Here is a 142,664-nt window from a genome sequence, read left to right on the forward strand (position 1 = left end):
TGAGGTTGCACCAGCAGTTTTGCTGAAAGCTGCAAGTTTAAGAACATCTGCCTCAGGTATATCTGCCCCGTCTTCCACCCTCTGGATCCTAAGGTCCCTGAGCAACCATTTCTGTCCTCCCATCCCTCCCCCCTGCCCCAGATCTCTAGGGCTAGGCAGTGATGGAGGGATGCTGTCTTGGGTACCAGTGCAGGGAGTTGAAGGCTCAGAACATGGCTGGCTCTGAGTTCCCCGCAGGAAGGTCTCCCTTGCCCCTTACTTCCCATCCACGCACCCCCTCTTTCTCCCAGGCCCCTCCTTAGTGCCAGCTCCTGTGGTTCCACGTTAGGGAACCAGAACAAGGCACCTGGGAGCTGGTCAGGACGGGGTTCTTGCAGCCTGCGTAACCTTCATGGAACCAGGAGGGCCCCAGCAGGGTTTGGGGGTTGTCAGGTCCTGCAAAGAAAGCAGCAGCCACACAGCTGCCCTGACCACCTCTGCCCAGCAGCCCAGGACACTGAGGGTGAAAGCAAATGGGCTTCGGCAATAGAAGGAGCTGGCAGCAGGGGCTGCTCCCAGGTGCAAGACTCAAGAATGGATGGCAGGTTTCTCCCAAAGCAAAGTGCAGTGCACCAGGCACCCTCTGGGCCTGGCTCTCAGAGCACTGCCTCCAAGGGCTATTCTAGAATAATCCACTTTGGGAAATTCCTTTAGTATTGTTTGTCAACAAACATTCCTGACCACTCACTAGAATGCCAGTCACTGAACTGGGGTGTTTATGTGCATTTCCTTGTTGAAAATTTAGTTCATTCTCTCAACAACATGAGGTGGGGGATGTCACCCCCCGCCTCATGTGACTGAGGAGGGAACGGGCTCTGAGAGAGGCTGGGTGACTTGCCCAGCGCTGCCCCTCAGAGTGGAGGAGCTGGGTTTTGATCTCCATCTTTCTGGTCCTCTACCATCTCACTGCAGCTTCTGGGGTGTGGGCGGAGGAGGGTGAATCCCTGTGTCAGGCTGGGCCAGGCTTCTGGGCTTGTTCTCCTGCTGCCTGTTCTGATTGAATTCCATCATCATTCTGTTCCAGACACAGGTTTCCAAGAAAGCCCTCTTCCCCAGGGACAGGGGCTGTTTCCCATTCCCTTCCTCAAACTCCAGTGTCTGTTTCTGAAACTGTTAGTTCAACAACGAAGAAGAAAAAGGCAGAAATCTAAATGGGTTGCAGGGAAAGGAGATGCTGGGATTAAACATATGTGTTTTTGTAGTATGCCCACAACCTAGATACAGTAAGCACCAAAAACTTGCCATATGATGGTGCACAAGTGGTGTCACCCTTTCTGAGCCTCAGTTTCCCTCACTGTTGAATCAGGTGAGTGTGGGGCTTCTCAGCCTCAGCACAATTGATATTTGTGGCAGATTATTCTTTTGGGGAATGAAGCAGGGGGCTGTTTGGTGCATTGTACTTAGCAGCATCCTCAGCCTCTGCCCAATAGACGTCAGCAGCACCCCCCTTTCAAGTTATGACAACCAAAAATATCTCCAGATATTGGTAAACATCCCCTTGAGACGCAAAATTGCCCCTACTTGAAAACCACTGGGCTAGCGGTAGCTCCCTTTCATGGTTGTTACGAAAATTCTCAAAAAATGCTTTTCTTCCTTCCTTTCATTTTTCCTTCCTTCTACCCCTCTCCTTCCCTCTTGGGGACTGATCCTTTTCTATAATGATCAAATGTATGCATTTTTCTGCTGGTATCTTGATCGTGGATATAATGATCACGTTGAATGAGATATTCCTAAAGTATCTGCCACTTCCGTTGAGCATGATGTTCAGTAATTCCGTGGTTCTTGTTTGCATCTAGGCACAAGCTCAAGACCGTCCCTCCAACCTGGATTGAAGGTATTATGGACCCATGCTACAGACGGGGCATCTGGAGAGAGAAGAGGTCAGACATCCCGTTGGAGCTGATGGAGGGGCTCAGGACACACAGGTTGATGCAGTCCCAGGAAAAGCTGTCACTTTAAAATGGGCATGCCCAAAAAAGTTTGGTGGAGGGAGGCTAAGCAGGGAGTTACCAAACAAAAGACAGAGATCAGGGGGCTGACACTGACCAGCTCTTCCCCAAGCTTTCCTTTTCCCCTGAATTAGACTACATTTCCCACCTTCCCCTGCTCTTAGACATGGTCACATGATTGAGTTCTGGCCAATGGCATGTGGACAGAGGGTGAAGTCACAACTTCATGGTCTATTAAAACCTCCCACAAGGCTTTCCACCCACAGTATCATCTATTCTCTCTCCCCTCCAACATCAATGTCCAGAGCAACCTAAGAAGCCCATGTTGAAGATGGCAGAGCCTCCATGGGTCTCTGAATGTCTGCAGGACTGGGTGGAGCCTAGGACCCACCCCTGCACAGCTGAGTGGACTTTATAGGAGTGAGAAATGAACTTCTATTCTGTGAAGCCTGTATATGCTCGGGGTTGTTGGTTGGGTAGTCAGCCTATTCTTTTTTTTTTTTTTTTTTTTTTTTTTTTTTGAGACAGAGTCTCGCTCTGTCGCCCAGGCTGGAGTGCAGTGGTGTGATCTCGGCTCACTGCAAGCTCCGCCTCCTGGGTTCACGCCATTCTCCTGCCTCAGCCTCGGGAGTAGCTGGGACGACAGGCGCCTGGCACTACACCCGGCTAATTTTTTGTATTTTTAGTAGAGATGGGGTTTTACCGTGTTAACCAGGATGGTCTTGATCTCCTGACCTCGTGATCCACCCGCCTTAGCCTCCCAAAGTGCTGGGATTACAGGCGTGAGCCACCGTGCCCGGCGGGTAGTTGCCCTGTTCTAAGTAACACCAGTGCCAGGATAGAATGGGGCTACTGGGCTGCAGGAGAGGGGGTTTTCAGCAGCATTATTTTTTAAAGGGTCTCGTGCTGTCGTTCAGGCTGTAGTGCAGTGGTGGGATCTCGGCTCACCGCAACCTTCGCCTCCCGGGTTCAAGCAATTCTTCTGCCTCAGCCTCCCAAGTAGCTGGGACTACAAGCGTGAGTCCCCACACCTGGCTCATTTTTGTATTTTTAGTAGAGCTGGAGGTTTCACCATGTTGGCCAGGCTGGTCTCAAACGCCTGACCTCAAGTGATCCGCCCGCCTCAGCCTCCCAAAGTGCTGGGATTACAGGCATGAGCCACCGCGCCTGGCCTCAGCAGCACTTTTTTTTTTTTTAATTTATTTTTTATTTCAATAGGTTTTTGGGGACCAGGTAGTGTTTGGTTACATGAATAAGTTCTTTAGGGGTGATTTCTGATATTTTGGTGCACCCATCATTTAATCAGCAGCATTTTGATTAGGGAAATGGAATAATTATTTCTGTGCCAGTTCTTGTGGCTCTAACTCTGCATATTATGGAGGCAGAGTTTTTAGTTGAACGAAATATGGGACCACGTGACCATGGAAGGTGGAACCAAGTCACTAAATGCAGACTGGCCCGCGAGTCCACCCAGGATGGCTGAGAAGCTTGCACTGAGCCAGTTTCCTAGGGACTAAGAATAAACAGGAGACACAAAAGTTCTGACACAGGGTGCTGACTCTGGGCAGCATGGAATGATTGCTTGGAGCTTGGCAGGGGGTCAGCAGGTGGGGGTGGGCAAAGGCCTGAGCTCCCCTGACCCCAGGGCCTGGTGGCTCAGCACATCAGTTTTCGCAGGTGCCTGTCTCAGATAAGAGGAAAGAAGGTTAAAAGCTGGGGCAGAAAGTTCAGAAAAGCCAAGAGTGGTTACTGCCGCTCTGAGGTAGGGATGTAGGGACGCTGGGCCCTCAGCCTCCCTGCTCCATGCTTTTCTCTGGGATCTGGGTAGGAAAGCTTTTCGTGAGACCGAAGTTCTCTTGAAGGAGGCTCAAGAGTTTGGTGCCTCTTGGTTCCAGGAGGAGCAGTGAAGCCTGTGGCCCTTAGCAAGAAAACGCAAGGTCAAAGTCCTGAAAAAAATGCTGGCCGGCGCCGTGGCTCACGCCTATAATCCCAGCACTTTGGGAGGCGCAGCGGGCGGATCACAAGGTCAGGAAATGGAGACCATCCTGGCTAACATGGTGAAACCTCGTCTGTACTAAAAATACAAAAAATTAGCCAGGCATGGTGGCGGGCGCCTGGAGTCCCAGCTACTCGGGAGGCTGAGGCGTTGAACTCAGGAGGCGGAGGTGGCAGTGAGCTGAGATCACGTCACTGGACTCCAGCCTGGGCAACAGAGCAAGACTCATCAAAAAGAAAGAAAAGAAAAGAAGGAAGGAAAGAAGAAAGAAAAAAGAAAGAAGAAAGAAAGAGAAAGAAAGAGCAAAGTGTAACTGGATGCGAAGGTCTCCTGGGCTGCAGCTTGGACAGAACCAGGAGAGGGTGCTGCTTATCCCTCCTCTTGCCTCCAAGGAGGGGAAGGTGGAGGTCTGTGCCCACCTGCGAGGGTGAACCTGGCTGTCTGCAGTGGTCGTCGGCTGGGGCCTGTGCCATTTGTTGGCCATCGCCCGGGCTAGAAGGGTCCCTCTGGCCCCTCTCTCAGTTCCTTACCTTACTCCTCCCTGTGACCTAGGGCAGGAGTGGTCGGATGCCCTGCCTGGAACTGTCCAGTGACAGTGGAGGAAGCTCAATTTGGCCTCTGGTCTGAGCCACATCCTCCCGTCTGGCTTTGCCAGCCATGACGCTCACATTTTAGTCATAAGGATGCTCTACTTCGTAATCATTTCAGAATTCGGAGGGGAACGGAGGCTGGCTAGTGACCTTCTTTGAAACCACCTGGGGGCAACTTTAGTGCCTTGGGAGCTGTGGCTCCGGCTGGCCTCCACTCTGCAGGAGGACAGGCCTGGCTCTCTTGGCTGCCCAGGGCCCCACATCCCACCCAGGAGAGCCTGTGTATCTTCTGGCTCATTGGTGAAAAGCCACCTCGACAGCACCACCCAGAAATTTGAAACCAGCCATTGGTACTGGGGAGGTGGCCAGTGACCCAGATTAAAGCTGGAAAAATCGGCCTTGCTCAGAACCTGGCCTCCCCGCCCCCTGGGCCTCCTTTTTCTTCTCTGGCGGCGGGGGTGGGGCACAGTGTACCCCAGACCCAGGGATATCTGTTTACCCTAACCGCCCACAAAGACTTATGGAGGGCTCTTCCCCTGCCTCCCCACATTAAGAAGAGAACATTTTAAAAATGTTTTTATTTAATTAAAAAAAAGACAGAACAACCAACCAAAAACCAGTAGTAGGTACTGGAGTCACAGGTGCTTAACTGGCGAAACACACAGGGGTGGGGGTGAGGGGGTGGGTCAGGAGGAGGGAGAGAAGGCGGGTACAGGCCACCACATCCCCCCGGACAGGCGTCAGGTCTGAGATGCAGCGGGAGGGCCAGGAATGGGCGGCCCAGGGCCCAGGGTCCCCGGAGACCTGGCTGGCCGCGGGGAGAAGGCTGAGAAGTTCCAGGTGTCTGAGGTGGTTTTGCTCCCGGCTCGTCCCCTTCTTCCTACTCTTTCTTGGTCCCTAGGTGGGCCCTGCTTACTCTGCCTGGGACTGGGCAAGAGGTAGGATTCATTGGAACACAGCTTTCTCCATGGAATGATAGAAACTTCTGGGGCAGTGGGAGGGGAGGTGGCAGATGGAGAGGAAACAGAACAGCGCGGCTGCCTTGCTTTTGGAGATCACAGAAGAAAAGTCTCGGGGCCTTGCTGGACGGCCGGTCTGGGGAGGGCGTTCCCTGTCTTCAGCCTGGTCATGGCAGTGGAGGTGGTGGGGTGTGGGGATGGGGCTGGCCTAGAGCAGGTGAAGGCCTTGAGCTCTGGTGCTTCAGCGTCCACTGCTAGGCACACTTGGACACGCCACCAGACGATGTCAGCCCCGACGGGAGCGAAGGCTCCGGAGCACAGCACACAGGGGCCCTGGCAGGCCTCATTTCAGCTCCCCGGCACACCACGGCAGTCAGCTGGGGCCGCTACGGGTGGATGCATCCTTTCCTGGGGGCAAAGGAAGGTGGGATAGACGATAACATCATCACCAGGCCAAATGGACCTGGGTCTGAACCCCAGGGGGCCGAGTCCACCCATGGGCTGTGAGCAGGTAGCTGAGGTAAGGATGCGCTCGTTATTTCCAAGCACGACAGCTACCAGGACTACAGGCGACTGTTCCAGGGTGGATCAAGGAGTCTCAAAAAGTAAGAAACAATTTTTCTTTAGAAAGCACATGTTTTATATAAAAGAGGGTTAAGTTCCATGTTCTAGAGAGTTCTTCTTCCAAGCCAGTACACGCTTCCACGCTCTTTGCTTGCTTCAGGAGGGGGAAAAAAAGAATGGCTGGAAAAACTGTAAAACACAGAACCCACTTCCTCAGCTCCGGACAAAGTGCTGAGATCTCCCCTCTGTAGGGAGGAAGAGAAGCCCAGCTCAGCCCATTTATCCAAACTCCCTCCACCCCATCCTGTTAGGTGGTGGTGGAATAAATTATATTGACAGGAGTTGTGGGGCCAGTTGCTGCTACTTTTTAAGACAAAAAAATGAATGTAAGTTGCTCTCCTGGCGTTGATTTGCAGAAAGTCATGATTTGTAACCACCTAGGAATTGGATGTTTGTTCTCTAGGATTTTTTTTTTTTTTGCCACTGTTCACCGTTGGGTCTCCCTTTCTTGCACAGAAGTCCAGGATCCTGTTGCCAAATGCCAGTTGGAGGGAGCTGTCTGTCCACCTCTTCCCCAGGACCCCCAGTGCTCAGGGGACAGAGTTGCTCCTCGGGTCTGTGATAAGGAGCACAGCAAGAGGCCACGTGCCCACCTTTCCCCTGACCAATGGAACCCTCCAGACTCTGCAGTCCAGTCAGTGGGTCTGTCCTGCCCATTCTGAGTGAGGCGGAAACTTCCAGAAGCAGAGAAGAGAGCCAGCAACAGCTGCCAGCCTTTACCTGGGCCTCCTTCACAGGCCATGGCCTCCCCAGGTCGAGGGAAGCTGGCCCCGGGACAGCGCAAAGGCTGAAGCACCAGTTGGCTGCAGAGCTGTCTTCAGGATCACAGGCCACCGCCAGAGTCTCGAAGAGAGGGAGATGGAGAGGAAGGGAGGGAGCTTCGGTGGTCTGATTTCTGGCTCAACGACACAGGAACCTCAGGTTCAAAAGCAGCTGACAAGAGCCCAGAGACCTCTTGGTGCTTGGCAGAGCCTTCTGGTGGCCCGGCACCCAGGCAGAGAGGGAAGGGCCTGAAATTCCGTTTTTCTAGCAAGATTCCTTTCCAAGAGGAGATAATGGCTCGATTTTGTCTTCCCGAGTTGATCAAGGCCGGGCAGCCTCAGGAAAGCTCTGGGGCTTCCTGGGAGATTTCAGTGACCCTGGGGCATCAAAACACCCTTTTTGGGGGAGGGGACAAAGTCAGCCTTCAGCTTCTTCTGCAGCCCCGGGTCCAGTCTCCCAGCACAACCTCTGTGCAAAGCCAGCCCAGGACACCTCTGGAGACCAGGGAAGGCTGCGTTTGGCTTTAGTTCATTGTTCGTCATCTTGAGGATCACACGCCGTCCTGTGTGACAAAAAGAGCCATTCTGGGGAGAGGCCGGAGCTGAGAGAAGGGGCAGGTGGCTCACACAGGGGTCGTCCGTCGGTTCAGCATGCTGACATGGAAACCTTCCTTCAGGTCCTGCTGGAAAAAGTCATGCACCTGCAGGAAGCTGGCCTCCTGGTCGGGGCTGTAGCTGGCTGCGGTGGTCACCTTGAGGGGCTCCCTGGACAGCGTGTACATGGACAGCTCCCCCATGGGGATGGCCCCTGCGATCTTCAGGCCCATGGGCGACACGTCCCTGGAGGGCGAGGCCTCGGTGGACCTCGAGCTGGACCTCGAGCGCCGTCGCCGGTACCTGTAGCTCGGCATCCTGGCATAAGGAGAAGAGGAAGACGCCTTGAGGAATTCTCGTTTGGTCTTAAACCTCAACTCTTTATTTTTCTCAATGTAAATGTTTACAGCCAGGACGCCCACGGTCTCAGCCACAATGAAAGACAGAGCTCCAAAGTAAAACGACCAGCCATAGTTGTAATGGTTCTTTTTGTCTTCATCCCGCTTGTCACTCGGGTCGCCTGTGTTGCTGGAAATGTAGACGATGATACCAATGATGTTACTGAGGCCTGAAAGGGAAGCGGGGAGCAGGGAGTGGGGCCAGGGAGGGAGAGAGGCAGAGGTTAGACCCACAGTGGGATGGGCAGGGCAGGGAACAGGTGGACACTTCCCTCTCTGATGAGTATTTCTTTATTCTGGTTGCTAATTTTTCTTTTCAGTAATTAATGTTGAATGGGTAATATAGTACAAAGTTCAAATGAGGTATACAATAAAACACACCTTCAGCCCCCAGTTCCCCTCTTTAAGGCAACTACTGTTATCTTCCTTTGTATGTCCTTCCAGAAAAAAATTCTAACACAGACACACACACACACACACACACACACACCCATCCCTATTATTTCCTTTGCACAATACTCTTTGGCCGCTTGTTTTTTCTCTTGACAGTACATCTGAGAGATGGTTCTGAATCACGCCATGGAGAGCTGCTCCTGTCTTTCTAACTACATGCGGCACCCCCATACAGAAGTCTCATGACCCACCTAACCAGGCCTTTGCAAGAGATGTCTGGGTGGCTCCCTGCCCTCTGCTGTGACAAGGTTGCCTTGGACATCCTTGTGTCTACAGCCTCACATGTGCACATGGATACAACTATGGGGTGCACTCCTTGCAGTGAAACTGCTGGGCCATGTGCATTGAAACACGTAAAATACATTTTTATTTGAGAATAATTTATGATTTACCAAACAGCTGCAAGGTCCAGAGAGTTTCATATACTCCTCACCCAGTTCCCCCTAATGTTAACATTTTACATTATGTGGAACATTTGTCACAGCAAACAAACCAACCTGGCACATTACTTCAGACTTTACATGGATTTTTTGTTTGTTTGTATTTTGAGACAGTCTCAGTCTCACTCTGCTGCCCAGGCTGGAGAGCAGTGGCACGATCTCTGCTGACCGCAACCTCTGCCTCCTGGGTTCAAGCGATTCTCCTGCCTCGGTCTCCTGAGTAGCTGAGATTACAGGCACGCACCGCCATGCCTGGGTAATTTTTGTATTTTTAGTAGAAACAGGGTTTTACCTTGTGGCTAGGCTGGTCTCAAACTCAGGACCTTAAGTGATCCACCTGCCTCAGCCTCCCAAAGTGCTGGGATAATAGGTGTGAGCCACCGTGCCCGGCCTTTACTTGGATTTTACTGGGTTTGCACTAATGTCCTTTCTCTGTCCCTGGATGGATTCAGGATATTACATTGCATTTAGTGTTTTAAATTTACAGTCACTGCCTAAGTGCCCTCTGTAAGGGTACAAATGTCCCAACAGCCTATCGTGAATATTATCAAATTTCTGGTTCTTTGCCAATATGGGAAGTGAAAAAGAGTCATTGTTGTGTTTATTCGATTCTCTCTTATTCTAGGGGAGGCTGAACAGAGCCATACTGGTGGGGTGTGAGTTCCAGTTCTACCAAATACCAGTGTGACTTTTGACAAATTACTCCCACTCCCCATGTGTCAGTCTCCTCATGTGTAAAGTGGGAGTAACTGTGGTCCACACCTCGCCGGGCTGGTGTGAGGATTAAATGAGCTGATATATACAAAGTGCTCACAACAGCATCCAGCACACAGGGCGCCTGCCATAAGTTCAATTACCATCCGCTACATTTTATCATAAAGTGCTGTGTTGTGTTTGTCTCTGCACTGTCCACGTCCTCTGTCCATTTTCTGTGGCACCCACCTCGTGTGGAAAGGTTAGAATATCTTCTGCTAAGGGATCCAGCAATCCTGCCCTGAGCACATCAGTCCTGGGTTTCGACTCCTTGTCTCTTCCATTGTATTCTGTAAGAACCCTTTCTGACATGTTTTTTTTTTAACCTACTAGTTTACTTTTTATTTACTTATTTTTTTGAGACAGGGTCTTGCTCTGTCACCCAGGTTGGAGTGCAGTGGCGTGATCTCGGCTCACTGCAACCTCCGCCTCCCAGGTTCAGGTGATTCTCGTGCCTCAGCCTCCTAAGTAGCGTGCCACCATGCCCGGCTAATTTTTGTATTTTTAGTAGAGACTGGGTTTCACCATGCTGGCCAGGCTGGTCTCAAACTCCTGACCTCCAGTGATCTGCCTGCCTCGGCCTCCCAAAGTGCTGGGATTACAGGTGTGAGCCACCGCTAGTTCACCTTTCTCCCCTCTGATCTCTCTCTTGCTGCTTCCCTAGCTTTGTGTTTTCTTCCCCACTCTGTATTCAGCACGCGTTGGAAAAGTGTTTCTTAAATGACAACTCCATGAATCCAGTTTCCCAGAGAAGTCTTGTATCTTCTTCCGACTTTCCCAGCCTTGGAACCTGTCCCTCCCCTGTGGCACCTACCGTTTTCCACCTCGAGTTCTTTAAGAGCTTGTCTGACCTCCCTGCCAGGGCTGGTGGCATGAAGCCAGGCCCCATATACACCTGGGTGCCCTACCACCACGCTCGGCCCCCATCAGCGCCCCCTGCCCCAGAGAATAAGCCAGTGTCCCCCTGCGGGCTCCCCATTGCTTCCTTGCAGCCGGCCGCAGCCACCTTCTCTGCCTGGACTAGTTTTCTTCGGCTAAGGCTCTGGGTCCAGGCTCCAAGCCCCTCCGGTGGCACCAAGCATCTGGGCCTGCCTTTGAAACGGCTCCTCCTGGGGGCACAGGCAGCTGCAGGAGGCACCTCGAGGGGCTTTGGAGGGGGGCAGCCCTGGGCACAGCGTGTCTTTGCCACTGTGCGTGTGACTTCAGGGAAGCCACCTGTGCTACTGGACTGCCTGTGTGCCTCCTCCGCAGGAGCGGGGATGGTGCGGTTGGGCTCACAGAGCGCTGGCACGGCCACTGTGGTTTCTGGTGTGACTGGAGCCTTCTCTCCCCGACATGGGGAGGACGCTCCGGGCCAATGTTCAGGGGTCACAGCCGGGACCTCCTAAACGGCTCACACCTTGTGAAAAATGACTGCTTCAAGGAGCAGGCGGTGGGCCTGGGGCAGGAGGAGAGAGAACGGAGCCGCGGGGAAGAAGGGAAGGGCGGGGGGCCTAGCCAGGAGGGAGGTTCATGCTTCTCCCAGGAGACCCTCAACACAGGCTCCTCTTCCCAACAGACACACACGTGCGCACACACACCACACTCCTCAGACACACACACACCATAGTCCTCACACACACAAACACACCGTAGTCCTCAAATACACACACACATCACCCTCCTCAGACACACACACCATAGTCCTCAAATACACACACACACCACACGCCTCAGACACACACACCATAGTCCTCACACACACACACCACAGTCCTCAGACACACACACACCACAGTCCTCAAACACACACACACACCACACTCCTCAGACACACACACCATAGTCCTCACACACACAAACACACCACACTCCTCAAATACACACACATACCATAGGCCTTACACACACACACCACAGTCCTCAAATACACACACACACCACAGTCCTCAAATACACACACATCCCGCTCACATACACAAACACACCACAGTCCTCAAATACACACACACACCACACAACTCAGACACAGACAACATAGTCCACACACACACACCACAGTCCTCACACACACCCCACACTCCTCAGACACACACACCATAGTCCTCACACACACACACCATAGTCCTCACATACATACACACCGCACGCCTCAGACACACACATACCACAGTCCTCAAATACACACACACACCACATGCCTCAGACACACACACACCACAGTCCTCAAATATACACACACACCACACTCCTCAGACACACACACACCATAGTCCTCACACACACAAACACCACAGTCCTCAAATACATACACACCACACTCTTCACACACACAAACACACCACAGTCCTTAAACACACACATCATGTTCCTCACACACACAAACACACCACACTCTTCACACACACAAACACACCACACTCCTCAAACACACCACAATCCTCAAATACACACACACATCCTACACTCTTCACACACACAAACACACCACAGTCTACAAACACACCACAGTCCTCCAACACACCACACTCCTCAAACACACACATATACCACACACACAATCACAGTTCTCAAACACATACACACACCACACTCCTGACACACGCACTCCACACACACGTCTATTTATTGCGCTGGAAGGAAACAGACGCTGGAGTGGTGTAGAACGGAGGCCTGGCACTTCGGCTCCCCAGCAGCGGCTGCAGAGCTGGAGCCAGCCCCTCTACTGCGGTGGCCCCGGGTCCCAGGATGTGAACAGAAGTCATCTACCCACTCCAGGAGAAAGGGCGAGGGAATGCAGGACAGGACAAGGGTGCTCTGAGAGGCCCGCATGTGCAGCATCACAGACCTGCCCATTCTCAGCCAAGGTGGCATGTCACTGTCACCCACAGCTCTGTGACTTTTCCCCAGTGGCACTTTCCGGGGACATCGGGCATGGCTCTGAGGTGCTGCTGCCTTCTCATAGCCAGGAGGGTTGGGGCAGTCGGGATGGGCGGGGGCCGCCTGCTCTGTTGCCTGCTCACTCTTTCCCAGGCACCTTGGACTTCTGCTTCCTCTGCAAGACGGCCACTCATGCCCATTCTGGGCCCTCACCCTGTCTTTACCTGGCCAACTCCTTCAAGTTTTGGCATGATTCCCCTGGGCATCTCCCTGACTGCGTAACCCAGCCAGGCTCCAGTTACAGGCTTGTAAAACTGCCAGCTGAACCCCACGCACCACTTTGCACACCTGGATTTATTTTTTGGTTGAAGTGAAATTCATGCAAGATAAAAGTAACCCTTTGGAAGGGCACAATCCAGTGGCATTTGGCGCATTCAGAATGTTGTGCAAGCACCCAAAACATTTCTGTCACCCCACAAGGAAGCCCTGTTCGGCAGGTGCTCCCCATTCTCCATCCACCCCGTCCTAAACACCGGTCAGTTGCATGCGGCGATGTTATGTCTGCATTCCCCCCCGCAGGATGCACACTCCCTGGCAGTGTGAAACAGGCACTCCTGTGTCCCCAGCTCCCAGCCCAGTGCCAGCCCAGGCAGGCGGCTCACCTGCAGCCACGAAGAGGATGCCGGCGCTGAGGACGATGTTGTTCTTGCGGCTGTAGATCCTGCCGGCGCCGATGCACAGGCCACCCAGGAGAAGCAGGATGGTGCTGAGGATGGGGAAGACGCTGGAGGCTCGTACAATGCCTGGCCAGGGAGGTGGGGGGCACAAAGCAGAGGGCAGTGAGATCAGCTGCCCTCCCGGGCATGGCTGTGTATGTCTCCCAGGAACCTTGCAGCTCCAGGCCCTTCCCCAGGATTTGAGATTCCCATCAGGACCTGGAGACTCAAGGCGGGCCAGGGCCTGAGTAAGCTCAGGGCTGTTGGATCAGATGCAAGTGGGGGCTCCAGGTCTCCTCTTCACCCTGGAGTCACATTTGCCTACCTCTTGCTTAGTCTCTCCCTGGGAGTGGGCACCAGGGAGACCATAGCAACAGCCATGAAAGCAATAAACCGCATCACATTTCTGCGACACTGCACAACCCCCTCAGCCCTTGCATCAACACAGTCTCCCTGAAGCCCCTGGAAGGCTGGGAAGCAGTGTCCACAAAGGGTGGCCCTGGTCAGTGGTTGAGAGCACAGGCATTGGCATTAGGTGGGTTTGTGACATGCCAGCTGTGCAGGCTTGGCCGAGTCACTTTCACTCTACAAAACTCAGCTTCCCGTCTGTGGAATGAGGTTCCTCACAGCACCGGTGTCCTACACTTGCTTTTGTACATGTAAGGTGCATCACGCTGGGCCTGGCCATTCTATACCTTCAACATCATCATCATCCCCCAGGTGACAGACAAGGATGTGGGACCTCACGACTGGCCTGAAGTCACAGAGGAGGTGTGACTGGGCCGAGAGGGATGCTTGTGACCCACAGTGTCCACAGAACCACCTTTGTAGCCCTGCCACTAACTAGCTAAGCGGGGACGGTTGACTTTGGTGGCCACCTCAGTCCCCATTTATAACTTGGGAATAGTAACATCTACCCATAGGGAGTTGGATTGCAGCCTCCCTAGGATATACCTGTGTCCTAACCTTTAGGACCTGTAAATTGATCTTATTTAGAAAAAGGGTCTTGGCAGGGCGCAGTGGCTCATGCCTGTAATCCGAGCACTTTGGGAGGCCAAAGCGGGCGGATCACCTGAGGTCAGGAGTTCGAGACCAGCCTGGGCAACATGGTGAAATCCCGTCTCTACTAACAATACAAAAAAAATTAGCCAGGCATGATGGTGGGTGCCTGTAATCCCAGCTACTTGGGAGGCTGAAGTAGGAGAATCACTCGAATCCAGGAGGTGGAGATTGCAGTGAGCCGAGACTGCACTGTTGCACTCCAGCCTGGGTGACAAGAGCAAGATTCTGTCAAAAAAAAAAAAAAAAAAAAAAAAAGAGGTCTTGCAGATGTGGACTCAAGCTGAGATCATCCGGGATGAATCCAGTGGGCCCTAGATCCAAAGACGAGCATCCTTACAGAACCTTAGAAGAGGAGAAGACAGGGGAGAAGGGGCTGTGAAGACGGAGGCAGAGACCCAAAGGTGCTTCCATGAGCCAAGGAGTACCAACCACCCCCAAAGCTGGAAGAGTGGCCCTCTCCTAGAGCCTTCAGAGAAAGCAGGGTCCCCCAGTACCTTGACTTTGGGCTTCTGGCTTTCACACTGTGACAGTGAATTTCGGTTGCAAGTCACACAGTTTTGATCATTTGTTACGGTCGGTGGCCTTGGGAAATGAACATGCCTCATCGGAGGGTTACGATGAGAAAATGTCAAGCACCCAGTAGGGGCTTAGGGTGCCCCTCCCTTAGCGTATGCGGTGGGAGGAAGACCAGAGGGAGGGAAGGGAGACTCGGGAAAGGGAAGCAAAGAGTTCGGCCTTTCCCAAGCACCTGCTGTCTCCCAGCCCCGTAGAAAGCTCGGCTGCGTGGACCCTTGGTGGCCCCCACAGGGGACAGCGAGCCTGGCCGCACTGGCAGGCGCCGCCCTCCCCAGCCAGCTGAGCAGGTTTCAGGGCTGTCAGCCTCTCCTCTGAAGGCAGGGTTTGTCTCCTTTTTTGTGAACGCATCAGTGTGTGTCCCTGCTTCACAGAGAGGGGATTGTCTGGGGGCATTAAATGCAGTTCTTCTCTCCGGTGCCTCCTCCTCTCTGATTCCTCTCTGCCTTCTGGCAGCAGCAGGCTCTGGGATGAAGTTTCCTGTGTGTTTCTGAAATGTGCCTCTGATCTGTGCTGGCCAGAAAAGTTGGGGTCAGTCATCCCCTCAATGCCCTCGTTCTGCAGACAGGTCAGAGGAATCCGAGAGAAGGAAGTCCATCCAGCACTTTGGGAGGCCGAGGTGAGTGGATCACTTGAGGTCAGGAGTTTAAGACCAGCCTGGCCAACACTGTGAAACCCAGTCTCTACTAAAAATAGAAAAATTAGCCGGGTATAGTTGCGGGCGCCTGTAATCCCAGCTATTCAGGAGGCTGAGGCACAAGAATCGCCTGAACCTAGGAGGCAGAGGTTGCAGTGAGCCAAGATTGTGCCACTGCACTCTAGCCTGGGTGACAGAGTGAGACTCCGTCCTAAAAAAAAAAAAAAAAAAAAGCCCAATTGCTTTAAGATCACTGGATGCCCAGGCTTGGCTTACAGCCATCCATTCTGCCCAGGTAAGTCACACAAGCACCTATGCCTTGCCACAGGGACTCATGCCTGAGCTGTAGATGTGCAGATGCCAGCTGGGATTGCCACAGACAGTGGTGCAGGTCGGACACAGTGCAGGTGGCTAAGGGTAGAGGGAAGAGTGAGGCTGAAGTCCAGCCCATGCCCTGCTGGCCATATCAAGCCTTGGCAGAGGATCTGCATCTGCCAGGAGACCAGACACTTCCTTCTAACTCACCCCCGGGCACACTGTGGACTCCCAGCAGCCGTGACACCAGCCCCCTGTGGCCTGGCACAGAAGTTATCCACCTAGCTGCTGAAAATGCGGACTTGGAGAGGGGCGCCAGGCCCAGGGCAAGGTGGGCAGGAACCCCTGGGACCAGCAGGGCCTGTGGAAGAGAAGGTGGGCAGGAACCCCTGGGACCAGCAGGGCCTGTGGAAGAGAAGGTAGGCAGGAGGTGGGGTGGTGACTCCCTCTAATCTTGGACTGTGCATCTGCAAATCATCAGGGACAGCATAAGAGCTCAGAGGCCTTCAGGTGCTCTGCAACAAACAACACAAGCCCAGCTTCTGTGGAAGGCTTCAGAATGCATGGCCGGGGGCTGAGTTCCTTCTTCAATTGTCAAAGACTGGGCGGGAGCAGCGCAGCCTTGGATCTGCCAGGGTTGGTGCTCCACGCCCACGCAGATGAGCCGGCCTGAAACAGGCATTCTGCAGGCAGCCCCACCGTGGATCTGTTGCCTTCTCCAAAACACCCATTCTCCACCCGGAGGGCAGAGCCCTGTTTTCTTTGCTGCTATACTCCACATGTCTAATACAGTGCCTGGCACATAGTAGGCCCACAATAACTTTTTTTTTTTTAAGATGGGGTCTTGCTCCGTCATGCAGGCTGGAGTGCAGTGGCACGATCGTGGCTCACTGCAGCCTCAACTTCCTCGGCTCAAGTGATCCTCCCAACTCAAGCCTCCTGAGTAGCTGGGACTGGAGGCATATGCCATCATGCCTGGCTAATTTATTTTTATTTTTTCTAGAGATGAGGTCTCACTATGTTGACCAAGCTGGAACTCCTGACCCCAAGCGATCTTCCCACCTTGGCCTCCCAAAGTGAACCACAAAGTGCTGGGTTACAGGAGTGAACCACTGCGTCTGGCTGCAATAACTCGTTAAATGAATGAATAAATGAACCCTCATGAACCCTCACTTGTTGCAAATATCAACCGCCAGAGACCTCCCTCTTGTGCTTCTACATATTTTGGGGAGCCATAGTCTGGACAGAGACGAGAAGACAAAATATTAGAAATCAGGGTGGCCCTGGAAACTCATGCCAGATGTCTGTGGCGACCATGACCTTGGCCTGTCTCTGAAAGTTGCTCAGCCCCTCTGGCTCCAAGCTCACAGGCACCTGTACTCTGGAGATAAAAGGATGATCAAAGACACAGAGCTTGGTTTTAGGGCCAGATATCCCGGTTTCTGCAGCCACCGAGTGGAAAAACTCCTCCCTGTTGGGAAGTCAGTTCACTCCCACCCCGCCCTGACTTCTGCCAGCAGCAGAGACCACAGGCCCGAAAGCCGTCAAGCTGTCTTTTCTGTGTGCATCTCTGAGCTTGTTAATGAACCTGGCTGCTTTCCCCACAGCATATGCTTAAGGAGAACATGGCCTTCCCCAATGAGCTCTAATTGCGGTTGTGCTGTCACCATCATCATATCTGGGAAAATCACTCTGCAGCCCTCCCCGCCTTGCACCCTCCCCAGAGGACCTGGAACAGCTCACTTGTTTTTGTTTTTTTTGCTCTTCCAGATCCTCACTCCATCCTGCCCTGAGCCCCGGGAAGCTGACTGTGTGGACCGAATCCGCGGGCTCCCACCTCTGGCTTTTGGAGAGGGGTGTCTGTGAGGGAGTTCGGCCCAGCTGTTGGTGAAGGGGCGACATTGCTTCCCGATGGCCGCAGCTCCTGCCAGGCGGCCCTGTCCCTACTGCTCCCTCCTCCAGGCTCCCACGCCTGTCCCCCTCACCTATCCAGGCTCCCAGCTATTGCTGGTCCCGGGGTGCTCTCCAGCGCTTGTGGGTTTCCCTTAACCTCACCCACACTTTTGTAAATGGTCCTTCCATAGACATCCTTTATTCATCCTGTTTGAGTGTGACATCTGCTTCCTGCTGGGAGATCGGGAAGCCACGTGGGGTGACCTCTGGGCTACTGCATCTTGAGGCCAATCCAGAAAAAGACCCCAGCACTCCGGGGCCATGAATGGGACACAGACAGGCGAGTAAAGAAAAACTAGCACCAATGCCCATAACCTCAGGGGAGCTCCAGTGGGAAATGGAGGGGGAATGGTTTGTTTCTCTAACGCCATTTTCCTTATAGTCCCAGGGTTGGACCATGGGCACATCTGCCCCCAGATCTTTAAGAACCACCTGATTGCCCTGGATTGGGCAGAGAAAGGCTGATTCTGAGTTGGGGCTGATTTTCAATTGAGTTATCTCAGCTAGGCTGAGCACCAAGGGCCTCTGTAGACAGTTGTGCAGACATACACTATACAACCGGAAGGATGTTCATACCATAATTGATGCATGTGACTTCCCTTGAGTTGTGCAGTGTGCAACCTGCACAACTATCTCTGGCGGCCCTGTGGGAATCTCATTTGATTGGTTCAGTGTGGGCCCCCGGTAAGCAGAACCAGAGTATAGGCAGGAGGAGGAGAAGGTGAGGGAGGAAGGATGGGAGGCAGAGCGGTGGCCAAATTATTTCACGTTCTGGGCCTGGTCGCAGCAGCCTGACACTGCCCCGGGCTTGATGGAAACTGCGTGCTGTTCTATTTCACCAGATGACTCAGAATCAAAATTCTTTCTCTTAGAAAAAACGATCTATAAGCAGGTGCAGAGTGAACTGTGCTCTCTCTGAGGGCGTTGGTATCGATTCTCCATCAATGAGGCTGGGTTCGAGCCCCAGGGGTGCTGCTGTGAGCTGCTCTTCGTGTCTTGCCTAACGTGAAAGGGGAAAATGACTCCGAAATGGTGCTATTTTTCTATTTGCAGGCTCCTCCCTGGCTGCTCCCAGGGAGGTATTCACAGGCCCAGGGATGAGATCTGGACTTAGTATGGTGGCTGGGTTTGTTATTTGGGATTGAGCTTGTGCTGTGACTTCTGGGCTTCAGTCTGGGGGCCCCACACAGCCACTGGACCCAGGAGCAGGTGGGGGCTCCCAAGGGCAGAGGCGGTGCTGAAAAGACTTCAGGACCATGTATCAGAGGCTGCTCCCTGGCACCTTCCTCGCCTTCTGCCCTGGGTCTCCCAGCACCCCACGAGGCTGTCTTGGTGTATGATTGTATCTGCTTTTTCAAGACTGGAATGGAAGAGAGTATGCAGGAGAGGGTGGGTAGAACCCAGTGTGCTTGGGGTGCCACACCCCTCAGGGAGACCCAGCCTGGGCAGAGCCTATATCTTTAACCTCCCTTGCTCCAGCCCCAGCTCCAGCCAATCAGTAGCTCCAAAGCCAGCCACGCCCAGCAGGCTTTCTGCTCAGGCCTGTCTCCCCAGGGCACAGGCCTCTCAGCCAAATAACCCCATTGAGATACCCAGTGTGTCATGGCAGTGATGAGCAAAACTCCATCCTCCGAACTCACGATGTCTGAATAAGTAAGAGAGTGAGCAGAGCATCCCGAAACAATCACCCTCTCCACACCCAGTGTCTCTCTTTCCTCCGGCCGCCTCCCCTCCAGCCTTCCCCCTCCCCACAGAGAGAGAGTCCAGGCCTCCTGACACTCACGGAGGAGGTACTCCGAGCTGTCGTGGTCGTAGTCATTGTCCTCTGGGAAGTGATTGATCCGGAAGCAGTGTCCTTTATAAATGCCTGGAAGGAACGAGAAGAAAAGAACACTGTACATCCTGTCTGGGTTCACCCATCCATTCACTCCAGACACAGTCGCTGCGTGTGTGAGCCTCTGTGCAGGTCCTGGGGACAGACAGAGAAGAAAGACAGGCTCCAGCGTCCCGGACTGGTGGGGGCACAGGAGAGACACACAGAGAACGGCTACACAGGGAGAGATATGCCCCAAAGGTGACCCTAGTTATGGTCCAAGGGTGGACGCACGTGAGAGTAAGGGGACCTGGCATGAATAACCATTGAGATAAGAGGTGCCAGGCAGAGCTGCCCTGGGCAAGCAGGAGGTTGGACCCCTCTACCCAAGGGACTCTTAGCTGCATCTTGAAAAAAATCAAAACAGGCTGGGCGCGGTAACTCACGCCTGTAATCCCAGCACTTTCGGAGGCCGAGGCGGGCAGATCACGAGGTCAAGAGATCGAGACCATCCTGGCCAACATGGGGAAACCCCGTCCCTACTACAAATACAAAAATTAGCTGGGCATGGTGGCGAATGCCTATAGTCCCAGCTACTCGGAAGGCTGAGGCAGGAGAATCGCTTGAAGCCAGGAGGCGGAGGTTGCAGTGAGCCAAGATCGCACCACTGCATTCCAGCCTGGTGACAGAGCAAGACGCCATCTCAAAACAAAAACAAAGAATTTGCCCACTGGGAATGGGGCACAGGGGGCTTTCCAGGCAGAGGAGCAAGACATGCGAAGGCAAGGGTGGGGTTGAAGTTTGTCTGTCTGTGTCTTTCCCGCTCTTAAACCATAGTTATGGCCCAGTGCGGTGGCTCACACCTGTAATCCCACCACTTTGGGAGGCCAAGGAGGGCGGATCGCTTGAGCCCAGGAGTTCAAGACCAGCCTGGGCAACATGGTGAAACCCTGTTTCTCCTAAAAGTACAAAAATTAGCTGGATGTGGTAGGGTGCACTTGTAATCCCAGCTATTCGGGAGGCTGAGTTGGGAGGATCACTTGAGCCCGGGAGGTGGAGGTTGCAGTGGGCCGAGATCATACCACTACACTCCAGCCTGGGCAACAGAGCCAGACCCTGTCTCAAAAAAACTCAAAAAACCACAGTTATGGTGACTTCTTCCTAAGGTACACAGCTGGTGCAGATTCCAATCCCCTCACTCAATGTGATTGAAGGAAGAGAGGATGGAGCAAGAGAAACTTCCAGAAGGGTTGAGCCCATCTCCTGCTTGGTTTCTTCCTCCCTACTCTGAGAAGTGGCTCTCATGGGGTGGGGGGCCAGACCCCCTGGGTAGCTTCATAATGTAGGACAGGCCACTCCTCCCATCCAGAATCTTCTGTCCTGCTCTCCTAGTCCTCTGCTTCCCTGAAGTCTGAGAATGTCCACCACAGAACTGGACATTGGTTGCCAGGGACACAGGGTGTTGCTGCTATGTCCCATCCATGCCAGAAACCCCTTCCCCTGGGTCAGCCCCCCGCTCCTGCAGCCCAGGAGCCACAAGCTCATCTTGACACCGGAGTGGCCTGTGCTGGGGCAGTTTCCAACTGGGGCCAATTCCTTTTCTGCAGTGGCTGCAAGCACCCCCCCCCTTGCCTTGGTCAGTCAGGAGCACAGTCCTGGCGGCAGGGTCCGGGTGCTTGCCCACCTCTCACACTTCCAACCAGGAGAGGTCCCTGGTGAGCTGGGAGCAGGCCGCCCTTCCACCTGGGCACCAAGAAGCTGGTTACCGGCTGCTGTCCCCAAGTTCTTTCCTCCATTGATCCTCTTCAGCTGCTGCCTCCAAGAAGCTGGGGTGCTCGGTGACAACCCTGCTTCCTGAAGGTCCATGGGCCCTGGGGGCCAGTGGTGGGGGGGTGGGATGGTGGGGAGGCAGAGGGAGGGTCTCAGAGGTGATGCTAGGAATGTCCTCTGCATGGGATCCAGCACGAACAACGTAGTTGTTAATCCCTCAGTCTCCTCATCTGTAGAATGGGCAGAGCCACAGCCCTTATCTCCTGGGGATCTTAGAATTACACCACGTCATATTTGAAAGGCACTCAGGGTGATTCTTGGCCCATGGTGGTGGCTCAGAGCGGGGGTTCGCTGCTGTTGGATCTAGAAATCACCCACCCTCGCTCCTTCATGAGTGGCTGAATTGGTGGAGAACCATGACGGTTTGTGAGCAAGAGGAAGGAACGCCAAGACAGGCTGGCCTCAGGGTGGTGGGGTGGGGACACAGAGGCCAGAGTGGGCTGGATACATTTCCTGTCACTCCTGGCTCTCACACGGCAGGCTCAGAATGTTCCTGGAGAACTGGAGTAGGCATTTTGCCAGCCATGGGTGGGTGAAACCAAACTCTTTGCTGTTCCTCCCCTCTCCCATGCCTTCCCTCCCCCATTCCTCCCCTCCCCCACACACCTTGTTTTTGGCTACTTCATGGGTCTAAGCAAAATCACCAAGTCACGCATGCATGGTGGGACAAGTGGCAATAAGAGGTTGAAAAAGGAAAAGGAGTCTGTCTTTCCTGATTTGCTGTGCAGCGGCAGGCTGCCAAGTCCACCGTGCGTCTTCTCAGACCCTCCTTCGTGGGCACACCCTTCCACGTATATACGCGTGGGGTTCCGCCCATCTTTACAAAAATTACACTTGTCTTGAAATAATTGTAGAGTCACAGGCGGTTGTAAGAAATAACACGGGAACCATCCACGTACCCTTTATACTCAGCTTCTCCCCATGACAACATCGTGTACAACTGTAGTGCAATATCACAACCAGGACACTGACATAGACAGTCAGGATACAGAACACTCAGTCACTGCAAGGAGCCCCCCGTGCTGCCCTCGCACAGCCGCACTCACGCCCTCCTGCCTGTCCCCTTCCTGACGCAAGGCAGCCAGGAATATATTCTCCATGTCAATAATTTGGTCATTTTGAGACTCTCTTACAAATGGAGTCATCCAGCAATGTAAACTCTGGGGACTGGCTGTTCTCACTCAGCCTAACCCCCTTGGGATTCATCCGAGCTGTCATGCGTACGGGTAGTTTGCTCCGTGTTATTCTGAGCGGAATTCTGAGGCGTGGATGCAGCATTGTTTGTTTCATCATTCACCCACGAAGGCACACCTGTTGTTTCCAGCTATTACTAACGAGGCGGTGGAGAAGGGCACGAGTTGTCTTCGGCTCCGTGGAGAGTGAATGAGATTGTTCTCTGCCCCTAGAGCCAAGAATCGGGGATATTTCCCCTAAACATCCTCTCTAGGACAACACCTTCAGCCCTTCCTTTCTCTCTTTCTTTCTTCCTTCCTTTTTCCCTCCCTCCCTCCCTCCCTTCCTTCCTTCCTTCCTTCCTTCCTTCTTCCTTCCTTCCTTCCTTCCTCCTTCCTTCCTTCCTTCCTTCCTTCCTTGATGGAGTCTTGCTCTGTTGCCCAGGCTGGAGTGCAGTGGTACAATCTCGGCTCACTGCAACCTCTCCTTCCCGGGTTCAAGCAGTTCTCGTGCCTCAGCCTCCCAAGTAACTGAGACTACAGGTGTGCACCACCATGACTGGCTAATTTTTGTATTTTTAGTAGAGACGGGGTTTCACCATGTTGGTCAGGCTGGTCTCGAACTCCTGACCTCAAGCAATCTACCCGCTTCGGCCTCCCAGAGTGCTGAGATTACAGGTGTGAGCCACCGTGCCCAGCTGCCATTTCTTTATTGACGGTTTCAAGTGCCTTCATCCCCCTGGCTCCCTCCTCTGGGCTTGCTCCCAATTCTCGGGGCCTGGAGGCACAGCTCCACCACCGAACCCAACGTTCAGGCTGGGTCCGACCAGCTCAAACCACACTGGCACTTTCTCCTCCTCTTCTCTGGACTCCATGCTTCTGTTAATGGGACTGGGTATCACTGTTGATTCGGTCTCCTAGGATTTTTTTTTTTTTCACAAAAGTTGCCTCACCTCCCCCGAATCTGTTTTTGTGGAGTAGAATGTTTGGCACTAAGGACTTCACATTTATCCCTGTCAAATTGAATTTCGTTAGCGTTGGCCTAGGGCATTTAGTAAGGAGAAAATTAATGGCTGGTGCAAGGAGTAAGAGAGAAAGCCATTTTCAATCCACTTCACACGTGTTCGCTCTCCACACACGGGCCATTTGCTGTGCTAGCTATTAAGTGACAGTTAGGGTGGCTAATTGTGAGATCCTGACTGGCTGGGCTGCAGGAATGCTGAGGTCGTGAGGTGGAGACAGGGGTTGCTGGGCTGTGCTCCCAGAGACACTGTGGCCCTCGCCTTCCCGAGGGCCAGGAGACCACTAGCGTGAGAGTTTGTTAGTCACTCGGCCTCAGGCAAGTTACTTCTTCTTCTTCTTTTTTTTTTTTTTTGAGACAGAGTCTCGCTCTGTTGCCCAGGCTGGAGTGCAGTGGCCAGATCTCAGCTCACTGCAAGCTCCGCCTCCCGGGTTTACGCCATTCTCCTGCCTCAGCCTCCCGAGTGGCTGGGACTACAGGCGCCCGCCACCTCGCCCGGCTAGTTTTTTGTATTTTTTTGTTTAGTAGAGACGGGGTTTCACCGTGTTAGCCAGGATGGTCTCCATCTCCTGACCTCGTGATCCGCCCGTCTCCGCCTCCCAAAGTGCTGGGATTACAGGCTTGAGCCACCATGCCCGGCCGGCAAGTTACTTCTTCATCTAGAAAACCTAGGAGTTGGACCAGAGGGAGACAGTCCTGCTTGAAGACTCTATGACTATTTTGTAAATAACAGGCACGGGGTGTGTGCACAGGTGTGCGTGCCGCTTCATGAGCAGGTGCAGGCTTGTGTGCACACGTGTATATCCCTTCATCTGCACATATCAGGAGACACTTTCATTAAAAGTATATTTTTTTTTTTTTTTTTTTTTTTTTTTGAGACGAGTCTCACTCTGTTGCCCAAGCTGGAGCGCAATGGCACGGTCTCGGCTCACTGCGACCTCTACCTCCCAGGTTCAAGCAATTCTCCTGTCTCAGCCTCCCGAGTAGCTGGGACTACAGGTGCCTGCCACCAAGCCTGGCTAATTTTTGTATTTTTGGTAGAGATGGGGTTTCACCATGTTGGCCAGGTTGGTCTCAAATTCCTGACCTCAGGTGATCCACCCACCTCGGCCTCCCAAAGTGCTGGGTTTACGGGTGTGAGCCATCACATCCGGCCTCACTAAAAGTATATTTTTTATGGGCACAGGAAGCATCTGGAAAGGTATATCCCCAAATGTGTCCAGTATTTTATTTCTGAGCGATAGAGTAATGAGCGAGTTAAATTTTTCTTCTTTACATTCCTCTGTATTTTCTGAATTTTCTACAGTATCTGAAAATGAACCAATAAAAGTAAGAAAAGAGACCAGATTCTTTGATTCCAAGTGAAAATGAGGTGATGGGTCTGAAATGACAGCAGATGCACTTGGACAGGGGAGCTGGGAAGCGAGGTGTGAACCCTGGGGGCTGGAGGGTGTGTGGGCAGCATTTGAGCTTCTCCTTCCATGACCTCTGTGAAGGTCATGCCTTGGGGTCATGTCCCCAAGTACAGTTGAATGACCAACCCCCAGGACCTGATGGGTTCCAGGGACATAGGAACACTGGAAGAGTCCAGGCAAACGTGGCAAGCTGGTCACCCTATGAGCCATTTCAGGGACACTAAGCCTCCATAGGGCCACCTGAGGCCATTGTCAGTAAGGGAATCCTGGAGAAAAGCATGTCAAGGGCGACTTGCTGATGGAGACCATTCATGTAATCCTTTCTCATTTGTAATGCATTTTCAAAAGCATGACTTCATTTGATCCTCACAAACATTCACAGATGCCACAGGCACCTATTGAGAGTATATGGTCACCCTTCTGTCCACCTCGTACCTCTTGGCCTATCTTTGACCCCAGTCACACATGGCTGCCACGACCAGCTCTGTGCAAGTGGAACCTGCTGACACCTCAATTTAGCTGCATCAATTACTTCTTGCTTTCCACCCACAGCACTTAGTATGTTGCCCGCGGGAACCGCTCTGCACTCGCGCATGTGCAACTGGAAGTTTGAGGGATGAACCACCCTGGGGGAAACCTTTGAACAGTGGAGGATGGGATGGGAGCTGGTGGATAAATGTCCCCAAACACTGTCCCTTGGTGGGCAGTTCTGAAGTCCATTCTACACTGCTTCTGAAGGGGTGAGTCCCAGCAGGACCAAGCCAGGTGATCGTCAGCTCAGGACACCCTTGCATTGGCTCTCCCCTCCCCTCTCCCCATGCCTGGTCCCTAGGATGGCCACCCAAGATACACCCCCTGCATGCCAGCCCTGGGTTCAAGCTACGATGAAAGTTGGGTGTATTGCATGCTTCAGCCCATTTCGTCTCTGCAATAAGGCTCCTTTGAAGATGGAGAAAGAGGCTTAGAGATGTTGAAAGATCTGCTTCCACAAGGCTCACAGCAGACGGCATTCTACCCTATGCTGTAAAACAAAGTCTCTGCTCCATTTGACAGGAGAGGAAAGGGAGGCTCAGGAGACACCTGGTCCTCCGTATGTGGCACCCTGGAATCCAGCCTCCTGACTCCTTGTCCAGTCTCCTTCCATACCACCCTGATGCAGCCTTTCCAAGAATCCTCTATAGATGCAGGGCTGGGGCTCTAGAGGCAGTGAGGCCCAGCTGGTCTTTCTCCCCAAGACGGAATAGGAAACGAAACCAGATAGCCACCAGGTGCGCCAGGTTAGCTTCAAGGAAACAACTGTCAGGTGATGAAGAGCGAGGTATTGGGAGTCTCCAGGCCCTGGGAAAGAAGGCAGCCTTGAATTGGCTGGGGCTGTCGAAGCCGGGGAGAAGGCGGCCCAGCAGCACAACGCGCCTTTAGGATCTAGGAGGGGACGAATGTGCATAAAAAGGAAAGAGGGCAAGTAGAAGATGATACTGCGTGGAGCCTTTCCTCTTCACTCCTCCATCACTCATTCACTCTCAACAGACTTTTACCGTTTGCTCATCACTCAATCATTCATTGCTGGACAGTGTTGCCACTGTTTACTCATCTCATTCATTCATTCCTCAATAGCATTTTACAGAGTCCATAGCAATGTTCTAAGCGCTGGGGCTGCCAGTCTGAGTAAGACGGAGTCTGGCCCTCACAGAGTTCTCATTCTGGTGGAGCAGGGCAAGGAGTGCTATTGACACAAGAAGATAAATGAATATCAGCATCATTTCAGGTGGCGCCATGCGTGAAGGCAGGGGAAGGGGTCTGCGGCGTGTTAGGCACGGACTCTCGTCCTAAAATTGTGGCCGAGCTCAAAGCTGAGATGACGAAGGTGTGGAGTCCACTTCTGGGAACACACACCCCTGGGGGAGCTGCTCAGATAATACGTGATTTCAGAACATCCTCCGTGATCCCCACTCTCTCCAGGCAACACTAGAAGAGGAGAGGGGAAGAAACCCAGACTCAGTCCAGGGACCATCAAGGAACACCTACTGAGGCCACACAGACCAGAGAAGGCAGTGAGGGTGAAGACCATACCTGGACCAAGCGTCCCAGCAACTCTGGCTGAATTAACTTAGGAACTGCAAAATGATCAAACAACATGTATTGTTCTAGAGAGCCATCAATGCGAACTCTACCATCATTTAAAGCAGCCACCTCCCAACTACTCCGAATTGGAGAGGTTTCCCCGGACTGTACACTGTGAAAGGGGGTAGCCGTACTCAGGTCACAGCCCTGGTCCAAGGGTCAAATGGACCATGTCTGTGTCTCAGAGAGGGGCACGCTGCGGGAGCTCAGAGCATGCCTGTGTCTCTCTGTCCTCCTACCAACCATCTGCCACGACTACTTCTCCTCAAGGTTTTCCCAGAGCTACTCAGAGCCTGGCCGCCTCCTACACCACCCCATTTCCACAGGAAGGAAGGGAACAGCCTGGAAAGACTGGAGGGCTCTGTTTCCAGGAGGCTACAGACCATCCCAGAAATGACCTGCCTGGGACTTCATGGAGGAACTTCATGGTGGGGAACTGAGGGGTAGCAGGATGTTAGCTGGGCTGATAGGTGATGGAGGCGTGAAAAAGCTCTGTCCTCACGGTAAGAGTGACAGCAAATATTTACTGTACTTAGCACCCATGATGTATCAGGCACTATTTTGAACACCTGACATTTATTAACTTAATCTTCACGCTAACCCTATATGGTAGACAGGCTAACACCCTTTGCTACTAAGTGCCCTAATTGGGATCTGAACCCAGGCTGCCTGGCTTCAGAGTCTGTGCCCCTACTTCGCACACCAGGGAGGCAGAAGAACACAGAATGTTCTCAGAGCTCCAAGACGTTCTGTGTGGCTTTAGCACCATGGGGAAGCATGTGTCCCCAACACTCCTTAGGATTAGACTCTGGGGCTGAGGGTATCGGCTGATGCTTCAGGCTGCGTTAATCCCTCACTAGCAGGCAGAGATGCTGAAGCAGCGGGGACGGCAACCCAGGGTCCCACACCACTGGGACAGTGAGTAGTCAGGGAGGGTAGGCATGGACACAAAGGCAGAGCTTGGCTGGGGAGCAAGGTTAGGATTTTTGAGAAGGGCTGATGTGTGCAGAGAAGGCACCACCACGTCTGGTGCAAACAAAGGGGACAGTCGGGGCAAAGGTGTGAAGGTTCCCAAACCACAGCTGTCCTGGTGTGATTGGGTAGCAGTGATGGGGGAGGTAGAGGCAGAAGGAGCTGGGATGCGGGTGGGGTCTTGCATGGTGGGCAGAGGACATGGGACTTTATTGTCTCCATGGTGGGGATGCCGTAGTCTGAATATTTGTGTCCCTCACCCCCAAATTCATATGCTGAACTCCTAACCCTGAGGTGATGATGTTAGGAGGTGATGAGTGGAGCTCTCATGAATGTGATTAGAGTCCTTTTAAAGGAGACTCTGGAGAACTCGTTCATCCCTTCAACTACGTGAGAACACAGCAAGAAGGCACCGTCTATAAACCAGGAAGCAGCCCTCACCAGACACCAAACCTGCTGGCACCTCGATCTTGGACTTCCCAGCCTCCAGAACCATGAGAAATAAATTTCTGTTGTATTGTAAGCCACCCAATTTACAGTATTTTGTTATATACTATATATATACTATATTTTGTAGTTTGTTAGCAGACTGAATGGACTAAGGGAGGGGGTGACTTCAGGTTGGAAGGCCCAGGGAGGCATCCTTCTTAAAGGGAACTGCATGGGATAGGAGCAGCAAGGAGATATAAAAACCAAGAAATGCAGCTCAGCTCAATGGCAAGTGATGTTCTTGGTTTGGGGAGACACTGGCTGCTGTCCTTGGACGTAGTTTCAGAAGAGGGACTGGAGGCCAGGATGGAAGTGACTTGGCCAAGATCATTCTAGCACAGAGAGGCAGGGTGCATTAGTTTTCTGGGGTTACTTTAACAAAGTACCATAAACTGGGAGATTTTAGGACAGAAGGGTATTGCCTCACAGTTCTGGAGGCTTGAAATTCAAGGTGTTGATGTGGTTGGTTCCTCCTGAGGGCTATGAGGGAGAAAGTGCTTCCATGAGTCTACCTTGCTTCTGGTGTTTGCTGGTGATCTCTGGCGTTCCTTGGCTTGTAGAAGCATAAACCCCATCTCTGCCTTCTCTTCATATCACGTTCTCTCTGTGTGCGTGTAGCTGTGTCTAAAGTTCCCCTTTTCATAAGGGCATCAGTCATACTGGATTACGCCCCACCCTAAAGGCCTCATTTTTTCTCTTTTTGAGACAGGGTCTCACTCTGTCACCCAGGCTGGAGTGCAGTGGCACGATCTTGGCTCACTGCAACTTCCACCTCCAGGATTCAAGTGATTCTCCTGACTTAGCCTTCTGAGTAGCTGGGATTAAAGGCATGTGCCACCATGCCTGGCTACGTTTTGTGATTTTTAGTAGAGATGGGGTTTCACCAGGTTGGCCAGGCTGGTCTCGAACTCCTGACCTCAAGTGATCCACCCACCTCGGCTTCCCAAAGTGCTGGAATTACAGGCATGAGCCACCACACCCGGCCCCAGAAGGCCTCATTTGAATTTGATTACCTCTGTAAAGAGCCTGTCTCCAAATCAGGTCACATTCTGAGGTACTGGGGTTAGGACTTCAACATAAGAATTTTTGGTGGGGATGAGGTGGGGTGCAATTTAACCCATAACCCAGGGTTCAGAGCAGACGTGCTGGGCAGGGCCACCAGCCAGTGCTACAAGCTGCTGCTGACAAACTTGACGATCCTTGATTCCCCACCCCTCAGCTCTTTGCCCAGCCCTGCTCCCTGCTCCCCACAATTGTCCCTTAGAGGTCCCCCTAGTAATTCCTCCACTTCCATGCTGAGTGCCAAAGAAACCCCCTAATAACTGTGATTTCCTAATTGGCACATTCTGGTCTCCTACGGGCTGGCCTCTCTCCAGCTTCAGTGAGCCAGGCTGTTGGGAAACCTCTCCATGGGTTCCTGCAGTGAAACTTCAGCCGTGGAGAGGCAGTCTAGGCTGGGCCGGGCTTTCTCAGGGAGCCCTAGCTTCCTGACCTGCTGGTGGCTCTCCATGAGACCCTGGTAAGCCACTGTGACCTTTGGTTCCTTCATTGAACTTAGATTTATTGAGCACTTGCTGTGTGTGAGATGCTGGGGACTCAGAGATGTAGCAGAGTGTTTGCTTGCTAGAACCTGTTTCCTCTTCTTATGGTGCACACGACTACACTGTATTTCCCAGCTTCCCTTGCAGTTCAAGGTGGCCTGTGACCCAGCTGTCCAATGAAATTTGAGCTGAAGTGATGTGAGCCACTCCTGGACAAGGTATAAGAGCAGTGGGGGTGGCCCTACATCTCCACCCCCTCCCAATCTGCCATGGGATGAGAGAAGCCTGGGTCCCTGAATCACTCTGTGGAACACAGATGTCCGTTGAGCGGGCCATCCATTTGGACTGTTAGATGAGCAGGAAACAAACTCCTATTATGTTTAAGGCATTATACATTTGGGATTATTTCTGTTAGAGCAATAATCAATAATACAAGAGGAGAACAGGACAGACACAGTCTCTGCCCTTCTGAAGCTTTCTGTTTCCATAGTCATTCAGTGACGACTGAGGAAAGGGCTTAGAAGGAGTCCTGAGTTTCCGACAGCACATCACCGAGGAGGCAGGCCCAGGCTGCAGAGTAGAGGTCAGGGAAGCTGCTCCTCATTCGGAAAATGGTGGAAATATTTTTACAACCTTTCAAATCTCAAGTGAGACCCAGTGAGACCCATGTTGGTCAAGGCACCTTGAGAAGGCTAAATTGTGATGATGTCATGAGTGTGAGTATATGGTTTTCAACTCCTCATTTCTCGGAGATGTCTTTAGACTAGACTGTGTTCCAATTAGAGTTAAGAGAGGGGCTAAAAATAATAAATGCTTGCCATTCAGAGTCTGGGAAGTTTCTTTGGGCAAATGAGGACAACTATCACTGGCACCTGCTAAAAGATTCACACAGGCTCATTTCTTTTTTGATAGTTTAGAGTCATTGAGGTACCTTGTGGTCCCTCTAGAATCTGTTTGGGTTTTTTGTTTGTTTGTTTGTTTGTTTGTATTGAGATAGAGTCTCGCTCTGTCGCCCAGGCTAGAGTGCAGTGGTGCAATCTCGGCTCACTGCAACCTCCGCCTCCTGAGTTCAAGTGATTCTCATGCCTCAGCCTCCTGGGTAGCTGGGACTACAGGCGCCAGCCACCGCGCCTGGATAATTTTTACACTTTTAGTAGAGATGGGATTTTACCACATTGGCCGGGCTGGTCTCGAACTCCTGACTTCAAGTGATCCACCCATCTTGACCTCCCAAAGTTCTGGGATTACAGGTGTGAGCCACTGCATCCAGCCTCATTTCTTCTTTGATAGCTTAAAGTCATTGAGGTGTCTTGTGGTCCCGCTAGAATCTGGGATTTTTCTTTTGAGGTGAACAAGGTTCACCCACTCAATCCTTTGCCCATTCTTTCTTTTAGTTTGGTATTCATTGATTGACACCAGGCCCCGTGGATCCTGCCTGGGAGAACTTATGACCTAGCTGGGGAGGTGAGTGAGCACATTACCTAGAACAAGAGAGCCAGTGACACTATGAGAGAAGGAGCAGGTTTGTGGAATTTCAAAGAATAAGGGACAAGTGCTGAATGGGGTGTCTGGGAAGCTTGGGGAGTGGCTGGAGTTCACACAAAGTTAAGTAGTACTTGGCATATGGCAGCCCAGGTGAGACAAAGCCCAAGGCATGTTTGGCATGAGCTTCTGGAAGGGACCTTGCCTGGGGAGGTGACGGGGACAGCACTGAGGTTGAGTAAGCAGGTGGGACTGCAGTCCTGGAGGGAGCCGGAACCATCCTGTAAGGAGACTGGATTTCATGCCATCAGCTGAGGTGCCCCGGGAGCTTTCCTGAAGCTGGAAAACTCATGGCTCATGCCCAGAGCTCTAGACCCTCCAGGCTCTGAATGTCTGTCATTCTGTCCCCAGCCTGGCTGCTATCATCTGGCCTGTTAGGGCTTTCAGATCCCACCCTGGGGCCCTTGGGTGGCCTCTTTTAGCCCCAGAGGAGCCTGGCTGCCTGGACATGGCAGCCCCTGCTCACCCAGAAGGAACAAGCTCTCTCCTCATCACTGCCCCTCATGGTGGAGTGCCTTGTGAAAAGGGACACACTTCAATTCTGGCTTCAGGTTGGCAGCTTCCTGAGGCTGCCAGAGGCTTCCGGGCAGGGAGGGGTGGTTGATGGGATAGTGTCAGGCCCCTTGGAGTCAGCCTGCCTTATAATGGCTTCCATAGTGACTCGGGCCCATTGTCCCTTCTGTCAGCTTGTCTATAGAACCAGGCAGTGGGGCAGGAGCCCTGTCCCCAAGACCCACCTGTGTCTAGCAGTCCAGGGAACCACAAGGTCTGAAAGGGTGTTTCCTTTCAATGGAGCAGCATGGAGTGGGGCCAATGGAGGATTTGGGAGAGAAGTCACCTTTGTGATCAGCCGAAGGGAGACGGCACTGGACTCTGGTACAAAATCCACTTGGGGACTGAGGCCTGTCTGCAGCCCATTCTGGTTCCCTTAGGAAGCAGGATTCTTGGAGAGAATCCATTTCTACCTCCAAATTCTCTCTGTGAACCTGGACCCTGGAGATCAAAGCTCGTCTGGTAAGCGGAGGCATTGCTTTGGGTCCTGGACTCTAAGAATCTTGAACTGTGAGCACCTGTGTGGTGATTCAGAGGGGCAGAAGGTGGGCAGAGAGGGAGTGGGCCATCTGCCTTGCACTACACCCATACTGAGGTTCCGATGGTCCTCAGGGGTGTACCCCTGGGGAGCCCCTTTCTCTGGGAATGAGTCCTTCACACAGAACTTCCCCCAGTGGCCGCATGACATGGCCCTGCCCCTAGCCAAGGCTCCTCGGCAGACCTCTGGCCCAAGCTGGACCAATCAGAGGTTCTCTTAGAAGTGTATATTTTGGATCAGAGACAGAGGAGACCCATGGACCAAGTGACTTTCAGGAGTTTTTAAAGGGGTGTTCTTGAGTGGTCCAGGATGCCAGCTATGGAGGCTCCCGCCTCTTTCCTTCCTTGATCTTGGCTACTAAGCTCTCCCTTCCATCCTTTGGGACCCTTCCACATCTTTCTGATATAAAGTCCTCTTTGGGACCGGGCATGATGGCTCAAACCTGTAATCCCAGCACTTTGGGAGGCTGAAGTGGGTGGACTGCTTGAGCCCAGGAGTTTGAAACCAGCTTGCGCAACATGGTGAGACCTCATCTCTAGTAAAAATACACAAATTAGCTGGGCGTGGTGGTGCGCGCTTATAGTCCCAGCTACTCGGGAGGCTGAGGTGGGAGAATCAACTGAGCCTGGAAAGTTGAGGCTGCAGTGAGCTGAGATCAGATCACTGCACTCCAGCCTGGGTGACAGGACTGAGACCCTGTCTTAAAAAAAAGAAAGTCCTCTTTGTGGATCAAGTCAGAGAAGTTGGTTTATGTGCTTGCAACCGGGAGAACCCTAACCCCCAACCAGCTGTACCTTCACTGGGGGAAGGAGATTCCAACCTGCTTTCTCAGGGCTCCAAAGCCCAGGCTCTACTCCATGTCTCAGGGTGGGTCTGCAACATTTTCTAAGACATGAAAATAAGCTTGGGTTCCCTAGAGACCACAGGGCTCCAGGGAAAGGAAGGATGCTGTATCAGGGGATGAGGATGCTGAGCACCAGCCCCTTGCTGCGGGGAAGCTTGTGGAAGCTTGTGGCCTGTGTATTACAGCCTTCTGAGGTCTCAGTCACCTGAAGGGCTGAGGGTGTCCTCAGAAAACACTGTTGGGCTACTCAACCTTTCAGCATCTGTGTGTCCTCTCTATGGATAGTGAGACATCTACAGGCCTCACACCATGTGTGGCCAGCAGGGAGAAGAGTCCCCATAGATGATGGTTTCTCTCCCATTCTGATTAAAAAAAAAAAAAGGCCAGGTACGGTGGCTCACACCTGTAATTCCAGCACTTTGGGAGGCTGATGTGGGTGGATCACCTGAGGTCAGGAGTTCGAGATCAGCCTGGCCAACATGGTGAAACCCTGTCTCTACTAAAAATAGCTAGGTGTGGTGGCGGGTGCCTGTAATCCCGGCTACTTGGGAGGCTGAGGCAGGAGAATCGCTTGAATCTGGGAGGCAGAGGTTGCAGTGAGCTATTGTGCCACTGTGCTACAGCCTTGGCAGCAAAGCAAGATTCCATCTCAAAAAAAAAAAAAAAAAAAAGCCAACCTCCTTGCCAGTAGTCAATGAACCAAGCCTTTGGAAGGGTTCTCCTGCATCAGAGCCACGATTGCAGGAAATGCCTGCCAAGAGGACCCTGGAGACAGCTTTGGGGCCCCAGAGCCCCTGGCTCCTCAGAGCCCCCTGCTCCTTCCCCCTCAATCCCTCCTGCCCCTTGGGGAGGGAGGTGGGAGCCTGGTTACACCCTCTCACCATCCCTCATCTGGCTCAGCAAGTTCTTCAAGAACCCACAGCACTAGCCTCACGCCTCCTCCAACACTTTGCTCCAGAGTGGGCCAGGATTTTCCAGGCTTCCTGCCGAGATTCATAATTGAACGGAGCCGGAGAGATTTCCCCAACCAATTGCTCCTTTTCTCTCCTAACACAGGGAAATGGGTATTCAGTTATTGTCTCTGTGATTTTTCTCCTTGCATCTACTTGATAACTGCTGCTTAGATGAAACCTCAGTACCAAGGGTGGTGGTGGTTGTTGTTTTCTTTCTTCATTTCTTTCTTTCTTTTTTAATGAGGAACAACTATGGAACTGTAAGGGTCGAAACAGCTCTCTGCAGATTTCAGCTTTTCCATTGATTTGCCTCTGCAGATCTCTGGAAAGTTATGCTCCAATAACCTGAGTTTTAATTGAAGGGGCTGGGCAAGGGAGGGAACATCATAGTAGAGAATCATAAACTTCTAGAAGGGACCCTTGGGATCATCCACTTCGCCCCACTCACTTCAAATATTAAGAACTTGCTGCCTGGAGAGGTGAAGGGCCATTTCCATGGTAACAAGCTGATTGGTAGCATAGCCAAGCTTTGAATGTTGGTCACTTGACTTCAAGTTTAGAGCTCTTTTGCCCCCTGTCCTCTGCCAGCTCTAGTGCAAGGTCCTCTACCGGGGGTGATTTTGCCTCCCAGGTGACGTTTGACAAAGGCTGGAGACAGTTGTGATTGTCACAACTTGGGGTGGCAGGGCAAAGTGCTACTGGCAACTAGTGGCCAGTGATGCTGCTAAATATTCTACAGTGCACATCATGACTCCCTATCCTGCCCCATCAAATAATGATTTAGCTCCAAATGTCAATAGTGCAGTGGTTGGTGATGAATAAATGTCCTGCACAGAACTGAGTCTTCCCCTTCCCAGCCCATGGCAGACATTGCTAATCAATCACAGTACTTTTCTCCCCAGATCATAGTCTGAATCCTCAACACAGTGTTCCATTCAGGAGCTACTAGTTGATAAAATACCTATTGATAATCCTTTGGCTGGATAGCATAGAGATGGTATGTTCTGAAGTCATTCTGCTTGGGTTTGAGTTCTGGCTTTGTTACCACCTATGAGCTGTATGATCTGAGGTCCTAATTCACTTCTCTGTGCCTCATTTTTCCCATCTGTGAAATGGGGATCACAAATGGGGATAAAGTGAGGGTGATTTGCGGGATTAAACAATTGTGTGCAGTTTTTAAATGTCACTCTGCCTGTCACATGGTATGTGCTTACAACATGTTTGCTGTTGTTATAACCAGTCCTGTTCTAGCAACAAAGAGGCAGCTGGTCTTATTGTCAGAAGTCAGCAGGCCAGGTTTGCCCCCTGTTAGGACTGACACAGATTATTCCTTGTCCTCATATACCCATAATACTGTGGCTTCCAAAATAAGCAGAGCTTCCCTGACTCTTAGAAGGCCCAGCAAAGTAACCCTGTTTTTCCCTGAGCCTCATGACTAATGGACTGATAAGTGTTGGCTTTGGTTGAACACTATATTCCCTGTAAAGCATGTGCTAAGCTCTTTCCATTTTCTCATTAAGCTTCAAAAACAACTTATGAAGGGGGAGCTCCTATACACCCATTTTACAGATGAGAAAGCCAAGGTTCAGAGAGGGCAAGCAACTTGCCCAAGGTAGCACAGCCAGGATTCTCTCACCTACTTCTGTCTGATCCTACAACTAGTGCTGTCACTGCTATGATTCCCTGCCTCCCTATTCCATTTGAGGTTGGAGAGAGAGAGAGAGAGAGAGAAAAGATGAGAGAGAGGGAGAGCTGGTGTCTGGGAGGGCACACACCTGCCAGGTCTGCCAGGTCACCAGTGCTTTCTGGCAGCCAGGCTAGGATGAGGGAGCACACATGCATTTCTGGAGTAACTCCAGGGCTGAGCATAGTTCTTTCAGGGCAGCCAGATACCAAGTTCAAACCCAGTTTTTAAGACCCCTCTCACCACCTCCCTGATATGGTTTGGCTGTGTCCCCACACAAATCTCATCTTGAATTGTAGCTCCCATAATCCCCACATCTCATGGGAGGGACCCAGTGGGAGGTAATTGAATAATGGGGGTGGGTTTTCCCATGCTGTTCTCATGATAGTGAATAAGTCTAATGAGATCTGATGGGTTTATAAAGAGTAGTTCCCCTGAACACGCTCTCTTGCCTGCCGCCATGTAAGACGTGCCTTTGTTCCTCCTTTGCCTTCTGCTATGATTGTGAGGCCTCTCCAGCCGTGTGGAACTGTGAGTCCATTAAACCTCTTTTTCTTTATACATTGCCAAGTCTCAGGTATTTCTTCATAGCAGTATGAAAATGGACGAATATACTCCCATACCTGTGGTCTGGAGCACCAGGTTAGAATTTTCCATTACCCGCCAGCACCCTAGTGCTTCTCAGGTGAGGAGCTGCCAGATCATGGGCTTGGGCAAGGCCTCAGAGCTCCTGGGCTCATCAGTCACACCTGGTGCCCGTCGCCCTCTATCCCAAGCCCCAGGGCACCCAGCATCCTGCCTGCATCCTGCTCACTGGTGGCTTTCCAGGAAGAGCTTTGCTACAATGCACAGGATGTGTACCTTCCATTCCTTATGGAATCACAGAGAAATGTCTATTTCATCTCCCCCATGAGGTTCCCCTCAAGTCCTGGAAGAGCAGCTGCAGACTTGGTCATCCAGTAGAACCCTGGACTCAAGTCAGTGCTGACACATTAAGAGCCTGCCGGGTGTCAGGCACTACGCTAGGCCTTGGCTATGGTGCTGAAGGTGCCAGGGTCATCCCGTCCGTGCCTTTGAGTGGCATGAGGGGGCCTGGGATAGCCCTGTAAGCAGTCAGGGAGGCTACTCAGAGGAACCTACAGTACAGCTGCGCCTTGAAGGAGGAGCAAGGTAAAGATGCAGTGGCTACTGCAGAGGCCCAGAGGGGCCAGAGCCTGTCTGAGAAGGCAAAAGGAGGCCGGTGGGGCTGGAATTAGAGACAGAGGTGGCAGGGCCTCCGGGGCCTGGAGCTGGAGGGAGCTATGTAGGGGTGTGTATTAGTCTGTTCTCATGCTGCTAATAAAGGCATACCCCAGACTGGGTAATTTATAAAGAAAAAGGAGTTTAATAGACTCACAGTTCCAAGTGGCTGGGAGCCCTCACAATCATGGTGGAAGGTGAAGGAGGAACAAAGACACGTCTTACATAGCAGCAGGCAAGAGAGTGTGTGCAGGGGAATCACCCTTTATAAAACCATCAGATCCCGTGAGACTTATTCACTATCACAAGACCAGCATAGGAATAACCCATCCCCATGATTCAATTACCTCCCCCCGGGTCCCTCCCATGACACATGGGGATTACAGGAGCTACAATTCAAGATGAGATTTGTGTGGGGACACAGCCAAACCATATCAGGGTGTGAAGCTAACCATCTGATATACAAGATTTGCTTTTCAGGAAGGTCTGTTCCCCTCCAAGATGGAGGACAGAGTGGAGGCAGGGAGGCCAGTCAGAATCCAGGCTCTGGGAAAAGGGTCTCACTAAGGTCCTCTGCTGACTTGGGGCAGAAAGGGAGGATCCCCAAGGATTACTAGTGCCCCCATCACTGTCTATCTTCAGACTAACCATCCGTCCCCCTGTCCCAAAAGCAGTCCTGGCTTAGGGGCACTAGCACCCTTCCAAAGTGGCCTTCCCTGTGCTACTTCACTCAGGGCCTAGGGACCTTGGCCACTGGCCCTCACTTGTCCTCCTGTGTCTCTCCCTCCTCCGGTCAGTCCCAGAGACCATGCCCACATGGCAGGATCCATGTCCCAGAGCAGGCGCCCTGCACCCTTGACCCCTCTCCTGGCTCCAGGCTCCTGAAATCCCAGGCGCAAGTTGCTCAGCCTCAGCTTCCTCCTGGAGTTTTGGAGCTAAGGCTTGAGGCTTTTGCTTGCATAAAAAAAAAAAAGTAAATAAAATGTAAAATCCAGCTTCCCTCCTTCCACAGGCACAGAAGAGCCCACGCGTGGGGCTTGGTGAGCTGGGACACAGTGAGAGCAGGTTGGCTGGAAGGGAGACAGAGAAAACCCTGGGAACAGAGTGGAACAATTGTCATCGTGAGTTAAGCAGGCTGTTTATGGGAAGGATAAAAGTTAATGGGAAGCTATACTCCAGCTCCCCACCATTAAGCAAGAGAAATGCTGTAAACGACACAAGGAAAGAGAGGAGAGTCCCAAATGCAGCGATTCTGCTTGCAGAGAGAGCCTGGGGAAGGCAGGGTGGAAGCCAGGTGGAAATAGGCGGTGGGGAGCCACATTCATCACCTGATGAGGAGGGCAATCGAGATTTGGACATCACTAATTTCATCTAAGTGCTATGGGTGGCTTCTTCATCTATTACCCACCATGCCCGTGCCAGGGATGAGTTGAAAGCCAGTTGGGGAGGAGGCGTTGGCTCTCTCTCTAATTCATCTGAATAAAGCCCTTCCCTTGAGAGGCTGCGCACTCAGACAGCCCAGACAAGGAGTCTCATCTATCCTAATAGATCATAGTTGCTCTGGCTTCTTGCCAGTCGATATGGTTTGACCCTGTGTTTCCACCCAAATCTCATCCCGGATTGTAATCCCCACGTGTCAGTGGAGGGATCTGTAATCCCTATGTGTTGAAGGAGGGAGGTTGGATCATGGGGGCAGTTTCCCTCATGGTGTTCTGAGAGTGAGTGAGTTCTCATGAGATCTGATGGTTTTATAAGTGCTTGGAAGTTCCCTCTTCCCTCGCTGTCTCCTGCCGCCTTGTGAAGAAGGTGCCTGCTTCCCCTTTGCCTTCCACCATGATTGTAAGCTTCCTGAGGCCTCCCCAACCAGTGAAACTGTGAGTTAATTAAGCCTCTTTCCTTATAAATTAACCAGTCTCCGGCATTTATTTATAGCAGTGCAGAAACGGACTAATACACCAGTCTTCTGAGATGGATAAGGAACATAGGACTGAAGTCTGTGGGGGCGGTACCCTGGGGTCAGGGAGCTATTCCCATGCTAACTACCACAATGACCACCACCACCACCACCACCACACCACCAACAACAACAACAACAACAACTCTACTGCCAACTATTACAGTAATAGCAGCTAATACTTGTTGAGGTCATCGCTGTTCTACGTACTTTATATTCTAACTCATTCAGTCCTCACTGCAACCCTCTCATGCAGGTGCTGCCATTGTCAGCTACTCCATTTTACAGATGAAGAAACTGAGGTCCTGAGAGGTTCAGTAAGTTGCCCAGGGTTGCCCATCTAGTGCAGGGCTGGGACTAGAACCCAAACCATCATCCTTCAGAGCCTGAGCACCTAAACCACTCGGCTCCACCACCTCTCAAACTATATATGAAGAAATACAAGGAGGCACCAGCTGACAATTCAGGGGCTGAGGGAGGCCCAGCCCAAATGGTGGGATGTTCTGTGAGCTCCCAGACCATCTCAGGAGCATCTCCCCTTCACCAGCTTCTGTCCTATGCTAGGCACCCATGCTCCAGATAACTGGTGTGCCTCTCTGGAAAGGAGCTCATGTGAGAAGGCAGGGTGGGGGCGAGGAAGCAGGACATGCAGTTTGTTCCCAAATGAAACAGACTTGGAAACCAAGCAAGAGGCAGGGTGTGAATGGGCAGCCCCAGAGCATGCCCGAGGCCCCGGGTCTGGCCCTGGGTGAGCTCAGCCATGCACTGACAAGGAGCTGCCTGCCTGGGGGCTTGGGAGGGTGAGTGGGGAACACTCAGGGCAGTGGATGAGCCTCCTGAAGGTTGGGAACTCGGCTTCAGGCCAGTGCCCTCAACTAGCAGTTTTCAATCTGAGGCTCAGGAATGCTCACGTTAAATAAGTATCCCAGGGCTGGGTGCAGTGCAATCCTAGCACTTTGGGAGGTCGAGGCGGGAGGATTGCGTGAGTCCAGGAGTTCAAGTGAGACCCCATCTCTACAAAGAGCAAATTTAAAAAATTAGTCAGGCATGGTGGTGTGTACGTGTAATCCCAGCTACCAGGAGGCTGAGGCAGGATGATTACCTAAGCCCGGAGTTGGAGGCTGCAGTGAGCCATGACTGCACCACTGCACTCCAGCCTGGTGGACACAGCAAGACCCCATCTCTTTAAAAATAAAAAAGATCTCCAATGGTCTGCAGGATGTCTGAGGCCTCACTGTGGGGAACTGCTTCAGATTGGGGGCCTTGAAATTTACAGCATAAATGGAGTCTTCCTCCAATGCCACTCTATCCAGAACAGCCCTGACCCCTGACACTGCAAGGGAAACAGCCCAACACCCTTGACCTTGGCAATTCTTCTCACATGTTGTCGCTTTCCTGGTTCCTGTGGCCTTTCTCTCTCACGCCCTCCTAATCACTCCCTGACTGATCCTTTCCAGTCTCTCTCAGGGTCTCCTCCTCCTTCCCTTCCTTCTCAGGGGTGCGCAGCTTCTCCTCTGTCCTCAGTTTCCATGCTCATGCTCCTGTTGGTGACCTCTGCACAGGTGTGGACCTTTTTTTTTTTTTTTGACAGGGTCTCACTCCCGTTGCCCAGGCTGGAGCGCAGTGGCGTGCAATCTTGGCTCACTGCAACCTCCGCCTCCCAGGCTCAAGCGATCCCCCTGCCTCAGCTTCCCATGTAGCTGGGATTACAGGCGTGCGCCACCACACCCAGCTAATTTTTATATTTTTAGTAGAGATGGGGTTTCCCCATGTTGGACAGGCTGGTCTCAAACTCCTGACCTCAAGTGATCTGCCTGCCCTAGCCTCCTGAAGTGCTGGGATTACAGGCGTGAGCCACTACACTCTGCCTGATTTTAACCATTCTCTTTGCACTGCAATTCCTCAGACTCAGGCATCCCACCCCCGGGGACGTCTCCACCTAGAAGTCCAACAGGGGCCACAGGGCTCAACATGGCTCAAACTAAGCTGTCAACCTGCCCTTTGTAACCCTCCACCTACTCTCATTGCCTTCTTGCTCCCACCCTCTGGGGGTCCTCACTGGAGGGCATCTTGACTCTTCCCTTTTCCTCACCCTGCCTGTATTTCATCCATCAGCCAATCCTGGAATTCCACCTCCATGATGCCGCAAATCCACCCCTCTTCTCCATCCACACTGCCCTGCCCTAGTTTGGGTTTGCGTAACTCTTTCTTTTTACTGGTATCCCTGTTGCTGCTTCCCTCAAAACCACCTGCCAGGACAATCTGGTGACACAGGACTTTGACCACAGCACCATCACTGACCTTCCACCTCCCGCAGGATAGAGTTTGGTCATGCCAGCCATCACAGCTGGTTCCTGCTGACCCTGAGTCCTGTTGCTGGCCCCACCCTTCAATAACCCTAAGCTCTGCAGGGTTCCCCATTCATGCTGTTCCGAACCATCTTCTGGCTTGGGCTGTTCCCTTTGTCCTCCCCTCATCCCCTCATAAACTCTCAGAAGTCATCAGGGCAGGTGCTGCCCCTTCCAAGAAGCCCTCGGGTTTCCCACACCCAGGGACATCTCCACCTAGAGATGTCCCCCTCTTCTCTTTTGCATTCTCATAATGGTCCGTGCACATCTCTGTCATTGTAACCTTTTGCATTATTTCTAAATTGTGTCTCCCCATGAGCCAGGGATCTGGGTCTGAGATTTACTTGTCTTTAAACTGAAGCCTTCTATTTAGTCTCTGCTCAATTCATGTTGGTTGAATTGCACTAATGGGCTGGGCGTGTTGGCTCACACCCGTAATCCTAGCACTTTGGGAGGCAGAGGCAGGCGGATCACCTGAGGTCAGGAGTTTGAGACCAGCCTGGCCAACATAGTGAAATCCTGTCTCTACCAAAAATTACAAAAATTGGCTGAGCGTCATGGTGTGCACCTGTAGTCCCAGTTACTGGGGAGGCTGAGGTGGGAGAATTGGTTGAACTGGGAGGCAGAGGTTGCAGTGAGCGGAGATCACACCACTGCACTCCTGCCCGGGTGACAGAGCGAGATCCTGTCTAAAAAAAAAAAAAAAAAGAATCAGACTGATGTTTTCTCCAAAGAGAGCTCTGAGGGACTCGGGATCTAGGAGGCCAGGGGAGGCACTGCTCTCTCCTAGCTCCCTGGCTCTGTGTCTGCGTGCAAAAGGCAGAAAAAAAAAATCCACTCTGCCCTCTGCCCTCTTTACCACTAGGGAGTGAGATACCCAGGAATGCCATCAGAATGCCCAACCACGGAGCAGAGAGGCATTGGCAGAGCATGCAGTGCCCCTGTCCACAAGATGCCACTGGAATGAGCTGCTTGTCATCAACCTCCTAAGTCAACGAGTCGCTCCTGGAAGCATGGCTTGATTGTAATGTGATAAATATTAATGTCCTAGAGGCGAATCCAATGGGCCACACTCAAAACCATGGTTTGGGATTCAGTGGGACCAGATGTCAGACTGGTTTCATGTCACTCAGTTCTAAAATCAAAGTAAAAATCACCCCCTCACGAATAGGTTGAACTGATGGCAACAAGGAGAAATGGAAAAACCTAGAGGTCTGTATAGATCCCATTTTTTTTTTTTTTTGCTCTGTCACCCAGGCCAGAGTGCAGTGGCATGATCTTGGCTCACTGCAACCTCTGCCTCCCAGGTTCAAGCAATTCTCCTGCCTCAGCCTCCCAAGTAGCTGGGATTATAGGCGCCAGCCACCATACCCGGCTAATTTTTGTATTTTTAGTAGAGACAGGGTTTCACGATCTTGGTCAGGCTGGTCTCGAACTCCTGACCTCATGATCTGCCCACCTCGGCCTCCCAAAGTGCTGAGATTACAGAGGTGAGCCACTGCACCTGGCCTAGATCCCATTTTTAACACAACCCACACTGTCATAAATTCCTGCAGTCCTGATATTTCAGAAGAAATGCTGGCCCACTCCGAGAAGATGCTGGCGAACCCAGGCGTGGACTCTCGTGAGGCCCCCAACCCTGCAAGGTTCCATTCTGCCCTTCCGGTGCCTCCCCTTTGCTTAACTGGGGCTGAAGAGCCTGACCTTCCTCAGGCTTCATGAGAGGCTGCCGTGTGATCGCAAAGCTTTCATTATTCATCAAGCCATTTTCCCTCCCAGTGAGGTTTGGATCCAGACATAGGAATAGCACATCCTTCAGTTCTCCAGCAGAAACCCCCCACCGACTCCCGATGAACAGAAGCCGGAGACACCCACTTCCAGAGGTGCAAATAGCCGGAAAATGAAGTTTACCACGGTGCCACGACCCGGAGCAGTGGTGTGAGGGCGCTAGGGCCACCTCCACGGAGGCCTGAATATTCTCCATCTAATGACTCTGAGTTATGAGCTTTTCACTGTTAGATACCAGATTGAACTTGATTTGAAATTGGCCCCGGGAGAAACTTGTTAAAGAAAAAGATCTGAGATGGATCTTTCTTTGCAAGATCTTTCTTTGCAAGGTACTTTGCAAAGCAGCTCTCTCCAGTTGCATCCCACAACCATAGATTTCTGGATATTCAAGGGGACGAATGGCTCCAGTCCTCCTCATACCAATGCCCCGATTCCCCCCTTTCCCACCCTGCCCTCGTCCTGGGAAGACCTCTCACTCCCTCACCCTCCACTACCACCGGCCTCTGAGAAGGTATGGAGGAGGCGCTGAGTGCTAACTCTGTGCAGGTGCAGTGATGCTGATGTTGCCGTTACATTGGTGAATCCTCCTGAAAATCCAGGAGATAGGGACTGCTGTTCCCATTTCACAGAGGAGGAAGCAGAGGCTCTGGGAGATGACCGACTGGAGAGAGCCAGGACCTGAACATCATTGTATCTGGTTCCAAAAGGCATGCTTTCTACTTGCATGACACCCAGCTCACAGGCTCCTGGGGGGCCAGTGTGGCATTCTGGCTGACAGCAGCATGGGCTGCTTGCTTAATCCCTCTGTGCCACACCTTCCCGCTCTGAACAGCCAGGATAATGACAAGACCTACCTCCCAGGGCGAGGGCAAGGCAAACACGTGAGGTCCTGACACACACGGTGTGCTGTGGCACCTTCTCCATGCATGTCTGCCAGTAGTGGATGCACACTTTTTTTTTTTTTTTTTTTGAGATAGGGTCTCGCTCTGTCACCCAGGCTGGAGTGCAGCGGCTTGATCATAGCTCATTGCAGCCTCAAATTCCTGGCCTCAAGAAATCCTCCCACCTCAGCCTCCTGGGTAGCTAATACTATAGGCATACTCCACTATACCTGGCTAATTTTCTGTTTTTAGTAGAGACGGGGTTTCACCATGTTGCCCAAGCTGGTTTTGAACTTGTGGCCTCAAGTAATGCTCTCACCTCAGCCTCCCAAAGTGCTAAAATTATAGGTGTGAACCACTGCACCTCTGGTCTCTTAAAAAAAAAAAAAGGTTTTTTTCATGTGTATATTTGAGGTTTACAACATGATGTTATGGGATATATATAAAGATGGATAGTACAGTAGTTACTACCCTGAAGCAAGTTAAAGAATCTATCATTGGCTGGGTGCGGTGGCTCACGCCTGTAATCCCAGCACTTTGGGAGGCCGAGGTGGGTGGATCACAAGGTTAGGAGTTTGAGACTAGCCTGGCCAATATGGTGAAACCTCGTCTTTACTGAAAATACAAAAGTTAGCAGGGCGTGGTGGTGGGCGCCTGTAGTCCCAGCTACTCAGGAGGCTGAGGCAGGAGAATCGCTTGAACCCGGGAGGCAGAGGTTGCAATGAGCCGAGATGGAGCCACTGCACTGCAGCCTGGGCGACAGAGCAAGACTGCGTCTCAAAAACAAAACAAAAAATAAAAGAAAAAAAGAAAAACAAAAACAATCTATCATCTCACATGGTTGCTCTTTAAGTACTTTTGTCCCTGGGTAATTCCCCTTGTGTGTGCAAGAACAGGCGTGGGGGTGCCCTGGTGACTTGGCAATAGAGGAGATTGTGAGCTGTCCAAGCCTGGCCCCAGCTAGAGGGTGAAGCAGTCTTCCGCCCCCAAATGTATGCTCCCTCCTCTGGGAAGATGAAGCCCTTCTTTGGGGTGTGGTCATAGGGAGCAGCCTCAGTGGCAGGAGCAAAGCCTCTTCCAGCACCAGGGATGACACAGCCCTGCGAGCCAGCGGCCCTGCCTGCCCAGCCACTCAGAGCCTCATCTCCAAACGAGCCCTAATTCATAGGACCGCTGCCACCGCTCATTAATAAATGATGGAAAACCTCTCAGCAAATGCCGAGCCCTGAAACGGTGCCGGGAAGCCCCCGCCACAGGCCTCAGGCCCACACAAGCCACCGCCAGGCAGCCTTGGAGTCCCCTGGGTGGGGATTGGGGTGGCTGAGCCCCAGTGGGTGCCAGCTGAGCACTGCAGGTGCTGCCCTGAGGGTTCTCACAGCCTGTCCCAACGCAGCAGATGAGCCGGGCCAGCTGCTGTAGACACAGAGCACGCTGGGTGCAAGGTGGGCGCTCCCTCTGGGAAACCCACACAGAGAGGCCCCATCTTCCTGAGAAGTCCCACTTGGGTGATGGTTCTATCTATCTGGGGTTTTATGTATGGCCCAAACGAGGGCAGATCCAGATTCTGTTGGGCCCTGAAGTTTGTGTAAGCAGACAGGCCCTCATAAAGAAAAATAACACACAATGACAAGTGCAAAATGACATTCAGGAAGGGCCCACGATGCTTTAGTGTATGGGAAGTCCAGCTTTGGTCTCACTGGACCAGGGTCCCCGGCCCCAGGACTGAGACACCGGTGCAAACACAACAGCCTCTCCGGCTCCGTTACCTTCTCAGGAAGCCTCCGCCAGGCCAGGGGCTCTGAACCAGACTCTGGGGAGCCATAGGGTGCCTCGAAGGGGCCCACACGGGTGGCTGCCACCTGACCCTACCCCTACTCAGCCATGGCAGGGCTGCTTACAGCTGTTTTCTAGACATACCCCCTCCGAGGAAGGTGAGTGTGCTGGTGGGTAGTGCCAGGCTTGTTGTATGCTGCTGGGAGGCCTTTCTTATTTGATGGATCCCCTGTGCCTGGGAGAACCAGTGCTAGGTTGAATGAATGAATGAATGAATGGTGAATGAATGGTAGGTGGGGATAGGACCCAAATAAGCTCTTCTTATCTCAACTTTTCGAAACTTCCCACACAGAGATTCTCGGGCTGACCCATCGTGGGGTCCCCACCCGTCTCCTCCCCAATCTATGGGACCTATTCATTCATGTAGCAAACATTTACTGAGGGTGCTGACTTGGTGGGGCAACCAGGTACCCAAGGGCGAGACAGGAGGCAACACAGGCCCCCAAGAGCTTGGCGGAGCACCAGGTACCCCGTGACATGACACAACACATCCGGCCAAAGTCTGGGTATGAACCCAGAGCTCCAGGAGTCCGGAGAAGGGAGGTGTCACCGCCAACTGCAGATGAGTAAGGCTTTGTGGGGAAGGTCACCTTTGAGTGAGTTTTGAGGGATGGACAGAGTGAGTTGGGTGGGCAGGCAGCTCACCTTGGGGAGGGCCCCAGAGCATTCCAGCAGGCACAGTGGTAAGAGGCGGGAAGTGGAAGCCAGACAGTGAAATTTCAAGTTGGGACTCTCCTTTGAAGTGGTGAAGAGAGCTCGGCCTGCAGATCTTGCCTTCACACCTCTGGCTTTCTGTACGCTTCACTATCAGGGGCAGGTGATGCCCTGAAACGTTCAAGGTTTCTGGCCTTTGTCTGGAGACACGCCTTCCTGGTGTGTCACATATCAGATAATCATGAACACGTGGTCAGGAGTTGTCAGGTCTTATTCAGGGTTAATACCTGGGGGCTGAATCCTGTCTGGATGGTGCCCCATCAGGATGGAGGGCAGAACTAAAACACATCCCCGCAGGCCCATGTCTTTACCCACGTGAGCAGGGAGGCGTCGCCAGTCTACTGAAGACCCAACGAGAGAACAGACTCAAGCAGTGAAATGGACCAATATAGTGACCATCCATGAGCAAAGACATCTGCCACCGACCCGTACACCCCCCTGCCCCACTGCTTTGCTCAGGACTAGGAGGGGAAGGGGGGTCCTCCTCTTATGGGATCTGGCTTCTGGGAAGAGGAGAAACATGCCTCACACAGTATAGGAAGGAGAGGTCTTTCGGAAGTGTTTGTTTGTTTGTTTGTTTGTTTGGAGATCTTAATTCATCTTCATCTTTCACCAGGCAAAGCTACTGTGATTCTTACCATTTGGGAGAAGGGGAAGGGGCAGGGGAAATCGAGAGATGGGCAGGCCCTGCTGAGATCAAGCTGGAGACCAGGGAGGCCTTCCAGCTCCAGGACCAGGTGCCTTCCACCTGCACCACCCTCCTGTGTTTTCCTCTGTGCTGGAGATTTGCTTGCAAAAACGGAGGGAGGGAGCGGCCATTCACCGAGCTCCTAGCAACTGCCAGTGTTTTATGGTTTAACTCATCTAATCCTCATACCAGGCCTTTGAGTCTGGTATTAATGTACCCTTTTTTAAAATAAGGAGACTTAGGCTGGGCGCGGTGGCTCACACCTGTAATCCCAGCACTTTGGAAGGCTGAGGTGGGAGAATCACGAGGTCAGGAGATCAAGACCATCCTGGCTAACACAGTGAAATCCCGTCTCTACTAAAAATACAAAAAAATTAGCCGGGCGTGGTGGTGGGCGCCTGTAGTCCCAGCTACTTGGGAGGTTGAGGCAGGAGAACGGTGTGAAGCCAGGAGGCAGAGCTTGCAGTGAGCTGAGATTGCGCCACTGCACTCCAGCCTGGGCGACACAAGCGTGACTCCGTCCCCCAAAATAAATAAATCAATAAATACATAAATAAATAAATTAAATTAAATAAAAATAAGGAGACTTAGATTTACAGAGTGCAGAAGAAAATTCCTAAGATCAACCCTCCACCCCTAGAGAGGGACAGAACCAGAACTCAAAGTCAAGTTCATCTGACCGGCAACCACCCATTGCACCAAAGCCCCTTCCATCTGTGGTAGGCACGGTTCTAAGATGGCCCGCAAGATACCCGCCCCTGCTGTGTGCCCCTGTATAACACCCTTCCCTTGAGTGTTGGAGGAACCTGTGACTATGATAATTCAGTTATGTAATATAAGACTCCGTTGCGGCAGATTGGAGGGGAAGAAATCAGAGATGTTCCTGCTGGTCTGGAAAAAAACAAACAGTCATGCGGTCAACTGCCAAGGGGGCCACATGGCAAGGACTCTGGGTGGCCCCCAGGAGCTGAGAAGTCCCGGCTGATGGCTAGCAAGAGAATGGCAGCCTTTGTCTCACAACCACAACCGGGTGAATTCTGCCAACAACCAGTGAGCATGCAAGAGGTTCCCAAGCTAAGAAAGGAGAGCTACCCAGCCAATATCTCAACTGCATCCTTGGGACTTAAGCAGCGGATGTGGCGAAGCATGTCCAGACTCCCAGTCCACAGAGTCTGGGAGATAATAAATCTGTGTTGTTTTCAGCCACTATGTTTTGGCAATTTGTTAAGAAGCACAGAGAAAATGAATGTATTTTCTCACCCAAAGTTGCTCATTTTGCCTTCAGGACCCCAGTCCAGCCTTGGAAATAGTCACTGATCCAGAAAGAAATGAAAAATGTTGATGTTGCTTTGACAAAAGTGTTTAACCTGAGACTCAGTTTCCTCCACTGTCAATCAGGAAAGGAACAGTACCCACATCGGGAGGTTGGTGGGCGGTTCAGGGAGGTGACACATATGTGTTCTTAGCCTACAAAGGGAGTTCTCAACACACTGTTGCTAACAAAATCACTTTTCTCTTATTTGAGGCCACCCCCTCTTGGAGAGCAGCATGGAAAACACTTCAGAAGCGTGGTTAATTCGGCAGTTATTTGCAAGGCTGAATTAATCTCCTCGTATTGGTTTTCCGGGGCCGCCATGACAATGCACCGCAAACGAGGTGGATTAAAACAACAGAAGTTTATCCTCGAATGGTCCTGGGGGCCAGAAGCCCAACATCAGGGTGTCAGTGGGGCCATGCTCTTTCTGAAGGATCTAGGGAAAGATCTGCCCCATGCCGTTCTCTTAGCTCCTGGTGTTTGCAGGCAACCCTGAGCGAATGCTCAGGCTTGTAGCTATATCACTGCAATCTCTGCCTCCATCTTCTGTGTCCTTCTCTGTCATGTCTGTCTTTTCTCCTTTTTTTTTTTTTTATGAGGATCCAGTCTATTAAACGAGGGCCTATTCTAATGGAGGGTGACCTCATCTTAACTTGATGACATCCAAAAAGACTCTATTTCCAAATAAGGTCGCATTCCCAGGTCCCAGGCATTAGGGCTTTGACATATCTTTTTAGAGGACACAGTTCCATCCATAATTCTCCCTGATGTTAAAGATGCTGGGAATAAAAAGCTCTTAGCAGCTTCTGTTTCTCTTCTCATTTAACTCTCTTGCCTTTTTTTTTTTTTTTTTTTTTGAGGCAGAGTCTTGCTCTGTTGCCCAGGCTGGAGTACAGAGGCACGATCTTGGCTCACTGCAACCTCCACCTCCTGGATTCAAGCGATTCTCCTGCCTCAGCCTCCTGAATAGCTGGGATCACAGTCACCTACCACCACGACTAGCTAATTCTTTTTGTATTTTTAGTGGAGATGGGGTTTCACCATGTTGGTAAGGCTGGTCTTGAATTCCTGGCCTCAAGTTACCCACCCACCTCGGCTTCTCAAAGTACTGACATCCCAGGCATGAGCCACTGCACCCCGCCTCCCTTGCCTTTTCAATGCCTTACATATGATAGAACTAGAAATGGGAAGACCTCACCAAGAAATTTCAGGAAGATTCTGGTCCAAGAGAGGCAAAGAGACCCCTCTGATGACCCATATCTCCTCAGAGCCACTGGAGAGCAGTGGATACCATGAGCTGCCCGGTGCTATCCGACCAGTGACAGATGCAAGGGCCGGATGCATTACTGAGGTGAGGCGAGATGCGGGGAGCAAGTGATGGGGATGGGCGGGGAGGCCCTGCAGGAGGCCGGGCAGACACGCGGCACCAAGAGGCAGATGCAGCAACATCCCTCATGCTGGAGCTGGATTTCCAAGAAAAACAGAAACTCCAAGAAAAACAGAAACTCTGCTTCCTCACTTCAAAGAAAAGCCGGTACCGCAGATTTGAGGGCCTTTTCCTCTCCTGCTTGCCGGCGGCTGTTTGGAGATGAGATACATGCACACAATAGCTCTGATAATCGGACTGGCCAAGTCACAGGACACCCTGGAGCAGAGAGCGCTGAGCCTTGATGCCTTGTGCTCCAGCCTGGGTCTTCCCGCCATGGCAACAGGACAGGATGAGCTGCAGGCAGATGGAGCTGCAGACGCTGTGTGATGGCTTCACACGCTCCCAGGTGCAGTATATGGGGATTCATGCAGCCAGACTGGGTGCTATCAGGGTGGTGGCTCTGTGACCACACTGGGTGCGGTTGCATGTGCGTATACACATACAAACACCACACACACACACACACACACATAAAGGATGTATAGCCATAAAGTACACTTTCAAGGGCTCCCACTCTGCCTCCTTTCCTGGGTGCATACCTACAGTATGCATACACTGGGACCATGTCCAGTCTTGGGCATGCCAACATCGTGCATGAACTGGCACACAGAGACCAACAGTAAGCTCTGCTCACCAGCTAAATGCACCGCTGAGATCCCTGCTTTATCCCAGGAACCACGCTTCCCAGGCTCCCTTGCCCTTGGCTTCTGGGTAGGTTTGGTCAGTAGGAGACTCTGATGGAAAAAAGGGCCATCAAAAGGGGAAAGTCAGGGTATTTCGCCCCCTCTTCCTTGGACAGTGTTTCTGCAGCTGCTGCATCTCCTCTGGGGGTCTATCTAGTTACTTCTGGAAAGCCCCTCCCTCTGTGGTCCCAACTTCCTCCAGTAAAACTGCTCTCTCATTTTCTCTCAGAAAGGAGCTTCCTGCAGCCACCCACATCTCAGTGCTTGATGCTTCTCCCGTTTGGCTTCTTGGCTCTTCCATCACCCAAAGTGATCAACTCCCTCTATTAAATTTCCTCTGTCTGAAAGTCACAGAGTGGTTTCTGTTTTCCTGGATGGACCCTGACTGAGAGAGTAATAATGACCATTTATTAAGCACTCAGAATGTACCAGTGACTCTCACTAGGTGAGTTCTGTGAATTCTCACAGGGGTAGAGGATAAGGGTGATATGTTGACTCTATTGTGTAGATGAGGAAATGAGGGTCTGGGAATCTAAATAATTTGTCCAAGGAGAAACCTCCACTTGAACCCAGTTATGATAGAAAGAATATAAACTTTGGAACAAATCCCATCTTAACCACTTAGCAGCTGTGTGACCTCAGGCAAGTTATCTAATCTTTCTGAGCCTGTTTCCTTGTTTCAGAAAATTTTCATCACCCCAAATGGAAACCCTGTACTCATTAAGCAGTCAATCCCATTCCCCTGTCCCCTCCAGCCCCTGGCAATCATGAATCTGCTGTCTTTTTCTGTAAATACACTGGATATTTCGTATACATGGAATCACCCAAGATGTGGCTGTTAAGAATTGACTGTGTCCCCTCCCCCCATCAAATCCATTCATTTAAGTCCTAACCCCCAGTATCTCAGAATGTGGCCTCATTTGGAAATAAAGTCATTACAGATGTAGTATAGTTAAGGATGATGTCATTAGGGGTAGACCCTAATCCAGTATGACTGGTGTTCTTATAAAAAGAGACATATGGACAGAGACACATGCACCCAGACAAACACCATGTGAAGAGAAGGCAGAGATGAAGCTGATGCTTCTACAAAGCCAAGGGACACCAAAGATGGCCAGCACCCACTGGAAGCTAAATTCTCTCTTATGGCCTTCAGAAGGAACCGATTCTCTCTTATGGTTTTCAGAAGGAACCAACCTTGCTGACACCTTGATCTTGAACTTCCAGCCTCCAGAACTGCGAGACAATAAGCTTCTGTTGTTTAAGCCTAGCAGCCCTGGCAAACTCATCCAGTGGGTTTTGTGTCTGGAGTCTTTCACCTAGCACATTTTTGAAGTTCATTCATGTTGCAGCATATCTCATCACTGTGTTTTGGGTCCTTCAGGGCTTAGTCCTGGGGTGTTGACAGCTAGCGGTGTCTAGTAAGCAGGCAGCAACGTTCTCTCCCAGCCAGCACTGCAGGATGGAGGGATGGCTGGGGTGGGAAGGGCCGCTGGCCTGCATAGTCCTTCCAGGAACAGAGCTGAGGAGGCCTCAGTGATGAGCTCTGTTTTTTCCCTTACGTTCACATCTGTAGGATCCTGGGGTTCAGAGCGACCCTGTGTCCTGCTAAGAAACAGATGCCAGCCTGCATAGCTCCTCTTACAACTCCAAGGAAGTTCAAGGCTCCCACACTGCATCTAGAAGGCGAGGGTCTCCATAGGGTTTCCTGGCACAAGAGGTAGTACAGTGTGGAGGTTAGGGACGTGGCGACTGGAGCCTGACTGCCCGCGTTCAAATCCCAGCCCCAACTCTGCCACTTAAATGCCCTGCCACTTGAGGATGTTACTGTAACCCGCTGTGCCTCTGTTTCCTCCTCTGTAAATTGGGGATAGTTAAATAGTGAAGACATTAGTTAAGACACAAGCCTTATACGATCTGCTCCAACCGATCTGTGCCCTCCCCCAGAACTGGACTTATCAGCCTCACTCACACGTCTTCTGCTCCTCCTGTGTGTCCTGTCTTGCTCAGTGACATCACCCTGTTCCCCCATAATGGGTTCTCGTTCTTGCATCCAGTCTATGTCCAAGGCACCATCTCCTTCAAATCCACCACCATCTCTTCCATTCCACTGTCCTAATTCAGGACTCACACCCTGGGGCTGGAATTTTCCAGTGTTTCCCTAACATGTGCCCCTGCCTCTAGCCTCGCTCCCTCTACTCCATCTTGCACAGGAGAAGCCACAAGAGCTCTCCAGACACACATCAGCTCTCAATGTCCCCTTGGTGAGACCCTCAACCTGCCGGGCTGGGCCAGGAGGACCAGAGGCAGGCTCCTAAGCAGGTATGATGGAGCGAAGGGCCCTTTTGCATCTGTCCTCCTACCTCCCTCTCCCCAGCTTCGGGCCTCCTCTTATATGAGGCTTTCTGTTTCAATGGTACCAGATTTCTTAGGCATTCGGGAACACCCCCTCTGTCCCATGCATCCCAGGGGCCCGCTTAGGGCCAGGGGCCCCTGGTAGGCACTGGGTAACTATGGAATGCCCGGGAGCAGGCATGATGTTTCCAGAACTTTGCCTGCGTTCTGTCTGGAACCTTCTTCTTCTTCTTCTTCTTCTTTCTTCTTTCTTCTTCTTTCTTCTTCTTTCTTCTTCTTCTTCTTCTTTCTTCTTTCTTCTTTCTTCTTTTCTCCTTCTCCTTCTCCTTCTTCTTCTTCTTCCTTTTTTTTTCCTTTTTTAAACAAACTTGTGTTCGTCTTCCTAAACTGGCTCACATGACTTGCCATCTAGAAACTTCCCTGACTATATCCCTCACCTCTGAGGACCTTCCTCTTCCCACTCTGTGCTACTGCCACTCCTTGGACGTGCACTTAATGCATTTCCACGCAGAATCGTAACAGATGGCCATCCCTCTGTCTCCCTTCTCCCACTGGACGCTGATTTCTTTGAGGAACAGGACAGGATTCTACTTTTCATCTGGGTGCTCCATAAAATGTCTGCTGGATGAATAAAGAATGAATAGGAGAGTGCATGCGTGCATTCAGGAAGGAAGACGTGCGCCTCTGTACATTCCCCTGCCTGGGGAACTCCTATGCATTCTGCAAGACAAGAGTAACGTTGCCTCCTCTGGGAAGCCCCCTGAGACTTTTCCAGGCTGATAGAGGCCAAGCCTCCCTGAAATTGAGTGCACTAAGACAAATGACACTAACATCACAAGCCTCACTCTGACACTCCTTTTTTTTCTTGCTTTTTGTTTGTCTCTCTTGGACAATAGAATCTTTCCTGAATTGCTGTCTGTTTTATTCTCTGCTGTGAAGAAAACTTTCCCTATCACTTTGAATGCTGCTTCATCAGTAGCAGATACTCAATAAATATTTGCTGAATGAACGAATGAATGAATGAATCTGGGGGTACTCAGGACTCAGCCTCGGGTTTCATTTTCAAATCCTCAATGAGCATTTTCTGGATTTGAATAGATACTAAGAAAATGCAGGTAGGAAGTTGGAAACAGATGAGGCAGGATGAGGGCGGGTGGTGGGAGCCCCCCAGGGCAGGTACCAGGCAGTATCTCCGGATCACAGATGCCCAGGCTGGGAGAGAGGACAGTCTCAGAGAAACAAGGTCATTCTTTGCCCTTGGGTCAGACCCTCCTCACCCCAAACATGTCAGTCCCCTGTCACCCCTTGGTCTGGTCTCGTTGAGCTGATGTGCTTGGCTTAGCAGGGCACTTCCCCAAGGATGAGGTCGAGGTGAGCAGAATGACGCTGGACTTGTTGTCCCAGCCTGGTAAGCCTGGGGACCCTGGGGCAGGCTCAGGCTCGAGACTAAACTCAGGCTCAAGCTCAAGTCAAACTCTGCCTCTGCTGCTTCGCCTTCTGGGTGAAGAACCCAGGGTGAGAGAACCTTCTGGGTGACAGAATCCACCTTCCTGTGGGGTTATGAGGATCCCATGAGAGACAGCACAAGCAGATGGTGAGGCAGGAAGAAGTGGGAGGTCATGTCATTCTGAACAGCTCCGAGTCTCAGAATCTGCAGATACAGGAGTATCTTTCTCCTCCAGGGGGTCAAACACTGTTCCCAAGAGGCTGGGTGCAAAAATAATTGCTGAAGGAATGAATGAACGAGTCCCCAGAACATAGCACAGGGCTAGGCACACACATTCCTGATGAGTATTTGCCGGATCGCCTAGGACTGAAGAAAACACTGGCCAGCAGTTGGGGATGAATGGCGGCGGGTGCGGGCTGGTGGCAGGCCACCTGGGAGTCTTTGTCATCCCAGACCTATATTTGTTTTTTTGCTTTTGTTTTGAGACAGGGTCTTGCTTATTGCCCAGAGCTGGAGTGCAGTGGTGGCTCACTAAAGCTTCAAACTCCTGGGCTCAGGCAATCCTCCCACCTCAGCCTCCCATGTAGCTAGGGCTAAATGTGTGCATCACCATGTCCAGCTAATTAATTAATTAATTTTTTTTTTAAAGAAATAGGGTCTCGTTATGTTGCCCAGCCTGGTCTTGAACTCCTGGCCTCTAGTGATCCTCCCACCTTGGCTTCCCAAAGTGCTAGGATTACAGGTTCAAGCCATTGCAACTGGCTACTATTTTTAATTGTTACTGAAGATAAATCCACAGAGAGTAATCCTAAGAGTGCAGCTCAATGAACATGTGTCTATACCCATATAACCAGCACCCTGATCAAGATATAGAACATTGTTCACACACCTTGCACCCTCCCAGATAATAGCCTACAAAGGGAGCCACTATGCTGGGCTCCACTGCCTTGCATTCGTTTTGCCTGCGTTTGAACAGGGTATGAATGGAAACACACAGTATGATCAGCCTGTTTTTCTATCTGCTTTGTGTGAGCTGGAGTAACCATGTGAATGCCAACAACCAGAACCTGGGTGTGAAAGTGTGCCAGTGGGTGGCAGCCCCTGCAAAACATGGGTTCCAGGGTTTTGGAGTGCACGGTTAATGTCTTCTAAAAAGAGCTGTCTCGAGCAGAATGATTTTCACTTTCTTTGTGGAGAGTGCCCTATCTGAAGAGCCGCCCTCAGTCTGACAGCAGAATCCTTTCTCTCTAGGCTGCATGAGTCAGACCTGGGGCCCAGCATCGTGCGTTGCTCTGGTCACGACGCTGTGCCCACCTCCTCCGAGAAGCCTGATGTGGCAGCCCAGCCCACAGCCAGCGTCTGGCAACCACGGGGACACACCTGAGGGGCGGGTCCTGCTCTCTCTTCCCATCCAAACTCCTCCTCCAGCCTGGGTAGCCTGCACTGTGGCGCCAGATTCTTGGGGTCACCGTGGGTTATTTTGGATATTCGCAGGACACTGAACCACCCCACAACCTCACCTTTTCTCCAACGTGCAGCAGGCACATGACTATTTTTAGCATGGGGCTGAGAAAGATCTTGTCATGGGCTTTGGGGCTTGAGACCTGGGTGCAGGTGCTGGGGGCTGTCACAGGCTGGTGAGTCTCCCACAAGGGAAGTGCTGTCCATGCTGCATTGTGAGGAGGACGTGAACTGTGCAAAGTGCCTGCAGAGATTTTCGTGTCATAGCTACTGCTGTTACCAACTGGGAGGAGGTATAGCCGAATGAAGAGAATGGAATCTGAAGCCAGACAACCTGGGGTTCAATTCTGACTTCACCACTTGTTGGCTCTGGGGCCTTGGGCAGTTACTTAACTTCCCTGTGCCTCAGTTTCTGCATCTACACCATGAAAGTAGTGCTAGCACCTGCCTCACAGGCTGGCGGAGGATTAAGCAAGTTAATCTATATAAAGTGCACATGGCAATCCCTGGCACATAGTAGGAACCACAGTAGAGTTTGCTCTCATTGCCAGGCATGGTGGCTTATGCCTGTAAATCCAGCTACTTGGGAGGCTGAGGCAGGAGGATCGCTTGAGCCCAGAAGTTTGAAGCCAGCCTGGGCAACAGAACAAGCTTGAGCCCTGGAATTCAAAGCCACAGTGAGCTATTAAGAGGGGAAGCCATCTGGACTTCCTGGGTCGAGTGGGGACTTGGAGAGCTTTTCTGTCTTACAAAAGGATTATAAAATGCACCAATCAGCACTACTGTAGCTAGGATTGTAAAATGCACCAATCAGTGCCCTGTAGCTAGCTAGAGGTTTGTAAAATGCACCAATTGGTGCTCTGTAAAAATGCACCAATCAGTGCTCTGTGGCTAGCTAGAGGTTTTAAAATGGACCAAGCAGCACTCTGTAAAATAGATCAATCTCTGTAAAATGGACCAATCAACACTCTGTAAAATGGACCACCAATCAGCACTCTGTAAAATGGACCAATCAGCAGGACATGGGTGGGGACAAATAAAGGAATAAAAGCTGGCCACCCCAGCCAGCAGCAGCAACCTGCTCGGGTCCCCTTCTACCCATGGAAGCTTTGTTCTTTCGCTCTTCACAATAAATCTTGCTGCTGCTCCCTCTTTGGGTCCGTGCCACCTTTAAGAGCTGTAACACTCACTGTGCAGGTCCATGGCTTCATTCTTGAAGTCAGCGAGACCACGAACTCACCAGAAGGAACCAACTCTGGACACACTATGATCCCACCACTGCACTCTAGCGTGGGTGACAGAGTGAGACCCTATCTCTAAAAACATTTTTTTTTCTAAGAGTTAGCTCTCTTTCTGCAATAATACACCTGAAACATGATTAAATCATAGTTAAGTAATTAACTAGTGTGAAATTATAGCTGTTACAAAGATAAGTTGAGATAACAGATGGAAAGTTATTGAAATCATACATAATGCGCTTGGTGCATAGCGAGGGCTCAGCAGGCATTTGCTTTTATTTTTTAAACTATTCATAATTTTGGACTCTAAACAGAAGAGCGAGCAGGAGAGTGTCAAGTGGATAAGCAGCTAGGGCGGAGGGGACCTTGCAGGGCTAGCCTGAGCACCTTCGTACTCACGGCCACCGGTGACAGAGTGGGTCTCCTGTGGTTCTCTCGGCCCCAGCACTTCCCATCCTGTCCCAGTGCTTTGCACAAAGGCTTATGCGTTTCAAGCCACCATCTAGAGAAAGCAACTAGGTTTCAAAACAAACAAAAACCAGGTAAATTTCCTTCCCTTTCCTCCAGAGATGGGTAGACCAAAGAAGGATCCAAAACACCACTTCCAAGAATATGAAGGGCTATTAAGGGTCGAAGATGATTGCTTTGTTTTCAGCTACAGAAAAGACTGAACAAGAAGAAAGGAACAGACATTATAAGGTAGCAAATTTGATTAGAACTAAGGGAAAATTTTGTAGTCCTAGTACTGGGAATCTCAGCTGGAGGATGCTGGACTTGATCAGCATCTCCTTCCATACCAGTTCCCTCCCGCTTCTGCCTTAACTGAAACTCTTGCTAAGAACTAAAGGGAACATTCTGAGCACCTGGTAACAAAGACCCAAGGGGAAGCTTGTATCTCTGCATTGATGGACATTTGAAGGGTCAACTGACTCACTGCCACAAAGAGTGAGGGATTCTTTCAGGGGTGTACGAGTCACAGTGGAAACTGCCTTTCCTCCAGTATTCACCATGCAGAGATTTTTTTCTTTTTCTTTTCTTTTCTTTTTTTCTTTTTCTTTTTTTTTTTTTTGTTGTTCTTTTAGAGGAACCTCTGGAAGAAATGCAAAGATGTTTCTAAGAAGGCCAGGTGCAGTGGCTCACGCCTGTAATCCCAGGACTTTGGGAGGCTGAGGTAGGCAGATTGCCTGAGATCAGGAGTTGGAGACCAGCCTGGCCAACATGGTGAAACCCATCTCTACTGAAAATGCAAACATTAGCTGGGTGTGGTGATGCACGCCTGTAATCCCAGCTACTCAGGAGGCTGAGACAGGAGAATTGCTTGAACCCAGAAGGCAAAGGTTGCAGTGAGCCAAGATTGCACCACTGCACTCCAGCCTGGGCAATAGAGTGAAACTCAGTTTCAAAAAAAAAAAAAAAGATTTACACAAAGGGAATTGGCAATGAAACATTTCTGAGACGAAAGAATCTTTTAAAGAGTTTGAAGATTTTTGGTGCAATGAATTTCTTGCAGTGAAATTGCAATGAAGCCTGCTTAAGTTTGCCACAGGGCAATTTCCTAGGGTAGTAATCAAAAAAAGCAAGCATCTTCTGCTGAAACTTCATTGGATTCACATATTAAGAAATATTGAGCCGTCTGACTCTGGCAGAAAAATTCTCCCTGGGGGGCCTCTCATGACACAGCTTTCGGATTAAGTACTTAGGTTTACATGTGTGATAAAAGTTTGTAAGAGCATAGATCTGGGTTTTATTTCCTTCTCACTTTCATGGTCAGTTTTAGCACTTTTATTGTAGGAGATGGATTTCTAGGGATGGAAGCCCAATGTGGAAATTGTGCTTACAGGAAATAAAGATTCAATTGTGGTTGGCTCGCAAAGGCTTTGGTCCAGGAATCAACTTGGTTATAAGTCAGAAGTGGCCTGTAATAAAATGCTGGCAAGAAGTCGCTGGGCGTGGTGCCTGGGAGCGCGCTCCCGGATGCATTTAAGAATAAAAAGAACAGGCAGGGCGTAGTGGCTCATGCTTGTAATCCCAGCATTTTGGGAGGCCGAGGTGGGCAGATCACGAGGTCAGGAGTTCAAGACCAGCCTGGCCAACATGGTGAAACTCCGTCTCTACTAAAAATACAAAACTTAGGTGGGCATGGAGGCACATGCCTGTAATCCCAGCTACTCGGGAGGCTGAGGCAGGGGAGTTACTTGAACCGGAACCCAGGAGGTGGAGGTTGCAGTGAGCCGAGATTGCGCCACTGCACTCCAGCCTGGGCTACAGAGCGAGACTCCATCTCAAAAAAAAGGCATAAAAAGAACAAACACCGGCAGTGTCAAATCTGCATACACACCCAATTCATCTGTCTGGAGACTGGGCTTGGAATGCTTTTCATCTAAATATCAGGTTTATATTTTTTCTTCTCTGCATCACAGAAATTTGAAAAAAGATAGAAGATCAAATAAGTCACTCCCTCATTCCCATGACCATCAGTTTAACATTTTGGTGAATTGCCTTCCAATATTTGTTCCCAGCTTAATAAAGCAGCCATTGGCACAGTCACATCCATTTCGTACCAGATGATCTTCAAAGGTTCCACATCTGTGGGTTTTTGGCTCACTCAATTTGCTATTTAATAGAATTCTCTTCATGTTTAATAACCCTCCTAATAATCACAGAGTTAAAATAATACATTTTTATCTAGGAAATGCTTCAAGAACTTTCAAAAGACTGACTTGAACAGGAAGCAGGAGAGGGCTTGTGTGGTTTACAAAGATGGCAGACTCAAAGGGAAAAGGGGAAGAATTAATTAGAAATACAAGGAAGAAAGAAAGGAGAGAAAGAGGGAAGAGAGAGGGCTGGACACGGAGGCTCACACCTGTAATCCCAGCACTTCGGGAGGCCGAGGCAGGTGGATCATGAGGTCAGGAGTCCGAGACCAGCCTGACCAATGTGGTGAAACCCCGTCTCTACTAAAAATACAAAAAAAAGTTAGTCGGGCATCGAGGCGCACGCCTGTAATCCCAGCTACTCAGGAGGGCTGAGGCAGGAGAATCGCTTCAATCTGGGAAGTGGAGGTTGCAGTGAGCCAAGATCACACCACTGCACTCCAGCCTGGGCGACAGAGCAAGACTCCGTCTCAAAATAAATAAATAAATAAATAATAAAAAATAAAAAATAAAAAAGGAGGGAAGAGAGGAAGGGAAGAAGTCACTGGGGAATGGGGAAACTGGGTTTGGGTTGCAGAGGATGGTCATACAAAAAGGAACCTCGGGTTGGCTGGGTGGGTGTGGTGACCGGCACTGTGAGAATGGCAGCAACTCAAAGGAGGAGACTGGAGATACATCAGAAACTACCAGGGTGAGGGAAGGGGGTTCACCGGAAAGAGGGTGAGGGGCAGGCCTGCAGCCAGCAGGGAACTCCCCCAGAGACTGAACCTCAAGGCCACAGGCCACAGGTGGCCACCAAGGTAGAAGACGGGAGATCCTCCAAACAGTTAAGCAAGTGAGGACTGTCTGCCCACCAGGCATCTGGCCTTGACTCACACTCAGGAATCCGCAGGCAGAAAGACAACCAAAGCCATTTTTCATGCAAGAGGAGTTGGATATCAGGAAAAATCAGAGCCCCTTTGTATGACATGCCAAACTGCTGAAGCGAGAAAATGTCTCGGGCGAAGGCTCAGATGCGAGGCAGGGACAGTGTGCTCGCCCTGGGGAACCTGGGCCATCAATGTGCACTTGTTATCGGGCTTTTCAGAGCTGAGGGCCGGAAACGAGTACGGGGCATCCCTCCCCCACCGCATGCTAATGATGAGCTGGTGACACGGCCTTGGCCGGACTGTCCGGCCCCTGGAAGAGAGCCTGAGTGTCCTGAAATGTCCTCAGGGAGTCTTTGGGGATCTGTGTCCTTTTCTTGCCTGTGCTTTGGTGTGTGGGGAAGGGGTGAAGTGGGCCGGAGGAACCCTGGGAATTAAGAACCAAAGCCCCGTTTCCTCCAAGACCCGTCTTCACTCTGGGTCCCCTCCCCTGTCCCCACGTGCCATGTATTTTTTGGGTTAGCCGATGAGAATAACTACCATGCACTGAACACGTTATGCCAGCTCCAAAGCAAGCACTTAGATACTTAATCGCGACTCCTGCCAGCAAATGTGTGTAGCAGGTATTGCTAACAACCCCATTTTGCAGAGAAAGCAACTGAGGTTCAAAGGAGGTGCAATGACTGGCTTAAGGCCCCACAGCTAGTAGCAGGCAGATCCTGGATTCAAACCCTGACTCACTCTGGGATCTGGGCCCTTTACCACCATGTCCCACCTCCTCTCCAAGACGCCAAGCAAAAGAGTTGCTGTTTATTTCAGTTCTAAGGTGAGACAGATGTGCGGGGAGCCCCGTGTGCATTTCCCATCTGATTCTCCTGACAACCCTATGGGATAGGCCCCCTTAGAGCGTCCAGGAGGAGCCTCTGATGTCCAGGACGCGTTCTGGTGCCCTCTCCACATCGTGCCCTGTATGGTGTCTTCCCTACTGCTGGTGCCCCAGGGTCACCAGAACCAGAGAGTAAGTACGTTGGGGGCTTTCTGTGCCCACTATGCCCAGCCTGAAGCCAGGCACTCAGCAGGTGCCCCACAAACACTTGAGGATGACAGAGTTTTAGGTAATTCTGCTCTCCAAGGCAGCCCCTGGCCCTGCAGGTGCGTGTGAAAAACACAAGAGAGAGGTGAGGTCTGGTTCTGCACCCAGCTCTGCTCCCCGCCCCATGGTGCCTGGGCCACCCTCAGGGCTTTCCATGCCCACTCTCATTTAACCATGCTGATCATCTGATGAGATGGGGGAGGGGGGGGTCTGTCATTATATCCCCATTTTACAGATGAGAAAATAACTGAGGCCCAGAGAAACCAAGGAATCTGCCCAAAGTCACAGAGCTAACACAGGGCAGAGCAGGATTGAAATGCAGGGCTCATAGATCCCCTGCCCACACCCCCCCGTCCTACTGACCATCACACAGACTTAGTTCAGATGTCACCTTCGACTCCCTTCTGCACATGAAGCTCCTGGAAAGTTAAGAGGACGGGGTGGGGCTGGATCCACAGGGCTTCGGGTATCAGGAATGAGCCTGACTTTACCAGAGGGATGTGGTCTCACCGGAAAGTACTGAGCTGGGGAATGATGTGATCTGGTTGATATTTTTACAAGCTCTTTCTGGCTGTGTGTGGAGAGCAGGGAGAGTGACCAGTCAGGACTCTACAGCGGGCATCCAGGCGAGAGATGACAGAGCTGGGAGTGCTCTGAGATGGAGAGAGGTAGAGGGAAGGAAGACAGTGGGCATGTGCCGGAGGTGGAGCCCACAGGCCTGGGGAGGGTGCAAGGAGCCCTGAGGGGTGCAGCAGGAGAGGGACTTCTATCTCTGCTAGACACAGAGCAGGCTCTTGGCAGCATTTGCTGGATGGGTGAACTGGTGACTGAGTGGGCCGGAGACGGAGGGGGCGGTGCTGTCCAAGCAAGACCACACTGGCAGGCAGCACAGCCGATGTGTGAGGTTACCACCAGCAGGCTCCTCCTTGCCAAGGTGTCAGAGGGAAAAGAGGCCACAGCCAACAGTGTTTCCAAGAAAAGGAGCCTGAAGTCACTGTGTCCTGCGGGGTGCCTCTGTGGGAGTACGGCCGCTGTGCTTCTCACAGCACTTTCACAAACATCCTCGGCTTGGATATTCACAGAACCCTGGGGGTGGGGCGGGGCAGGGAGGACTCAGGGATAGAGAGAAGATGAAGGCAGGCAGGAGCGACAATGGGGAGGAGAAAGGAGGAATGGAAGATGCAGGGAGGGAAGGAGGAGGAAGAAAGAATAAAGAGAGGAAGGAGGGAGGGAGGATGGGGAGGACAGAGGAAAGCTAAAAGGAGGGAGGGAAGTTAGAGGGAGGAGAGTGGAAGTTAGAGAGAGGGTTGGAGGTGGGAAGGATGGAGGGATGGAAAGAAGTTGGAGGGAGGGGAGGATGGAGGGAGGAGGGAGGGGAAGATAACAGGAGGAAAGAGGAAAGACAGAGGGAGGAGGGAGGGGAGGATGACAGGAGGAAAGAGGAAAGACAGGGAGGAGGGAGGGGAGGATGACAGGAGGAAAGAGGAAAGACAGGGAGGAGGGAGGGGAGGACGACAGGAGGAAAGAGGAAAGAGAGGGAGGAGGGAGGGGAGGATGACAGGATGAAAGAGGAAAGACAGAGGGAGGAGGGAGGAAAGGATGACAGGAGGAAAGAGGAAAGACAGAGGGAGGAGGGAGGGGAGGACAAGTTTTATTTGCCAGTTTGACAGCCGAGCAAACTGAGCCTCTAGGAGGTTGAGTGACAAGCCAAAGACTGTCCAGATGGCGAGTGGTGGAGTCAGGACCAGGCCACAGGTCCCTGACTCCAATCCTGATGGTTTTCACTCCGGTCCCGTGTCCTCCTCTACCCTGGCCCTCGCCCTGAGACACTGGGAGCTCACAGCTGCAGCCTTGTGCCTGGTGCAGCAGGGTTCTCGGCAGGTGTCGGTCCGTAAGTGACAGGGGGATGCGAGAGTCAGCCACAGCCCCCACGAGTGCTGTCTCTGCTCCTGAGTGTCAGCCTGGGCACTCAGTTCCCATCCCTGAGGCTACTGGAAGTTCCCCCGTTCCTCTCTGCCTCCTTGGGGCCAGGCTAGGGCACTTGGCAAAGTCACTGTGCCAGAAAATGTGATGTTGGGAACACACACTTGGGTGGCTGCCATCCCCAGCCCGGGCACAGCCTGGGTGCTAGGCCCTCTTTCAGCTCCCAACTGAGAGCCTCAGTCTCTGATTTTGCAGTTCACAGGAGCCATTCAGAGCTGCCCTGCCTCTGAGAGGTGAGGAATTAACACCGTGGCCTCCACTGGGGAGGCTCAGCTTCTTCCATTCCTGGACCCTGCAGGCTGGTAGACTGACCTGGGGCAGCTTACAAGATTTGGGCAACTTACGTCTTCTGGGAAAAATTCCAAGGTTCAGGAAACATGGAAATAGAATGAAAGTGATGATATATTTTGAACATCTATAGGGTGCCGGCATGAGAAGGGGCATTTTCCATGTTTTTTTTCATATAACTTCACAACAACCCCAGGGTTGGTTCTATGATGCTCCTAACTTAACAATGAAGGAACTGGAGTTCAGAGAGGTTAGGCAATTTGTCTGAAGACACACAGCTGACAAGTGGGAGTCTGGACTCAAACCCGGGGCCACGTGGCTTCAGTGTTGGCCATCTGATGCTGCTGCTGCCATGTGGACTCATGGTAGGGAGGAGGGGGGAGCTGGAATGAAGATCCAGCCCCTTTCTGTGTCCCTGGGTCCAGGAGGCGACAGATGCTAGTGGCAGGTGAGCCAGGGAGACTGATGATTTTTACTCATTTGGTTTTTCCCAGGCTCTGTCCGGAGCTGGCCTTAAGTTAAGCAGCTGCCCTCTGCCTTTCCACATTCCCTTTCAGAAATGGGTGATGGCGGTGGAAGGAGGAAAGGCAATTAAACAGCATTTCCCAACCCCTCCGCCTCTGTCAGCTTGCCATGGTAGCAGGCAGGCCGGGTTGGATGTGGTGATGGTGAAGAGCTTGCTCTGGGTCTACAGTCCTCAGAGGCAGGGTATGGCATCGGGGTGGGATGGAGGGAGGGCGTGGAGGTGCAAGAGCAGCTCCAGTTAAAGTCCAAAGCCCTTACAAGCCCACGCACCACGAAGCCATCTGATGCAGTGGCTTCCATGTGAACTAAGCAGGGAGGAAAGGGCTTGACTCAAGCCCAGCTCCAGACAGAGCCTGGGAAAAGCCTGCAGAGAGCCTGCCCTGTGGGGGTGGAGGTGTCTGCTTTGTAAAGGCCGTGGTGCTTCACCAGAAGGGTCCTCTGTGCAGGTTGGGGGTTGGCAGCTCAGTCTGTCATTGTCTCCACCTCGACTCACACCCAGGAGCCTCAAAGAATGCAGACACCAGGGACCACTCTGATTCCACCCAGAGGTATCCTAATGAGCACTCCGCGCAGGGGAGGGGCATCCATAGGTATGTGCTGGGCACCTTTCCATTCACTGCCTCATTATCCCATTTTCCAAAAGTCAACAAGAACTCGGAGAGGTCACCTAACCTGCCCAAAGCTACACAGCTGCCTGGAAACTGGAGTTTTGAACTCTAGAGGTCCAACCCCAAAGCCTGGCCTCTTTCCCCTACCCCAGGCTGCCTTTTCAACAGAGTCCATTTTAATAGAATATCCCTCGAATAAGGGGCATCATTTCTTCTAGGCCTCTGTATCAGGAAGAGCTGGGCTTCTATTATGAAATATTCCCCTTTTATTGTATGCCCCTGTGAACACACCTCTGGCCATGCTCCTTTCTTTGTCCTGGCCCCCAGGAAGCTCAGCGACAAAGTTGTGGCCTGCCTTGGCCCTCAGTTGGCCTCTGCAGTTGGTACTGTGGACACTAGCTGGACGCAGCCATCATCTCTCATTTTACTACTTGATTTTTCTATCCACCCCAGCCCCTCATCTCTTTATTTATCTTGTCCCTTTCTTTCTTTTATGGTTCAAGGAGGAAGAAGTAAACAAAGAGTAAAATCATGAGATGTCATTTTTACAGCTTTGAAAAGTTTTTCATTGGAAGAGGTTAATACTAGAAAAAAAGTCCTTCATCTGGTACCATGTCCTGCCTCGCAGTTCAGAAAAGAGAGTCTCATGTAGCATTTCCCGGAGTATCACAGAGATGCAGAACAAGAATTGGGGGATGGGACATTGGGGGCAGATCCAGGCAGGTCCTCCCTGGCCCCTCCCTGGCGCTTAGAACCAGTTTGCTCCCTTTTTGAAGCTGTTTCCCAGGACAGCAAGCCCATGCACCCACTGGAGACAGCGTCTTTGTTGAAGGGAGGCTGTCATGGAGGGCAGCGCCGCTTCTCTGAATGTGTGTGCAGGTTAACCGCAGTGGAGGCCTGAGGCACAGAGACCACGGGAGGGAGTTTCCATCGGTGTTCTGCACCTATTGCTGCCCCATGGCTGTGTGTTGCCCAACCTTCACCCAGGTATGCACCCAAGGAGAGGTTATGCTGGGACAGAGCCCTCGCCAGGGGGCCCTACAGTCCCTTTCTGCTCCTGAGCCATGTGACCTTGCGTAAGTCACTCTGCCTCACCTGTCTTGAACTTCCCTGGCTTGCACAACATAAGAACTGGACAGCATTAGTGGTCCTCAGCCCCAGGGCGGACGCCTTCTGGGCATTGTGGGCAGGGTAAGCGTTACTATTAATAAAGGACTGGGGTTGGTCCCTAAAGCAGACACCAGGTCATCCCATTGATAGGATCGCTTCCCCCACTTGTGTTTCATGTGCTTTCTCTCTCTCTCTCTTTTTTTTAGATGGAGTCTTGCTCTATTGCCCAGGCTGGGGTGTAGTGGCGAGCTCTCAGCTCAGTGTAACTTCTGCCTCCCAGGTTCAAGCAATTCTCCTGTCTCAGGACTAGCTGGGACTACAGCTGCATGCCACTATGCTGGCTAACTTTTATATTTTTAGTGGAGTTGGGGTTTCACCATATTGGTCAGGGTGGTCTCAAACTCCTGACCTCAGGTGATCCACTCGCCTTGGCCTCCCAAAGTGCTGGGATTATAGGCGTGAGCCACTGCATCTGGCCTCTTTTTTTTTTTTTTTTTTTAGACAGAGTCTCGCTCTGTCGCCCAGGCTGGAGTGCAGTGGTGGGATCTCAGCTCACTGCAACCTGTGCCTCCCATGTTCAAGCGATTCTCCTGCCTCAGCCTCCCGAGTAGCTAGAATTACAGGCATGCACCACCATGCCCAGCTAAGTTTAGTATTTTTAGTAGAGTGGGGTTTCACCACATTAGCCAGGCTGGTCTCAATCTCCTGACCTCAGGTGATCCGCCCACCTTGGGCTCCCAAAGTGCTGGGATTACAGGCCTGAGTCACCGCGCCCGGCCCCACGTGCTTTCTCAAGTGAAGTGAAGTGATTGGAATTCCAGCTACCAGGAATCACGCCTGCGCCCCCCGCCCTCTGTCCCTGCAACCCTAAACGATGCTTCCCCTAGACTCAAGAGGTTCTCCACAGAGGCAATTTTGTCCTCCAGGGACATACGCAAAGTCTGAGCCCATTTTTGGTTGTCACAGCTGGAGAAGGAGCAGCACTACTGGTTCCAGTGCGGGGAGGCCAGGGATGCTGCTAAACACCTACAGCACACAGGACAGCTCCCGTAACAGAGAATGATCCCGCCCCAGTGTCAGCAGTGCTACAGGTGAGAAACCCTGCCCTGCTCCGAGGGGCAGCTGATGCTGAACCCATAACCCTTGGGCTTCTGAGTTACACTATATGGAAGGGCTTTCTTTCCCACAGCTGCTCCTTCTTCCGTCTTTCCCTACTTGGCCATGGTGCTGCCTCCTGGCCAGCTGCTGTGGCCCCCAATCTGGGAGCTCACCCTTCATTCCTCATCCCTTTCTCTGGGCCATCCCTCCACTTCTCCCATCTCTGCTGCTACCATGTAGCCCCGGGTCTCCAGTCTGCCACAATGTCCAGATGGCTCTCCTGGTAGCCTCCCCTGCCTGCTGGTATCTCCATCTCCAAATGCAGTCAGAAGGTCTGCTAAAAACATAAACCAGATCACCGTACTTCCTTGCCCCAAGTTCTGTAATAACACTGATCTCACGTGAAATAAAGCAGGCTTCTGACCCTGACCTCCAAGCCTCCCCCAACCCAACCCCTGACCTCTTCCTTGCTCCCTCTCCTCCGTCCTCACCAGGTTCCCTCCTGCTCGGGGCCTCGGCTTGCCCTTTCTTCTTCCTAGAAGGTTCTCCCTCCAGGTCCTTTTTGTGGTTCAGGTTTTGGCTTAAACATGACCTTCTCTGGCAGCTTCCTGTCCCCTTGACCAGCCAACAGCAGCCCTCTCCAGCCGCTCCCCACAAGCCCCCTGCTCTGTTTTCACCATAACATAAATCAGCACCTAGAAGTGCCAACTGCCTCATACATAGGAATATCAATTCCAGGACAGCAGGGACCTGTCCGTCCTGTCTGCGGCTGTGACCCTGAGCCCTGCATGTCTGATACAGACCGGGTGTTCAGTGAGCCTATGCTGAATGAATGAGGGGACAGCCGCACACCCAGCAGGTGGGTGACTTGTAGCCTGTGTGTGTGTCTCAGCAGCAAAAGGGCCAACAGTCACTGAACTAAGTAGCCTCCAAGGCTCTTCTGGCTGGAAACTCCTCCTCTGGCAAGGACTCTCCATGAGGCCACACCCACCCACCTTCAAAGTGGAAGCTATGGGCAGAGGCTCTCTGGGGTTTGTGTGACAGAGAATGAGAGGTGGGAGGAGTGTTCCAGAACAGCCAGGCCCCATTTTCAGAGGAGGAGACAGAGGCCCACCAGGCCTTCTCCGCACGTTGCTGCTCCAGTTTGGCTGTAGCTTCCTCGCCTCTGACACTCAGGGTCTGGTGACCCGAGGCCCCTTCCTACTCGGCACTTCTGTCACTATGTCCTGGAAATCCTCAGAGTCTGGGCTGCTGGTGGAGACTGACACGGGTGATTTATTTTAAAGATCCGCTGATTTTCCTACTGAGACATTTTGAAGGTCCTCTTCCTGAATGATTGGAGAGTAAGCACCAGCTGTGAAGCAGAGACAGGGCGAGAACATGTTTGTGATGGATACATGTCTGTGTGCCCCCAAAATTCATATGATGAAGACCTAATCCTCTGTGTAAACAATGGTATTTGGAGACAGGGCCTCTGGGAAGTGATTAGGTTTAGATGAGGTTGTGAGGGTCACGATCGGATCAATGCCCTTGTAAGAAACGACCAAAAAGCTGGCACCCTCTCTCTCCACCATGTGAGCATTTTAATAGAATGATCTGGCCCCAATGTCAGCAGTGCTAAGGTTAAGAAACCCTGCCCTGGTGTGAGGGGCAGCTGATGCTAAACCCATAACCCTTGGTGCTCCTGAGTTATGCCCTGTGGAACTTGCATGAAGTCGGCCATCTGCAAGCCAGGAAAAGGGACCTCACCAGGAACTAAGTCCAGTGACACCTTAATCTTCTCCACAGTTCTGGAGACTTCCCAGCCTCCAGAACTGTGAGAAGTTCACATCTGTGGTCTAAACCATCCAGTCTATCATATTCTAAGATGTCAGCCCAAGCCGACTCCAACAACCCCCTTACCTGCCCCTTCCCAATCTGCATGGTTCCAATAAAGGATTTCTCGACTAGTGGACAGAAGAGCTCCTATGTTCTACCTTGGCCTTGATTCGGGGAGTGAGATGCAATACTCAGGAGCTGGGCACGACGTCTTAAGCCTTATTTTCTACAACTATAAAAGGCAGATAATTAATATTTACCTTGAGGTGTTGCTGGAAATTACATGCACGAATGTGAGTCCTGCATGAAGGTCTTCCGTAGTGATGGCTGTGATGATTAGCACCCAAGGGCAAAGGGGGTCCAGGGTGAGGATTCTAGTTGGTGGTACTTGGCACATCAGGAAAGGGGTACCTGCTCTGACACTGTCATTCACCTGAGCCTGACTGGACAGGCTGCCTCTGGGTTATTTCAAGAGAAAATGAAAGCAAACACAGATAAGAAAAGTTTCAAGCCCAGCGCCAGGCCTGGAGTGGGTGGAGAAAGGCTATTATTTGATGAAACCTCTCTGAATGGTCCTATGTAGGGAGTGTGGTTTAAGACAGAGCCATGCAGCTGACCCACCAGGAAGGAGTCTCAGGAAACTCTTTGGAAAGAGTGAGCCTCCCACCTGTGGGCACTTGGGCAGGGCTTGGGGCAGCTGGGGCCCCTGGGGAGACATCCATGGCTGTCTTCTCACTCCCCTCCCCAGGGTGCAGGGCTAATGCTTCCTCTTCCTCAGTGTGCCATAGTGGGAAGAAAGGTTGGGTACACTGGTGTGCAGGATGCTGCCCAGGTGAGGCAGGTGTACATGACTAGGGCAAAGAACTCCTTCACTCTCAGGTTCCAGAACCTTCTCCATAACTTCCCCCACTAGTGCCCAGCACAGAGCTGGCACAAAACAGGCACAGGGGCCAAACCTAACATCCAGGCTGCTATATTAAGGCCCTGGCAGAGCTGTGGGCATGCTGGAGGCAGCTTCCTCCATCGGGTTGGGGGAGGGGCATGGCTGAGGCACCAGTACCCTTCTCTTTGGGTGGAGAGCTTTTCTGATGGCAGCATGGGGACTGGGTGGCTCTAATGAGTTCTCTAGAGTTGGCGTGGGTGGCAGGGCCTTGGCATGTGGCACAAGCTGCTGCCCTCTGGGTCCAGTCTCCTCTTCCCTTCCACGTCTACATGGGCTCTTTTGCCCCTGGCAAGAGTACATGCTCTGTGATGTTTGCTTACATTCTATACCCACTGAATTCCAAAATGCATGAGATTGAACAAATGTTGGCTGGTGATGCCTTTGATAAACCTTGAAAAAAGGTTTACTACCCTTTTCCTATGTCCTCAGACTTGGCTGGGTGTCACCAAAGATATAAAGAATGAGATGAGTGTCTCAGAAGGCAGGGAGATGACTGACTGGCAACTAGTCTAGCACACAGTGGAAGGAGAGAAAAAAGAGAAAGAGATAGAGACAGTGACACAAAGAGACTGAGAAACAGATTGGGAGAGAGACATAGACAAAGACTGAAAGAGAAAGAGGAAAAGGGAGGAGAGAAAAGGAGAGAAGAAGGGAAGGGAGGAGGAGCGAAGGGGAGGGGAGGAGAGGAAGAAGAGGAGGAGGGAAGAGGAGGGGAGGAGAAGAGGGAGAGGAGGAGGGGAAAGGAGGGAGAGGAGGAGGGGAGGGGAGGAGGGGAGAAGAGAGGAGAGGAGGAGAAAAAGGGAGAAGGGAAAAGAAGGGAAGGGAAGAGAAAATAAGGGAAAAGGTGTGTTATGCAATTTATGTATCCATTGTGCATCCTCACTTCTAATGCCTTCATGCTGCCGCCAGCCCAACCTCAGAGCTGGGCTCCACTGGGTAGTCAAGTACTTGGTTCTATTTTTAATGGCAACCCAGAAGCTGTTTAGGAAAAGGCAGGATGATCTGGTGAGAAGAGCTTTGTAGTGAGACAAAGGTTCCAATCTGGCCTGGCTGCCTCCTACCTGGGCGCCTCTGGGCAAGTCCCTGAACCTCTCTGCACCTCCCTCGCTCATCTGCAGATGGGGGTGAAGACAGCGCCCTCCCAGGGATGTCATGGGCAGACCATGCGGTAATGTGCACAAGGCTCTGCACACTTGAGTATTTTGACACTTCCCAGCGCAGGGGCGGGTAGAAGGGAGAGACTTTGATTTGAGGGTTATAAAGAGGCTAAGACAAGGTCAGCCCTGGTGAAGCTGGGAGCAGCAGACTTTTGCACGCAGCCTTGCCAGAATGCATGGGTGCCTTAAGTACACAAAGGGCTGGGCTTCCTGGCCCGGCAACATCATTTATAAGACACGAACATGAAACTGAATCTGTTGTTTGCCAGTTGCCAGCAAACCCTTCAGAGTTCTGCCTTTACGCTCAGAGTCTTATCAGCTGCCTGCTGCAGTATTTCTTTAGTTTCAGCCCAGAGGTTTGATTTCTTTCATTTTCTTCTGTTCATTTTGCTTTAGAGGTAATGCTTTGGGATACTTTTCTAGAGAACAGGCAGAAACAATGCATTTTAAACATGAAAGCCAACATAGAGGTAACCCTCCCTCCATGTCCCCAGAAAGTGGCCTAGGGTTAAGGTGCTGTCCAGGCCTCAGCTCTGGCTACTTGCTGGCAGGTGGAGGCATGGTAGGAGGTGAGGTGTCAGGTGGTTGAGAGCTGTTGGTCTAGGGATGTGCTTTTTATGAGATAGGCTGGCAGTTCCCACCCAGGTTGAGGGACTGTCACAATGATTCTAGTCAAGGAATCTCGAACCCACTCTCCCAGCCCTGGATCCCACAAGCATGTTCTGGCCCTCAGAACTGCTGAGCATTGGGGAATAACACAGGCAGCCCAGTTCTTTTGGTGAGGTTCCCCAGATGGCTCCCTCTGCTAGTGGGGCCAGCTGCCCAGATCAACTTGGGGCTCTCTTGATGAACACCAAAGTGCAAATGGCTCGAGGCAGCTGGCAAGGTGCTAAGTGCAGCATTAATCCTAATTAGGATGAGGAATTAATAAAGGAAGCCAGGCTTGCTGGGATGGAGGAGTTAGTTTCAGAATTTCCACTGGGAAACTGGAAGGCCCTGGGTCCACGCATACCTTCGGGTCGTGCCAGTGGCATGACTTATGACTTACTGTGCTAGGTAGATGGCACCCGATGGAACTTGCTTGTGAGGTGGAATATGGGGCACTGCAGCCCCTGCTCTGTATCCAACTCAGGTGCTGTAGCAGGTAGTGATGTGGGTACATTCTCCAGAGGAGAGGAGTAGGTGTTCGTGATCTGAGCAATTGCACACTAAAAATGATGTTTTTCAAAAGAAAAGAGGAGGGTGTGATCGTGAGCCCACTGGCTCTTTTGTGTGGCTGTGCTTCTCGAACTACTGATTGCACACTTCTGTTACCTGCAGATGCCACTCAGCCCTGGCATTAGGCTCCAAATTGCAAAGGGCAAAGCAGCCTCTTTTGGGAGTGCGGGTGGGAGACAGAGGTGGGCAGGATCCCTGATGAGATGAGAACAAGCACAGTCTGGAGGGGGAAAGGGGGCCAAGTTGACTTCACTAAGCAGATCCAGCTTCACAAAGCCTCTTTTCAGATGACTTCAAATGCGGCCAGAAAAGGGCTATGGTTTTAAGAGCTCCTTGCCAAGCTCCACCAAGAAACAACCGCAGCTGAACTCTGTGCAGGGGCTGAACTGCAGTAAGGAAGGCTAGGTGTGTGGGAGAACTTCCCGAACTGAGGGGTGGAGTTAACACGCAGGGAAAGGTTACGGAAAAAGAAAGAGGGAATTCTGTCCAAGGGTTTTTGAAAAGTCAAAGGAAAGCCTCCACCAACTCTCTCCACCCAGTCCCAGATCTGAGCGCCACGCTTAAGCAGCAAACCTGTGCCCAACCTGGCCGGGACCAGGCGACCCCTCCCCAGCCACCTGTTAGTTTAAGTTCCGCAGCCGGGCAGAAGGGCGCCCAGAAGGCGCGGAAGCCGAGCGCATTTTGGCGTTGGAGGCATCCAGGCCCCTCCCCAGTAGGGAGCTGTCCCCAGGGTCGCGGGGCCGAAATCCTGGCCCCTAGAGGCATTCCAACCTCATGACACCTACTACTCAGCCTCCAGTTGCATCTGGGGGTCGCAGCGCCCAGCTCGGACGAGACGACCACGCCCCTCCCAGTCTGTTCTCTGTCCGCAGATCGGCCCTGCACACCCTAGTTTCCTACTGAGGTCTCCGCAGCCTCCCTGCTGAGGGGCCGCGACCGAGGTCGCTGTCTCTGTTGGGGGAGACTCAGTGTCGCTCCCCTCACCACTCCAACGCGCAGCGAGGAGCGGGCTGGTAGCTCCGTGGGAGAAGAGGCAGGCGTCGGGCTGGGGCTACCCAGCTACCCTAGATCCGCTCGGAACCCAGCCCCTACCCCGGCCCCGACAGCGCCCCCGCCCCTACTTCTGCCCCCACCCCTCGGCCCGAGCCTGTAGAGAGCGCCCAGCGGCCCCCACGCGCCCCGCCCCCGGCCGGCCCCGCCCCAGGATGGCCAGTTCCCATGGCAATGGCACAGACACCGGTTGCCAAGCAACCCCTCCCCCCCATCCGCTCCCCCCAACCCCAGCCTCCTCCCGTCCCCTCGCCAGCCTCCACTCCCCCGGGGGTGCCGGCGCGGCCCCTGGGGATCGCTCGGGTCCCGGGCTACGCGCGCGCGCGTGAGTTTCGGTGTGTTTCATTGTGTCTGTGAGCAAGGGGGTGTGCGCGTGGAGAGTTTGTGGGATCGGTGTGCTGGGGAGGTCCCCAACCGAGAGGGACCCGAGCTGATGCACAGCTGGCCGCGAGGGGACCCGCCCGCCCGCTCCGACTCCTTTGTGTCTCGAGCGGAGCCAGCGCCGCGCCCACCCCCTCCCCGGCCCGCGCCCCGGGCAGTGTGCGCGCGTGTGTGTGTGTGTGTGTGCGCGCGCGCGCGCGTGTGTGTGTATGTGTGTGGCGGCGAGGGGTCGGGGCCGGCCGTACCTTCGATGCAGCACACCCGCCACAGCCCAGAGTGGGTGAGGTCGCCGCGGGCGCGGCGGGGCGGGGGCCCGTCGTCCATGGTCAGGTTGGTGCCGTTGCAGATGTGCGCGCTGGAGTAGAGCCAGTAGTCGGTGCCGATGGCGATGGCCATGAGCGAGAAGGCGGCGAAGGCTCCGGCAGTGGTCAGCAGCATCTGCAGCCCGCGGTCGCATCGCACCATGGTGGGCGCCTCATAGTCCGCCGCCCGCCGGCCCGGCCCGCCGCGCCCGCCCGCCCTCCTCCCTCCGAGCGCCGCTCCGGGGGCGCCGGGGTTGGGGGGCCGAGGGCCGGGGGGCGGCGCCGCGCTGCGCGCTCCGACCCTGCGCCCTGGGCGTGCCTGCGCTCCGGCAGTGCTGGGGCTCAAACTCCGAGGCTCGGCGGCGAGTGCGGGCTGCGCGGGCCGCCGGGCGGGCTGGCGGCGGCGGCCGGGGGCTCCTCCCTCTCCTCTCGCCCTCCCCCCTCGGCCAGCGCCTCCGCCCCGCGCCCTCCGCGCCTCCCCCGCCGCCGCCGCCGCCGCCGCCGCCGCCGCCGCCGCCGCGCTCCGGGCCCGCGCCCGGTTCCTCTCGGCGCCGCCCCTCGCGCCTCGGCCCCCGCCCGGCTGTGCGCTCCTCTGCGCTCCCCTCTCTCCCCAGCCCAGATTTTCTTCCCCTCGCCTCTCCTCCCCTCCCCTCGCCCGCGCGCGCTCTCTCTTCCTCTCCCAGGGTTCATTCACATTATTGGAGTGAAGGAAGCCGAGGGAAGGGTTCCCCAGGAGGACCGAAGGGAAAGCGCGTCTCCAGCCACCTCTCTTACCCTCCCAGGACATCCGGCCTCCCCTCCGACGGCCCTGCGGATTCTTTAATTTGTGGAGGAGGGCGTGGGTGGGTGTGTCCCTCCTTTCCCCTCTGTGCCTGTTCACCTGGTGATGAAGGTGAGTGTGGGAGTGCGTGTTCAGGTCAGAATTCCTGAAACCCCAGATGTGGGTCACAGCTGCCAGACCCTGCAAGCCACTCCAGGCCCGGGCCAGGCCCCACCCCAACCCAGGTGGTTCCTGCTCCTCCAGATCCCCTTGCAGGACCTGGAAGGACCCAGACTTGGGGTTGAGGGAGAAGGGCGATGCTAGGGAGAGGTCCTTTGGGGAGAACACAGGGTCCCTGCTTTCTAGAGTGGTGGCAAGGCTGAGATTGAAGATGGGGCGCTCCTCCATGCTCACATTTTTGAGGGTCTATTACTGCTGGAGTCCAGGAACACTCCAGTTGTGTTAGATTCCAATACTCCACCCGCCAGCCTTTTCCCTCTCTCTCCCAACCGCTTCGCAATACCTTTATTTCATTTTGCCTTTTGCTCTACTCGAGCTTAACTGGCTTTCCCTCGCCTGGCCTTTATTGCCAGCCTCTGCCCCCGAGCCCTGCTGGCTTCACTTAATTGTCTTTGCTGCTGGCCATGATCCCAACCTGGACACCCTTCCTTCTCCAGGGAGCCGGTGCGGGCTCCTCCTTCCAGACCCAGCTCCAAAGCCCTCCCTCCAGGAGGTTCTCAGGGCCCAGCATCAGGAGGTGCAGCACCCTTTGACCTTACAAGTCCAGGTGGTCCTGTTGTTGGCGTCACTGGCAGCACTGGGCCCCAGGATATGGAAAAAGGTATAGGGAGTCTGCTATTCTTGCAAGATGAAGCTTAACTTTCTTTGTGGCACCTTCCCTGGTCCCCACTCCCCATGTTGAAATCACTGTTCTCTGTCCCACGAGATTGTGAGCCTTTCCTATGACTAGCATACATGGTAACGGCTTAGCAAATGCTTGCTGAGTGAGAGGTGTTTCTTGCCACTTGGACAATTATAGTCTGATTGGGAGGAATAGATCATATACATAAAGGGGAAAACAAACATCACAAGGTGACAGAGCCTGAGGACCAGGCTGGCTGCGCCAGTGATTGTTTATTGGCCCCCTCTGCCTTTGGGGTGTCTATTCTGCTTTCCAAGTCACAAAGGACAAGGGTCTTCACCTCTAATTTACTTTAACTCACTTGCTACTGGGTCTGGGGTTTTGCACCCAGCAGGTGCCCGACGTATGTCCAAGTGGACCAGAAGGTGTGAGATGGGTTTGCTGTGACCCAGAACAGGGCTACCCACCTCCAACCCTAACAGCTACTAGGATTAAGTCTTGGTTCTGTTCTCAGAAACTCCAGGAAAATGAATCCCGTTCTTCTCTCCTTCTCCTCCCCCTCCTCCTCTTTCCCCTCCTCCTCCTCCTCCTCTTCCTCCTTCTCTTCTTTCTTCTTCTTCCTCTTCTAACAAATCATTGTTTCAAATTAGATCATAAATGGAAGCCCAATTAAACAAACCAGGTCTCCCACCAATTAGCCCCGTAGGTAAGGGCTGGCATGGCTCTGGCTGAATAAGGGGCTCAGGGCACTGCAGTCCCCAAAGCACCTGTCTAGACCCGTTCCACAAAGCATGGTGTGAAAACCCATTTCCTGAGCCAGCCACTGGGTTACTCAGGAACATCCCCCTCCACCCTGTCCCACTTGCAGCCTTCGTCGGGGACTTTGGGAGACACAAATGAATGTATGTTGCATGAACCTGCTCTTCAGGGGTGGAGAGCAGCAGCTTCCCCCATTCACCTATGAGATGGCAGAGATGACACTTAGGTAGAGGGGTCCTCCTCCAAGCAAGCAGTCCTCATGTTCATCCCATGGGAGACAAAACCGAAATCTTCCTTCATCAGAACCTTGGTAGACCAGCTCTCACTCCTCCACTTACAGAAAAGTGTGCGGGAGAGTTAAGAATGCACTGGACCAGAAGCCAAGACAGTCACCTTCGCATGCTGGATTTGCAACTAACTAGCAAGGTGATCTGGATGAGCCGAAAACACCTGGGAAAAGAATACCTCTCTAGTGCAACTTTCCGAGTTGTTTCAAGGGTTAATGGGGCATGGTGGCTGATGCCTATAATCCCAGCACTTTGGGAGGCCAAGGCAGGGGGATCACTTGAAGTCAGGAGTTCCAGACCAGCCTGGCCAACATGGTGAAACCCCATCTCTACCAAAAAAAAAAAAAAAGTAGCTGGGCATGGTGGTACGCACCTGTAATCCCAGCTACTTGGGAGGCTGAGGCAGGAGATTTGCTTGAACTTGGGAGGTGGAGGTTTCAGTGAGTCAAGGTCATGTCACTGCACTCCAGCCTGGGCGATAGAGTGAGACTCCATCTCAAAAAAAAAAAAAAAAAAAAGAGTTGTTTCAAGGGATCCCAGCACTTTGGGAGGCTGAGGTGGGCGGATCACAAGGTCAGGAGATCGAGACCATTGTGGCCAACATGGTGAAACCCTGTCTGTACTAAAAATACAAAAATTAGCTGGGCTTGGTGGCACACACCTGTATTCTCAGCCATTCTGGAGGCTGAGGCAGGAGAATCGCTTGAACCCAGGAGGTTGAGGTTGCAGTGAGCCGAGATCACGCCACTACACTCCAGCCTGGCGACAAAGCGAGACTCTGTCTCAAAAAAAAAAAAAAAAGCCACTTTGCGTGTAGTGTACACTTAGCCGCCATTTGTGGACTGGGCAGTAAATTCTGGCTTCTCTGCCTTTTTTTTTGGAGACAGTGAGCCCAACACTGTCTAGGAGGCATATATTACATCCACTTTTTAAAAAATTTTCTTTTTCTTTTTTTTTTGAGATGGAGTCTTGCTCTGTCACCCAGGCTGGAGTGCAGTGGCAAAATTTTGGCTTACTGCAATGGCACAATTTTGGCTCACTGCAACCTGTACCTCCTGGGTTTAAGCAATCCTCCTGCCTCAGCCTCCTTAGTAGCCAGGACCACAGATGTGTGCCACCATGCCGGGCTAACCTTTGTATTTTTAGTAGAGACGAGGTTTCGCCATGCTGGCTAGGCTGGTTTCAAACTCCTGGCCTCAAATGATCCACCCGCCTCAGGCTCCCGAAGTGCTGGGATTAGAGGTGTGAGCCACCTACATTCACTGTTAATTCTCACTGTCACCCCCTGACAACACCAGGGGAATCTGAAGTGCAGAGCTTGAGTAACTTGCCCCAGGTTTCACAGCTGGAGGGTGGTGGGGTCAGATCCTAGCTCAAATCTCCGTGACTTCAAGGCCAGAGTTTTTCCAGGGACGCTAAACAGCCTCTTTGCCATTGTTAAGTACTGCTGGGCTGTGTCATTATTATTACCTGTTAATTTGGGGGGACCCCAACGGGAGCTCCGCAGTTTGCCTTTCTGTTTGCGGACACCCACTGGCAGCTGCGCTTGGTCCTGCAGTTATGAGGGTGTAGACTGTGGAGTTGCATAAGGACTTGACCGCCGGCACAGGGAGCTGGAGCAAACCCAAGACTGACTGAGACCATTCATCATGCCTGGGTGAGCACAATTTAAATCTGGAAATTTCTGCTCAGCCAGATTAGAGAGCTCTAAATGACAGTATTTAACTGCTGCCTGAGGACCCTGGAGTTTCTCCCATGTGACACTTCCAGAATTGAGGGAGGGATGTGCTCTTCTCTTGCCTAGGAGGAGGTCCTGAACTGTCTTGTTCTGGGGAGACTGGACACTTGGCATCCTCTCCCGCCATGAACTGCCCCCCAACCCCTGCCGTATAAATGTTACTGCTGGGGGTGTGAACAAGTAAACATGTGTATTATTTCCTCCCTTGCCAGCTGAGAAGGTGGCAATATTTGCCAGTCCCTCGGACCAGTCTCCCAAACCATCTTTTTCCACACGTGGTGGCGTCTTTCCTTCTTACTGAATCATTTAGGTAATTACCTCAATTCTTCACTTTACTTTGGCTATGAAGACAGAGCCTTAATGAGCCCAGAGCCCTGAACAATCCCAGCTCTGTGGTGAGGCAGCCAGGCAACGGCCGTGGGAGGGGAAGACGGTATTAGGGTGCTCACGTTGCATAACCTGCACGTCCAAGCGGCCAAGCCAGCTGCATCTGCAGCCCGGGTGAGAAGACGGGAGAGGCCCTCCACCAACCAGGGGAACGCAGTCACTTTCTGCAGCAACTCCCAAAGCCTTTAGGAAAGGCTTTTCCCCCTTTGTCCTCCAGAAATAATGACCTTTGTGTGTCAACTTTTGTAGTATCTCATGTCTGAACCCCAAGCAGATGGTTCTGGTGATGTCAGAAGGCTTAGTGAGGGGATTTGAGGAACCTGGGTGAGATCTCAGGTGAGTTGACACAAAGCATGGTTTCTAGTTTCTATAGCCAAGGCTTGGGGATGAGGCTCAGAAGATTCTGGGGCTTGGCTCTGTGTGGAGGCTTATCTGCAACCCATGCAGCCTGCTCAGCCTTCAAGAAGAATGCTTGAAGATCCAGGTCCTGACAGCCTCCCCTGCATCAGATTGTGCACGCTGCAAGGATGACTTTCTTTCTTTCTTTCTTTCTTTTTTTTTTTTTTTTTGCTTCAGTGTTTCAGTAGGCTCCTTTGAGGGAGATGAGAAAATGCTCCATGGCTTTATGTATTCAAGTTTATTCCATTTCATTTGCTTGTCACAGATACCCCATTCAAGGTGATGGAAGCTGGATACACAGCAATTTTTTTTTTCCAGTTCAGCTGTGATAAAACGGTGGCACACTCACCATCTCCGTGCCAGGCCAGGACTTAGAAGTGCAGAGAGAAAGGAAATAGCATTTTGTGAGTGTCCTCTGGGTGCCAGTCATTGAGTCCCTCATTTCAGTTATCCATCACAACAACCATATAAAGAGGACACTTTTTTTTTTTTTTTTTTTTTTGAGGCGGAGTCTCGCTCTGTCGCCCGGACTGGAGTGCAGTGGCCAGATCTCAGCTCACTGCAAGCTCCGCCTCCTGGGTTTCCGCCATTCTCCTGCCTCAGCCTCCCAAGTAGCTGGGACTACAGGCGCCCGCCACCTCGCCTGGCTAGTTTTTGTATTTTTAGTAGAGACGGGGTTTCACCGTATTAGCCAGGATGGTCTCGATCTCCTGACCTCGTGATCCGCCCGTCTCGGCCTCCCAAAGTGCTGGGATTACAGGCTTGAGCCACCGCGCCCGGCCAAGAGGACACTTTTATCCCCATTGTGTAAGTAGTGAACTTGCAGCTAAAAAGAGAGCAAGTCACTGAGCCAGGATTTGAACCCAGCTCTGCCTGGAGCACAGCTGGGCTCCATCTGCTACTACACTGCACCCCAGTCCCCGAAGGGCACAGTGGCCACTTTGTCCACTTCTCCTTCCTCCCTTCCTCCTCCTCACATATTTATCTAGATGAAATCAATTTCGAATGATGATCAAAGTCACATGAGGGGCCGGGCGTGGTGGCTCACGCCCGTAATGCCAGCACTTTGGGAGGCCGAGGTGGGTGGATCACTTGAGGTCAGGAGTTCAAGACCAGCTTGGTCAACATGGTGAAATCCTGTATCTACTAAAAATACAAAAAAGTTAACCAGGCATGTTTGGGTGGCAGGGAGGGCGGCTCCTGTAATCCCAGCTACTCAGGAGGCTGAGGCAGGAGAATCACTTGAACCCAGGAGGTAGAGTTTGCAGTGAGCTAAGATCACACCACTACACTCCAGCCTGGGCAACAGAGCAAGACTCCATCTAAAAATAATAAAAATAATAAAATTCACATGAGGGTGGAGAGGTTAGGAAACAGCTGTGTTTTTTAAGCTATGGCGGTGGGTCTGGAGTTTGGGGTTTGGAGAAGGCTCCCCATTTCCTGGGCAGGTAGGAGTGAGCTGGGTTTATGGCAGGCAGGTTCTAGAAGCCACCAGCCTTGGGAGCCCACCCTTCTCTTCCTCCCTCCTGGCTCTTACCCCCAGCACCTGCCCTGATGCTAGCCAGAGTGGAGGGCAGAGGGCCAGCCCCTGGCCCAGGTACCCAGTGGTCCCTCTGAGGTGCCTCTGGTCTCTGGCTGCTACCCTCTCCTGGGCATTTTCCATTTACTGTGATGGCAGGAAAATCCAGTATCCTTAAACAGCAAGCAACACAGTGAACTGTGAGTGAAGTCCGTGTGGGCTTATCCAGACCTGTGTGTTTGCAAACCAGATCCCAGTATGGACTGTGCCCTGCAGGCAGTCTCCCTTGCTAGAATCTGTTCTGGAACCAGCCCGGTTGATGAGCATGTTGATATTAACAGCCTGGCTTGGCCAAAGCTTCCGGCGCAGCACGCTTTAGTGTCGGCTGGTTATTCTGAGAACATTCTTTTCAAAACACTCTACAGGACAAACAGGCCGAGAGGTTCCTTTGTCCACAGCTGGCCTCTGAAACTGAGCTGACTCTCAAAGGATTGAGAAGAACCCCAAGGAGGAGATCGTCTGCACTCAGAGGCTGAAACGTTTGAAAACAGGTGCGGGAGGGGGCGGGGAGGATGGTCAGTGATAGCACATTCTTCAGCAAACATGTGTCATTTGTGCTTTTACCAAAGCAGAGCTTTTAATTCCTAAAATATAACAGCCTGGTGCAGGGGCTGGAAGAAGAGGGCGCGTTTTATGTGCAACTCTGCTAAATGCTTGGTTGCTGAATGAAAGGTTTGGTTCCGCGGAGGTCCAGGTACCTTCGTCTTCAGAACCACACCTTCCTTTTCATCTCCAGCCTCCCTGGGCTCTCAACTGACTGCTGGGGGCGGGGGGGTGGGTTGCTCTTGGCCCTCCTGTAGCTATGCTTGCTACTGGGTGGGAGGGCTTGCTTTATACTGCAGACATCTTTTTGGATTGTCGCTACCAATTGACTACTTGCCCTCTGCCTCCTATGTCCGTGATTCCTGCTTGTCACAGAAGAACTGCTGGGTCTTTATTGGTTTTCTCTCCAAGGCCTTTTGATGAGGTAGAAAGGAAAGGTCATCAGATTCAGGCTGACCTGGGTTTCCACTTCTGCTTTGTCATTTGCAGCTGTGTGGCCTAGGACTAGTGGCTGAACCTCTCTGGGCCCCAGTAAGATGGAAGACCAAACATGGGCCTCATCAGGTTGGTTAACGTGCAGATTCAGTAAGCCCAGGGAAAACATTAACACAAAATGCTAATAGCTGATGTTTACTGAGCTCTTTGTGTGTACCGCACTCTATTCGACGTGCTTGGCCATACATTAACTTATTTGATTTTTTCCAAAATTCTTAGAGATAGATACTGTTATCGACCTCATTTTACCAAAGAGGTAACGAAGGCATGGAGAAGGTAAATTGCTTGCCAAGCGTTGCCCGATTTTAAGCCTCTGCAGTCTGTATACAGAACCTGTACTTATAATTTTGATTTAAATACTTATTAAATAAACAATAACTTTTATTATCTTGCTCGTTAATACTCCCTGACAACTAAGTTGAAGCTACTGCTTATCCTCAACTGCCAACAACCACTGATGTCACTGGACTCAAGCATCCTTTGTAATACAGACCTATTAATTTATCTAATCCAGAAATATTGTTATTGTTTCCCTTCCCTCCTTTAGCAGAGCCCTCCCTATTGGTTCATATTGTCCCCTTGGAACTTATGTGGGTCTTCTTGGGGATGAAGACATTATTGAAATCATTGCTGACTGGGCACGGTGGCTCACGCCTGTAATCCCAACACTTTGGGAGGCCGAGGTGGGTGGATCACCTGAGGTCGGGAGTTTGAGACCAGCCTGGCCAACACGGTGAAACCCTGTCTCTACTAAAAATACCAAAAAAAAAAAAAAAAAAAATAGCCTAGTGTGGTGGCAGGTGCCTGTAATCTCAGCTAGTTGGGAGGCTGAGGCATGAGAGTCGCTTGAACCTGGGAGGTGGAGGTTGCAGTGAGCTGAGATTGTACCATTGCACTCCAGCGTGGGCAACAAGAGTGAAACTCCATCTCAAAAAAAAAAAAAAAAAAAAAGAAAGGAAATCAATTATTACTGTCAGTTGCCAAAACTCTCTTCAAATTCTTTTCTTGTCCAGGAAGTAGCGGCAATGTGTGATATAGGAAAAAGGCTGTGGCAAGCAGCTCAACTCTTCCAGGCCCACTCATCCCAGCAATCCACTGGCAGAGTGGCACCTGCTTTGGTAGAGCTGCTATGAGATTTGAAGAAGACATTGGTGCCCGGCTGACCCAGGCAAGATGGTCTGGCATCAGCAGATGTCACCAGGAGATGTACATAATACAAAATAAGAAATCATATTTACTAATGAATGAGCAATGCTCCTGGGGTCCTGGGGGCCTCTTCAAGTGGTCTGCAGGATCACTGGAGTGTCTGCCCAGAAGCACTTGCTCCCTGCATGACTGTGGTGGGCCTCAGGGCTTCCCCATGCCACCCTGGCCCGCCCAGGGTGGTGCCAAGCAGAATAAGTTTTCAAACACTCGTATCTGGCTCTGCTCTCAGCTGAAACTGATAACAGACCATTTCCAGATAAACAGGATGGTAGACACATTGACTTCCTAGACGAGATTGATTTCTTTTTTTTTTTTTTTTTTTGAGACAGTCTCACTCTGTGGCCCAGGCTGGAGTGCAGTGGCACCATCTCAGCTCACTGCAAGCTCTGCCTCCCGGGTTCACGCCATTCTCTTGCCTCAGCCTCCCGAGTAGCTGGGACTACAGGCGCCCGTCACCGCGCCCGGCTAGTTTTTTGTATTTTTAGTACAGATGGGGTTTCACCATGTTAGCCAGGATGGTCTCGATCTCCTGACCTCAAGTGATCCACCCGCCTCAGCCTCCCAAAGTGCTGGGATCACAGGCTTGAGCCACTGCGCCTAGCCCTAGAGGAGATATTTTAAATGCTCTAGATCCTTTAAACATTCAAGGAGGCCGGGCGCGGTGGCTCAAGCCTGTAATCCCAGCACTTTGGGAGGCCGAGACGGGCGGATCACGAGGTCAGGAGATCGAGACCATCCTGGCTAATACGGTGAAACCCCGTCTCTACTAAAAAAATACAAAAAACTAGCCGGGCGACGAGGCGGGCGCCTGTAGTCCCAGCTACTCGGGAGGCTGAGACAGGAGAATGGCGTGAACCCAGGAGGCGGAGCCCTGGGCGGCAGAGCCAGACTCCATCTCAAAAAAAAAAAACATTCAAGGAGAGATTTTTTTTTTTTTTTTGAGACGGAGTCTCACTCTGTCACTGAGGCAATTGCGTAATCTCTGCTCACTTCAACCTCTGCCTCCCAGGTTCAAGCGATTCTCCTGCCTCTGCCTCCCAAGTAGCTGGGATTACAGGCATGCACCACCATGCCCGGTTAATTTTTGAATTTTTAGTAGAGACAGGGTTTCATCATGTTGGACAGGCTAGTCTTGAACTCCCGACCTCAGGTCATCTGCCCGCCTTAGCCTCCCAAAGTGCTGGGATTACAGGTGTGAGCCACTGCACCCAGCCTCCTCTAGAGAGGTATTCTTTGACTGGTGCTGTATCTGTTGGGAGTGTCGTCACCTGGGGAGTGGTATGGCCCATGACCCAGTTACCCTCTTGCAGCCTTGGTACCCAGAGGTAAGGACTGAATTGCTCTCTTGCAGCCTTGGTACCCAGAGGTGAGACCTTGAGGCTGTTCTGCAGGTAAGGGAGGTAACAGTTCCAAAGTACCGGTTCTGTGCATGGATGGAAGCAGCTGCCTGGCCGGCTGCCTTGCTGGGCTGCTCTGCATACTCAACACCAGCAGTCTCTTGTCCCGTAAGATGAGTTCGTGATAGAAGATGATTAATAGCAGCTTGACTTTGTTGAACAGTTACACGTGCTGGGCACCTTAGGGCAAGAAAAGTGTTTTTATCCCCCATTTTAGAGATGGTGCAACTGAGGCTTTGGGAGGGCAAGTAACTGATTCCAGGTCACAGCAAGTAAGTAAAAAAGCAAGGACTCCAGTCTAGGACTGCCTGTGTCTAGGGGACATAGTCTTCCCATAGCTCAATAGTTTTCAACCCCGGATGCCCTTGACAATGACGTGGGAGATTTTAGAAATCTATGCCCCACTCTCAGGTATTCTGACGGTGCTGGAGTGGGGCTGGGCTTTGATAGTTTTTGAATCTCCCCAGTGATTGCTAATGAGCAGCCCAGGCAAGATCAAGGGCACAAAGTCATGATGCCTTTGGACCCAAGATCTCCTGGAAATTGTTTGATTTTCACCAGAATTCATCTTTGGCAGATACAGCCTGGCTCAGACTCTGTGGTAACTATCAAGGAATGCTTGGCTGGGGGTTCCTGGATTCACTTGGGGGGGCTATACCACAGGTGAGTACAGAAGACAGCAGTTAAGCTGGTGTGACCTGGGAGATTCCACAAGGTTCTTATGGCTACCTCCAGCCCTGCTGCTCAGCCAACTCCCTCTGCCCCGGTATGGGTCACACTGTCCCCAAAGGTGGGAAATGCCCAGCAGGGAGAATGAGGGAGGCCTCTGGCTCTGCCTTTAGAGGGATTCCTGGGAGGGGAGAGCTTGAGATGCAGGGGCCAAGCCAGCACCGTCTCCTTTACCAACTTGCCCCACTGGGACTTGTCACTGAAGAAGACTCTTAGAGGCTGCGTGGAGAACTGGTCACCACCCAGGTGGTTTACCTGGGGAGCTGGGGAGCTTTGGCATCAGACCTGAAGACTTGAAGGGTGAGAGTGAGAGAGAGGCTGGCGGGGGTGCCTGTGAGGTCCTGTATCCTGGCTGCTCTCTTAGGACGCTCCAGTCCCATCCCTGGGAGCATCACAGAGCCAGGACCGGAGGCTGCCAGCCTGTGGCTCCTCCTCCCTCTTCCTCGGCCAATTCCCAGCAAACCACCCGCTGTACTTGCCAACGGAGCCAGATGCTGCTTTGGGGAAAATACCTTCTGGAGTTTGTCGTCTGAGCCCTCCCAGCTGACACCCACGGTGGAGAAGACGTGTCAGGATAAATGGAAAATCTCTTCATAAATATTTGAAAAAAAAGGCAAAAAGGAAAAGAAAAAAGAATACCCCCCAACTCCCAGCATTTGGGAGCATCTTCGTGATTGTGGTGCCAGATGGAGGAAGCAGGTCATTAGCGTTTATCAATTTGTAGTGGGATCCCAGCAAGAGGACCTTTCCGCGGCTGCAGCTAGGAGCCCCGTGCTCAGCTCCTGGGGCTGCAGGCACCAAGGGGCGCCTTGGCTTGCTCTGTGTGCCCAGAGGAGGGGACAGGTCGGCTGGAGCCTCTGATGGGAGCCGTGGGGCAAGCACAGATGCCCAGCTGGCTGGCGGGGGAGGGTGACCTGCCCTTTATCCATAATGCATAATTGTGTCTTTAAACCCAGCTGCCTTGGGACTTGATTACAATTGGAGCTCAGGAGCAAGTAGCTTTTAGGGGAGCCCCTGGGACACTAGTGAAGAGGCCCCGGGGGGTTGAGGTGCTAAGTGGATAGTGCTGGTGCCCACACAATGTGGGGAGAGCAGCACTCCCAGCAGGAAGGCCCAGGGGATGGGGACCTGCCTCCCCGAGAGGGGCTCGGCTGGAGAGACAGGACACTTTCACGCTGAGGCAGCAAAGTCAGGAGTCCCAAGGCCCCTGTGGAAAAGGGCCCTTCTCAGGTCTGGTCATCAAAGAAACTCAGCACCCAGGGAGAGCACTTGGCCTTGCTTGTGACAGCCCCAGTTTCTGCCATGTGCATCCCTGTGTGTCCCTGGAGCCGGAGCTGCTGCTCTCAGTCCCAGAAGAGCCTGGCCTTTGGGCTCCTCAGACACTTTTCTGCTTGTCCCTGTGCACTGTCACTTGCCTTCCTCCAGGGTCTGGTCCCTGTCTGTCTTGGCTCAGGACAGACAGACTCTTCATACTGGAGGGGAGGATGGTCAGCCAGGCAGGGCCTGGGAGGGGGCAGGATCTCTAGGAGACAAAACTCTGCAGTAAACCTTTGTAGGTAGGGAGAAGTCGGGTTCCTAAGGCTAAGTGTTGGTGCCTGTGGTCAGCTTGGAAAGGCAGACGTGTTCTGAGGACTTTGAAGGGTGCCATGTACCCTTCAAAGCCCTCTCTGCCTGGATTGTGGGGCACACAGACAAACCTCCTACTTTTTAGCAGCAGACCCCCTGTAGTTTCCAGAGGGGGTGGCCCTCAGTGCAGGGTGGCAGTGTGGAGAGGAGGCTGCCTGTGACTTAAGTTGTGTATGGCAGGATGGGAGGTCACAGCAAGCTTGACCAAGATGTTTAGAGCAGCAGTTGTCGACCTGCCTCCTGCTGCATGCTGGAAACGTACATTGCTTCTGAAAGGAGGTAGACTGGCCAGACAGATGCCTGAGAGGGGTGCAGGCCTGGGGGTCGCACTGTGCCGCCTGGCTCAGGGATGGTATTTATTTATCTGTCTCTGCCTTGGCAGCAAGAGGCACAAGAATGGCTTCAACCTGGAGGCTGGATTGCTGTTCACCTTTGGAATGTTAAATCCGCTTTTAACTATGACTCAACTTCTCTCCAGTTTATTCACTGTGAATCAGCTACCTGACATGCTGTGTATGGACACATCCCTAAATGACCAACCTAGAGAAACTGCCGGTGAATACAAACAGCTCCCACAGAAGGCTGGTTGAAAAGCCAGGGCTTTACTCTCTGACCCGGCGTTTGTGTTACACTTGGTTCTCACATCAACGAGAAATCGCTGGGTACTCGTTCGTTTTCTCAGTTGATGGATGAAGTGGGTTGAATTGTGATCCCCCAAAAAGTATGCCTGAGTCCTAATGCCCAAAGCCTGCAAATGTGGCCTTATTTGGAAAAAGCGTTTTGCAGATGTAACCAAGTTAAGGATTTTGAGATGAGATCATCCTGAATTAGGGAAGGCCTTAGGTCCAATGACAAGTGTCCTTAGGTGAGAAGGGGAGAAGACACACAGAGGAGAAAGCAGAGATTGGAGCAAGGCGCCAACAAGCCCAGGAGTGCCGCAGACTGCCAGCAGCCCCCAAAACGAGGGAGAGTCGCGGAACGGGTTTTCCCTAGAGCTTCCTCAAGGAACCAATCCTATCTGCACCTGGATTTCAGCCTTCTGACTTCCAGAACTGTGAGAAAATATGTTTCTCTCTTTTTAAAGCCACCTAGTAATTTGTTACTGCAACCCTAGGAAATGAATACAGTGGATATCCGAGGGCCTTCGGGTGCCAGGCACTATGAGTGCTACTCAGAATGGAGCAGTGGGCTGGGCACTGTGGCTCATGTCTGTAGTCCCAGCACTTTTGGTGACCAAGGTGAAAGGATGGCTTGAGCCCAGGAGTTCAGGGTTGCAGTGAGCTGAGATTGTACCACTGCACTCCAGCCTGGGTGATGGAGCAAGACTCTGTCTCAAGAAAAAAAAAAAAAGTTGCAGCAGTGAGCTGTGCAGGTGTGACCCCAGCCCTCACGGAACCTCCCATCCAGAGTGGGAGACAGACTCAAAAGGGGAATTGCATGAAGAGGAATTGCATGACGAGGGTTCTGAGCAGGAGGCAGGTGCCACGGAGCCCATTTCCTCCTTCCAAACTTACTCCTTCTCCAGCTTCTCCATTTCAGTACAGCACCCCCATTGGCCTGTGGCTCAGGCCACAAACCACAGCCAACCCACCACCAGATTCTGCCAGTGTTATGTCCAAGATGCATTTCTACCCTGTCCACTGCTGCCTGTCTTGTGCCGCCTCCTGGCCAGACCACCTGCTTCTCTCCTCTGGGTGCCTGGAAAACCCTCCTCCAGTGACGCTGTCCTCCTCCTTCACAATTGCCACCTACATTCCCTCAATGTGTTCTCTCCTTGGCAGCCAGAGGATCTGTGCAAATGTCAATTACTTCATTTGTCTGCTGAAAACCATGTCAGAGCATCTTCCCGTGCACTGAGGGTCAAATATGAATGCCCACACCCGGCCTGCCCTATGTGATCTTGTCCTTATGTATAGCTCCACCTTGAGCTCAGGTTCCCCTTTCCCTGAGAGGCTGCTGCACTGGCCACTGTCCCTCCCTGCAACCTACCATGCTCCTTTCCAGCTCAGAGCAGCCTGGCTTGCTCTCTCTCTAGAGAATTCTTCTTTCTCTCAGGTCTCAATTTTTGGTTTCAAGTTCAATCAAGTTCAGTCTCAAGTTCAATCTCAACTGAAACATCCCCTTCTCAGAGAGGTTGTTCCAGACCAGTAGTCTGGATGGCGTGCTCCTTTCTTCATAGCTCTCATCCCCATAATCAGCCTCAGGATTTGCATGTCAGTGTGTTTAAGCCGGTCTTTCCCATACCTGGCAAACTCCAGGAGGGACCTAAGTCTGTTTTGTTCAATTCTGCAACTCCACCACCTAACGCATAGGACCTGGCATACAGAAATGCTCAGTAAATGTTTGTTGAGTGAAAAAGTAAATGATTATATTTTCCAAGCTATATGGTGGGGAGAGGAGTAAAGAAGAACCAACACTTGTATGGTAAACACCGCAGCTCTCGAGATCCTACAAGTATGATATGACAGCAGACTTGGAAATGTAATTGCTTTGTTTTTCTCCCTCCTCCAAATGCCTTGTTTTTAAAGTTGGGTGTTTTTTTTTTTTTTTTTTTTTCTCTCCTTCTGTTGAGTAAATGCGTGTATTAACCCTAAGGCAGCAGAAAACAAAGGGTTTGCAGGCTTAGTGAATGCATGCAGCAAAAGTCAGACCCCAAGAAGGGAAAAGTTCCCGTCAAATAGAACATCTGAGGGAAGCTAAAATGCACTTGCAGAAATAAATTGGTTGCTGTAGCAACCAGCTCTAGCTCTCCCCCAGAATAAAAACACAGAAAGAGGAGGGGCCGGGGGGATGTCAGCTAACTCTGGTCTAGGCTTTAAGAGAAGGAGCTGTCCAAATAGAATTATGGGACAATATTGTGAATGGTGTCACGTTACCAACATAAAATGATGTTGTGCATGCTTGCCTCGATCTGGCAATGGACTCTCTTACTGGGCTTGAGTCATCATTTCCGTTGTCTTCCTGGCTGGCTCCTGTGGGCGGCAGAGTATGTGACGCCTGCCAGACAATGCCTCCTGTCACTCTCAAAGTTGTACACCAGCTCCTGCGTTCAAGCGCTTCTGGAAACCTGCACTTTAGAGAGACCGCGTGGTGTGTCCTTCTGTAATGAGTAATCGACTTCTAACAGACCCTCCTTGCAAATTCAGATTTTTACCTATATATGGTTTTCTAGAGTGGCATCCACCCACTTGTGCCAGGAGAGTTCACCGAAGGTACCAGAGTGGGGAATGAATTCGCAGAGGCGATTCTCCATTGGGGGTTTGGGGTTCGTGAGGAAAGGCAACCCACTTATGGGGCAGAAGCACAGGCACAGGACACTGGGTGCAGGGCCGGGGTGGGTCGTGTGCAGGCACCATGTCCTGGATAGATTTTTCGTGAATGCGGTGGTCACGGTGAGGAGGCAGCCCAGCCTCGGTGGGTTTTCTCTGGACAGATGATTTCCAGTGTGTGATTCCAAATAAGCACTTTTAGGTGGTTCAGTAACCACTTACGATAGAGGCAGAAAGGTGCAAAGAATTGGTGGTCCATGAAGCCTGTAGGTTCATCTCACTCATTCATCTTTGCTCAACATGAATGATTGAATTCTTACTGTGGTGGGCAGAATAATGGCCCCCCAAGGATGCCCACTTCCCTATCCCTGGAATCTGTGGACAGATATGTTACGTTGAGTGATAAAGGGGAATTGAGGTTGCAGGGGGAATGAAGGTAGCAAATCAGCTGACTCTGAGATAAGGAGATTATCCTGGTTTGGCCTAAATGGAATCGCAAGGGGCCTTTCAAAGTGGAGGAAGGAGGCAGAAGACGAGGTCAGAGTGATACCACGTGGGAAGCACGCACCCCACCGTGGCTGGCTCTGAAGATGGAAGATGCCACGAACTGTGGCATGCAGGCAGCCTCTAAAAGCTGGAAAGAGCAAGGAAACTGAGTTTCCTGAGAGCTCCCAGAAAGGAACACATCCCTGCCAGGCTGGATTTTAGCCCAGCCAAACTTGCACTCCTGATTCTACACCTGTTATATGTGTGTTGTAAGCCACTATGTTTGTGGTCATTTGTGGCGGCCCCGGGGCACTAATTTATCCTCTAAGTGCCAGGTCCTGCACCAGGTTATGGGAGGTCAAAGTCAAATGAGGCGTGGTTCCCACCCTCACCAGGCTCTCAGTCCCGAGAGAAGGCAGTTGGCCAATCAGCAGCTGAAGTGTGGAAAGCAGGTATGGGGTGATCTGGGTGGCTGTGGTGGAGGCAGATGGCTGTGCTTGGGGAAGGCTTCCCAGAGCTAACTTTTGAAGAATGGACTTGAAGGGTTATCCCGTGAAGGAGGGCCTGGGGAAAGCCATCCTGAACAGCAGGGCCACCGGCAGGGTCAGAGGGGCTAGAAATGCAGAGGCTGCAACAAGAGCAAGCCGGCCCAAGAGCTGAACTGGGCAGCTGGAATCTCACCCCAAGAGCTACAGGGGAGTATCCAGAGGGTTTTGAGTGCAGAACTGACATGTTTTGATCAACCTGACTGCAGAAATCAGCCAGAAGCAGAGCATGTCAAAAATAGAGCCATGTGGATCAAAATAAAGGCTTGTGGGGCCCTGGGTTGAGAGGGAGCAACCTGCCCAGGGGAGAGCATGGTGAGCAGCACCCCCAGACCTTCCCCTCCACTCTTCCTCATCCAAGTCTAGATTGCTTAGGTATTGCTGGACCTGCTGCAGAGAAATCAGTAGGACCCACGGACTGGCCCCCTTCCCCTCGCCTCCTTTGTGCTTTTCTTTTCCCCCTGGGCAAGGGCACCCAGGGAAAGAGGCAGATGGAGAATGAAGTTGTGGTCACAGGCAGGGCGCTAGGCCTGTCATTCTTTCGTAAATTAAATGTAAGCTATAAAAATGGATTATTTAAGGAATAATTTCCATGATTTTCTAATATAAAAAAGCAGGGACAAATGCTGTGATAAATTACAGAGCCAGAATGAAGAGAGGCATTTCATTAATTTAACGAGCTGGCTGAAAACGCCATCCCTGTGGAATCAGGGGCTGCCTTGGGCCCTGCCAGGCTGCAGCTGGCTTTGTATGGCACTTGACCCCTCCACCACAAGCTGGGGGCCACCCTGGGCAGGGAGTCCTTCCCTGGTGGGCTGAGGCCTGGGCTGCCTGCAGGGTGTGGTGGAGGGCAGCAGGAAAAACAAGTCAGGTCTCCTGGCGCTGCCTGGGGGCTCGGCTCAGCCCTCAGGATGGCTGTGGCTTCATGTCTGGACTTGCATGACAGCTGGTTGGGCAAGTTGGGCTGATTGGGCAGGTGGGAGACCAGTAGAAGACCGGAATCTGGGCTTTGGAAGGTCGAGGTCAAGTCCAGACACTCAGCTAAACCTCCTGTCCTCAGCCCAAGCCAAGGGACCCTCCCCTGCAAATACACACATTCTTGGCTTTGTAGCCAAGCGAGGCAGGTGGTCTTCAAGTAGGAGCCCAAGTTCATTTCTCCCATGACTGAGCTCAAGGACCCCCCTACTTCTGTCCTAGTCCTCATGAGCAAGCCTCCGCCCTCCTTTCTAGCTGTGCTAGCTAAGTCCTGCCTTGCCACTTCTTTTCCAGTTTTGGGGGGGTTCCTGGGTGATCATGATGGCACTAACATTTTATTTCATGCCCCCAGATACTATATTACATGCTCTGTAAACATTATCTCATTTAATCCCCTCGACAACCCCACTTTGTTCCCATTTTACAGATGTGAATGAAGCCTGAGGCTCAAGGGCTTAAGCCATTTCCCCCACTAACTTGTAGTGCATGGCAGAGTCAGGATTCAAGCCCAGGTATCAGACCAATTGAGCCAGTCTCTCTCCTCTGTGGCCCTGGCCTGTCCCAACCTCTTCTCCATGGTCCTCAAGAGTCCTTATTAAACAAGTCCTGGGGTGGGATTGCTTGAGCCAAGAGGGGAGACTTCTGGTTTGGCGTGGCTGCTTTCAGAAGCAGCATTTCCCAGCTGCCTTCAGAGCTGGATCATCACCCCAGCAGACCTGCCTCACATGCCATTGTGTGGTTGCCAAATTGAACAGCAAAATGAGGATGAAAGGACTGGCATTTTTCCTGGTTCCCGGAGCCCTTCCTTTCCCCAATCTTTCTCTCCTGTCTCATCTGGCACACACCTCTCTCACCTGCACCCTCTACTGCCAGGCCCAGAAAATACAAATTCTCCTTCTCCAGAAGCCCATTCCTTCATTCAGCCCTGCCACAAACGCTGATCAAGCATATTCCATTTGCTGGGTGCTGAGCTATAGATAGAGTCAAAGGCCTAAATCTGCCTCCCGGAAGTTCCAAGCAAACAGGTGACAATTCTGCATGGCGAGTGTGCAGGGGCTGAAGGATTCCAGAGAATCGGGGCTCTTTCCCTAGTCTGGGGAGGCAGGGGACACTTCTTGGAGAAGGGGATATTTACAGAAACTCCCAAAATGACAAGAAAAGCATAGAAGAGCTCTTGGGCCAGGGGCACGGCACATGCAGCTGCCTGCCGGAGGGAGGCTGGAAGGAGCAATGGCATGGCATCTTGAAAGCCAAGGCAGGCCGTTGAAGGAGTTTCAAAGCAACAGGAGCAAACCTCCTTTCAGAAAGATGAATCCAGCGCCAGCATGGAGCACAGATCAGAGGGCTGTAGAGAGGAGGCTTTGGGCAAGAAAAGGTGCTGGCTTGGGCAAAGGCAGAGGCTAGGGGCAGGGAGAGTTAGGGAGAGATTTGCACTTATTCGAAGATGGCTTTGGGCATTGTTATCAGATGGAAATTTCCAGGAAAACTAGACTAAAAAGGAAGCAGAAGAGAAAAAGCAGCCATTTGCCTCCTAGACCCCTTCCCGATCCCTCCGGCTCTCAGAACTGGCCGGCCGGCCGTGTGTTATTTCCATGGCCAATCTTGAGCTTTCACGGATGCATTCCTCAGAATAGAGCGAGCAACACCTTACCGACACTTGTGTGATTCATGATCCCGGTAACGGGCGCTTGCCCGGGAAGCTGTCTTGGCTTCTGCAGTCATTGGCGTCTAATTGATTTAATACATCAGCTAAGGAACTGCTGTTTCCTGAATGAAACTTAAAATTGCATTGACTCTACAGCTGCAGCTGAGAAGGACTTCACTCCAAAAGCCCAGCAGCCCGATCAGCCCGATCCCAGGTGGTACTGAGATCGCAGAGACTGGCGTGGAGTTAATGACTGCGCCTTTGATCTGGCATCTTCTGCTTCTCCCCGTGGGGAGGCATGAACCCAGGAGAAATCAGGGAGCAGCGTTGGAGGCTCTTTAATGGGTGGCATTGGCCACTTGTAAGAAAACAGTTTTCCCTCCACCCCCAACCCCACCCCCCACACAGCAGGGTGAGGATAATGAATGTTCTATGAGCAGCTCTCATCTGAAGGGAACTAATTGATTCCAATTTTCATTTTACCGGATCCCATAATTCTTTATTATGCCTTCCTTTACGACTTAGAAGGCTTTGGCGCTGAGCTGCTGTATAACAGGAGGGCTGTGTAATCCACACGATAATCATTTATTCACCAGCAGGACAAATGTGCCTTGTTGTCATTAAGAGGATGCACGACTCCTACCCGTCGCCCTTCTTTTCCCATCCGAGACAGGTGTGTCAATCCCAGAGCTGCGGGAAAAGTCATCTTCCCCTCTGAGAAAGAAGGGAACCGGAGGCCTCCAAGGAATTTCACAGATGAATCTGAAATCTCAGCCTCCTCTCCTTGGACATTCTAAGACAAATGGAAGGTTTCTGGGAAAATCGTGCTTTGAGATGGATCCCTGGTGGCGGGTGGCTTGAGACAAAATTCATTTAAGGAGAAGGGATACGTCTACGTCTCTATAAGGGCAGGTGTTCACCTCCCTAAAGCTGGCTGGGCAAAGTTCCAGAAAGCCAGGTTATTCGGCAGGTTTTGAAAGACAGGTCATTGCTGTTCTGTCCTCTTTGCAAAACCCACAAAAAGCTCCTCCCTGCAGCTGACTTCACAGCTTCCTGAAGGCACGGCCTCATTCACTCACTCACTCATTCACCCTCTTACTCCACACACATTTATCAAGTCCCTGCAGCGTGTCAGGCACTGGGAATATAGAGATGAATAACACTCGTGGCCCTGTTGTCAAGGAACCGACTTTCTGGTAAGGGAGGAAGAGAAAAGCAAGCAAATAAAAGAGCTACAGAGCTGGGTGCAAGCAGGGAAAGAAGCAGTTACAGGGGAGGGCAGGGTGAGCTGGGGTCTGGGAAGGCCTCACAGAGCTGGGGAGCCATGAGATCATTCAGGCAGTGTGGGGTGGAGAACGCAAAGGCTTGTAACCAGAAAATGACTTTAGGGAATGGTTAGCAGCTTATATGGCTGGTGTGGGAAGTTTAAGAGGAGGAATGGCTGAGGTTTGGTGAGCTAAGTCACAAGGGCTGTGCCTGCCAAGCTAAGCAATTTAGGTTTTGTTCTGAAGGCAGCGGGGAGCCGGGACCAGGACAGGTTTTGTTTTGTTTTTGTTTTGGTTTGTTTGTTTGTTTTTGTGAGACAGAGTCTCCCTCTGTTGCCCAGGCTGGAGTGCAATGGCGCGATCTCAGCTTACTACAACCTCTGCCTCCGGGCTCAAGCAATTCTTGTGCCTCTGCCTCTCAAATAGCTGGGATTACAGAAATTTGCCACCACATCTGGCTAATTTTTGTATTTTTAGTAGAGACAGGATTTCGCCATGTTGGCCATGGCTGGTCTCGAACTCCTGGCCTCAAGTGATCCTTCTGCCTCAGCCTTCCAAAGTGTTGGAATTACAGGTTTAAGCCCATGTGCCTGGCCCAAGTTTTTAAGAAAAAAAGAAACACTATCCAATGTGCAATGTATGCATTTTAGAAAGATCCCTCTGGCTGCATGGGGAGAAGTTTTGGAAGGGAAGATTGGATAGGGATGCATGAAAACCTGACCTAGGATGTAGTCAGTCATCATGGCAAGGAGGGGAGGAGGTGAGACACCAAGGAGATACAAATCTCCAGGACTCCAGGAGTCATGGGACGTGGAGGGTGAGAGAGAACCGGGGGGCTGAATTTTACTCCTGAGATCCCGGCTTGGGAAGCTGCATAGATGATGTTGTTTTAGGAACGCTTGCAGTTGTAAGAGAAACTTAACAGAGATCTAAGCAATAAGGGCACTTAATTATTTTCACACATTGAGAAGTCTGGATGTGAACCTTTTAGGGCTAGCTTAACATTTCAATAGTGTCATTAAAGACCCAGGATTTTTATTTTTTTTTCTGCTCTTCTACTTTTTTGTTTTTTTTGAGACAGAGTTTTGCTCTCGTCGCCCAGGCTGGAGTGCAATGTTGTGATCTCAGCTCACTGCAACCTCCACCTCCTGGGTTCAAGGGACTCTCCTGCCTCAGCTTCCCCAGTAGCTGGGATTACAGGTGCCCGCCACCATGCACCATGCCTGTCTAATTGTTTTGTATTTTTAGTAGAGATGGGGTTTCACCATATTGGCCAGGCTGGTCTTGAACTTCTGACCTCAGGTGATCTGCCTGCCTCGGCCTCCCAAAGTGCTGGGATTACCGGCATGAGCCACCGCACCTGGCCTCTCCTACCATCCTTGATGCACTGGCTTTTTACCTCACGGTTGTAAGATGGCTGCTGCTGCGCTGGATATTTTCATGACATTCAAGGCAAGTAAAAGGGGAAAGAGGTGGTCACAGCCACATGTCTGTTACCTTTTATCAAGAAAACGAAAACTTTGGCCATCCTTAGCTACAGGGAGATTGGGAAAATTAGTTTTTAACTTTTTAACTTTTCTAGCACTAGAGTGGAGGCAAGTAAGGAAGAAGGGGATTGGGCATGGGTTATTGACTTGGCAGTGTCACCAACCAAGATGGAAAAACTCAGAGGAAAAGCCAGCATAGCCCTGTGCCCTGGGCTAAGAGGGGTGTGGGAGAAAGAGCAGCCTGTACCGGCGAGGGTTATGGGGCAGCAGGTGATATATGGGGAAAGCTTGGGGCAGTGTGTTCTTCGCTTCCAGATCATTCAGTTAGTGGGAGGCGCTGGAAAGAGGTGGAGGGTGGCAGGAAGAGAGAAGTTCAAGCATTCCCCTCCTTCCCTGTCTTCAGTGGCTGCGTCTCTTTGCAGGCTCTGGCTCCAGCCTGCTCTGGTTCCACCTTCCCCTGGTTAACCTCAGGCCCTCCTCCCTCTGTCCCTCCAGACAGAACTGATGGCTCCTTCCTGCTGTTGCTCGTGTCTGGGCTGCCTTACTATGGCAGTTTGGCTTCTCAGCTCTCCACCCTGCCCCACTGCCCATGTAATCAGTTCCTTAGATTATATTCTGTCTGTTTCAAATCCTCAGAAGGGCTTCTGTTTTCCTGGTTGGACTCTAACTGCTACATCTGTCTTTGAAGAGGCTGGGGGTAGGGAGAGGTTTAAAGGAGTTTGTTTCCTGAAATAACGGTCACAGGAGGTCCCAATAAACAGAGACAGAAAGAGAGGGAAGCAGACCAGTGCTGGATCGGAGAAGCCGAACTGAAAGCAGGAGAGGGAAGAGGGAAGACTGCTTCTTGGCTTCCTGAGGTTAACAGGGACGGGAGGCCTGGCCAGAAGGGATCCACAGTTGGAAACTTCAGTAGATGGGAGGGCAGGGGGATCCTGGATGCAGGTCGGCTACTTCTAGCCTGGGCTGGAACCTGTAGTCGTCTGATATCCTGGAGTAGGCGGGGATGAGGTGTCGGCCACTGTTTACAGAGAGCAAATTCAAGATGTGGAAACTGCCCAGTGTGCTTAGTGCAAAGAGTGAGGAAACAGGACAGGACTCCTACATTTGCACTCTCTGCTTAGTGACCTACAGTTTTGCTTCTGGTGATCTGTTAGTACATAACGACAAGGCTTGCATCATGGAAAGTTCTGCCAAGGCTCAAGTTGGGGAGGTCAGTTTTATCCATCAGGAGATGCTCTGTTATGCAGCAGTAACAAGCAACCCCCAAACCTCAGGGTTTTAATACCTTGAAAGTCTATTTCTCACTCAGGCTACATGTCCATTGTAGTTCCACAGGGGGGCTCTGTGGCTGTCAATCACCCAGGTACCTATCTGGTCACATGTGTCCCTGAGTACTGCAGCTCTGGGGAAGAAACATGGCATGTTGTGTGCTAGCTCTTAAAGTTTCCACCCAGGAAAACTGTCATTTCTGTTCACGTTGCATTGGCCAAAGCAAGGCACACGTTCACCCCTAACTTCATTGCCCAGGAGGAGACATGGAATCTTTGGAAAGAGATCTGGTGAATGCATCCCAACCGAAGTGGTCTGGCACTTAGCCAACTACACTGCTGCTGCTGCCACTTGGAAAGTCATTCACACTCTAGTAATAGTTAGAGCACCTACATTGTGGTAGCAGCTCTGCCTGTGTTCACTGTGATGAAAGCTCTAGGAAGGCAGGTGTCTCTATTTTGATCATTGATGTAGCTCAGGCACCTAGAAGAGCAATCAACACATATTAGGTGTCCAACAAATATTGGTAGGATGAATTATTAACTCATCAAATCTCACGACAACCTTGATGCAGTAGGTATTGTAAGTATCTCCATTTTTCAAAGGAAGAAGCTTAGGTTTAGAAAAGTTAAGTAAATTGCCCAGAGCTGAACATCTTGACTTAGAAATCATTGGATCCCACATAGACCTGGTCTGAGCTCCTCTCCTCTCCCTTGCCTGTGCTTCTCTCCAAGACACTGCTCTCCCCTACATCAGTCTGTCGTGGGGGACACCTTATCACCTCTGAGAGGCAGGAGAGTGTTTGCTACGCATTTTCCCCTGGGGAATGTTATTGCATTCTCCTTCCACAGGCTGATGGGTGGATGGCAGGTGTCCTCAGCTCTCAAATCCCCTGCACATGCTTTGGGTCATGTGGCAGGTCCACTCCTGCCCTGCAAACATCAGAGCATCTGTGACAACCTGGGACAGAGGGGATGGACCTCAGTGTGCACAGGGTCACACACGCCATTACTTTTCTGGAAATGTCACCTGTGGGAGAATTATCTGACCATCCCCATTCAATTGGCATGTATCAGACCTACTGTGTGCTGGACACCATCTTTGGTGCTGGCCTTGACTTTTGAGTAACTCACAGTGAAGTGGAATCCTTCAAGACGGAGATGATTTTCTTTTTGAAGATGAAGGAAAGCCCCAGACTATGGATAGTGACAGTGGGAACAGCCAGCACCTCAAAACTCTCCACAGCACTAGGCATAGTTATCTGAAGTATGTTCATCCCCGTTGGTAGAATCAGAGTTGTGTTTCTAGAGCTCTGTCACACCACCTAGGGTGGTGGGCTTTGGGCTTCTTTTGGCTTTGCCCGGTGGTGTCTGTTCCCCTTTCTATGGGCAATGGCCCCTCACCTTCCCCTGGAGGTCCTCCTGTCCCCGGGTGCAGCATGAGGGGACTGTTGACCCAGGCGCCCTTCCCTCTGCTGACCAAGGTTAATGCAAAGATACAGATCCCTCCTGGTACTGGGTCCCTAGAGAAGGTGCCCAGTGGTACCCACCACTGTGATCTTGGACCTCTCTCTGTTTCTGTCCCATTTTCTCTGCTTCTGTGAGCCCTCCTCTGCCCACCTCCATCATACAGAGCTCTTTCTATGCAGCTTAGACAGAGTTGCCAGTCTACTGCATGCAACCAAAATAACCTAACTGACGTACACAGGGATACTAATTCCAGAGCTGGAGGGCAACTTAAGGGCCATTTGATCCAACCCTTTAATCCTGTTGCTGAACAAATCAAGACCCAAGAGTCAATTGAAGTCTGGAGAGTGGACGTAATGGCAGGCAGCCACTGAGAGCTCTCTGTGAGTCAGCTGTTCTACTGAGCCTCCCAGGCAAGTCAACAAGCCAACAGGAGGGTTGGCGTTCCCATCTGAGAGTCAGGAAGGTGCTGGGCAACTTTCTCAGACCCACACAGATTGGAAGTAGCAGGACCCATGTCTGAACCCAGGCACTCTGGTTCCAGATCTGAGCTGGCCCCCCAGGGGTGCTCTTCCTCTTGTGGTTTGCCTGGGGGAAAATATAAGTGAGAAGACTGGAACCCCGGGGCTCCTGGGTCCTGCAAAGGGTCTGCCCACGGCCCTCCATCAAGTACACAGCCAACAGATTCCAATCAGACTCATTTGTATATTTTTTCCCTTCCTTCATTCTATGGGTCTGGCAGGGTCCCCACTTTTCTGTTTTGGAGATGGTTCCTTGAAAACCTCTTGGGTACCCAAGGAATTCAAGCAGCAGATGCCTGTCACAGGATTTCCTTCGCCACCATGGTCAAGGGATCTTGCCTGTCAACAGCAAAGGCCAGGCCTGGGAGCCCAGAGAGCTGTACCTCTCAGAGCCATTGAAAGATAATTTGGGAGACTTAGCCAAAGCAGTGGCCCTGATGCTCCCCTCTGGGGCACACTGTACCCCCTACTTGTGCTCCTTCAACTGACATGTCCCCACTCTAGGGTATACCACTGGGGTGAGTCTCACTGGTCAGGGAAGGCTCGACGGCAAAGGCTTACTACCACCTGGTCCTAACCAAATCCTACACATCCAGCTACAGAGGCCTCAGCCAGGCCTCTCACAGCCCTCTCAGCCCAAAGAGGGAGACCCTGCCCTCCGCGCTCACTCCCTTTCTGTACCCTGCCAACTTCAGCTGGGCAGGCCTCACCCAAATGCCAGGACAAGCTCTCCTCTTCTCTTTGGCATTTCCAGAAGGAAAGGGAGTGTCCTCAGCCTTGAATCGGGGCTCCTGTGGGACTCCCAGTCCTGCTTGTTCCACCTCACTAGCAGTGACAGTGGAGCCTCCTCCCTGCTTTGCCCCAGCAGCCAGCAACCCTCACCAGAGCAAGCCATTATCTTTCTCAGGAACAGCAGGGCAGCCTCACACTGCTGCAGGGGACAGGAAGGAAGCTCCCTCTGTCAGCAGGGAGAGGAATGAACCCCAGGATTTCACATCTAGGAGCGTTTAAGTGTCCATGCTAATCTGTACATGGCTTGTTTGGTGCCTTCCAAGACAGAGGAGCAGAGCCAAGTGGCTTGTTCTTTGAGTTTCTCCCTCCCCGAGAGTAGAAGGAGGGCTTTCCAGTCATCTCCCCACACACTCTTCCACTCCTCCAAGATTTAGGGAGAGATGACAGGGGGCATGATAGTGCACAAAGGAGGTCTTGCCTCTGTTAGTGCTGAGCAGGGCAGACGGGCTTTAAACAGGCAATGACAGGGAGGGGCAGTGTATTAGTCTGTTTTCATGTTGCTAATAAAGACATACCTGAGACTGGGTAATTTATAAAGAAAAATATGTTTAATGGACTCACAGTTCCACGTGGTTGGGGAGGCCTCAAAATCATGGCAGAAAATGAAGGAAGAGCAAAGTAATGTCTACATGGCAGCAGGCAAGAGGGCTTGTGTGGGGCAACTCCCATTTAAAACCCCATCAGATCTCGTGAGACTTATTCACTACCGTGAGAACAGTATGGGGAAACGACCCCCATGATTCCATTATCTCCACCTGCCCCACCCTTGACACATGGGGATTATTACAATTCAAGGTGAGATTTGTCTGGGAACACAGAGTCAAACCATATCAGGCCGTGGGGAGGATCTGGAGCCCAAGGAAAGCATCCCTTGGTGGGGGCCAGGGGGACTTTGAGGCTGATGTTTAGGGGGATCCCTATAGTTTAGCAGGCTTGGGTGGGCGGGGTGGAGAGAGAACGATCCAGGCAGAGAGCATGGGTCACCTGACAAACCCAGCAAAGATCTGAACACGAAAACTGGATTTCAAGAGGAACGGGGGTGAGGACGTTAAATTCAACAATCAATTGAACACCTGCTGTGCTCTCAGTGTTGGGAGAGAGGGAACCAAGGGCTGGCCAGGTTAGGGAGGGTTTGTTCCAATTTTATGCTGTGAGCAATGGGAGTCATTTACATATCTTAAGCACATTCTCATCTGAGAGACATTATTCTGGGGCACCATGTGGAGTTGGGATTGACGGGGCAAATGTGGAGGCGGGGAGGTGCTATCTGGAGGCTGTTGTCCTAACTTGAAGGAGACAGGGAGATGGTCTGGGCCAAGGCAGTGGCAAGAAAATGGGGAGAAATCGGTGGATTGGCAAGATATTTAGGAAGTAGAATCAATAGGTGACAGGGAGAGAGGGAGAAGCTTTTAATAGAAAGTTGCCTTCTGCTAGGTCCATCATTGCCTTGGTGCCGGGAGCACCTGGGTCAGTCTGGGTGATGCAAGGTTGACCCTTCCTTTTTTTTTTTTTTTTTTTGAGGCGGAGTCTCGCTCTGTCGCCCAGACTGGAGTGCAGTGGCGCAACCTCGGCTCACTGCAAGCTCCGCCTCCCGGGTTCACGCCATTCTCCTGCCTCAGCCTCCCGAGTAGCTGGGACTACAGGCGCCCGCCACCTCGCCCGGCTAGTTTTTTTGTATTTTTAGTAGAGACGGGGTTTCACCATGTTAGCCAGGATGGTCTCGATCTCCTGACCTCGTGATCCGCCCGTCTCGGCCTCCCAAAGTGCTGGGATTACAGGCTTGAGCCACCGCGCCCGGCCGACCCTTCCTAATGAAAGGCAGTGGTCACTAAAGGCCCCCAGTGCCAGGTTCTGCAGCCAAACACCCTCAGCCCCCACCCGTCACTGGCCCACAGCCCTCCAGTGAGGTCCTCAAGCCGCCCCCCAATGTCCTTTCCAGAAGCTGATCCTCACAGGGACTGGGGAAGAGAAGACCACAGCTGGCAGCTGAGCCTGATGTCCCTCTTTTGTAGAGACAGGGTCTCACTGTGTTGCCCAGGCTAGTCTCAAACTCCTGGGCTAAAACAGTCCTCCCACCTGGACCTTCCAATGAGCTGGATGACAGGCATGAGCCACTGTGCCCAGTCCTAAGACTAGGTTTTTAAATGAAGATAGAGTGGTTATTCCACAGTACTGATTTATAGGTCTGTTATCCAGCTTTCTTTACCTTTCAGCACATGTTTCCTAGTCATTTTCCAAAGCTTAGAAAGCTGTGTTTTTGAGAGATCTCACCACTTCAAACCACTAATTTGGAGAAAATGTCTCAGACCATGGTGCTGGCCTTCACATCTCACTAAGATCCAGGGCCAGTGCTATTTAGTTTTCTGCCAGGTGGATTCTGAATTTGGTGTCACATAGGAACAGAGACAAACATGCATTGCTCATCTGCACACAGACCTCAAAGCTGCAGTGCTGGACGGTGGGGCCGAAAGCAAAGCCTTTAGAGTTTGACAACCCTGAGTTCGAATCCCAGCTTGAGCACACACAAGCTGTGTGGCCCTAGCTATGTAACTTAAGCTCCCAGAGTCTCCATTTCCTCATCTGCAGAATGAGGACAATAATGCCTACTTTGACAGTTCCTGTGAGGATTAAATGAAATAATGTTTGTACGGCAAGATATCATTGTTGATGCCTTCTCCAGAATCCATTTTCTATTCCTGTATAAAATTCACCCCCGAGTTTGGTAGCTTAAAACAGCACTCATTTATTCGCTCATAATTCAGCAATTGGACAGGGCTTGACAGAGCTAGGTCAACTCTGCTTCATGGGGTGTTGGTTGACACGAGCTCTTCAGCTGAGATGGCTTGAACAGTTGGGGACTGCCTGGGTCTGCTCCCTCCTTCCTCTCTCTCCTCTTGATCTTTTAGCCCCTGGGGCCTTTCTCTTCCTATGGTGTCTGCTTGGACTCTACAAGGCAGCTCCAAGCAACAACAGAGTGGAAAATGGAAGTTAGAAAAGCAACTCCTGTAACTCGCACAAGTTCTATAGGTCACTTCTGAGATGGGACTCAATCCCAGAGGCAGGGCTTGGGCTCAAGACCAGACTGAAGACTGACTGAAACAGGGAAGAGGCAAAAGCACTGTATTAGTTCATTCTCACGCTGCTATAAAGAACTATCTGAGAATGGGTAATTTATAAAGAAAAGAGGCTTAATTGACTCATAGTTCTGCATGACTGAGGAGGTCTCAGGAAACTTACAATCATAGCAGAAGGGGAAGCAGGCACGTCTTACATGGTGGCAGGTGAGAAAGAGAAGGAACTGTTAAACACTTACAAAACCATCAAATCTCATGAGAACTCACTCACTATCATGAGAAAAGCATGGGGGAAACCGCCTGCATGATCCAATCACCTGCCACCAGGTCCCTCCCGAGACACGTGGGGATTATGGGAATTACAATTCGAGATGAGGGTTGAGTGGAGACACAGAGCCCAGCCGTATCAAATACCTCTCCATAGAGTATGCCTACCAGTGCCATGTCAGTTTACCATTGCCATGGCAACGTGAGGAAGTTACCAACCCTTTTCCATGACAATGACCCAATGACCAGGAAGTTACCACTCTTTTCTGGAAATTTCTGCATAACATGCCCCTTTATTTGCATGTATCTAAAAGTAGGTATAAATATGGCTGCAGAACTACCCTGAACTGCTACTCTAGGCACACTGCTCATGGGGTAGTCCAGCTCTGCAAGGAGCCTGGACGTCTGCTGCTGCCATGCTCTGCTGCTTCAATACAGGCTGCTGTTTAACACCACCAGCTTGCCCTTGAATTGCTCCTGGGTGTAGCCAAGAACACTGCCAGGCTAAAACTTAATTTGGGTGCTCACTTACCTCCATCACTTTCACTGCCTTCAGTTGGTCCCAGCAAATTGAAATCAGCCCAGATTCGGCATGAAGGTTCACACAAGGCTGTGACTTCAGAGAGGCAGGATTCATTGGAGGTCATTGTGTAAACTATAAAATATATCTCAGGGTTTTTTTTCTTGTTTTTTCCTCCCCCTTTTCCTGCCAATGGAGTCACCTAGACTCTTGCACATTGTCTTAGGGAAGAGATGCAACAGGACAGAGCATAAAGAGGAAAACAAAAAGGATCTTCCTGGCTTTGGTTCTTAAAAGCAAGGCGCGTATCATATCACCCTCTCCCTCCCGACACACAACTGTCAAGAAAGAAAGAGGGGACTAGAAACTGACTTTGCTTTATAAAGTAGCAAAGTCAAGACTCCAGCATCCCACAAGACTATGAATATGAAACAGAAATTAAGGAAAATAAAGCAAATTAGAAGTCAGTTACTCATCCTCAAATAATTTTTTTATCTTTACATTTTGTTTATTTATTTATCTGAGATAGGATCTCACTCTGCTGCCCAGGCTGGAGTGTAGTGGTGTGACCTCAGCTCACTGTAACCTCTGCCTCCCAGGTTCAAGCGATTCTCCTGCCTCAGCCTCTCAAGTAGCGGAGACTACAGGTGTGTGCCACCACTCCTGGCTAATTTTTGTATTTTTAATAGAGATTAGGTTTCCCGGTGTTGGCCAGGCTGATCTCCTGACCTAAAGTCATCTGCCTGCCTCAGCCTCCCAAAGTGCTGAAATTACAGGCGCGCAACACCGTACCTTGCCTTATTTTAATTATTGATTTGGTAAATACATTCTCATGGTGGATAGTTGAAAGGTACAAGCATGTATAGATGGGAAGTCTTCTTCCTCCTCCTGGTCCCAGTCACCCAATTGTCCTCTCTAGACCAGCCAGAGTTGCTCAATTTACAGGTGTCCTTTCAGATAGTGAGTCTCTAAAACCAAGCAAATATGTTTTTTTCTCCTCCTTTTTTACAAAAATAGCAACATACTGTAGATTATATCCTATATCTTACTTTTAAAAATCTTATCAACATACCTTGGAGATAATCCCATTTCTGTATATAAGATCTTTCTTATTACCCTTTTATACCTATATATTTTTCCATTATGCAGCTATATCATAATTTATTTAACAACTCCCTATTGATTGGTTGTTTCTCAACTTTAACACAAATTATACCACAATAATAATCTCACATATGTGTCATTCCACACGTGTACAATCCTGGTATGGGATTTGTCATTGTGATTGATATTGTCAAATTGATCTACACGAGGTTCTACTATTTAATGCCTCCATCATCAATGTATGAGAGCACCTGTCTCCTCTCACACCTTCCAACATTGAGTATTATCAAGTTATAATAACTTTGCCCATCTTGTAGGTAAAATACGGTATCTCAAGATAGTTAACATCTTTTCATTTATTTCAAAACTATTAATATTTCTTTTCCAGTGAACTCCTTGATCATAATCTTTGCCTAGTTTTCTACTGGCTTGTAGACTATTTTCTTTTTGATGGGAAGGAGTTCTGTATACAATGGGGGAATTTATGCAAATGCATTTGGATCCTCCCTGGCTCCCTATTATGAAATCTGGAAATCACAGAGGCTTTCATTTTGAGATTGGTTTTCTTCTCCCCTTGGTGCTTCATTGCTAGTATTGTCCTCCCAATGTTAGGACATCCAATTAACCAAATAGATAACATAGTCAGTGGAACTGAGTAATCATGAGAGTTTCTAAAAATCAGAGAGGAAAGGAACATATCAATGTGCTGTCCCCCAGATCTGGAGCGAAGACACCTCACTTTTTGCGGGGCATGTCTCTGGGAATGCTCAGGTAGGGGCTGGCATGATTGGTAATGACTTTTCTCCCCACAGGCTGTTTGAAGTCGTGGGCTCTGTTCTTGTAACATTCACATGCTTCACCCACCTTTGTTAAGTCTGTTTTCTTGTTTCAATTCAATTGGAGGTTGGTTGACTACTGCAATGGGGAAAGATTAAGAAGTGAAGAGTATGAGTGCTGGAATGAAATAGTGATATGCTGGGTATTGCTGTGTTTAGAATGTATTATCTCATACATGCCTTTTAGCAATCCTATTACTCCTGTTTTTCAGACATGGAGACTGAGGAACAGAGAGATCACATATCTTGCACAAGGTCCTACAGTTGGTATGTAGAGAAATCAGGATTCAACCGCAGGAAGTCTGGCTCCAGAGTTCTCCGTTTTACCCTATGATTCAACTTATCTGCAGTCTGCTGAATATTTTTGTCTTTTGTCCCCACGAGAAACAATGACTATTCAGCAATGGCACATAGGGCTCATCATGTATGCACACTCTGATTGCTTTGTGGTGGCTGCCTGGAGCACTGGGTTGAAAAAGACCCAGGCTCTGTAGGAGGTGGTTGATTAATGATGTCTGCCATTCAGAACAAAGACGTAGCAGCAGGTGTACCTTATCTTTGCTGTCTCCGGACTCTTCCATTGAAGTCTTTAGGTCCTGGATTATCCAATTAGCCCTGCCTTTCCTGGCACTGTGATCTCCCTCTGCCTTAATATCAGCCCTCAGTCCTCAGGGTTCTTCTCTCTGATATCCACACTCATCGCCTTTGCTTCTCTGCGCTCCCTAAAACATGGACTCTCCTCCCACAACCCAACTGCACTTAGTCCTACCTCCAGTGTGAAACTGCCTACGGTTGCCCCCAACCTCACCCATCCTGGAATGAGTGTTGTGATGTGAGTCAGCATTAATGAACTAATCTGAGATGTAACTCAACACCATCATAGTCCCTGAAGGTAGGAGCAGGTGGGGGGAAATTCATCCTTAGTCTCTGTCTCCCCCAGAGCCTAGCACAGAGCCTGGTGCAATTTGGATCCTCAACAAATGTCTAGAAAATATATAAATGAAAGAATAAATGGATGGCATTCTTCTGATGTTTCACATTTGTATATCTCACTCATTCTTTGGGAGCAGGGATGGTATCAACATAGCACCACTGTGATGGACGATAATAATTTCTTTAAATCTGTGGGGACAGAAATTGAGCTAATAAATCATCTTTCACAGGGTGGTTATGGAGAATTCTGAATGAGATAGAGAATAATAAATGCTTACAGAAGGAACTCGGTAAATATTTGACTGTTACCAATAGTAACAATAGCAATAATAATGCCACATATTGATTTAACTGTTGTAACTGTACAGAAGCTATTCATCTTATGCTTTTCATGCTGTTTATTCAATGTTTCTCTTTCACTGTCAATGTTAATACATAATTTATATCAGTTAGCTTTGACTGTGTAACAAACAACCCGAAAATGTAGTGTCTTAAAGCAATGATGATTTATACACTTTAAATGGGTAAACTTTATGGTATGTAATTTAGGCTTTAAAAAGATGTTTAGAAAATAGCAACGGAGAGATTTTACTTTTTGCTTAACAAATTAGTAAAGTTTTTTTTTTTTTTTTTTTGAGACGGAGTCTCACTCTGTCGCAGGGACTGGAGTGCAGTGGCCGGATCTCAGCTCACTGCAAGCTCCGCCTCCCGGGTTCACGCCATTCTCCTGCCTCAGCCTCCCGAGTAGCTGGGACTACAGGCGCCCGCCACCTCGCCCGGCTAGTTTTTTTGTATTTTTTAGTAGAGACGGGGTTTCACCGTGTTCGCCAGGATGGTCTCGATCTCCTGACCTCGTGATCCGCCCGTCTCGGCCTCCCAAAGTGCTGGGATTACAGGCTTGAGCCACCGCGCCCGGCCATTAGTAAAGATTTTTAAAGTTGCTTTTTAAAGATAATGGTCCCTGAACCCCTAGGGCTTTGTGAGGCCCTTTGAAGATCTGCAGGTGATCAAACTATTTTCGTAATAATACTAAGATTTTTTTTGCCTTTGCTATTCTCATTCTCTCCCTGGTAGACAATGGAGCTTTCCACAGGCTCTATGATGTGTCATTTTGCAACATATTGATGCAGAAGCAGATAGGAGAATCCAGCATCTTTCATTAAGCTAGATTTTGATGAGATTTGCAAAGATGTAAATCCATGCCATTCTTCACACTAGATATTTTTTGTTTTGTACATAACATGTTACCTTAATTTATGCTAGCATTTAAGGAGTTTATTGTCATTATTTTAAATGAATTAATATTCTTGAAATCTCGATGCTTTAATTTCTAAAATGGCTAGTACCCACACCATCCCCTTTGCCTCTCTGTGCTCCCTAAAATGCAGCCACATATTGATAGAAGTAACTAACATAAACACAAGCACTTTGGGATCCTCAGTATTTTTTAAGAGTGTAAAAAAGCACTGAGACCAAAAGGTTTGAGAATCGCTTCTGTACAGCAATGTGACAATGCAATCCGAGGCCTTGAAAATGAAACTTTTCTTTAATTCATTAAAAAAAGAATGGAACTTTTCTTTTAACAATAATTTGTCCTAAGGAAATAATCAAAAGTAGATCTTAAGATATTTTTGTAAGTATAGTCATCACAATCTTATTTAAAATAGTAAAATATAAAAACAGTGTCAATGTCCATCCATAAGGGGTTATTTCAGTGAACAACAATGAAATAAAATACATATGGCTAACAAAAATACTGTAAGATAGTATTTAATTGCAACAAAAGTGTTCACAATTCATTAAGTTAAAAAAAAAGTAGAATACAATTTAGTCTATAGAGTGTGATCCTATTCCCTTTTTGTTTAATTTAATGAATTGTGGGAGACTAGAATATGCCTCCCAAAATATGAAAGATTGTTGAACTGAAGACAATTAAGAATCAAATACAGGACAGTTTTCCTTCCTCCCTCTATTGCCTGAAAGCAGGACATAGATTTGCAAAGACAAGTATCCTGCCTCCCTCTCTACTAGACAGAACAAAGGTTAATCACGGAAGACAGCTTTAGATGACACCATAGGAATTTATATTAACAGGCTTTACAAACTAGCTTTTATCTGCCATTTACTTGTCTCCCCACCCCCTCAAGTTGCTGTCCATAGAGACTCAAAGTCCTTTTCCTTTGTTTTGTCACTTCTCTAAAGATGTACGCTTCTAGGCAACCTACAGAACAGGAGAAAATTTTTGCAATCTATCCATCTGACAAAGGGCTAATATCCAGAATCTACAAAAAAACTTAAACAAATTTACAAGAAAAAAGCAAACAATCCCATCAAAAAGTGGGGGAAGGACATGAACAGACATTTCTCAAAAGAAGACTTTTTTTTTTTTTTTTTGAGGCGGAGTCTCGCTCTGTCGCCCAGACTGGAGTGCAGTGGCCAGATCTCAGCTCACTGCAAGCTCCGCCTCCCGGGTTTACGCCATTCTCCTGCCTCAACCTCCCGAGTAGCTGGGACTACAGGCGCCCGCCACCTCGTCCGGCTAGTTTTTGTATTTTTAGTAGAGACGGGGTTTCACCGTGTTAGCCAGGATGGTCTCGATCTCCTGACCTCGTGATCCGCCCGTCTCGGCCTCCCAAAGTGCTGGGATTACAGGCTTGAGCCACCGCGCCCGGCCAAGAAGACATTTATGTGTCCAACAAACGTATGAAAAAAAGCTTGTCATCACTGGTCATTAGATAAATGCAAAACAGAGCCACAATGAAATATCATTTCATGCCAGTTAGAATGGTGATCATTAAAAAGCCAGGAAACAACAGATGCTGGAGAGGATGTGGAGAAATAGGAACGCTTTTACACTGTTGGTGGGAGTGCAAATTAGTTCAACCATTGTGGAAGACAATGTGGTGATTCCTCAAGGATCTAGAGCCAGAAATACCATTTGACCCAGGAATCCCATTACTGGGTGTATGCCCAAAGGATTATAAATCATTCTACTATAAAGACACATGCACACGTATGTTTATTGCAGCACTGTTCACAATAGCAAAGACTTGGAACAAACCCAAATGCCCATCAACGATAGACTGGATAAAGAAAATGTGGCACATATACACCATGGAATACAATGCAGCCATAAAAAAGGATGAGTTCATGTCCTTTGCAGGAACATGGATGGAGTTGGAAACCATCATTCTCAGCAAACACAGGAACAGAAAACCAAACACCACAAGTTCTCAGTCATAAGTGGGAGTTGAACAATGAAAGCACATGGACACAGGGAGGGGAACATCACACACCAGGGCCTGTCAGGGGCTGGGGGGCTGGTGGAGGGATAGTATTAGGAGAAATACCTAATGTAGATGACGGGTTGATAGGTGCAGCAAACCACCATGGCATGTGTATACCTATGCAACCAACCTGCACGTTTTGCCCATGTATCCCAGAACTTGAAGTATAATAATAATAAAAATATTTATTGTTCTTTGTTGAAGATGCTATAGAAGTTAAAATTCAAAGCCACCTCTTTGAGAACTACTCATTCTCTGGTTGTCTCCCATGTATATATGAAATATACATGTTAATAAATTTCTGCCTGTTTTTCTCTTGTTAATCTATCCTTTGTAACAGAGATCCTCTGCAACTAATAATCTATTGGAGGTTATTATTACACTCTCTGCAATATTGTGCAATGTTGTACATGGACATTTATGCAACATTGTGAAAAAAATATTTGGTCTTCCTCCTCATTCCCTGTCAGACAGATCCAAAAACCTTTGAAATCTCCAGAGTGATAAGAATATCCTTTGTATGATAACAAATGACTGGTGGCCAGGAGTTCCCTAGGTAGCTTCAGGATGGGGGTTGGTTACTGGAAAGACTAAAGTATGATTAGGAGGTTGGAACTTTTAGCCCCAACCCTCAACCTCTTGGGAGGGAGAGGAACTGAAGGTTAAGTTGATCACCATTGGCCAACAATGTAATCAATCGTGACTGTATAATGAAGCCTCAATAAAAATCCCAAAGGAAAGGGTTAAGGGAGGCTCCAGATAGCTAAACACAATGGAGGTTCTTGGAGGGTGGCATGCCCAGAGAAGGCATGGAGGCTCTGCACTCCTCTCCCCTACAGCTTGACCTATGCATCTCTTCCATCTGGCCATTATTGTCTGTATCCTTCATAATATTCTTTATCACAAATGGGTAGCAAAGTGTTTCCCTGAGTTCTGTGAGCCACTCTGGAAAATTGATTGAACGCAAGAGGGGTCTTGGGAACCCCAACTTATAGCAGGTTGGTCAGAAGTATAGGTGACAACCTACTATTTGTGACTGGCATCTGAGGTTGGGGGTAGTCTTGTGGGACTGAGTCCTCAACCTATGGGATCATACACTATCTCCAGCTAGACATGGTCAGAGTTGAATATAATAAGAAGACATCCAGCTAGAGTCTGCTGGAGAATTGCTTGATATGTGGAGAAACAACCTCAACATAGCAGATGTCGGAAGTGTTGTGTTGAGTAGTGTATTAGTCCGTTTTCATGCTGCTGATAAAGACATACCCAAGACTGGGGAAAAAAAGAGGTTTAATGGACTTACAGTTCCACATGGCTGAGGAGGCCTCATAGTCATGGTGGAAGGCAAGGAGGAGCAAGTCATGTTTTACATAGATGGTAGCAGGCAGAGAGAGAGAGAGAGAGAGAGAGCTTGTGCAGGAAACTCCCATTTTAAAAACTATCAGATTTCGTGAGACTCATTCATTATCACAAGAACAGTGCAGGAAAGACTCACCCCATAATTCAATCACCTCCCACCAGGTTCCTCCCCAAACACATGGGAATTGTGGGAGTTACAATTCAAGATGCGATTTGGGTGGGGACATAGCCAAACCATATCAAGTAGAGAGTAGAAAAACCACTTTGGTTTTTCTAGTATCTCAGAATACAAAGGAAAAAAGAGTTTGTTGTTTTTTTCCTATCATATCAGAATCTACACATAGTAGATATCTCTGCATGCATAAAACAAAGAATACTGAATGTTAAGAGTAGTGGTATATATTTTCAAAACATTATATAAAATATGTATCACTGTATTAACTGAAAAACTGGGCAAAAAACATTATTAAAGATTAAAAATCAATGATTTCTTTAGCCCACAGTTTTGCGAGTTGGCTGTTTAGACTGGGCTCATCTAAGTGGTTCTTCTGGTCTGAGCCAGACTTAGCTAATCTTGTCTGGGCTCACGCATGTGTCTGTATTCAGCTGCCAGTCAGCTCGGTGGTGCTGCCTCTGGAAGTCAGCTGGGCTGCTGGGGGTAACATGTGTCTCTCATCATCATCACCCAGCAAGCTGGTCTGGATTCCTTCATATGATGGCTCAGGGTTCCCAGAGCAGCAAGAGGGGAAGGTGCAGGGCCTCTTGACATTTATGATTAGCAATCACATGTCAGTTTCATGGTATTCCATTGGCCAATGCAAGACAAGCCCAGCCCAGATTCAACGGGTGCTGAAATCGATGACTTCATCTCTTACTGGGAGGAGCTGCAAAACATCCTGGTGCTTTATGCAATCCACCACATAATAACACCAAAGACCCATTTATGTGACAGAGGTTTAGTTTATGCCAAGCACTGTGTTAGGTGCATGGTCTTTGCTCCCAGTGTGGGAGAGGGACGCACATCTCACTAGGATACAATTTCATGCACTCAGAATGCCAAGCACACAGTAGCTGCTCAGGAGATATTTGTGGAAGAAGGAATAAAGCTCTCACAACCCCATGCTCCTCCTACCAACCCCACTAATAAGCTTTGTTATTCTTCCCCTGTCATGATATGTCACACGGCATCAGCAAATTGTTCAGACGCAAATTCACATGAAAGAAAAGAAAGGTTTCTTCTAAGATGAACAGACAATATGCTGAGTTGTCACGGGGTGCGGTCTGATCCAGTACCAGCAAACTGCTCGCTGCTCCACTTTATACGGGAGAGGGAAAGGAGTGAAGAGGTATTCATTTACGAGAAAATCATTACTCTGGATTTAGACACGAGCAGACAAGCATATGAAAAGAACATATTTCTTTGATCTTGCCACTGATACCGAGTCTTGATGCTCCAGAAGACAGCCTTGCTATACTGAGCTTGACAAACAAGCTTCAGAGAGAAGAGGAGGCTAGCAGGAGAGGAGGCTGGGGAAGGGGGGAGTGTGTGTGTGTGTGTGTGGTGTGTGTGTGTGTGTATTTCTGCATGAGAGAGAGAGAGAGCATGCTTCAAATCTTTTCATCTCTGAGAACAGAACACAGGATACCTGTGAAGATTTTGGTTTACTTTAGAATTTTATTTATTAGAAAAAAAAAATCAATGACTTAGTCCCAGGAGTCTTCCTCCTCCAGGGAGAAGGTGGTGCTTGGAGCAGAACCTACACCTGCTGTCTGCATCTCTCTCCCTGCCCTGCACCTTCAGAGGCAGCCACTCATCAAATCAGGACCACGAAAGTGTGGCCACAGGTGTGCCATCCAGAAACAGGCCTCTCCCTCCCTCTGAAAAGCTCACAGCCTCTCATGAAATACAAAGAGAGCAATGCCCAGGGATGCTCCCGCCTTGTCCTGGTCCTCTCCTGGCCCTGGAATGCAGAACAGCTTGGGTTCCTCGCAGGTCAGAGTGGAAGAGGTTGGTCAGGAGGAATGGAGGGATGTGGGCTTTTTCATCTTCTGGACATATGAAGTACTGTGGGCACGACTGTCCACAGTGGTTAAAAAGCGTGGACTTGGCACGGTGGCTCATGCCTGCAATCCCAGCACTTTGGGAGACTGGGGCAGGTGGATCACTTGATGTCAGGAGTTCAAGACCAGCCTGGCCAACATGGTGAAACCCTGTCTCTACTAAAAATACAAAAATTAGCTAGGCATGGTGGTGCACACCTTTAGTTCCAGGTATTCGGGAGGCTGAGGCAGGAGAATCGCTTGAACCAGGGAGGCAGAAGTTGCAGTGAGCCAAGATTGCGCCAGCCTAGGCAACAGAGTGAGACTCTGTCTCAAAAAAAAAAAAAAAAAAAAAAAAAAGAAGGGGCAGTGATGCATTTCACCTGGGACACCCAGGAGAGTGCATTATGCAGATGAGTGGATTTGTATCAGAATTCTTTTGGTTGTGACAGAAGCACTCAATCAAGGTTAAGCCAAAAGGAATGTATTTGGTTTGTTGGATGAGTTGAAGAACTAGCTGTGGGAAGTGCAGGGATGTAGCTGGAAACTCGGGGATAGCTGCATCTTTACAAAGACCCAAATGCCACCAGGACCATTTCCATCCCCGAGCACTGCTGCTCCACCGGTGGCTTCCGTCTGCATTGTTAGCTGGTCCATGTTGTTGGAGGGAAGCACAAGCATACCCTTTGAACATGTCCCATTGTGACTTCTCCCTCCAGGCACCCACTGGGCTCCTGAGCAAATTACTCTGTGCCAGCACAGTGGGCACTCCCCAATGTCCCTTCTAATCATTCCCATCCTTGCCCAGAGGTCCTCTCAGAGCCCAGTCTCTTCTGATCTTTTGTTCCCCTCCCCTCTCCTCCCCACCACTCCCACCCACCCAGGCCTCCAGTAAGACTGAGTAGTGCTTTGGCGGCCTACTGGGGCAGACAATTGGAAATGTAGGAGCCATGTCCTCCCCAGAAAGGTATTGTTCAAACCTTTATCAGTGAGCCCCTTGCTACCATCAGCTCATTGGTGGTGGGGCTCACTGCGCTGGCCTCCCAAGCCAAGCAAAGTCTTCAAAACTATCTTGGGGAAATGCTAATGCCCTAGCAGGGAGGAACAGGAAGAAGAAGGTTCCAATTCCCTTCCCCAGCTGGACCTGGTCTCTGGGTTGGCCTGGAGTTCAAGGAGCAGGAGCTATAACAAGGCTTTGGGGCTTGGAATAAAGGGATAGCTTAAAAACGAACACACAAACACAGCGGCAGCAGCAATAAGACCAGTGCCCCAGACACAAAGATAGAACTGAGGGGCAACAGGGCAAAAGACAGGCCAAAAGCAAAGGGTCTCAACCAGAGAGAGCAGGATGGGAGGGGGCCACCGGGAGGGCAGAGCAAGGTGGAGGGGCCACGGGTGAGGGTCACACGGCAGAGCCAGGGAAGCTCCGCAAGGGTCAAGGACTAGCAGATGCCTACAGCCTGACCGTGGGGACATAGCAGCCGGTAGACAAGAGTCCGAGGTGGTTCAGAAAGGTCCATTGGAGGATCACTGCATCCTGCCCGCCGCATGGGCCTCTGTAAATGCTCTCAGTTGAACAAAGACTCTCAAGAGATTCTGCCCACTGTTTAAGAATGACCAGGCTCAAATTAAGCCCTTATTCTGACTGATAATTCTTTGCACGCTACCCTGCACCTTGGGCTTGCTATGCCCTATTAGTCATTATGATAGTAATAATAATAATAGAGTAAAGAGAGAGTAAAAGTTTTCTTTTTCCCTTGGGATCAGCTTTCTTTGGGTCTTCGTGGGTCCCGTCTTCTTTAGAAGTCCCTGATTGTGGGGTCCCCAATGACCTTTTCCCTTTGGAACCATCACAGGTGCTTATGCCCAGAACCATCTGTTTTACAAGGATTATATCCACGTTACGGGGTGCTTATCTCTTGTTAGTTTCTATTGTTTATTTTGTGCCTTTTTGGGCTCTTGAAGGAAACTGTAAGCTTTGCAGCCTATCTTACGTCTCTCTCACGTTCCCTGTGATGTCCAGCACATCATCAGAGAAGAGGTTGGAGTCTGCAGCCCAATTTGGAGAGAATATTGTCTGAGGGAAGAAGGTGGGTGTGTTCATGTATCTGCCTTTGGTCAAGGTAATGTAGTGTAGAAGCCTCTCAGCTAAAGCCAGGCTCACTCCACCACCAAGTGCCATAGTCACAGAACCCTTAGTGTTTGGCTGGGCACACGGCCACCTTGAACAAAGACTGCATTTCCTAGCCTCTCTTTGTAGCAAGGTGAGACCCATATAACTACATCCCACCCTAAAGTATGTAAGAGAATTTGTATAGGTAATTTTCAGGAATTGTCCTGAAATAGAAGGTATTGTTTTCTTTTTTCTTTTCCCCCTAACTGGAATGTAGATGTGATGCCTGGAGCTCCAGCAGCCACTTTGGATCACAGATAATTGTAGGAATGGAATCCCCTTGTGACACAACAACAAGATTGAAAGCCTGGGTCCCATGAGAACCACACAAGCCATACCTCCCCGCTTCTTGGATATGAGAGAGAATTAAGAATTTTATCTTGTTAAGCTACTATTATTTTGGATTTTTTGTAACCAAATCTAATCCTATGCTATATCCAAGGGTGCCTCTGGGACTTTCTATCTCTAGTACCACTCCCACTCCTTCCTGTCTCCACCAGCATGATCCCCATGTAACACAAACCTAGTGGCTTCCAATGGCTCTCCATCACCCAAATAAGGCTGCCCACACACCATAGTCTTGCACCAGCTCCTTACTGATGAGGTCCCTTTACCTCTCCAGCCTCACATCCTCCACTTGCCCTCTGCCTTCCTGCCTTGCTGTGATCATACAAAACGATTGGTGGCTCCCCAGTGGGGGCAAGCTCACTTAGTTTTCTGTCCTTTCTCTGCTGCCTGGAGTGTCTTAGGCTCCTTGCCTGCCTGGCCAAATGCCTGCTCACTCTTTAAGGCCCTGCCCAAGCATCCTCTCCTTTGTAGTCCATCCAAGTAGGTCTGACAACTCCCATCTGGGTCCCCAGGGTCTCCAGTAACCATGTAATAGCACTTAACAACCAGAGCTGCCCCTCGACCCTCTTGCCTGGATTGTGAGCTCATTAAAGGCAGGGCCTGCAGCTTCTTATTTCTCATTTCCCGGGGTCTAAACAGCACCCAGCGGACTACAGGTGCCTTTGCTTGCTGGCAGGTTGATGATTCCCCAGCAACTGCAGAAATGAGTGGTATTGATCCTGGAATGCTGCTTCCTAGCTGCCCCTGGAGAGTATCCTGAGCACACGTCTCCTCTCCCAGAGGTGGGCCTGAGGTTGGGCAGATCAGGGCTCAGGACAAGCATTTGGGCGTGAGGGAAGCCATGCCCTGTGGGGTGTGTCTTCAAATTGGCAAAGCAAAGCTAGGACCAAAAACTCCTAGAGAAGACTTAGGGGAAGGAGGGGTGGAGTGTGTATGTGTGCACCTGTGCACGTGCATGTGTCTGTGCGTGCCCGTGTGTGTGCATGCGCCTGTGTGTGCCTGCGTGTGTGCGTGCATGCATGTGCTCAAGAATGTGTGTGTCCATGTATGCATGTGTGTGTGTGTTGGGCGTGGGTATGGGTGAGGCTATGGGCTTGCATATGTGTCTTTCTGAAGACAGGTGCATTCGAGGTGTGTGTGGGTGAGGAGATTGGCACAGACCCTTTGGGCCTTTCTGTGTACATGAGCTGCAGGCACACACGTGTACATGCTTGTGGGAGAGGCAGGAGTGTAAGATGTAAGGGGTGCACTTATGTGTGGACTTCTGTGGGTGGGATGAGGGATGCATGCTTTCTGTGTATGAGGAAGGATGATCGTGTGTGTGTGTGTGTGTGTGTGTGTGTGTGCGCGCATGCACGTGTGTGCGTGAGAGAGAGAGAAGGAAGAGGAAGATGGGGAGGAGGGGGTGGAATTAGAAAGGAACAGAGAGAATGCAGATGAGATCAGCACCTGTGTGACTGGGTATGGCTCAGGACCTGCGTGGGGTCTATAAGTGCCTCCTTAAAGTGAAGACAACTGGTTTTGGGGGGGGCAAAGTGGGTTTTCCGGGCTGCTTGTGCACCAAGGGTATATCTCCTGCTATTTCCCGGCCAGTGGGTCAAGTCTGGGCTAGACGCCCTGGCAGGAAGGAGGGCTGCATGCTCTCCAGAGCTGATTTCCAGGACGGCTCCTGCCAGCCTCCCCTCCACCTCCCACTTCCGCAGAGCTTCCAGCAGGCAGAGGCTCCCCTTCCTGGACTGGCAAAGCCAGTGGGAGCTCCAGTGGGACAAGGGAGGCTCTCATCCCACTCCTCTCCCTGGTAGGTGCCTGCCTCGCTCTCCCTGCCTCAGGGTTTCATCCAGTCCCTGAAGAGCAGTGAAATACTGGACCAGCCGCAGCATCAGCAAGATGCAGAACTTCTTAGAACCGGTGCATCCCACATCCTCCCCAGACTCTGAAGCAGAATCTCTGGGGCAGAGTCCAGCTGTCCGCTCGACCAGCTTTCTGTGTCATTCTGACACATTCTAAAGTTTGCAAAGCACTGTCCTGGACAGCCTCACAGAAGCATCATGGGGTGAAATAACTTGGCCATGGATACACCCACTTTTCCATGCACCAAAGATTTATTGACCACCTGATATCTGCCAGACCTTGATTTAGGCATTGTGGATATGTCAGCGATCAGAGTAGACAAAAAGCCCTGCCCCCATAAGCTTATGTTCTAGTGCGGGAGACACACAGTGAAGAACACACCAGAATGCTAAGTGTGTCGGGTGTTCGCAAGTGGAGGGAAATAGTCCAGGGAGAGAGGTAGGGGGTGACTGGCTGGAGCTGCAATGTTCAATGGTCCAGCAAGGGAAGGCCTGGCCAAGAAGGTCAGAAAAGACTGAAGGGGGTGACAGGGACAGCCAGGCAGATATTGATCAGAACAGTTTCAGGTCCAGGCGAGGTGGTCCACACCTATAATCCCAGCACTTTTGGGAAGCTGAGGTGGGTGGATCGCTTGAGCTCGGGAGTTTGAGACCAACCTGGACAACATATAGTGAGACCCCCTGTCTCTACAACAAAATATGGAAATTAGCCAGACATAGTGGTGCACACCTGTAGTCTCAGCTACTTTAGAAAGCTAAGGTGGGAGGATTGCTTCAGCCCGGAGGTTGAGGCTGCAGTGAGCTGTGATCTTGCCACTACACTCCAGCCTGGGTGATAGAGAGATCCTGTGAAAGAAGGAAGGAAGAAAGGAAGGAAGGAAGGAAGGAAGGAAGGAAGGAAGGAAGGAAGGAAGGGAGAGTTTTAGGGGTAGAAAGCAGCTGCCCTGGGGCAGGGAAGCATGCTGGGGGGATTCGCGGAGGGGGAAGAAGTGAGAGGTGAAGCAAGGAAAGCATGGAGCCTCTAGTGCAGACCCAGGACTTCAGCCCCGACCTTCTCTTTGCCTTACTTGGAGACAGCCGGGAGCTGAGCCCACTGATGTTGTAAGGCTGCTGCAACCTAGAGGATGAGAGGGGAGCCATGGAGGGCTCAGAGCAGAGGTAAGAAGTGGTGAAACTTGGATTTCCTGAGATCCCTCTGGCTGCTGGTGGAGACTAAGGACCACGTCAATAATTCCAGCAAGAGTTGTCTGTGGCTCGGATGGGGATGGTAGCAATAAAGTGGGTAAGAAGGGATCAGATTCTAGGTGTTTTGTTTTGTTTTTGCGATACAGTCTCACTCTGTCTCCAGGCTGGAGTGCAGTGGCACAATTTTGGCTCACTGCAACCTCCAACTCCCTGGTTCAAGCTATTCTCCTGCCTCAACCTCCCATGTAACTGGGATTACAGGCAAGAGCAACCATGCCCAACTGATTTTTGTATATTTAGTAGAGATGGGATTTCACCATTTTGGCCAGGATGGTCTCCATCTCCTGACCTCGAGATCCTTCCTCCTTGGCCTCCCAAAGTGCTGGGATTACAGGCGTGAGCCACTGCACCTGGCCCAGTGTTTTTTAAAAATTTTATTTTAACTGTGGTATAATACACAAGACATAAAATTTATCATCTTAACTGTTTTATTTATTTATTTATTTGAGATGGAGTCTCACTCTGTCTCCCAGGCTGGAGTACAGTGGCATGATCTTGACTCACTGCAACCTCTGTGTCCCAGGTTCAACCTGCCTCAGCCTCCCAAGTAACTGGGACTACAGGCGCTACCATGCCTGGCTAAGTTTTGTATTTTTAGTAGATGTTTCACCATGTTGGCCGGGCTGGTCTTGAACTCCTGACCTCAAGTGATCCGCCTACCTCAGTCTCCTGAAGTGCTGGGATTACGGACATGAGCCACCATGCCCAGCCCCATCTTAACCATTTCTCAGTGTAGAGTTCAGTAGTAGCCTTACATACGTTCCCATTATTATGCAACCACAACCACCTCCCTTCCACAGAACTCTTCATCCTGCAAAACTGTAACCTTGTTTTCGTTAGCACTCACTCCCCATCCCCCACTCCCCCAGCTCCTGACAACCCCTCTTCTTCTTTCTGTCTGTGGGAATCTGACTGTTCTAAGTACTTCATATAATTGAAATCGTACAGTATTTTTCCTTTTGTGCCTGGCTTATTTCACCTAGTCTAGTGTCTTCAAGGCCCATCCATGTGGCAGTATGTGTCAGAACAGACTTCCAGTTTAAGGCTGAACAATATTCCGTTGTATGACTAAGCCACATTCTGTTTATCTATTCATCTATCAATGGATGTAGATTCTGGATGTATTTTGAAGGTAGAGCCAAGAGGATTGGGTTGGGAGAAGGTGGGAAGAAGCCAAGAGCTGAAAAAGATCCTAAGGGGCTTACTCAGAGCAATGAAGAATGGCACAGTCATTGAGAGAGTTAGGAAGGCTGATGGGGAGTGGCCTTGGGCGGAGTCAGAAGTTCAGTTCCAGAAGTTAAATGAGTGATATCTATTGCTCTTCTGGTGGAGAAGTCAACCAGCCAGCGGGGGTTTGGAGCTCAGAGGAGGGGTCTCGGTGGAGATGTATGTTTGGGATGTGTCAGTGTAGACATGTATGTGGTATGTAAACCATGAGATCGGATGGACTCCCCAAGGAACCAGAGGAGAGAAAAGGTCTAGGAGCTGAGCCCTGGAAGCCTTCGTGCTTAGCATTCAAGAGATGAGGAGGAGTCAGGGAAGGGGCTGGGGAGTGAGCGTCTGGGAGGGATGTATTCTGAAGGACAGGTGAAGGTCATGCTTCGAGGAGGAGCAATTAATTAACAGTATCTGATGGTAGATAGGTCAAAAAAGACCATCCTGGCCAGGCGCAACGGTTCACGCCTATAATCCCAGCACTTTGGGAGGCTGAGGTTGGTGGATCACTTGAGTCCAGAAGTTCAAGACCAGCCTGCGCAACATGGGAAAACCCCATCTCTACCAAAAATACACACATTAACCAGGCATGATGGTGGCACACCTGTAGTCCCAGCTACTCAGGAGACTGAGACAGGAAGATTGGTTGAGCCCAAGAGGTCATGGGTGCAGTGAGCTGTGATTGTGCCACTGCACTCCAGCCTAGGTGACAGAGCGAGACTCTATCTCAAAAAAACAAACAAAAACAAAATTAGCTGGGTGTGGTGATGTGTGCCTGTAGTCCCAGCTTCTCCAGAGGCTGAGGCAAGAGTGTCGCTTGAATCCAGGAGGTCGAGGCTGCTGTGCACTGTGATTGCACCACTGCACTCCAGCCTGAGCGACAGAGTGAGACCCTCCCTCAAAAAAACAAAACAAAACAAAAAAAAACCGTCCTGAAGGCTGGCATTGAATTTAGCAATGTGGGGACCACTCACGACGCCAGTGACAGCAGTTTTCGGTGCAGTGGTTGAGGCAAAAGTCTGATGGAAGAGTTAAAAAGAGGATGGGAGGGAAGGAGCCCTAGGCAGTGAATATGAAGCTAGGCAGTAGAAGGAGGGTTCCAGGAGCCAGAAAAGCTTTTATTCTGCTCTGTTCCTTTTTGAGATGGGAGACGAACCATGCAAGAAGAGTCTAGCAGAGGGAAGCCCAGCGATACTGAGAAGAGGGAAGGGTGACTGGGGCCGAGGCCTTGAGTGGGGTCTTGGGATCCAGGAAGCAGGAGGGGGACATGGACAGGCTATCCTCAGTGACAGGAGGCATGATGGCACAGGTGGCACGGATGTCAGCAGAGAGGTGGCTGCTTCAGTTTCCTCGGTGAAGGAACGTGAAGATCAATCTGCTGAGATGGAGAAGGTGTTGGGGGCTTGAGGCCAGAAGAGAAAAGTCCAAGCTAGTGACCAGGTGGCTGGAGGCTGAACAGACTCAGACATAGAGACCGACCTTCAGCAGCACTGAGGACCCATTGGCGGCCCGGCTATGACAGCAAGGTGGTTTGAGTTCAGTGGGGCTGGGGGTGTGCCCAGTGAGTGTGCAGAGGTGAGAGGAAGAGCCTGGGTGCAGGGACGGGAGTCCAGACATGGACCACTGCGTGCAAATTGCACAAGAGCTGCACAGAGCTGAGGTGAGAAACTGGAGCTCCTTGCTCCCAGACCTGAGTTTTTTTTTTGGAGACCCCATGAAGCTGCCTTACTAAAGCTTTGGGACAGTCAAACCCACTCTTCATCCACTGGTGTCCACAGATGGGCATGAAGCACATATAACAGTTGAGCATCCTTGGTGCCCTCTGCCCTGTGACAGCGCAGGTGCAAGCATCTAGATTCTGGGAGCTTGCGGCTTAGCAAGGGGGTGTCAAGGGCTGTCCCAGCTTCCACAATGGGCCTGACACACACTGGTTGCACATTAGTGTAATCCATATCTGTTGAATGAATAAGAATGAACCGATTTTTGGCCTCAAAATGTCCATTTAATGGTTTTCAACCTTTTGTATCTGTAGCAGTTTTGAATAATTAAATTTTGGGCAATTTAATATTAAATTCCTGGCCAGGTGCAGTGGCTCACACCTGTAATCCTAGCACTTTGGGAGGTCGAGGTGAGTGGATCACCTGAGGTCAGGAATTCGAGACCAGCCTGCTAAAAATACAAAAATTAGCTGGGCGTGGTGGCACATGCCTGTAATCCCAGCTACTCAGGAGGCTGAGGCAGGAGAATCGCTTGAACCAGGGAGGTGGAGGTTGCAGTGAGCCAAGATCGAGCCACTGCATTCCAGCCTGGGAGGCAGAGCAAGATTCCGTCAAAAAAAAAAAAAAAAAATTAATTCCCACTTGAAGACGTTGAATGAATTCCCACTTGAAGACTAAATAGGTGAGCACCATTTGCAACATAATCCCCAGTGCTGTAGAGCTGTCTCCCAGTGTCACTAAAAGTTTCTGCAATTATTGTCATTCATTTTTGTTCGCCCTCAATGCTGTGATAGAAGTCTACCCCTCCCCTGCTCTCATACTGCAACGTTAACCCTTTTCTTAAGGGTCAGGATCTAAAAGTTAACATCTAAGGAGAAAATGCAGTTTGATGAGATTTACCCTTGAACATAATTGAATGTGTCTAGTAAGTGCAAAATTCCTGCTTTGCACACGCAAACCTCTGCCCTGAGATGCATGTTCAGTGTGCTCTGAAATGTGTGGCACACAATTAAACATTATTATGCGAAGTAAGAGTTACAGCATTTTTGACAGAGTGAAAGGGCAAAGGGTTGGAATCCACTTAAATTCTCAAATCAGGCAATTCTCTTGTAAATTTATAAAGCAAAGGTCTTGTACATCTGGGCAAACTCACCATTCCTCTGTCCCCGCCAACTTGACCCGAGACCTGCTCACCTCAATTATCTGCTCAGTCTGGGCAGAGGCGGTGGAGGGGAGATGAACACCTAACCCCAGGTCATTGGAGGGAACCTCTTTAGGTTGCATAAATCCGAAACAATTGCTTCATCTGAAATTCTGGAGCCACAAACCCTGAGTTGAAAAAAAGAGACTATCACTTAAGCTCAAACATCAATGACTGCTGATGGTGGGGTGTGGAGCCCAGTCCCCATGTCTCTGCATTGTAGGCGCTGTTTGCATGAATCATCTAAAGCAGAGGAAACTCCCAGGTAGTGGACCACAGACTCCAAAGGGACAGTGACCTGCTGTCAGAGTCTCAGAGTCCACGTGGACAAGTTGCCCCCATAGACAGAGCATGACCCTGCATCTCAAATGTGCACAGATTACTGTTTTCACAGTTGGGTAGAAGCTATTGTGATGAATAAACTATATATTTATTCCACAATGTAATGAAATCCACAGAAACTTTTAATGGGTTTTGTGTGTTCTCAAGCCGCACCTACTAACCATATAATCGCTTGGATGTGGGCCTTATAAGAACAAGGTCTGCACCTTCTAAGTTCAGAAAGCTCAAAAGCTCTGGTCCAGACGTCGTAGCAAAGCAATCTCTTAACCAGGCCTCTCACCTTCCTCCCCACCAGGAAGTCAAGGCCACTGTCCCTTTAGGGTCTGTATTTCCAGCTGAGAGCTTCGGCAGACAAAAGAGCAGATGGAGCCGGTGAGATGTGGAAATCTCGTTATCCAGGCTGCCAGCATGCTGATTTCCACTGTCTCCCATGGAGGGGTTCCAGGGAAGGTGGGAAGGAGCCACGCTGGGTCCGGATGGTGTCCCATGCTCAGAAAAGCAACCTGGCTTTCTTCAGTCTTGGGAATCCCAGCTTGAGCCTCCCGATTTCTTATATCATGTCTGCTCTTCCTGATTTCATTTCCAATCAGGTTTTATAAACAGATCCTTAGGTTTTGGAAATGTATAGTCTGTGCTAAAAATGGCAATTGGCAAGTGACTGATTAGGGACATTTGGCACTGGCAGCATGTTGGTGAGTTACATCTGCCTGCTATGAAATCTCATCCTGGTCCTGGTTGCTGTCTGGGCAGCTGCCCCCAGCTGCCATCCAGTCTCAAGTCCCCAAGTGGATCAGAAAAAGACCTCTTTCTCCAGACTGATGAGGAATTAGGCCATGAGATGAATTCCAGAGAACAATTGCACATGGCAACTTCTCTGAAAATTCTACTCTGGGAAGTTATGTTTGTATAATCGCTTCTCCATTATTTCCCCCTTGACTACTGAATCATGATGCACAAACTTATTAAGAAGTACTCAGAGTCATACGTATAATTCAGATTTGTTGTGAAGTAGCTTTCAGAGGATGAAACAGAGTTGTATGAAAGGAGGATTTTGGCTGGGCACATTGGCTCGTGCCTGTAATCCCAGCACTTTGGGAGGCCAAGGCAGGCTGATCGCTTGAGGCTGGGAGTTCAAGACCAGCCTGGCCAACATAGTGAAACCCCATCTCTACCAAAAAATACAAAAATTAGCCAGGCATGGTGGCACGCAGCTGTAGTCCCAGCTACTCTGGAGGCTGAAGTGTGAAAGTCGCTTGAACCTGGAAAGCGAAGGTTGCAGTGAGCTGAGATCATGCCACTGCACTCCAGCCTGGGCAACAAAGACCCTGTCTCAAAAAAAAAAAGAACGAACGAAAAAAGAAAAGAAAAGAAAATGGCTGGGCACAGTGGCTCATGCCTGTAATCCCAGCACTTTGGGCGGTGGGTGGATCACCTGAGGTGGGTGGATCACCTGAGGTCAGGAGTTCGAGACCAGTGAAACCCCATCTCTGCTAAAAATACCAAAATTAGCTGGGCATGGTGGCATGCGCCTGTAGTCCCAGCTACTTGGGAGGCTACAGGAGAATCACTTGAACCCAGGAGGCGGAGGTTGCAGTGAGCAGAGATGATGCCACTGCACTCCAGCCTGGGCGACAGAGAGAATCTGTCTCAGAAAAAAAAAAAAAAAAGAGGAAGATTTTGTTTCACTTAACAGGTGACGCCGGCCTCCCCAGGTGCAGAGAAAGAGCACTGGAGTGGGAATCAGGAGATCTCGTTTCTTTTCAGGTTTATCATTCCTTGTGTGATCCTTTAATACTCAATTAACCCCTCTGAGCCCGACAGGGAGTGAGGGGTGGGAGTTGGTTTATGGTCACCAGGGCCATTTTCCAGTCTTCCTTGTCAATTCCATGCCTGGACAAGAAAACATGCATAGTCTTGAGTTTTCGGAGTCCCCAGGGCATTGCACCCCAGAACTTTAGGGGACCAGGAGCATGATCTTAAATAATATCCAATCTCCCGATGAGAAAATAATTCTCCTCTCAGTGTCTTTTGTTCCCTTTAATTAAGGCAGCCTCAGTCCTGCTCCTTTATCTCTCACACCCCAGCCACACTTTCTGATCTCCCCCTTGTAACAAACACAGAGCCAGGCCTGAGGTCCAGAAGAAATCAAACCATGTGATTTGGCGTTGCGTGGATTTGTCTCATGGCTATCTTCTACTTTTTTGGTGCATGATATTGGATTTCCATTTACTCTAGGAGGTGGCAAAATATTTTTCTTTTAAATGAAATGTATTTTAGCAAACAAGTTGATTTGCAGGAAAAATGTTAATATTAAGATCACAAGTGGTACCTAGATGTTGCAAAAAATACGGCATGTGCGGGCATAGACGGATCTACGTGAGGTTTAAAGATTTTTATTTATTTATTTAGGGGATATTTACTGATTTATGGCTTGAGAACACTCCTCGTACTGCCTCTGAATTGCAGGGTAATACAAGGAATTGTATCTCTCTTGTTATCTGCGGATGTTGAATACGCCCTGAGTTTTGATTTTCTGCCGGCTCAATCCATGCAATTGCCGGATCTAAACACCAGAGGGCGCCTCTCCCTTTGCGTCTGAGGAGGCGACCTTGGCCATGGCTCCGTGCCACATTTCACATTCACAGGAATTATGCCGCCATTTTCTGAACGTAATCACAACTTTTATTGTTAATAGAGGCCACAAATGTCCCCTGCCATTCACGTCTCAACCCGAATGTCATGTCCTCAGAGAGGCCACCCCTGAGTCTCTTCCACCTGATTCTGTTGTATCCTCATCATTGCACTACGCTTGTGTTGGGTGTGTGTTCTTGTGGTTCTTGCCTTCCATCCTCTCATCCCCACTCCAGAAGATAAGTTCCTAAAGGGTGGGGGCTCTGCCTAGAATAGCCTCTGGCATGCAATAGGCACTCAATAAATATCACTCACTGGCAGAGTGAGTGACCCTTCAGCAAAAACTCAGTTGCAGGCGGCAGGCCAATTGTGCCAGGACGGAAATTGGGTCAGACAAATCTTATTCCAAATCTCAGGATCCTTCACATGTTGGCCTCCTGGTTTGGGGCAAGTTATTTGGATTCGCCAAGACTCTGTGTTCTCATGTAAGCAGTGGGGAAAGTAGCCACTGTTTCATCAGGCCATTCTCCACCTGGTAGAGAAAGACATCAGGCCCTTGTGAACTGGCCTGTCTGGCTTGGGAGAAGTTTGGAGTTGACTGGTTTTTTGTTTGTTTGTTTGTTTTTGAGACGGAGTCTTGCTCTGTTGCCCAGGCTGGACTACAATGACGTGATCTTGGCTCACTGCAACGTCTGCCTCCCGGGTTCAAGCCATTCCCTTGCCTCAGCTTCCCAAGTAGCTGGGATGACAGGCGCCTGCCACCACCTCTGGCTGATTTTTGTAGTGTTAGTAGAGATGGAGTTTCACCATGCTGGCCAGGCTGGTCTCAAACTCCCAACCTTAGGTGATTTGCCAGCCTTGGTCTCCCAAAGTGCTGGGATTACAGACGTGAGCCACCGCACCCAGCAGCAGTTGACTGTTTTTATGAAAAATGGTGCTCATCACCCTCACCCCCTTTAAAAAATACCAGGTGACGTGCACAACAATTATCGCCTGCATTTTCACCCCAACCATAGCCTCCACCCCTTGTGTTCTTCCACTCTCCTGCTTGCTATCCTGGGCTCCTCTAAGTTTCTCAAGCCCACCTCAAAGCTGTTCCCATGACAGTCCCATGAAATCCTCTGTCCAAGACCTTTCCTTGGGGAGCCCTCACTCCTTCATCCAGGACTGGGCTCAAGCATCATTTCCTCAGGGAAGCCTTCGCTGACCACAGACCCCACCGGTCAGAAGCCCCCTTAGGTCCCCTGTTCAAATTCGTATTTATTTACTCAATGTCTAGCATTCCCATTATTTGTTGACTGAAAACGTGCTGGTGGAAAATATCTCAACGTTGACGTGGTTTGGCTTTTAGCCATGGACAGGCTCCAGGGCGCCAAGACGGGCTGCATCAGAACAGCGGAGGAGTTTGCTCTGCCCCAGAATATACCAGAACCTGCCAGAGCCTGCATCTGTGCACTGAGGGTTTCCATGCCAACCAGCTGGGCCCTGGTGAGGGACACTTGATTCCCTAAATGGCCCCCCAAGTCAATGACAGATGTGCCTCTCTGAAGTTGGGAAACTTGTTTTAAAGTCATGGCTGGTGAATTCAGGGAGCTGGATCTTTACTGTTTAGAAATTCATTCTCAAAGGCAGAAAGACTACAGGAAGTGAGCGGCACATTCCCAGATCTGGGGGCAAGAGCTGAAAAAATGGGAACTCTGCCAGCAGCAACTTTTGCTATCAGCGAGTCCTCTCCCACAGCCCCAGACACAAGGGCTCAAACCCTGTGCCAGGGGCCTGCCCCCTCCTGGCCTCTCCTTCTGTCGTGGCCCCTCTCTGACCCCTTCCTTGTTCTTAGATTATACTGGCACTAAGCAAAAGCTTTTGGAGGTGATTGCTAGATTCTCCACATTTTTCTTCTCCTTAGCTAGAGATGGTGAAATTTCATAATGATCTACAATGTTCTCCGGCCACAGCCGTGCCTCTTTACAAGTTTGTAGCTTAATTATCAGCCAGAGTCTTCTGATGGCAAGGTTCTCCCAGTGGGACACATCTGCTCTGCTTTCGGAAGCTTGGCATTTGGTGTGTGTGTGTGTGTGTGTGTGTGTGTCGGCTATCTTTTTTTCCCTACAAATTTTCTGTCCAGTTAAGTGTGTTTGAACTGCAGTGGGTTTTCGGTGTTTCTTCTTTTAAAAAAAATCTATTTAATTTTAATTATCTTTGGTTAATTTTAATCATCTTTGGGGCTTGTGTTAGTCCACTGGGGCGGCTGTAACACAGTGCTGTAGTCTGGGTGGTTTCTAAACAACAGACATTGTTTCCTGCAGTTCTGGAGGCTAGAAGTCTGAGATCAGGGTGTCTGCATGGTCCGGCGCTGCTAAGGGCCTTCTTTCGGGCTATGATGGCTGGCTTCTCTTTGTATTCCCACATGATGGAAAGAGGGTGAGGAATCTCTGTGGGGTCACTTTAATAAGGGCAGTAACCCCATTCGTGACCTAATGGCCTCTGAAAGACTCCATCTCCTGACACCATCACATCAGGGATTAGGATTTCAACACAGGAATATTGCAGGGACATTCACATTCAGTGCATTGCAGGCTCCTCTCCCAGAGGAAATCCCCTTCTCTCATAAAGCATGTGCCAATGACTGGAACCAAGAAGTGGTGTAGGAATAGCCTCTCTTTCTGTCAAGCTTCTATGTGTGGGTCCATGCTGGCTGACCGGCATCCCTCCCCACTGCCCTCCCTGCTGCCCCCAGGAGCTGGGCCAAGATTGTCCCGGGGATGACTCCCCCTCTCCCCAGACTCCCTAGGGTGTGCCCTCTGAGCCTGGCCATGAGTGCTGCCATTGACTCCCTCTGCCTTTTGAGGACACCAGGAATTGGCGGGCGGAGTTTCTGTGTTCTGAGTGGGCAGAGGCAGCTGATGCTGCTTCATGCCGTCCCTGCCCTCTGCCCCATGCCTGCCAGCTCCAGAACCTCTCCCAACTCCCCTCCACCATCCGTCCATCCACGCCATGTCCTCTGCTTAGTCTCTGCTCTTGCCCAGTTCTTGGAGTCAAAACATCCTGCTGCATTCTGGATTTCCTTTCCAGCTTTCCATTCTGCAGCCCGAAAGCCCTGACATGGTTAGGTTTTGTGTCCCCACCTAAATCTCATCTTGAATTGTAATCCCCATAATCCTCACCTGTCCAGGGAGAGACAAGGTGGAGGTAATTGAATCACGGGGGCGGTTTCCCTCATGCTGTTCTGGTGATAGTGAGTGAGTTCTCACGAGATCTGATAGTTTTATAAGGGGCTCTTCCCTCTTCCCTCAGCACTTCCCCTTCCTGTCGCCTCCTGAAGAAGGTGTCTTGCTTCCCCTTCACTTTCTGCCATGACTGTAAGTTTCCTGAGGCCTCCCCAGCCATGCCGAACCGTGAGTTAATGAAACCTCTTTCCTTTATAAATTACCCAGTCTCGGGCAGTTCTGTTTTTTTTTTTTTTTTTTTTTTTTTGATGGAGTTTTGCTCTGTTGGCAAGGCTGGAGTGCAGCGGCCGGATCACAGCTCACTGCAAGCTTTGCCTCCCGGGTTGACGCCATTCTCCTGCCTCAGCCTCCCGAGTAGCTGGGACTACAGGCACCCACCACCACACCTGGCTAATTTTTTGTATTTTTAGTAAAGACAGGGTTTCACCCTGTTAGCCAGGATAGTCTTAATCTCTTGACCTTGTGATTCGCCTGCCTCGGCCTCCCAAAGTGCTGGGATTACAGGCGTGAGCCACCGCGCCTGGCCTCGGGCAGTTCTTTATAGCAGTATGAAAACAGGCTAATACACCCACCCTGCTCCAACCTCATCTCCATCTCAAGTTCCCAGGCCCCAGCCCCAACATCTTGCTTCTTAAGAATTTGCCGATTGAACAAACTGCTGGTCCTTTGGCTTCGTCTGTGATGAAAGAAACTCCTCTGTTGAGATACAGACCTTTCAAGAAGTGTGAAGGTATTAGCTGACATTTACTTTACTCTTACTCTGTGCCGGGCACTGGCTAAGAACCTCATAAGGCTGTCTTCCTTGAATCCTCATGCAGCTCATAAAGTTGATTCTTATCCTTTTGTTAAGTGAGGAAGAGAGAGGTGAGGTGAGTAGCTGGGACCCCAGAGCTAGCACATGGCACAGCCTTAAAACAAGTCCAGTCCTCTGACTCCAGTGCTTCCAGAATTAACTGAGATGTTGTGCTGTGTCCTGAGAGCTGAACTTCTCCACGTGGCTTTAGTCAGTTTCTCATACCTGTGTTTGGACGGGCCGGCTTTGAGATTCACTACACTATGCTACATTACAATACACAATGAGGTGCAGGGTTGATGCAGACGAAGCAGAGGGCTGGTCTCCATCTTCACAGTCTCGTATGGGTTGAGAATTAGCAGGCCCTGGCCTTGGGGGGCTGCCCTCGAGCCACCTGGCCCCAGCTGGGCTCCTGAGCAGCCCCGTCTCCTGTCCCAGCCCAGCCTCTCTCCCTACTCCTTCCACCCTCTGTACTGCCACCCAGCACACTGTCCTCAGAAATGAAGCTGGCTTGCCTGACCTCTGCCTGAAATGTCTTTTGGCTCCCTATTGCCTTTTGGATGAGGTTCACAATCCTTCATCTGGAGTTCAAGGGTCTTTTGTCTCTGGCCCCAACATATGTCTCTGGTCTTTAAACTCCAGCCTTAGTGAACTTTGCGTTCCCAAACATGCCAAGTTTCCCTAGACCTGTGTGGCATGGCATAGTGTCCCCTCCCACCTGGGAAACTCCCATTCCTCTTTTTCCTTTGCAAGAGACCCATCAGTCCTGCTGGTCACTCCCTCCTTTGGTCTGCTGTGAGTCTCAGTACCGACCTCCATTGTGGCACTTGAATGGTAGTGATGCATTGTTGTGAATTCTGATAGGGATGAGTGTGTTACGCATGTAGGATAATGTCCTCCTTTGCAGGAAGCACACACTAAAGAATTTAAGGATGACGGGGCACCAAGCTGGCAACTTACTAGCCCAGAACCACGGTTCTCAAGTCATGTTCTGAGGTGCCCCAGGATGCTGCAGTAAACTTTCAGGAGTGCCATAGGATACTTTATTTTATTATTTTATTTTATTTTATTTTGAGATGGAGTCTTGCTTTGTCACCCAGGCTGGAGTGCAGTGGTGTGATCTCAGCTCACTGCAACCTCTGCCTCCTGGGTTTAAGTGATTCTCCTGCTTCAGCCTCCAGAGTAGTTGGGATTACAGACACACACCACCACACCCGGCTAATTTTTTTATATTTAGTAGAGACGGGGTTTCACCATGCTGGCCAGGATGGTCTCGATCTCCTGACCTCATGATCCGCCCACCTCAGCCTCTCAAAGTGCTGGGATTACAGGCATGAGCCACTGCACCTGGCCAGGATCCTTTAAATGTTTGACGGAAGCACAGCAACATCTACCAGACTACCACTATTAAGCCTCCCTGAGAATGGCGTCTCCAAAACCTGACAAGGAAGTGGTCATTCTCAAGCCGTTTAATCAGGGCCGACTGCATAGCGGGGAATGTGCGATGTGGTTGTTTCGTGGCCTTGGAGCAGGGGCAATGCACAGGGGCCAGAAGCATAATAACATGAATATTCACGACTTCCAGATTTGTGTCTAAAATGAAGATAAAAGAGTGGCTTCTGGAGGAGGGCGGGTAGATGCTCCATGTGGATGTTTTTGCTGGAAACGATCCCCATGACCCTCCACTGGGGCCTGGGTGCTTCCACACAGCAGACCATGTGCAGTTCCAGGGTAGAATGAGGACCAAGGCACAGAAAACTAACTACAGATGCTCCTTGTCTTACTATGGGATTATGTCCTGATAAACCTGTTGTAAGTTGAAAATATCATATGTCAAAAATGCGTTTTTACTATTTATCCTTTTAATCAATTCTTTTTTTTTTTTTTTTTTTTTTGAGACGGAGTCTCTCTCTGTCACCCAAGCTGGAGTGCAGTGGCCAGATCTCAGCTCACTGCAAGCTCCGCCTCCCGGGTTCACGCCAGTCTCCTGCCTCAGCCTCCAGAGTAGCTGGGACTACAGGCGCCCGCCATCTCGCCCGGCTAGTTTTTTGTATTTTTTAGTAGAGACGGGGTTTCACCGTGTTAGCCAGGATGGTCTCGATCTCCTGACCTTGTGATCCGCCTGTCTCGGCCTCCCAAAGTGCTGGGATTACAGGCTTGAGCCACCGCGCCCGGCCTTAATCAATTCTTAATTAGAGACAGGGTCTCACTATGTTGCCCAGGCTGGTCTTGAACACCTGAGCTCAAGTGATCCTCCTGCCACAGCCTCCCAATGTGCTGGGATTACAGACGTGAGCCACTGCGCCCAGCCTTAATCAATTCTTAATTAGAGACAGGGTCTCACTATGTTGCCCAGGCTGGTCTTGAACACCTGAGCTCAAGTGATCCTCCTGCCACAGCCTCCCAATGTGCTGGGATTACAGACGTGAGCCACCACGCCCTGCTGAAAATGCATTTAATACACCTAATTTGCTGAGCATCATTGTTTAGCCTACTTCAAACATGCTCAGAGCACTTACATTAGCCTACAGATGGGCACCATCATCTAATAAAAAGCCTGTGTTAGGATTAAGTGCTGAATATCTCATGTGGGAGTATTGTACTGTGCATCCCTGGCGGGGAAAGATCAAAATTCCAAGTATGGGTTTGACTGAATGTGTATCACTTTCGCAGACACCACCGTAAAGCAGAGAAATCATAAGTGAACCATCGCAAGTCGGGGGCTGTTTGTATTTGATAAATAGAACTGTCAGGTGCTTTTGGCCTAGGGGTGTTGGGAAAAAGTTTCTGAGGCCCGAGGGTGCCCTTTACCCTAAAAGCCTGGGAGCCCTCCTTTATAAAAGAGTTCTTTGTTCTGGCCTTGCAACTTTTCTGTAAGTTTGTTTCTATACGATTTTTCAAAATTAAATAGGAAGCACCGGAGGCTGATTCCTAGTCCTTTTGGAGGTTCTTTGTAGATAAGTTTCTCCTGCCTTACAGGGCAGCCACAGTTGCCAAGCATAGTGAGTGGATGGCTAGGGCTGAGGAGCCAGGCTCCTGAAACTACCCTCACTGGCCATCTTACTATAGGTTCTTCTCCATTTCCAGCAGCAGATGGGAGCTATCCTAAATGAAATGTGTGCTACACGATGTCCAAACCATGTAGGGGATCCGCTTGTCCCATTCTGTTCCAGGAAAATAGGTTAAAGAAGAGGAAGATAATAAATTGGCCATAAGGGGGCAGAATTGTTAGCTTTTTTTCCCGATAAAATTGGGTAAGCATATGAATTTGGGAGAAAAAATGACTCTTCGGGGGTGCACGTTCTGTGTTCCGTGGTCAAATGTATAATTTGGTAAAGGGGTAAATGTAAAGTATTGACTTTTGGCTCCCCAAACCAATTTTCCATGCACAGGCTGGTGAAGAGAGCTTAGGCACTGCTGACCTGCACAGCACCTGTGCGTTGGAGATTACAGGTTTAGGTCATTTTCTTAATAAAGAAAATGAGCAAATACGTGATGCCCACATCAAGAAACATAAGAGTCCCTGGCATTTGGTGCTGGAGTTTTGAATCAATTCTGGAAATTATATTTTAAAGAGACATTGCAATCTGGAGGTTCTATAGAGGACAGTAACCAGGATGATGAAACATCTGGGAAGCACAGCACCCACAGGAGGGAAAAGAGGGAGGGGACATGTTTGGCCACTCAGTGAAGTCAGGTAACTACCCTCAGGTGCTAACCTGAAAAGCAGGGTCTACTTGGTGTGGTTCCTAAGGGCAGAGCAAAATCAGTAGATTGAAGTGACTTGAGGCAGACAGAATTGCATGCAGGAAAGGTCAGCTGCTTGGAGCTGTCTGATTCCAGAACCACTTCTGCGCGGAAAAGTCAACATGACATTGGGGAAATCAAGCACAGGCTACCTGAGACACTGGTATAGGGCGGCATCCGCCTGGCATGTGAAATCCGTGCAGGTTGAGTTGCCGCCGTTGAAGGCTGGGGAGCACCACCTACTCAGCCTCCTCTTCTCAGCCTCCTCTTCACCTCCTCCTCACCCTCTTCTCTCCAGGGACCCCATGAAGGTCCCAGAGCCCCTCGGAGCCCCATGTGAAAACCACTGGATCCCAATCCCACCACTCATTAGCTATGTAATCTTGGACAAGTGACCTCTTTAATCCTGAGAGATGGGGACCCATGATTGATGTGCTTAGATGCAGTCATGTTCGTAAAAGGCCTGACCTGGTGCCTGGCACTGCAGGAGCTGCCCAGGCTTACCCCTCACCAGCAGAGCCGGGATGAGGAACTATAACCCAGCCTGAGTCCTTTCCTCACTCCCTGGCCAGAAGAAGGGGAGAGGGGCCCTCGGGCAGGCAAAAACTAAAGATGTTCCCTATGGCATGTTGCTGCGGCTGCCTGCAATTTCTCTCAACTTAGGCTCACCTGCAAGCAATCCTGGGCGACATCATCAGCACTTACATAATTATAGTGATAATATGTTGCAGGTTGGATACCTCAGCAGGCACAGAGAAAGAGCTGGCAGGGGATTGGGGATGTCCTGGAGCCAGGCACTTGGGAAAGGAAGGGTGGGAGGGGCGATGGGCAGGGGGAGGAGCCCGGCTGCAGAGCAGGCCCCACTCCTAGGGTGCGCTGGAGGCAGACCAGCCCTTCAGAGTTATCCTGAGTCACCTGAGATCACCAGGCCTTTATTCCCAGCCCACTGGTCCCTAGATGTGGGCTGCCCAGGGCAGGGCATGACCAAGGGTGAGGTGGTGCTCTGCAGCTGAGGCAGCTCCCAGGGTAAGGGCTGATGGCTGAGGGTCGCCTGAGGACAGGCCTCCCAGCAGCCCAGAGTGCCACAGCCTTGACTGCAGGGACATCCGGGTGGGCTCACGGCGTCTACCACATGGTGATCACGGGAGTCATCAGGGGCAGCATCATGGCTTCTCTGCTCGCTGGACAGCTTCTTGAGGACAAAGGGGCAAGACCTGGGCTTGACTGCTGTCTCCACACCCAGCTTCAGCCCAGAGTGTGGCTCCTGGGAAGGCCCTTTATGGCTGTATCCCCAGTGATATCCCTAATGGGCACCTGTCACATGCATCCTTTGCATAACGTGTGACGTTTATAGCCTGACACAGGCAGGCATCATGCGGAGATGGAGGTTCAGAGAGGGGGACTGATCCGCCTGTCAGAGCGAGAAGCGGGCTGCTACCAGGACTGGCCCCATTTGCTGCAGGACACAGGCTCCTGCAATCATGTGCGCAGCCTGGCTGGAGAGATGTTCAGATCTGTGCTTGGGGCTCCCCCTTCCCAGGTCTCTCACCTCCCCCATGACCTTGTGTCCTCACACCAACTTGCCAGGAAGCTGGCCTCTGCTGGCACCTCACCCATCCTCGATCCCCACTGTTCTGCTCTCCCGCGAGGGACCCTGGCCCAAATGTGGCCCTGGGCACTGGCCACCCCGAGCAGGGCGATACGGAGCTCCACGGAACACAGTGGCTTTCAAAAGCCATGGTGCCATGGGCAGGTACTTTGAGGTGAAGCGTCTCTAGAGAGACAGAGGAAGATACTGGAGAGAGGAACATTTGGAGCAGCAAGGCGAAGGTCACAGGTTGCTCAAGCCCAGGCATTCATATCCTCAAGCCCAGTGACCGCAAGGCAAGTTACGTGGCCTCTCTTGGACTCAGCTTGCTAATCTGTCTAATGGGAACAACAGCATTCCCTTCAATAGGTTGTAAATCGAGTTCCGTATGTAAAGGGCCTGGCGCTTAGGTGTTGAACAAATCTTAGCTCCCATGACTTTATCATTTCCCAAGGAAACAGAGGTTCTGGGAGCTTGCTCAAGGCCTGTTTGCTCTGCAGCATCTTGGAGAGAAGGGAGGAGGAAGGACCACAGCAGCAGAAACAGCCCTGTTTTCGGGGGGGGGCGGGGCGGCGGCGAACAATAACACCCTGAAAGTTCCAGATTGAGCTACTGTATGGGAATAATTATGGCTGCTATTTTTGTGCATTTGTTTAATAACGTTAATTTGCCGACAGCCTGATATTATAACATCCTCTCCCACACAGAGGTGGCTTGAGTTCTCTATTCACCAGAATCCATTTGCATTTCTTCTGTGGGTTTTGGGGCTCAGGAGCTGATGACTCACAGCTGGCAGGGGCCTCCAGGAAAGGCCCCTTTCCACATAGGAGCAGAAGTGGGGGTGTTAGCTCCCAGCAACATCACTCTGTTCCAGGGCAAACCTGAAACCCTCCCAGCCTCCCTGGGAATGACCTCCAGCCTTGCCCTGGGCCTCTCCAAAACCTAGCAAAGAAGTGGCCATTCTTGAGACATTGAATCCGGGCAGACTTCTTAGGGGAGACATCTCGATGTGGTGGTTTCATGGCCTTGAAGCAGAAGAAAAACACAGGAGCCAGAAAGGATAAGGACACAAATATTCATGACTCAGATTTGTGAAAAATGAAGATGAGAGTGGCTTCTGGGGGTGGGGGCGCAGGCAGAATGCTACAGGTAGATGTTGTTGCTGGAAACCACCCCCATGTCCATGCACTGGGGCCTGGGTGCATCTGTAGGGCAGTTGTGTGCAGCCACAGAGTGGAATGAGGACTGAGGCACAGAAACTCAAGAGCAGTTGAAGGGAGGTTTCTCTGAACAGCAGTACTCCAGCTCATAATGAAGAAAGAGGGGTGTTAGAACATCACCTCTGTGCAACCACTAACAGTAATGAACCTGGGCCCTGACTATCAATGACTGCTAACTTCCCGGAAGAAAGACAGTCATGGCGGAGTGTGGTGGCTCACACCTATAATCTCAGCACATTGGGAGGCTGAGGCAGGAGGATCATTTGAGGTCAGGAGTTTGAGACCAGCCTGTCCAACATGGTGAAACCCTGTCTGTACTAAAAATACAAAAATTAGCTGGGTGTTGTGGTGGGCATCTGTAATCCCAGCTACTTAGGAGGCTGAGGCAGGAGAATCGCTTGAACCCTGGAGGCGGAGGTTGCAGTGAGCTGAGAGGGCGCCGCTGCACTCCAGCCTGGGTGACAGACCAAGATTCTGTCTCAAAAAAAAAAAAAAAAAAATACAGCCAGATGGCCAGGTGTCACATGCCTCCTGAAGGAGTTTCATTGTCAACAGGTCAGACCTGCATCCAATCAAGCTTCGAGATCCATCTACCAAATCACAGGAAATGTAATGGAAAGAAACATCCACCAACCCCAGGGTGATACAGTCAGAACATTCTGGGCTATGTGATACTATATGGGCCAACTGATAATCGGTAAGAGGAGAAACTCATGGATGAAATGTAAGAGACCTGAAAACAATTGCAAGGCCAGGATATTATATGGGTTTTGATAAACCGTAAAGCACAGACACATATGCATGTTTTAGATAATAAGGAAAATTGGCTGGGCGCAGTGGTTCACACCCATAATCCCATCACTTTGGGAGGCCTAGGCGGGTGGATCACGAAGTCAGGAGTTTAAGACCAGCCTGGCCAATATGGTGAAACCTCGTCTCTACAAAAATTAGCGGGGTATGGTGGCAGGTGCCTGTAGTCCCAGCTACTTGGGAGGCTGAGGCAGAAGAATGGCTTGAACCTGGGAGGTGGAGGTTGCAGTGAGCCAAGATCGTGCCACTGCACTCCAGCCTGGGCAACAGAGTGAGACTCCATCTCAAAAATTAAAAAATGGGAAAATCTGAACATTGAACTGGACATTTGATGACATCAAGGAATTATTAATGTTTTAAGTGTATTATTGACACTGTGATTTTAAAAGAATCCTGATTTTTTGCTGATACGGCAGGAAATCATTGCAGAAGAAGCGATCCAATGTTTGGGATTTGCCTCTAAAGAATCTGGGGTCAGACATGAGTTGGTCCTTGTGGAAGCTGAGTGGTGGGTATCAGGGAGTTCAGCGTACCATCTTCTCCTGGCCGGGTACTAACCAGGCCTGACTCTGCCTCACTTCTGTGATCAGGTATTTTGAGGGTAGTTTAGCTGTAGGATTGCTGGGAATGTATAGGGTGGAACCCACTAGACTGACAAAAAGGAGAAAGCTAGGGAAGCCTAAGTAGCTCACAGCTGGAGACAGTTTTCTGCTCAGGGGACATCTGGAGATTTGGGTTGCTATAAGCAGAGGATACGGATGCTACTGGCATCCTGTGTGTAGGGGCTAGAGATGCTGCTGAACTTCCTGCAGTGCAAGGATCAGCACCCACAACAAAGAATGTTCTGGCTCAAAATGTCAGTAGTGTTGAGACTGAGGAATGCTAGGCTGTTTTAGTGGAGATGGGGGACACGGGGAGTATGAACTGGAGCATCTGTGTTGGAGAACAATGAGAACGTGTTGATTAAATTAAGTGTACACATAGCCTGTGATGCATTACATCCACCCCTCCGTATAGCCGTAAAAAATGGTTGCCAGGTCTGTAAGGGGAGACAGACAGCTATATTTTCAGCAGTGCTGTTCGGTGTGTGTGTTGTGGGGCAGTTGGAAGCAACGTCACCTAAGAGAAGTGCTGGGGGAATTGGTGTCAGATCCTAAACATGAGTCACGTCAGACTCTGGCCTCCAAATCCCACTTTCCTGGTGTTAATTACTGGGATTTTCACTGGGGTTTAGGTAAAAAGTAAAGGCTGTGGAATACTTGGCAGCAGTTAGAAGCAATGAACTATATGTTCATGGAGGAAAGCAGAATGTTGTAAAAGCAGTGCTGGATGAAAAATAAAGAGAGATGCATATATAATGCAGTACCCTTTATTTAAATTAAAATACACATGCCAGAAGACAATATGCATTGAAGGAGCACATAGAAACAAAAAATATATATATTAACCACATCTGAATGGTTGCTCATGGGGTAGAGGGGGAAGAAAAAAAAGAATGAATGAATAAAAAATCAAGAGCCAGGCCTTATGTGAACCAATAATGGCTGTACGTCATGAACTGGAGAGAGTAACTAACTCAGATTCTGCACTAGGATTCAAAGCAAATAAAGAAAATGAAATCGCACTGGATAAACAGCCCAGGACAGAAGCTGTTATGTAATAGGTGCTAAAGAAATAGTAGCAATAACCAAAATAATATATTAGTACTAATTTGTTAGTAATAGGATCACAGGGTAAATTATTATGAGTCCTTCATTTTCCCCATCTCTTTTTCTTCCCCCAATCCAGGCAAAAAAACCCACCATTGAGTTTCTAAGGACCCACTGAGGAAGGATGTACAGGACCCTCCCAAGGGGGTGGCAGATTGGAAGGAGTCCTTGAAGGAGGTTGGGGTAGAGCGGTCAACCCGTGGGGACAGTTCCCACACTTGGAAGGAAATGAGTGAGGAGGTGCAATTGATGTGTTCCTAGAACAGCAGAGACCAGAGTCCTTGGCAGGGTCTGAGGGGGTGGCAGGATGGTGTTTGCGAGGACACAGGACACCAGGTGTCAAGAACCCTGGCACCTACACCACTGGGCTTTGGATTTCCAGCCTGCAGCCACTGCCATCCCCTCCCCCATTGGATTCCCATGCAACCCTGGGGAACACCGAATTTCTCACCACCCAGGTGAACAGGGGCTCAGACAGATTTAATTTGATTTAGCACAACAAGGTGACACTTCTTGCATCTAAGTAAAATTCATTCTCACTACACTTTTTTTTTTTCTTTGCACCTCACACAGCCATCCACCCAGGAGCTCACACTTCCGGTGCTTCAGGAAACATCATGAACAAATGAAAACACCTCTTCCTCCTCTCCAGCTGATGGGCTTCTGAATGCTGGGGGGCGTCTCACCTCCCATGGCACACCCACTGGCCATTTGCTCCATGGTGCCCGGGGAGTCAGCCAGGAAAATGGATTCTGGAGGCCAGAGTCTGACATGAGCTCATCTCCAGGATCTGAGCCCAGTTCCTCCAGCACTTTCCTTAGGGTTACATTGGTAGGATGCACCAGATGACCCCTAACAACACACTCCAAACATGTGCCATGGCCAAACATGTGTCATAAGTCTTTCTCCAGTTGCTCCAGTTTCTCCAGAACAAGAGTGTGGTGAGGTTCCACCACTGGCTGACCACAGTTAGGAAAATCCAGAGTTTTTCTGGAGCCATTTCCATTACTCATGATGCCATTGGTTGGCATCATGCGTAGAGATGGGAGAGAAGAAATCAGGATTAATGTGTAGAGGCTTTCAGGAAATGATACATCACTGTTGTTTGCATTTAGAGCTTTCCTTCCCCCATTTATCTTTGGATGGGAACCTGGATTATTTCTCTGATTATAGAAGAGGATACATTTACCATGCTGAACATTTAGGACTGTAGGTGCCAGGCTCTTGGGGGTGCATTTGAAACAGGACTTGTAGAGCAGAGCAGTGCAAATATTACCAGCTGTGTGGTCATGAGCAAGTCCCTAAACTTTTTTAGGTCTCAGTATTCTATGTACAGGATGGAAAGGGTTACGTGAGATAATGCTTGCAAAATACCTATTATGTGCCAAGGACTCTGATAAAGACTTTAAATGCATGTTGGTGGTGATGATGTTGGTGATGAACTGCTGGGTTTGAAGCTGAAGTCATAGTATCTAAATCAACATTCGCAAGAGACTGTGTCTGGGTTGAAGATGGTGAATCCATTCTTGGGTGAATCCCAAGCCTGTGAACTGACCTTGTAGGATGCTCTCCAGAATTGATCATTTAGGACACTGAGAATTGCTACAGATTGAATAGCTGCTACTCACCTTATGCGGTTTATTTAATTTAGTCTCTTCACCATTTTGTTAATGAAAATAATTTAATCCAAGGAGGATTTTACAGTTTACATGGTGTTTTCACACACATTGTTGTATCTGAAATAGGGTGGGAGGTGTATGAGTGTGGGTGGGTTTAAAGTAAAAATTGACCCAAGTTAGTCAGCTAGGAACGTTGTGATACGTGGTTCCTTTATTGCCTAATCAGAAACCTCTAAAGCCTTTGAGCCTTGTTCTTTTTTACAACTGCTGAGCACAAAATAAATTATTCAAAGACCCGTGATGAAGATTGACCTGAACTTGATAGTCAGAGCCCGAGACCAAGAGATCATTTCTGAGGATTTATCATCCCTGCTAACAGCCCAAAGTTCATCATTGGCCCTGACAGTGGGCTGGAGGGCACGTTGGCTCCAGAATGCTGACCTCTACTATCCTCTTTCTAGGGGCAGGCTCTAGCTGCATACCAGTAAATACCAGCTCCTTGAGGAAAGGGCTCAGGAGCAGAGAGGCTGGGCATGAGCCCAGGAAGTTGGCATTTTGCCCCAGGCACAGCCTTGTCGAAGGAGGTGGGGCCTGTGCAGGCTGAGACAGAGCAAGGGGGGTGTCCCTGGGGCTTCCACCTCCTCAGGGGTCCACCCAGCACCATTCTCCCTTCTTTTCCTGCATTTTGTTCGGGAT

At 50.6% G+C, this 142,664-nt stretch overlaps 1 protein-coding gene and 1 pseudogene across 2 annotated transcripts; both read right to left on the reverse strand.

The window, feature by feature from the left end:
• Positions 1-5,133: 5,133 nt before the first annotated feature.
• On the reverse strand, positions 5,134-7,461 carry LOC117067996 (annotated as a pseudogene). The gene is made up of 2 exons (XR_004430915.1): positions 7,422-7,461; positions 5,134-7,255 (listed from the first exon to the last, which is right to left on the reverse strand). The product of XR_004430915.1 is annotated as an uncharacterized LOC117067996 (transcript).
• Positions 5,135-75,031, reverse strand: CACNG4 (calcium voltage-gated channel auxiliary subunit gamma 4). Its single transcript, XM_033183905.1, has 4 exons — positions 74,569-75,031; positions 19,455-19,538; positions 13,078-13,218; positions 5,135-8,080 (listed from the first exon to the last, which is right to left on the reverse strand). The coding sequence occupies exons 1-4, from the start codon at positions 74,786-74,788 to the stop codon at positions 7,542-7,544; spliced, it is 984 nt and encodes a 327-aa protein (XP_033039796.1). The 5' UTR covers positions 74,789-75,031; the 3' UTR covers positions 5,135-7,541.
• Positions 75,032-142,664: the final 67,633 nt, after the last annotated feature.

Source organism: Trachypithecus francoisi, unplaced genomic scaffold, assembly GCF_009764315.1.
Source record: "Trachypithecus francoisi isolate TF-2019V2 unplaced genomic scaffold, Tfra_2.0 Lachesis_group20, whole genome shotgun sequence".
In the NCBI taxonomy this organism is placed as follows: domain Eukaryota; kingdom Metazoa; phylum Chordata; class Mammalia; order Primates; family Cercopithecidae; genus Trachypithecus; species Trachypithecus francoisi.

What these genes read in the sequence shown, in the direction of transcription:
- CACNG4 (XM_033183905.1), bottom strand. Translation starts at nt 74,788, where the DNA reads ATGGTGCGATGCGACCGCGGGCTGCAGATGCTGCTGACCACTGCCGGA. An exon ending in CAGCTCGGAGTACCTCCTCC is followed by an intron (nt 13,219 to 19,454) that starts GTGAGTGTCAGG and finishes CTCCCTGGCCAG; the next exon opens with GCATTGTACGAGCCTCCAGC. An exon ending in CATCCTCTTCGTGGCTGCAG is followed by an intron (nt 8,081 to 13,077) that starts GTGAGCCGCCTG and finishes CTTCCCTTTCAG; the next exon opens with GCCTCAGTAACATCATTGGT.